Raw genomic sequence first — 121896 nt, 5'->3', positions numbered from 1 at the left:
GTTATAGGGGTTGATTCACTTAAAGAAATTTGCTTAACAACCATTGATCCTTCAGACATGTCGCTAGTTTCACATCGTTGGTTATCTCATGATTCAACGGTTGAGATTTGAAGTTGTGTCGATTGAAATGACAATCATTCCAGAATAAAATTAACGGTCAACCACCGATGGATCCACTCATAAGGTTCCAATTGTATCATATTATTTGTGTGTCAACATCAATCCATCCACTAGCCTTTAAAGTTGAGTATGGAAATATAAAGATTTATGTGTCAACATTGAAGGTTCTGTCCGTTTTTAAAGTTGTGATTCTATAAATATGAAGATTTATGTGTCAACAACGTCATCCTAATGGACTACTCAAGAAGATGCTTGACATTGAGCGCCGAGCGATGACAATAGTAATTATTCATATTGTTAAAGAAACTAGTAATCAAGGTTAAAAAACAAAAACAATTGAACCTCAATTAGGCCAACCTTAATCAAAGGCCCATATAAAAAACTATAAATAAGACCCAAAGTAAATTAGTAACAATTTTTACCTCGCATTTATTATAATATTAATTATTTACACCGAATAAAAATTATCCTAGCCTATTTAACCTTAAAATTATAATTTTCTAATTTGGAAGAAAAAAAAATTCTTAAGACACTATTATAAACAACAAATGAATTATTTTCTAAAACAATAATTAGCACATGGGTTACAGGCAGCAGCATAACCCAGACATGCACTCATTGAAATTTGTTAGCACTCCCATTCATTCATTAAACTCTGCAACCCAATTTGTGTACAACAACTTTTAATTTTCTTAAACAAGACACCAAAAACCAATGTCCTATTCCTTCTCCAAACGCAATAAATAAAGTTAGTAAATATTTATTAATAAAGATTATGAATTACGGATTAATGGATCTTGCCTTAGGAGTTACGAAACATCCAAGTAAATACCCGTGAATTTAGGGCACACACATCACTTACGTACAATACTGTACAATAATACGGACACTGTGTACGTATACACACATCTACGATACGACTACAAAAACGGCTTCGTTTGTGTAGGTGTAAGTCTGTTTGGGATTTGACTTATGAGAATCAGAATGAGAAGAAGATCTCACTCTTTTCTTCTTGTCTGAGACCAAAAGTCCAAACACTGTGTTACAGTTCCAAACAATTCTCCACTCACTCAATTTTACTTCTCTTTTTATTACCCTAAGTCTTTGCACTCCACAGCATAAGATAATCTTTTTCTTTTTTTTTTTCTTTTTTAATTTCCCCCCAAACTCAGAGGCCATTCATAGATTTTCATTTCGCTGTCCTTTTTCGGCCAGATCACTGAATCTTGGTGGAACTGAGTGACGTTTGCGGTTTCTCTCAGTTGTTGAAGATTGTGAAAATCAGGTTTGCTTTTGAATTTTATTTCAATTTTGATTTCTGATTAAAATCGTGCTCTCTCGTGGTGCATTTGTCTTTTTTTCGTGTTTTTTTGTTTGTTTGTTTGTTTGTTTAGATTGGATTAATTGGTGTGTTAATGATTGATTGTTTAGGTAATTAGGAATGCCGATGGATGGAGCTTAGATTTGAGGAATGGGGTGTGTGATTAGCAGGGATGTGTCGAAGGGGATAATCTCTGAGGTGAAGGAGGAGAAGGGTTTGAGTGGTCAGAGTAAGAGGAAGGTTGATGGAGTGTCAGGGAGCAAGAGTGAGATTGTGGTAGAGATTCAGAATGGTGAGGAGAAAGAGAAGGGTGGTGGTGAAGAGGTGCAGCGGCCTCGGGGCGAAAGGAGGAGATCGAAGGCGAATCCGAGGCTGAGCAATCTGCCCAAACATTTGCGGGGGGAGCAGGTTGCTGCTGGATGGCCGCCGTGGCTCACCGCAGTGTGTGGGGAAGCACTCAGTGGCTGGATTCCAAGAAAGGCAGACACCTTTGAGAAAATTGATAAGGTTTGTCTGTGTGTGTGTGTGTTTGTGTATAATTTGGGTGTATGTATGCATTGCATTGTGATTAAGAAACGGAAAAACATTTTGTGTGGTAATGTGGTTTGTTTGAAACTCGTTGCTACAGATTATCCAATATCCCCGGTGTTGTCAAAAGTAAAACTCATGATTTATTGTTAATCTGTTTGTAATTTTCTGGTGGTAGAATTAACTGGAATTGAATTTGTGCATTGTTTGAGTGGATGAGATGAACTTGTGTGGTGTGGGATCTTATATTTGCTTCTGACTATGATTATTTTCCTCTCTTTGTTTCCTCTTTTTTCTTTCGCTTTAGATTGGGCAAGGGACTTATAGTAATGTGTACAAAGCTAAAGACACAATGACGGGTAAAATTGTTGCCCTAAAGAAGGTTCGTTTTGACAATTTAGAACCTGAGAGTGTAAAATTCATGGCGAGAGAGATTCTTATTTTGCGAAGGTTGGACCATCCCAATGTTGTAAAGTTGCAAGGTTTAGTTACGTCAAGGATGTCCTGTAGTTTGTATTTGGTGTTCGATTATATGGATCATGATTTGGCTGGACTTGCTGCAAGCCCAGGAATCAGGTTCACAGAGCCTCAGGTTAGACCAGGTTTGCCTTATTTAAGAATTGCTTATCTCATTTGGTAATTGGTACATTTTCTTTTCAAGGGCTAGGATGTAATGTCTCCAAATACTGTACCCTCCTCGCAGGTAAAATGTTACATGCATCAGCTGCTATCAGGACTTGAGCACTGTCATAGCCGTCATGTACTTCACCGTGATATTAAAGGTTCAAATCTTCTTATTGACAATGAAGGAACACTTAAGATTGCCGACTTTGGACTGGCTTCTATATTTGATCCAAACCATAAACATCCTATGACTAGTCGTGTAGTAACCCTTTGGTATCGACCTCCTGAGTTGCTCCTTGGTGCCACAGATTATAGTGTGGGTGTAGATCTCTGGAGTGCTGGATGTATATTAGGAGAGTTATTGGCTGGGAAACCAATCATGCCTGGTCGTACAGAGGTAACAACACACCTACATGCTATATCATCTTGTTTGCTTTTCATCATTTCCCTCTTAGTAGGTAATTCTATGAATCTGTCGTATAGTATGTATACATTTGTGAGGACAGAGACTAGAGAGATGCTGGGAAGATTATAAGGATATTAACAGTAATTTAGCTTCCTTCAGTCATGCAACGTAGATCACTACCTACCAAATTGCGTTTTGTACAATATGTAAATAATTCTCATATCTTGTTTATAGAATGATGCTTTCTTTTAATTGGCATAATACTAGTAGATCTTATGTTTAGTTTTAATTTCTCTTGCATAGTTTGGGAGCGTTTCAAATTTGCATAGTTTGATAAGAAGATATAGCAAGTGCATTTAGTTGATGGTTATAAAAAAACCGTAATTGGATTTTTTCTAACACTTTTCTTGTATAGGTGGAACAACTGCACAAGATATACAAACTATGTGGTTCACCTTCCGATGAGTACTGGAAGAAGTCAAAGTTGCCTAATGCTACCTTGTTTAAACCACGAGAGCCATACAAGAGGCGCATAAGAGAGACTTTTAAAGATTTTCCATCTTCTGCTCTACCCCTCATTGATACACTTCTCGCAATTGATCCTGTAGAACGGGAAACTGCCTCAGATGCTTTGAGAAGTGAGGTGAGGTTTCTCAAAATTCCAGATCTTTTTGTTAAAATGCTGGTTTGTTTCTTTCAAATTTTGCACTGCCGTGTTTTTTATTTATCATTTCTTAAATTTTCACAATAAAGTGTGTGCTGATCTTAAATTAATGTAATATACTCGTATCTGTGTAAAAGTTGATAGAATGACCTTCATTCTAATTTATGTGTTTTTCCTGGTGTGTTTTTATTATCTTTTTATATCAAACCCATGTACATTTACCTTGCCTGTCTGCTCCTGCATTCTCCAGTTCTTTACGACACAACCTTATGCTTGCGATCCTTCTAGTCTTCCAAAATATCCCCCAAGCAAGGAAATGGATGCTAAACGAAGGGATGACGAAATGAGGAGGTATCTCTGCTCTTAAGTTTCCTTTCTGCAAACCAAAGTATATGTACACACGCATAGATATATGATGAGAGAAATTGGAAGGAAAATAAGGCATGTGATAAGTAAATGCAATGTGTTGTTGGCCCTGATGTCACTTAACAATTAGATTTTGTATTCTTTAGATTATTCATTGGCATTTGTAACCTTATACTATCTAACAAACACATACACAAATCTATAGAGGTTATCATCAGAGCGAAAATTTTCTTATCTTTTTAGTTAATGTTTTGCTAGTTATCATATAGCCATCCTACTGTATTTAATTATCTCTAAGATACTTCATCTATATGAATGTACAGACTAAGAGCTGCTGGCAAAGCTCAGGTTGATGGCCCCAAGAAGCATCGTACTCGTGATCGTGGTACAAAAGCTTTTCCTGCTCCTGAAGCCAATGCTGAGCTTCAATCGAATATTGATGTAAGTTTAATAATCACGAGTATACTAGAGATGCTTTGGTTCAGTTTATAAAACCACTGAATATTATATGCTGAGATTATTATCTCTTTCAAGAACGCTTAGCACAATGAAATGATTGAGAGAGTAAGTAGTAAGGACAATTAGGATTTGTCAACAGAACTTTTGTGTCTCAGACTGACACAAATATCTGCAAGTTCCAACAGTACCATTTTCAACTATCCTTCTAATATCTGTCTTACTTTACAGTAGACAAAAAAAAAGTATGAATGATTATGCATCCTGAGTTAAAAATGTAGTTGATTAAACGTGTTGTGTAACAGAGAAGAAGGCTAATCACTCATGCAAATGCCAAGAGCAAGAGTGAAAAGTTCCCTCCACCACATCAAGATGGACAACTTGGTTTTCCTTTGGGTTCTTCCCATCATATTGATCCTGATACTGTTCCAACTGATGTCTCTTTCACATCAACCTCTTATACCTATTCAAAGGAACCATTCCAAGCTTGGTCTGGTCCCATTGGTAATGCTGCTGACATTGGAGTGCCAAAGCGGAAGAAACACACTGCAGGTGATGCATTGGATTTATCAAAACCACAGAAAGATTCTCTCAAGGACAAGATTAAAGGAAAGAAAATCATAGCTTAGATATTATTAATACATTCTTATAGAGTCAATTAAGAATCCGCCTCTGCTACCTCATTTTTGGATGCATACTACCAATTGCTGCGCAATGCGTTTTAAAAATGTCGTGCTGCTTCCTCATTCCTCGTAAAAGTATAATAGCTTCTCAGTTCTCAGCAACGGGTACAAATTACTTTCCCCCATCTTTACACCTTCATTTTCCCCATTTTTTATTTCTTGGTTTTTAATTTCATTGAAATGAAAATTTTCTTTTCTGTTCAATCTGTTAGTATGATGAGAGAATTACTACTTTGTACATCGTGATTTATTTTTTTAAAGGAGTCCCGTGTTAATATCTGAATTGTGTTTAATGTTTTAGAATTATAATGCTGTTGAGTTATTTTGGTATTCTCATTTATAGATATAGTGAGGAAACAAATAAAGGGAGTAGAAAAGAAGAGAAATAGGTGAGAAATTAGTTGAAAATAAGATTCTTTGGTTGGAAACAAATAGGTGAAAAAGATAATAGAGATGAAAGGAAAAATATGTATTATATTTGAATTTGAAATTGCCATGCCTCCCTGATTGCTGATTACTATTTCTTGCAAGAGTCCATTACTCCGTGTAAATTATATTAAACCAAATAATTATTATTACACTTTCTGGCGTAATAATTAAATTTGACTTAGGTTTTTCAATGTCATAAGATGTCAATCTTTAACAATTATAATCCGTTAACTAAAAATTATTTAATTATAATAAAATAAATTTGATTGCTTCCAAAACGTTATGTCCCATGTTAAAAATTTGTTTTTTTTTTTGTATCTAAGACTAATCAAAAGACTATCTTAAAAACAAATATGTTTTTTAAGATAATACATGAAGAAATACCTGTCTCCTATTTCACCCTCACCAACAATATATACAATTAAAAAGATTTTGTTATAGATATCTCATACTATAACGATAACAAAATTCGGAAAATCAAAAAAAATTATTAGATTAGATCAAATTTTGCATTTACTTGTAAAAGTTGATCCAGTGCAAACCAAACTTATCATACTGTATGTTCTATATTTATAAATTTATAACACTACTGGTTTGACTTTTTATTATCTGAAGTAACCTTTATGATGCTTGGATACACATTGTTTCTCAACAACTTATAATTTTTTTAAATATCTTTCAAAATTGCATTTTAAAATATATACGATTATTGATTACTGGTGTCCATATATATATATATTTGTGTTGGGTATGTATGTGCTGGTCCCTGCTTATACAGTCTGCCTCCACCACTGGGTCTTATTTCCTCTGGTTATTATCATATTGGGAATATTTCATTACGTGTAATTAAGTCTCTCTAGTCAATATTAAACTATGTTTCTGATATGCTGAATTATCAATATTAAACTATGTTTTGAAATACAGTGGAGGTTGTAACCCGTTTTATCTTAATACTTTTTTTTTTCAATTGAAATTTTATTGATCTTTTAAAAGTAGTAATAAGCGTAATAGTGGTTTTTAACAGTCAACTATTTAGAAATAAACTTAGGACATGTTTAACTTAACAATTTTAGCCTATATTGAACGGAAATGGATAATTGAAGCATGTGAAAACAATTAATGAAATTTAACATTTTTGGGCGTAATAAAAAGTTTAAAAGTTTAGATTCTATTTCTTTTTGGGCAGAATGTGTTCTACATGAGTCACAGAATGACAAAATTTAACACATAATGAATTGGAGATACAACCTATGTAAATCAAAGATATACAACAATTATGTTAGAGATCTTCCTTTCATTAAAACTTAAGCACAACAAATATAAAAATCATTAAAAAAAATTTAATCTGTTAATCTTTCTCATGCACAAAAGACTTTAATGAAAAGTTTAATTTCACTTTAATGTATTCTCTAACAATTTCACACCTCTCAAAAATAAAAACAAACATAAATTTGTGATTGATTTAAGAGCCCTACTGACCCGTGTCTTTTACGAGTAATTAATAATGTATTTTTACTTTTACAAAAATTCATACTTAACTGTAACATTAAATGAACTATTTTCTCAATAATCATTAATACAATTTTACAAAAATTATTAATACAGTTTTAATTTATTTAAAAGATAAAAATATTCATAAATTATACAAGTGTAATTGGTAATTTATTTGATGAAAATCAAAATTTATCATCTATTTATCATTCACGTGTCTCGTTCTGTAAAGAAGTACAATTTTTTCGTCACATAAGAATTTGGAAAAGATTAAAAATTTAATTTTTTTTTGAAAAAAATAGAAATCGTTTCTTTAAACGTTTCAAAGTCTTCATATTTTAAATTCTCACGAAAAAACTTTAAAATGTCGAAAAATATTTTTACTTGTCTCATGATAAAGACATTGGAAAAATTTAAAGCTTTTTATTTTACATGTAAAGAATAATTATAGGAATAAAAAACAAAAAAAAATCTTTTATCTTTAGGAAAAATATTATATATATTTATATGATTTTAATCAGTGAAATTAATTATTACATATTTCAACATAAATGTATTAAAATCAAAATTCATTAATTATATATTAAATAATGACCTATTTTAATGAATTAAATTAATTCTTTTAAATTTCAAAATAAATATAATAAAATAAAAAATTATTAATCATAACGGTATCCTTAGCTATCTCTATTATTTAAATCAATTTAAGTATTAATATAATTAAGTTATCATCACTTTCTTTTCCAAATTACTATTAAGTTTCATTCCTATCAATGTTTATCATGATTTTTGTTTTAGGAACTATAAGTAAATAGATCTAACCAATTTGTACTTGCCTCTACGTATATTAGATTCCATTGTTTAAACAATTGTTTTATCTCGTACTTTTTGAAATTCTATTTTTAAAGAATCATTTATGAAAAAACTTTTCAACCATTGATTTGATTTAGATTCCGTTAAATTACGTTTAGTCATTTCAAGAATAATAAATTTTATTGCATTATTTGCTTAACTAGTTTTAAAGGAACACGTACACGTGAAGTAAGTGACACAATAGTTTTTATTTATTTTTCATTTAAACTAACAGTAACAGAATCCAATTATGTTTTTCTGGTACAATAAAAACTTCACCCACAATAACTCATGTAACTTCTCAAACATATCTTGCGTTGAAAACTTCATAACATACAAAATATTACATTTGACATTACAGTTAAGTAAAATTATCTAAAACATTGATCACAAAATCTGAGTTAAATGATATATCATCGAATTTGAATTTTCTGCTGTTGTTTTTGTGTGGTGTTCTTCAATTGTGTTTTCATAATACAATATTATTTTTTATTATATTTTCATAATATATCGATTATCACTAATTTTGATATTTTAAAATATATTAAAAAATATTTAAAATATTAATATAATATATTTTTAATGTTCAGTAAATAATAATACCCAAAATATCAATAGAGAACCTGAACTCAATATCATTTTATGAAAGTCAATTTTTTTCATTACTCGACTTATGACTTTTGATAATCCATTTAAGAAATAATCGATAATAAACTGTTTCCAAATTATAATCACTAATCATAGAAATGAAAACATTTTTTCATTATAATATTTATTATTATATAAAATAAAAAATTAAAAAAGGAAAGATAATATCATAACAAATTATATACAATATATAGTTTATAATCGATTTATGTTGTATCGTTAAAAAGACACTCTTTAGTTTTTTTCCTCATAAGATCGCAGAAAGGTTTCTCTATTATTACTTTTTCTGATTTTTTGTGTGTGTTCCAAGTGGCCCTTCCCTCCTTCTTTCGTCGTCCCTTTTATCAAAAACTCACCCCTTCCATAAAAATTATATATTCAAAACTCACATAAAATAATTTAAAGTTTAATAAACTTAGCGAGTTTACATTGTCAATTAATTCAAAATTAATTTTACAGAATTTTTAAACATAACTATTATAAACATTAATTTATTATAATACGTTTAGACTTTACACTCACGTTATACACACGTTATACACTACATAAAACGTGTCTTTTTTTTTTTTTTTACTCCTACACAAGATGAAGAAAATATTTACCCGAAGATAAAATCAGAAAACTTGGCGAAAAAGAAAAAAAGAACAAGTCGAGGAGAGTCACGCTCACGCACCGCCATAAACCACCAGCACATAAATACCGAAGAGGCTGCGTGTGAGTGTGCGTCGAAGTGAACCCAAAAACCCAACCGAGACTTTGGGTTGAAAGAAAGAGCGAATCTCTTTCTCTCTTTTTCTTTCTCTGAAGTCTGAAGAATAGAACAAAAGGAGTGAAAGAAAAGAAAAGAAGAGTAGCAGTTGAAGTTAAGAATGGAGGACAGTGTTGGCAATAACGGCGTGAGTGCCAACAATGTCGCCCAAGCTATACACACCGCGCTTGATTGGGCTTCTACTCCCGATGCTCGCCTAAACGCCGTCGCTTTTCTCGATTCCGTAACTCTTTCTTTCCCTTCCTCTTTCCGTTTTATTCGTTCCGTGGCGCGATAACGCGTTTTACTTTTATGCATCTCATCGCTTATTGTTTTGTGATTTTTCATGTTCTCTGTTTGCATTTTTACTTGTTTTTAGAAATGACTGCGATGTTTTTTGCGGAAGCCCTAACGAACATGTAGAACACAACTCTTCCATGTATTAGTGAATTTATGTATGTTTCTTTGCACTCTTTAGATATTTTTGTGTTAGTAATTGTTGTTGATTGATAGTGTAGTGTTAATTTGAAGGAACTAGTCGGCTTTGATCATAGGTTTCTTTCGTGCTGTCCACAATCGTGCTGTGAAAGTTGCTGTTTCATTTGTAATTTTGAATAAAATAATTAAATATAGTTTTTGCATTTCAAAATATAATGAAGGATTGACCATGGAGTTTCTGGATAGATATAAAGGTTGCGGTTATTTGTTTCTGGATGCTGCTTGTGTTGTTGCTGTTACGAGGATTAATTTTGTTGCCTCTTTATGGTGATTAACTATCCTTGCTTTTATATTTGACGAGCGTCGAGAACTAATTAATTTATGTATATTTTCTTCAGATCAAGAGAGGTGATGTACGGGCATTAGCAAACACATCATTCCTTTTGGTGAAAAAAAACTGGTCGTCTGAAATTCGGTTACATGCCTATAAAATGCTGCAGGTTTAAGTTCACGTGCTTTTGTTTTGTTTTTCAATGATAAGTCTGCTTTGGTGTTTATTCTTGCCCCTTATGCGAAAATGTATTTATATACAGCATTTAGTGCGCTTACGTTGGGAGGAATTGAGCCCTGCAGAACACAAGAACTTTGCAAATCTTTCCCTTGAGTTGATGTCAGAGATTGCTGATCCTTGTGAAAATTGGTCTCTCAAAAGTCAGACAGCTGCCCTTGTTGCTGAGGTTTTCATCGCAAGGCACTTCCTTTTCATTATTTTTGCTTCTTACTCTGTCACAATTGCAGATTTGCTTTACATAGACCATATTCTTTGGTGGTTCTTTCACAGGTTGTTAGAAGAGAGGACATTGGTTTGTGGCAAGAAATGCTTCCATCTTTGATCTCTCTATCCAACAAGGGTCCAATAGAAGTAAATTTCAAGTTTCCCTACTTACATCATTTTGGCTCGATTTTATTCAATATGAGTTCACTTCCTGGATATTATTTTTATGATTCGCAATTATGTGTTAGGCTGAGTTGGTTGCAATGATGCTGCGGTGGCTTCCTGAAGACATTACTGTTCACAACGAAGATTTGGAAGGTTTGTAATAACTTATGTTTTCTCATGTGGATGTGTGAGTGACTCATGTACGCAAACTGTGTAAAAGAATTGAATTTCTCCAACTTGAGCAAATTTGTCTGACTTGATCAATGAGTTACTGTTGGAAAATTTTAGACACAACAATAAGTTTTTCTGTTAATAAACAAATGGAAGGGACATTTTTGGATGACTTGTTTATTACACTTTCCTTAAAAATGCTTTTCATCTTGGTAAATATGACGTCACTGTCCGTGTGAAGCATGATGGGAAGGAAATATGAAGGGTCTCAGTGTGGGTGGATAGAGAAAAAGGGAGTGTATAAAAAGAGAAAAATTGATTGTTGCATGTAATTGGCGGGATGCATGTTGTGATTCTTAAGATTCATGTGTGCATGTTAGACTAGTAAATATTGCTATCAATTGCAGGTCGAGGGAAATGGCTGAAAACCAATAATCTGCAATACCATATAAGAATAGCATTATGGACAAATAGCAGAAATGCAATAGTGCTTGGAATGTATGATATATATAAATTATACATGTATAAAAAACAGTTCTATGCAATTAAAATAAAAGTTCATAAAAATTGGCTTAATATTTACTCATTTAATCAGTGAACACCCACCAATGATGACAAAGGATGCAGGAGGCATGCTGTAACCACAACATCTATAGCAGCTATTATAGCACAAATGAAGTTGCAGTTCTGGATTCTTGGAATTCACCAACACAATAGTGCCATACCAGCTATTTGACAACATTGCAAATAAACTAAGTGTCCTACGAATAAAATACAAGACATAAACCCAACACTCCTAACATGCTGGCTTTTTGACACATAAATGTTGTGTCTATTTGATATTGAGTGATTTCTCCGTATGTCGTATGTTGCATATTTATTTTTACTCGTCATGATGTGTTCAGGTGATCGGCGAAGGCTACTTTTGCGGGGGCTAACTCAATCGTTGTCTGAAATTTTTCCACTATTATACAATGTACATCTCATCTCTAAACAACTTTTTTATATCTTAATGTTTTGTCATTGTTAATGATGTTGTTACTTGTAATATTTGATGCAGTTACTAGAAAGACACTTTACAGCAGCAATGAATGAAGCTGGTAGAAATCAGATGGATATTGCCAAACAGCATGCTGCCACTGTAACAGCTGCTCTAAATGCAGTGAATGCGTATGCTGAATGGGCTCCACTGTCAGATTTAGCTGAGCACGGCATCATTCATGGGTATATTTATTTTCTCTATTATCTTGCACCATCCAATATTCTGGGTACACAATTTCTATATCGTCTGGTCATGCTTTTCTGTTAACTCCCTGCAGTTGTGGTGTACTACTATCTGCTCCAGATTTTCGTCTTCATGCTTCGGAGTTTTTCAAACTTGTCTCTCCAAGGTATGTTCTTTAATGATTTTATGCATATTTTATGGATCAACGATACCACTGGTCACTCTGAATTGTGTATGTAGGAGGAGGCCCATTGAAACATCTGTCCCTAAATTTGACCAAGCCATGAGTAACATCTTTCAAACGTTGATGAATGTATCTAGAGAATTTTTGTATAGATCCGGTTCAAGTCCTGGGTCTATAGATGAGGGTGAATACGAATTTGCTGAATATATATGTGAAAGTATGGTGTCCCTGGGTTCTTTTAACTTGCAAAGCATTGCTGGTGATAGCAGCTTACTTCCACTTTACCTAGAACAGGTATGAGTTATATAGCTCGGGGAAGGGAAGACTTTGCTTAAAATGACATATTAGTTATGATTTTGGCTTCTCTTTTGAAAAATTGTCATATATTATTTTGAATTCAACATAATAATTACAGATGACAGAATATCTTGTCTTGGTGCTCTGTCTTACAAATTTTTCCACACAACTTGTTTGCCAAATATCTAGTTATTGTTGATATTTTGTTGTTCACACTTGTGCTGACGAGTTAATAGGTTTTATTCACTCCCTTTATTGATGCATCCCCTTCTTCCTCCATCCTAATATTTGTTTCTCTTGCCAATATCACTTTTTTTTTTCTGGTTTTTCTTCACTATAGAGGGTGTGATTCTTCATTGCTGAATCTTTTCCCACATCTCGAGCAATTTCCATAGCTCTAATCCTTTGGATGCTGTGGTGGAATCTGATTTTAAATGTCAGATTGCTGCCCTGCAAAGAAATATCCTTGCAATTGATCTTTTGATGTTTGATTTGCTTGTCACACCAACCTTGAGGAGTCATTCCCTTCGAACATGGGCAACTCCACCCTTTTAATCCAAGGCTTCCGCCTCGTCATCTGATGTACTACTATGCAGATATATTTCATCCTTCTTCTCTTCATCATCAACAAAGTACTCTCCTCCTTCAGATGATTTCTTGCTTTTCTTGATCTCTAGTAACATTGTTTTTATTTCTTTCATGTCTGGCAAACTTTCTTTAATAATTTCCATATCAGCTTTCAACTCTACAACCACCTTCCCTTGTTCACTGACCCATCTTTCCAATGCACTCAAACGACTTTCCATAATGACCCTTGGAAGTAGAAGATTTGGCAGGTCGGACCACTTTGTCAGAAACCAAGAATTGAAAAGAGCAAGAAAAGAAAGGTTTTTATTGAATAGAATGAAATGAACAAAAAATAGGAGAACACTCTCTCCTTCAAGGGCTTCCCCTTCGTAAAAAGCTAAAGCTCAATCTACAAAAACTCACCCCATTTTTCCTCTCCTCTCCTCTTTATATCTTACTAACACCACAAGTAACCGACTCATGAATATTCTATCTATCTTAACTAATTTCTCTTCTTTGTGTATTCTAACACAGACCTATTTGTCGTAATCATTCATTCCTGTGTCTCCTTTGTGCTTAAGTCATAGCCTTGCTACTGCCAAATTCTGCAGACCTCTACATTTTTTCACGCCGTGTGCCTCTATATTTTGTTCACATGCTTTGGGGTCGTTCCTAGGATGTCTACACCGTTCACCTCTGGCTTTTCTGCTCTGCCTGTTTCGTTCTTGATTTTTTTTATCATTTTTTTTTACTTTTAGGTATGCTGTATTTTCTTTCTTTATTTTTGTACAACTGTTACTCATTCTTGTATTTTTTTAGTTCTACTAATATTTTATGTTTTTATTTTTGAATAATTCTGTTATATTTTAAAAAATATTGTGTAGTTCTGATTTCGGTTGTTATTTTCTAATTATGTTTTAAATTCTGCCATATTTTAATTCTTTTTAAATCTTATTACATTTTTAACTGGTGTTTTCTGATTCTGTTTTTAACTTTTGCTAACTTTTAGTATTGTTTTCTCTTCTTTTTCTTTTAAACTTTTGTGTCCGTTCAAGTAACCTTATGTTTTCCTTTCTTGCTTTCTTGTTTTATTCTATATGTTGTTATGAAGTTCTGTGCTTAAAATTATGATAACACGTACATATCCAGGAAGTTCTGTCACTGTCCAGGATAACACGTATTTGCTATGCACGAAGACAAATTTTTGCCTTTTTATTTTACTACTATTTTACGGGAGCATGTATTTTTCTTGTATTTTATTTTATCCTTTCATTTTAATTTCTCTTGTTTCTCTCCAGATGCTGGGATTTTTCCAACATTTCAAGTTTGCTATTCATTTTCAATCCCTGCAATTTTGGCTGGTATGTTGGAATACTTCACCATAGTACTCTTTGATGGTGTTCCATGTTTCTTAGTGAATAGTCAATACTGTGTATCAAATGGCTATATCTCATTTCTTTCCTCAAATGTCTACCTGTAGGTACTAATGAGGGATTTGATGTCAAAGCCAAAAAATTCCACACATTCAGCTGCTGACAGTTCAGCTGTTAGTAGCACAGGTTCTGGAGAAGTTGAAAATGCAAAGAAGAAGACTCTAAGCTTTGTCAGTGATGATTTTTGTGGTGCAATTTTGGATACATCTTTCCCTCGCATGCTCAAGAGAGAAAAAATTCTGCATGAGACTGCCATTACTTTAGGGGCATTGGAGTTGTGGAGCGAAGATTTTGAGTGCAAGGGAACATTCAGCCTTTATCGATCTAGATTGGTATGTCTCATGCACATGTGAAGTCAAATAGATAATATTTTTCATCCAGGACATATGCAATTTCCTTCCCTTCTGTTTACAGGAAAAAAAATGTCATTGAATGTGTTGTACGGATGTTATTAACTTATATTACTGATTTTTTTTTTCCATCTTGAAGTTCTAAGATAGTAATTGGAGCTAATGGTTTAATTGCTTGCAATGTTTCAAATGATTTATGTAAATCTTAAGTGGACTTTTACAGCATGGCTTACTTCTGCATTAGTTATTATGGAACACTTATGGTTTTTCAATACTTTTATAACTTCACTTTTGGACATTTAAACCTATAAAAGAATTTTGTGCATTGTAACATTTTGACTTTTTAACCCCAGACCAATTTTGCATGGCTGAGAAAGTTGAAAAATACAGAGAGCAAGTATGTTATCTTGAATGTTTTACTTATGAGCAAGTCACATGCAGATCTTGTATCATTATACTCAACTATTCTGCATTGTTATTCTTAACTGTTTATCTCTCTCTTGTTCCAAATCTACATATATTCTTCTTTAAGCTTTATGTCAATTAACCCTTTCAAAGTGTATTTAACTGATGAGTGGTTTATTAAAACAGTTGGAGTTAATTAGGTTTGTTTCTTCTTACAAACCCCTGATAGCTGCTACTAAAATATCTGAAAAGATTGATACAGTCATTAAAGGTTTCTTGCTCTCTCCAGCACCGACTCAGGTATAAATAAATTCCATTCCAATTTTAAACATACTCTGAATATCGTGGATACTTTAAACTCTGTGTCAGGTGTGATCCCCCCACCTTTTCTACCTTATTATGTAATTATCTGTTATGTTATGGCTTCTGCTTTTCTTACTGTAGGACTTAGCTGTGATGGAAAGCATGCAGTTGGCTATAGAGGGTGTTGTAAATGCAGTTTTTGATGGATCCAGTGACTTCACCAAGACAAATGCTGAAGTCCAGTTTGCATTATGTAGAACGTTTGAAGGTTACTTTGGTTAATCTTCCAAATTAAACTTTTAGAATTTCTTGCTTAGACATCTGTTATAGTTATGGTTACTGTGTCTTTTAGGTATACTTCAACGATTAATTTCCTTAAATTGGACGGAGCCAGCACTTGTTGAAGTACTTGTTCACTATTTGGATGCTATGGGCCCCTTTCTGAAATATTTCCCTGATGCAGTTGGCAGTGTTATTAGTAAATTATTTGAACTTCTAACATCTCTGCCGACTATAATCAAGGTTCCTGCAACAATCCTTTTTTCATTGTTAATTTCGACCATTGAGAAATTGTGTGCAAGTTTAACTTTTATTGCTATGTCTCTTGATAGGATACATCAGTGCATAGTGCACGGCATGCAAGGCTTCAGATCTGTACATCATTTATTCGGATAGCAAAAGCTGCTGACAAAAGCATCTTACCTCATATGAAGGTGAATTCTTTAAACACCAATTGATGGAAAACTATAATTAGCTGGTTCTGTCAAATAAATGAGAAGTGTTTCGTGAATACATGAATGAGAGAAACACATTTAGGACTGCACTTACATATGAAATTTACAGAGGAGGGGCCATGAAGGAGAAATCATTCAATGAGTAACCTTAATCTATTTGTAAATTAATCTTATGTAAGTTAAGTTGCAGCATAATAAGAATCGGCTACTTTTGGGTTCATACTGAACTAGCTACAGTATCTTTTGATATCCTCCAATACTATTATTGTTCAAAGCAACCTGTGCAGTAACATGAATTCTAAAATTTTGTCTTTTTAGTCTTTACTATTTTTATATAAATGTCTTGAATATTGAATTTCTAGTTTGACTTGACAGCTATTATCATATATTGAAATCAGTTTTCGTGCTTTGTGATCTGATATTTGTCTTCTTTTCATTACCTTCTTGTTTCATACTTAGGTCCTCCTTCCTCACACGTGAATATACTGGTGTATAATGCCATTTCAAAACTTGAAGTTGACCTTCAAACTTAATAATGGGAGTTTAATTGGATGTGGCTAAGTGAATTTAACTCTGGCAGAAGCAGTGTAGTTATTTTTATTACAATAAGATGCTAAACATGATCAAAATTTCTGATGATACGTTGGATTCACAAACCTTTATACTTTTCAAACTATAGGGACCCAAATGTTTGTAATGGATCTCTGTAGTTTTACATATTTTTAGTTGGGTCCTTAAATCCAGCCTGCGATAGCCTATTTAGAGCACCATTATGAATTTTGTTCCTATGGTATGTCATAATTATAACTATAATTTTATAAATCAGTGAGACCTATTTCCACACTTTTAAAAATAAAGATCTAGCTAAAAGCCAAGAGTCCATTAATATCATAATTTACATTGGCATTGCATAATTGTGCACATGTTAAAAATCCGCCTAAATTGGGGTTATCCTGACTTTCCCTGGTTGGGGCTTCTTTGGGCTGCATTAATTGCATCATTGAAGGGGGTGTATGTGATCTGATATCAACTACACGAATTGAAGTGGGTGTTAAATTATTTGCTTAAACTTGTTTCATATGCCGAGAGACATGAGTGCAGTTAAGGTTTGTACATTATTTCTATAAAATACAAATAATGTTCAAATTCTTTCCAAGTTTTGGCTTATGGCACTATTCAGCTACTAAAATTTAGATATTAGTATAAGCCCACCCTGTTGCTATGTCAGGAATAGTGCATTAATATCTTCTTTCCCAATCGTTTAGTCAATATAATTTAGACACTTCATATATGCTCTACAGAAATTTTTTCTCAACTTCATAAATGTGGTTTGGTACGAGACAGCTTTTATTTAATTTATGAATTTTATATGTAGGGCATTGCTGATACAATGGCATGTTTGCAAAGGGACGGTTGTTTGCTACAGGGTGAGCATAATCTTTTAGGCGAGGCTTTTCTTGTTATGGCTTCTTCTTCTGGGTAAGGATCAAACAGGAGACGTAATTCTGTTAATTCTTGTTTGATAGTCTTTTGATGTTTGCAATTAACCACTTCTTGTTTTTGCTCTAAACTTGGCTCAGAATTGAACAGCAACAAGAGGTTTTAAAATGGCTTCTAGAACCTTTGAGCCATCAGTGGACACAATCTGAGTGGCAGGAAAAATATCTGTCAGGTCCACAAGGTTTGGTTCAGTTGTGCTCTGAAGCACCTGTTATGTGGTCAATTTTTCATACCTTGACATTCTTTGAAAGGGCACTTAAGAGGAGTGGATTTAAGAAAGCCAACTGGAATTCAGAAAACAGCTCAACACCAAATTCAACTCCAATAAATCCAATGGCCTCTCACATATCATGGATGGTGACTCCTCTCTTGAAAGTATGTATACCTGCCATTAAGAGGCTGGTCCATGTTATGTTTCCTGTATTACAAGCATCGGTATGCTTTATAATCTTTTTCTGTAACTACTTCGTATTTATAAGTAAAGCACATTCTTGTTTTCCAGCTACTTCGTTGTATACATTCCCTTTGGTCTCCATCCATAAGTCAAGCTTTACCTGGAGAGGTAAGAGCTGCTATGGTCATGATTGATTCTGAGAAGTCAAGTCTTCTTGGAGAAGGGAACTCCAAATTGCCAAAGGGTTCATTGACTGTCACAGATGGATCTAAGGTCGACATTAATAAAGAAGGATATGCTGAACCAAATGGATCAGATATACGGAACTGGTTTAAAGGCATTAGAGACAGTGGGTATGTGTGCAAATCTTAATCTATTTTTCCATTTATAATTCATTATCTGTTGTCCCAAATGTAATTGGTCTTCCCCTTTGATATTGGTTTTGCACCAAATCTCTAGAAAAGAGAAAATAAAATTCCTTGTGAACAGAAAATTATGTATCTATGATGAGACTGGGATTTTTATTTCCACTTTTTACTGAATCGTTTCTTTATATGAAGATATAACGTATTGGGCTTGTCAACAACCATTGGCGATTCATTTTTCAAATATTTGGATGTGCACTCTGTTTCTGTTGCGCTGATGGAGAATATACCGTCAATGGAGTTCAGGCATATTCGACAGCTTGTTCATTCCACTTTGATTCCTTTGGTTAAAAACTGTCCTTTGGATATGTGGGAGATTTGGCTGGAAAAGATTCTACACCCATTGTTTATTCATGCTCAGCAAGCCCTTAGCTGTTCATGGTCTAGTCTTCTACAAGATGGTAGAGCAAAGGTTCCAGATATTCTTAGCATTCTTAGTGGATCAGACTTGAAAGTGGAAGTGATGGAGGAAACAATTTTGAGGGATCTCACGCGTGAGATTTGTTCACTCCTGTCTGTCATTGCTTCTCCTCCCCTTAATAATGGAATTCCTTCTTTGGAACAGTCTGGGCATGTTAGTCGATTAGACACTCTGAAAAGCTTGGACACGGTTGCATCATGCTCTATGGTTGGGTATGCTTTCTACCTGTTTGTAACTTTAGTTCTTCCATATTTTGTAACTTTAGTTTGTGAGCTTTATTTGTCACAATTCTTTTGTGACAGTTTCCTTCTAAAGCATGAAGGTCTGGCCATTCCAACACTACGGCTCTGTTTAGAAGCTTTTACATGGACGGATGGTGAATCTGTGACTAAAATTTCTTCGTATTGCTCTGTGTTGGTAGTTCTTGCGATAGTAACAAATCATGCAGAACTCGTAGAATATGTATCTAGAGATCTTTTTACATCCGTTATTCAAGGTTTAACCCTTGAATCAAATGCAATAACCAGTGCTGATCTAGTTGCCATTTGTCGTGAAATATTTGTATATCTTTGTGATCGACACCCAGCTCCCAGACAGGTTAGTATTTTTCTTGTTTTTCATCACTTAGCTATTTTTTTCTCCTTTTGACCACATTTGGCATTTGGAGTTCATCTGCAAAGAATGGGTTGCTAAAACTTTTGTTATTGAGTAATGTATTTTGCTACTCCTTTTAGGTTTTGATGTCACTCCCCAATATTACCCCTCACGATTTAGTTGCCTTTGAGGAATCTTTAAAGAAAACATCCAGTCCAAAGGAACAAAAGCAGCATATGAGAAGTTTACTTCAATTAGCAACCGGTAACAAATTGAAAGCACTTGCTGCACAGAAAAGTGTAAATATCATTACAAACGTTTCAAGTAAGCAATGACTTCTAATTTTTTTTCGCATTTTACTTCTCCAACTTCTCAACGTTTGGTGGTAATTGTAATTGTGATAACTGGAGACTTTAGTGGGGTAGTTTTTCCTATATTGCTATGCTTGTCAATATTATTATATGTTTTTTTGTATATTATAATGTTGCTTGTAATATTATAAACATTTTAACCTCGTAGTTATGGTTTTCAGTGAGACAACGCAGCTCAGCCAATGCTCCCGAGTCCAAAGTTGATGATGGTGATGTTGTGGGGTTGGCAGCCATCATGTGATATTGTTTTGAGCTCATGGAAGGTTTTGTGTACAGGAATGAGCTCATTCAGAAGATTTTGATTTCATTATTTACTAACAAAGGGTGCGAAAGCATTTCCTCCCACCTGCCTAATTATCAAGGAAATCGGGTGAGTACAGAGAATTTATGCCCTTCATCTTTACTCGTAGCAACTTATGAATCAGTTTACTGTATGCACGCTGTCCTTCATTTGTAGTATATAGCTCTCAGCATCGCAGAACCACACCTGCCAGTTCAGACTTGTGTATTTAATTGTTCCCATAATTCAAAGCTGCCATTAATTATGTTATTATTTTCCTCACTTTGTAGCATAAATTTGAAGAATTAGAAATACACTTCTACTCTTTACATGTAAATGTGTTCTATTGTGGACATGGAGCAACCTTGAGTTTGCTGCCTAGGAGAGTCTAGTTTGGTTTGTAAGTTGCCTTGCTCTTTCTATATAGCTTCGAACAATTACCATGTGTTTGATTTGAAAAATTTAACTTAAATTGTTTAAAATTTTAGGCTGAAACATTAGGTTGATACGTAATGATACAGTTTCCATATCTCAATTGAAGGAATTATTGTGTAAACATTTTCAAACTAAAGATCTTGCGAGTCTTTAGACTCCTTATACTTCATTGGTATTAAAGTAGAAATGTGTTGTTAGAATATGTATTAAATTTGAATAGAAAGTAGTTGTATTGGAAACACTAATTGTATCTAGTTATGTGCTTAGTTTCTAGTTCAGTTTTTTTATCTTTCATTTTTTTATTGTATTATATTTCTATCATTATAAATGAGATCATAAGAGAGGTATTTTAAGCTCTTTAAGATATATTTTCTCTTATTTAAGTATAGTCAAATAGAGCAACTAATAGAGAGCGTATTTGTTACTAGCGGTGTGTCTGATTGTGTCTATGGGTGTGCATTATCTACAAAATGTGAAATTTATGATTGAATAACTATTATTTATGATTTACTAATATGAAAAAAAAAGGTGTGAATGGTTGGAGTTTATGGTTGCATTATATTGAAATATCTATTAAGATTTTTAAGTAAATGTTCATATATTTAGTATCATATATGAATTGAGTTAATTAATTTTAGTTTTCTGTTAGATGAAATTATTATATTAAATATACTCGTAGTTTTTAGAATAAAAACGTGTGAAACTACATCACTTCAAATATTTTAAGCAAAACTATTTCGCATTCAACGTGTTAGCAAGTCTTTTATATTATATTAATTTATTTGTAATATTTTATTTAATATAAAAATGTTAATGTTTTATAAATGTATATTAGTTTTAAAATTTTATGCTTTTGAAATATACAAAAATATAATTGTTTATTTTTATTAGACTTACATTGTGAACGAATTTTTCTCATCATAATTAAATGCGATATTCAAAATGAGGTTGCTTACTTTTTCTAAACTGAAAAATTAACAATCAGTTTTTGAAACCTTTTTCCCTCTTTTTGAAGACAAATTTGTTTTGTTTTTACCACAGTTTTTTTAAGGCCACGTTGCTGGATTAAATCAATAAGTTCTAATCCTAATTTGTGTCTAATATCGTGACATTCAAGTTTGACCCATTTTTGCGATTTAGGTCTCGTATATGGCGCAGCCGAAAAATTCTTGGATAAAAGCAGGTTTGAGAATCCCTTTCTGACATTTTAAAAACATACAAATATAGTTTTATGTGTCTTTTGGCCTAACAAATTCTTAAAATGAAAGTTTTGTTTTTTAAAGAAAAAATTAGAAATAGAGATGGGAATGTATACACAAATTTTAAATGCTTTTCAATAAAAGCTTTTACTTTGATTTCTTAGTCATTTCCCTTTAGACTCAAATTTTAAACAAGTATAGTTTATAGGTTCAAAAGAATATTTAAACTACAGGCCTCTTTTTCTTTAACTAAATCTTAAAAAAAGTGTTACCTATTTTGTAAATAAATGTGATGTAAGTTAACTCATACTCTCATAACATCCTAAATTACTACTATACTAAAAGTACATATTACGAGGGTTATTTAGTTAAATTATACGTATTATTTAAAAAAAAAAAAAAACCTTTTGTGTGTCAGATTGGATTTTGAGTTGTGCAAATTTATGAAGAATTGGGTAACCTATATTTTCTTATGAGTCGTTCAGTATTTGCGTAAATATGTGAGTTAAGCAATATAAAATTCCATTAAATAATTAATTGAACTTGTTAAAATTAAGATGAACTGATTATGTGAAGAACATACGGAAGATGAATCATTCACCAATCAGATTCTGAAATTCAAAGTTGTAGTTATTGAGTAACAACCTTTCACTACAAGTATTTTCAACGATAATGCGATGTAGAAGATGGTTTGAAAGTTAGGTTAAAATTAATTGGAAGATTAGTTGGAAGAAAGTGAACAAATATATAAACATATACCCACACAGATGCTTCCAGGTTAAGTTAATTTCATGCTCTGTCCTATAAATTTCCAAGGAACTCAAACTTCACATATATCTTTTTCCTTGTTTTTTTCAGGAACTCATCACACATTCTCAAAGAAAAAAATCATTGCTTATAATGGGACCAGGAGGCCCAGGCCCAGGGCCACCTCCCGGTTGGGGTCCACCCGGCCCACCAGGCCCAGGTTTTTTCTGTGGGTTTTGCGATCTTATTAACTCTTGGTAAGTAAATATTGTGATCCAGTATTTAAGCTATTACAGAGGATTAACTGAATACAATTGCTTAATTCCTATTAACCGATAATATGAATGCATGAAATTGAAATATAAAAGTGGGAAAATGTCAAAGATAAAGCATATAAAGAAATTTTATGTTCTATCATTTATAAGTTAGTTTAGAAGAATTAATAATTTTTCTTTTTCAATTGTAAATTTAATTACAGATATCAGTATGAAACAGAAAGGGTCATTTTAAACTGGTTTTTAGTGAAATTATTGTGGGTCTTAAAATGTGTGTGTATTTTTCCCATTTAATCAGAACCAGTTGTAAAGCTAATTTTTTTATTTTTGTTTTGTTTTCATACCCGTTCATCTTGGGACAGCTTGAGCTTTTTGTGCTGCTGCTGGTTACTACAGGATTGCTTTGGGGGTCGACATGGCCCACGTGGAGGCCCATTCAGCCCACCTGGGCCTCCATGAGTTCCCAATGTTTATCTTTTATGTTCACCAGCTTTGAGTTCTAAAAGAATATATATATATATATATATATATATATATATATATATATATATATATATATATATTATATATATATATATATATATATATATGATGTTATATGTGTTATGTAATTAATTATCAATAAAAACTCTGCTAAATCTCTGTTTGATGTAATAATACATGGCAAGGTAGAAGGTTGAAGAATGATCTATTATATATTTTTTATTTTTGCATACATTTATATATTATTATATTCTTATATAATTGAAAATATATATATTAAATTAAAATTTTAAAAATGATAAATGACAACAACTTTTTATTGAAAAATGGATATTTAAGAAGAATGGAGACTAATTAATCACATGCCAATCAGATGTGCAAATGGACTAATTAATCACATATCAATGATTCTAAAATTGAACCATAATAGTAAATAAATATAATAATATTTTAATATAATATAAGAGTTAAAAATATAAAGCATAACTTCATAATATACATTCTGAATCTCAAAGCTTCACGCTGATTTTTTATAATATTTAATAATACATATTGCAAGAGTCTTAAATTTCACATCAAATATTATCCTTCTCAAAGTAGGAATACGTTATGCAAATATTAAGTTTCAAAAGCTTATATTATTCGTTATTTCCCTCAAAACAAGAATATGTTATACAAGTCTCAAATCGATTTTTATTTTTCTCATTATAATTATCCACTAAAAGTTTTTTAACTAAGTTAAATTATATGTTTATGCATTACGACTAATTTTTGACAAATTTTATTAGCTCATTGATTATTTTAACAATTTCACCAATTTTCAAACCACTAGTTTATTGATATTCTAATTAAACTGCAAATAATACAAATTTATTTTGAATTTATCAATGTAGTACCTAAAAAAAACTTTGGGAATGAATTTACTATGAAAAATTGTGATCCAAATGACAACTTTATCTATTTTTTTGTTTATCTTAGTGTGAGAAGTTATTATAAGGGTGAAGAATTTAGTTAGACTAAAAAGAAAGTTATGACATCATGAAAGTTGTAATTATTATAATCTTGTTTTTTTTATACTTTTTAAAAATAATATTTAGGTATTTATATTTTTAAGATGTAATTACATTTTTAAGATACATTTTTAATATTTTTTTATTAATTTAGGTCATATTAAGTTTTGTTTCTGAAATTAAAATTGGAATTAATTATTGTAAATATATACTTCTTTGTAAAAAATATTATTTAATATGGATTTTTTAATATATATATATATATATATTAACGGATTAATTCAAGGAAATAAATTTTATGAAAATTGTCATTAGAATATATTAAATGTTTCAGCATGCTACACGATACATATTACAAATATCCGTTAGGGTTAGTGATAGTGATGTAGTTTAATAAATTATACTTTATTTGAATATTTTTACGATGTAATGATTTAACATATATGTTTTGTTCTTCACCATAGACCACACAACAATATCTGCAACCACCAACATTAACAGTAATACATTAATTATTATGACTTCTCATTTATTTTATTTTATAAATCATTCTCACAACCTATTTCAGGATTTCACATCTCAACAAATCCCTTACATATATCGTTTTTGTGTCCAAGACATCATTTTCCGTTCTCTTCTGTCACTGCCATGCACAATCATTCCTACATTCATATCAATCATCAAGACAAAAATAATAACAACAATAAATATGATAACAACATAAAAAAATGTTCAATCATTTATCACAACAAATCAGATATTTGCCAAAGGTTAAACACTAATAAGGGAATCAATTTGCGAGAAAAACTCTCGTGAATGATTTCATTGAACCATTTCATTTAAAATATTAATTTTGTTATTAAATAAACGTTGTCTACTTCAATTTAAATATTTATCATAATTAATTTTCATTGAACAAAACTCATTTTAACTTAACTTAAAAAAAAAACCTATGATCTAAAATAACCTAAATTCCAAGTACTATTTTTAAAATATAAAAAAGAAACTCTATAATTATAAATTAAAAAGTAAATTTTAAATTTAATTTAATTTCACAAAATCTAACTTGTAATATAATATAATGTGAATTGTGAATTGATGTAAAATTTTAAATGTTATAAAATTTTAAACCTATTTTAGTTACAATTCAGGTTGGAGTTAGGAAAGAAGGACAGTTGAAGTTGAGATGAGAAACGTGTCTCCCAACAAATATTTGACTTGCCAGTCTCACTCATGCTGTGACCAAAATTCTTATATACATATAAATATTGAAAGTGAAGTGAAGAAAGAAAAGAAGAAGAGACATGCCTCCACCTTCCGCTGGTATCTGCGGTTGTATATCTAATATTCTATCTTCTTGGTCAGTTTTACTTCCTTTATTCTTTCATTCTCTCATTCTTTTCTTCCTCACTATTCTCATCGAAACTTCTTTTCATCGCAGTTTCTATTGTCTCTGTTGCTGCTGTCTCTTGGAGACTTGTTGTGGCCCAATCTTTGGTAGACCACCTCCTCCTCCTCCTGGGCCTTGGGGCTCGGGCCCGGGCCCAGGCCCTGGTTTCTGATGGAGACTCTGTGTGATGGTTGTTCTCTGGGATTGAATTATGAAGGCACTACTTGAGTGAATTTTAATCATAATAAGCTCCGTGAGATGATATGTGAAATAAAATCAGAAAAATAATGATATTCTTATACTGTTTCTCATCTTCTTTGTTTCACTTCACATATACTTCACATATACACTTAACTCAAAAGTAAAGTGTATATAGTTTGCACCCTTTCAATTCCACACGAATAGCATTTTTACACCCACTCAAAATATGGAGAAGAAACTAATTTAGTTCCTTTGTGTATTTTCTTAATTTACTGAAATATAATTTAGTGCATGGGATTTTGATAAAGACTTACGGACTACACTTCATTTTAAGAATTAAAAAAAAACATTTCATTTTTTTAAAAAAGCTTGGTCACCAAACTTTAATTTTTAAACTAGTATAAATTTGATCAATTTGATTAATTGACGCAAAAAATATAAATTTAAGGAATAATATTGATGCTAATTTAATTAATTTCAGCTTTTAATAGTATACCAAATCAGATAAAGTATAAAAGTATGGTCACTAAAAAAGGAATTTAGATGTTCTCTTGAAACATGTTTCTTCCTTATTTTTATTGTTTACAAGACTTAAAAAACAACATAATGAGCACCAGTATTACTTTTCAATCCTTATATACTATTCGGGTACAATAATTAGAACCTTAATTGAAGTAAAATTTGAAGATGACATAAAACTCACTTTTTCAAAGCAACAAATCATAAAAATGGTTAGGTGCGTATTTAATATTCCTAGCAATAAAAATATACAACTAACCTGGAGATTCATTTACACCCGCAAAATATTATTTTCATCACATAAGGTAATGCAAATATTTTAATAAAGATTTAATTATGTCATTTATGAAGTATTTGTTCCACGTATTTGTGTAATTTGTTCAATTTAACCCTGTATTTATATATAGTACCCAATTGACGCTAATTTGAAAATCGAAAGGATTGGTTTTGTAAAAATATAAAGATAAAATTGGTGAAATATATACCTAGAGGAACCAAATAAATAATTTAACCAAAAAATAATTGTAAGCAAAACTATTATAGAAATTTCCAAAATTATCGTGTATAATTTGCATAATATACAAAGAAGATACAAATTTTCTTTACTGTTTTTGAGAAGCCTTTTTTGATGTATATAATAAAATCATATTTGGGTATATAACTATAATAGTTGGCTCTAACAGAAGTCTTTATTATGAAAAAAAAAAAAACAACTACAGAGAATAATTTCCACCGAGTTCTTTATCAAAGATTGTTCTCACTTTTCTGCTTGAATTTTTGTAACAATTCAAGCCATTAATTTGATAAATAGTCCATAACTATTTCATTGAACGTGTGTATATATATAGATATATGTATAAATGAATTTAAGTTATACATTTTTTCATGAAAAGTGTCTGGTCGACTGTTATTTTTATTTTGATGTCTATAAAAAGTGTAGGACTATGTCCTCTACTAGTAGTTCATAATGTTATCAAAGAATTATAATTTGAAACCGAAAATTACTCGATTAACGCGAAATAACGAATAGGTGTAGATATTCGTGATGAAGTAAATAATGATACCTAATTCTTATGCAGGGAAGCCAGATATAATTATTAAATTCATACATGACCCAAAATTGGAGGAGTTTTTTTACATTTGTCCTAATAATTACTACAGTTCACCTAAGTATTTCTCAACCGCATGAGTACAGCAATGATGAAGGAATCAAAATATCAATTTCGAAAGTTTCATCACTTTACCTGTTGAGTGAGTAAAAATTAACAGGTAAGTGAGTACAAGGTATAGATAGCTAGCTCTTGAAACTCGAGGGATACGATCTTCTAAGGCTTTCATATTTCTTAAAATTAATTCCTCCACATAATATGCACAGAAACTCGTCAATAATTACCCATTTGAAAGCGTATATGAATGCACTGAAGTTCCTTTTAAGCTGCTGAGATGACAGTGCCCTCAAAAATCCTATCTCATTCCTCGTCATCATCGTCTTCTTCGGGTGCCTCTTTTAGCCACTACAACACGAAACGTTAAATGGCTTACCCCAAAAAGTAATGCATCTTATAGATTGTGAAAACGCAGGTAGCATAAAACCTAGCTCTGTAAGTGAGAAAAAACAAACAATGGGTGCTTACTTGGATGAGCTTTTGGGCTTGCTTAACAAAAACTTTATCTGCCTCATCAGCATCTTTCTTCTCATCTTCCCAACTCAAAATAGCATTTTCTTCTACAAAATCGTCATTATACAAGTGGTGCAAAATCTGAAAGCAGAAATTAAGTCACAACATCAAAAAGAAAAGGTTACACAGTTAAAATGACAAAAACTCAATGTCACATAACTTTGAAGCTTCAAACAGATACACAAGAATGAGAGTATGACAACTTTCTTAAACCTTTCTTCTGCGTATAAATTCATTTCCTAACATTGTTAATTGATTTACCTTTTAGACAGAACAACAATGCAAAAGTTATTATGACTGATATTAAACAAATTTCTATTTGATCAAAAGAATATCACATTATTTGAAATTGAGTTCACTGATTTAGTTTTCCTAACAGATGTTAAATGAAAACATCGCATATTAACAAGCCTAATTTGTGAAAGATATAAGGCCACATTTATACTTCTATGCATGATGTTCCCACAAACAGAATAAGACGTCAATAAACCTAACTAAAAGAAAATAAGCATACCGTTGTGAACAATGGAGCAAACTCCTTAGCCGACTCCAAACACATTTCTTCAAATTTAAGTATTACTTCAATCTGGTGTAAAATTTCAAAACAGATTAGCAGAGGGCTAGTTAGCCAGTAAGGCACCACATGGTGTACAAATTCAGTAAAATTCTATTATTCACAAAAACATTAGACAACTCACAAAAGTAATTCATAATGATAAAGATCCTCTACAACAACTCAAAGTTGATTAAACTAATTAAGTGATATACTAGTTTCACACAATCAAAGATCTTTTTGCCTTCTCTACTTCTTTACCCAACGAGTAATAGTTTTAAAGACCATCGAAATGCAAGTATAAGATGAAATAAACAAGCTCAAAGATCGCTCAGCAGCAAATCCATAAGAGATTTTATTTGATACCGCCACATAAATCCTAACTTTAGCAGCAGACAAGAACTAACAGTTTGTATAGTTCAAAACAAGTTAAAAATCACGTGAAGAACATAAAGTGCCATGCATGCCAGTGTAGATATTTAATTGGTAAGAGAATGTGACAGCAACGCTAGAGTACTCCAGCCTACATACAGAAATCAAAAGCAGAGAATTGCATGTTTAATTTTACAATTTTTAAAACGAAATTCATATCCTGAAGCCTTATAAATGGCAATTGAACGATGAAATCATGAGAATAAAAATATAAATTCTACAGAATGGTGCAGTGAAAAATAAAGAAAAAATATTGACCAGATTAACGGTAAGTGTTCTAGTATAATTGCTACACAAGTGAACATGAATCTCGTAAACAAAAGAGAGAGAATTGACAGATGAACCTGCTCATCGTTGCCATTCAGATAGGATGTAAGAGCCTTTTTCCACTTTGTAAATACAGCCTGAACATTTTGAAGCAAACCATCTGAAAAATATTCATCCCAAGCAATAATAAAATCAGTAAACAACCATTAAAAAATAATAAACAAAAATATAGAATTATAAATGAGTAACACTTTAGATGTCAATCAATTCCTTCACAACTTGACAAAAAGGCAAAATCAGATGTGCAACAAAGTCCAGTAGGAGAAGTCAGCTCTATGGATCACATCACACCAATGGACTCTATGAAAACAGTCTAGTGTAAATTGATTTTTCCTCTAACCCTTTTAAATACAATTTGACTCAATTTTTAACAAAGCCTCCAGTTGATTAATTTATCCAAACCATTCTGTATATTTTGTTAATAGCATTCTCTGACAAGGCTAAGATGCTCAATGTTTTCCAAGAATGTTCAAATTCTAAAATAAATTCCACAAGATATTATAATTTAATTTGATAAGAAAGGAATCCTATATAAAGAAACAGGTGGGAAAGATTAAAAAGATTATGTAACAATAGAAAAAAGGAAAAGCTCACCAGATGAACTATGGGGGGTGTCTAAAGCATACTTCATCATGGCATAAAATAATGCTCCAGCACAATCAGAAGTGTCTTTATTGTATGACAACCTACCACATAAATAAAGCCAGTGTTACTACAACTTAAGAACCAGAGAATGCATGTTTAAAGTGTAACCATATTATAAAATATCAAACTTGCACAATAAAAATAGTTCGATACACGATTGCTGAAGATATTATGCCTTCTAGAGAAAACAAGAGACAATTCTCACATCTGAACAAGAGCAGTTGGAAGTCGGATGGTCTAGAGAAGACATTCTAATATTTCCATGGAAAACATATAACAATTAATGGTGTCATTTTATTCCTCCCCCCAGCTTTTTACCCACAATTCAAGAAATTATACCCTCAATCACTGTCTGCCTTTTCCATTTCCAAATTCCCACTCAAGTATAGCACAAAAACAACTTATTAACCTTTTATGGCTAGGTTATTGCTATTCATGGTTAGACTACATATATATTTCAGTAATTTTATGTGATATAAGCTCCCATGTCATGAAATTATTGAATAAGAGATTAAGTTGTTTGCCTAAACACAAACTCAATGTCATCCATGAAGAAAGAGAAATAAATACAAATTTTTCACATGACAAAGACTTATGAAATTTTGTTGGTATCCTGGTGATGTCACTGTGGATATGGAATAGACCATGTTGGAAAGAGGTATCCATCGGTATTAGTCATTGATCCCAACAATGAATAATCCGTACCAATACCATGATTACAAAAAATATATAGAAAAAAGGACTTCAAAATTTGATAATAGAACCCATTCCTTTATATGTTTTTGTGAGAATCAGATGAAACAGTATGAGTCTAGATTCAACTTTTACTAATACATTTAAATGTATTACTTACTTCAAAGAATTGATTTCTAAGATCAAATGGCTTTCTTGTATGTTTTCATGCACAGCTCTAAGAAAGGTTGCTTCAACCTGCAAATGATGGAGTGTTTTAAAATCTGATATCCACACAATGCATCTAACAAGGGTTTTAAAGGCGAAAATTGGAACCTCTTTCTCAAAGTAATAAGAGTCATCTCTAGAATCTTCATGATCATCATCATCTGAATCATTAGAATTAGGTTTCAGCTCTCCAGAAGGTGGAAGAAGAATGTCATCTTGAGCAAACTCTATATCATCTTCCATAGTTTTGATTGCCTCCAGAATTTTATCTTTAGGAATAGGTGCCACTGAGTGCCTCCACTCTTCTTCGAGGCCACCTTCACATGTTGACCAAACATGACCTGCCCCACCCACACCTAGCTGATCAATAAAAAAGGGTGTAATGAGAAACAATAAATTCCCTAACCAAATCTGGGGGTTCATTTCGGTACTCCCTCTTAAAAAGTAGTATCATGATATTGCATTTTTTTATTATCAATATTAGTATGCAACTAACTAGTGTAAAAGGCTATATTAAAGGTGGTAAGCAAGAGATAGAACAAGAGAAAATCAAATAATTTTACTTTTTATTTGAAATCTAAGACTATTGGCGGAGACAAAAAGGTCACCAGCCCAAATTACTAGCTTGTGTTGACCCTATGCATAAAGAATATACATTTCTAGTCCCTAGACAAGCAAATTAGTGAATTTAGTCCCCATGGTTAGTTGTCTTCAAGGACAAGGTGCATTAAATTAGCTCAACTAAGCACCAAAATGCATTAAATTTGCTCATTCACCTTCAGGGAGAGAAACTTACAATTTTTATTTATAGGGTCAAAACAATAACGTGGGGATAAGTACTCGGAACATTAATGTAGAGCATGTATCTTTGTAGTCCTGATTATCCCCTTGTAATCAAAACATCCGAAATGGATCTACACATATAGTCCTAATTATACGAAATATGGACCTATTTCAGATGTATAAATTGTTAAATCTCTTTTAAACCTTTACTGTATTGTAAATTCTTTGTTAATGAGACAGTTACTCATTTCCCGTGTAAGTAGATGTATTTTGCCTTGAATGTCTAATTAATTGAAGTAGTTTTTTGCTTAAGGGATAGTGGTTGATGGGAAATATTCATGACTTGGTATTATTGGTGATTAAACCGGTGTTATTAAATATTTAAGTTCTATTAATTTCTATTTCAACATAACTCAATTCTATAAAACTAGTTTGTGAGGTCTTAGTTGAGGTTAAATAATAGTAATTTGTTTTTTTAATTTTTTAAAAAATTATAGAATATGCATACCAAGAAGTTGTTAATGCATACTGAGATAATGGTGAAAAATTCATATCCAAAAGCCATATAGAGACTAACCTGCGAAGCAGCACTAAAATTTGTCTCCAATACTTTGGAAGCAATCTCTACATCTGATTTATCAACCTGGCTGCCTATGACTGCATACATGAAAAAAAGTAATGAAAGATTTAGTTTATGCTTTTATTCTATCAATCAATACACAGCACTGAAGAAAAGTATAAATGCATATAACTTAACATAATATAGAAGCTACAATCAATACACAGCACTGAGTGCAGTATTCTCTCAGGACCAAAACGTTTTATGACAAATAAATTATGAGTCAAACTAACACAAAGTGTGTCATTGTTTGTAAACAGGTACAAATAAATTGCATTCTTCTTACCAACTCAGGTCCTCAACTTTATTAAAATGTATTTTTATTAATAAACTGACGAGAAGACAGAATCATATTATTGAACAGATGAAAATAATATGAACAAAATGCATATAGCATGTATCTCCTGATTATTTTTCAATTAAGGATGAGATCCTTAATTATCATAATAAAATTTTGGTCTTTCCATAATATTCTTCTCCCTAATAATTATTGGTTACCAATAAAAACTGAAACAATTAAAAAAGATATATAATTAGATCTAAATGGGATCATTATTCGGTTTTCAACAAAGCATAATAGTGTCACTTATCCATGTGACCAACAGAGCCTAGTGTACTACTTCAACATATTGACTCATCAAACCAAAAAAAACAACAAAGATTTCACTCACAGTCAACCCCAGTTCAATCCAAACACACTTACAAAGCCCCCCTTCAAGAAATAAATTTATAGGTAGACAGACATAAAAGAAGCACATTCCAATCAAACTAGTTATTTATATTAAATTTCCACCACAAGAATTTTCTTTTATAGACTAACAGAATCAACAAATCAACTCGTACTTAAAGTATAGCAGCTAAACAGGCTCAAAATACCTGTTTGGAACATTAAATGGAACAAATTTGAATTAAGGCATGCGAAGTTACCAGTGCTAGTAATTTTAGTTTTAGAACCTAAGAATTGTCACTTTGGATTTGTTAACTCCAGGCAATATTTAATATGCTATCAATATCAAATTTTGCAATGCTAATTATTTAATTTAATACAAGGAGAATAAAGAATCAGCATATATCACCACGGCATAGTTGAAAATTTCACAAAAATTCAGCAATACCACTAGTACTATCAGCATATTCAAGCTCCTCGTCGCTGTCCTCCTCAATTGGCTGCTGAAAAAGAGATACTTTCGAATATGTAGGAACAACAAACTCTGGCCCAACTACAACCTGGAAGCATAAAATTGGTTGATACATCAAAAGGTGTATGCATCGTGGATTATTGACGACAAAATCAACATATTTCAATCTCAGAGTAACTAATTGAAATAAATAAACAAGAAGCCAAGTGAACTTTTATTAGACCATAATCTCGATCAAGAAAATGAAAGTAAATTGTTAGATTCACATCTATAGAGCACAAGAAAAAAATAATAGAAATTCCACTCCTATAGCAAATTAACTCTACTTTACCTCTTCAATTTCAACTGCCATTTTAAAAAGAAATCATAAATAGTTTAAAAAATCTTATATCTTTAAACTGTCGATTGTAAATCCAAAATATAATGTCATATAGATAAAGATATTTATTCATTCGAATCTGAATTATATAACTAAACACTTGTCTGTGCACTACACCGGCTAAGAAAAAAATTTAAAGACTACACTTCAATTGTTCTCAAGCCTTTCTTTCGGTTTGAAACCCTCTTATTCTGGAAGCCACTTCGGGCTCAAGTAATCTGAGTCTGGTGGGCCCACTTAAGGGAGATAAATTCCATGTGCAAATTAGCCTATTTTCTTCATGAAAAAAAAAATGAATCCAAGACCTTACATAACATAAAAAAAACGATGCTCCTTGATAAACGAAGTTTTGGTACATGATGCTCAGATTTAATGACAACATAACTATTGTGGTAAAATATAAAAACCGTTTTGAAAGTAAGAAATGATGGCTACAAGCATGGTATAGAGATAGTAGAAGGATACAAACCTTAAAAGACAAAATAACACCAGGTTCCAGAACAGCCCCTGACTTTATAATCACCCCATCACATACAATTGCATGCTGGAGTTTACAGCCATCTTCTATGATGATGTTATCCCATATATAGCATCCCTCTATGGTAACATTTGACCCAATTTTACATCCTTCACCAATAACGGAACTTGAAATTTTAGTGTTATTCCCAATTTTGGTGCCAGATCCAATGACAGTGAAAGGGCCAATAACAGCAGATTGTGATTGTGATATTTCTGAAAGGAGAGAAAATTGTCAAAACAGAACAATGTATTAAAATAGATAAAATTTGTAAAAAGTAGTTTTGACACAACAAAACTTGTTTGTAGAGCAAATGAATGAGCAATATCAAGCAAACAGTCAAACATAATCATTGATTGAAAGTTGAAACTGGACTCAATGTACATCATATCATGTAATATTATGCACAGCTAACCAAGAAAACCTAACCTAAAAGATTCCAGCCATACCTAAAGCACGGTACATTCCTTGTCGTTCAAGTTTAGTCGCAGTATGGCCAAAATTCATCACATCTGGAACCAGTGGATATGTCCATCTATGAATTATATCCTTGCTGACGGTATCATAACTTCGGAAATTGTCAATCCTTGCAGCATAGTCTGAGTGGATTTCATGAACAAAAATTTTGTACCCCATTATCTGAAAGAAACATAAGGTCAATTTTTACATGGAGTACAGAGAATAATAAAGAATATTTATTTTATAGATGAACATAATGATGAGCTATACAGAAAGATTCAAAGACAAGAAATGCATATGTTTATCAGACTAATTAGCTGTTCATGCGTCCAAGGCATGTCAAAAAAAAATTTGTTGGAAAAGTGAGTATGGAAGTAGGATATTATTCAAGATCCTACACATGCAAACACATGATCAATACAAAAAAGGACTGAGTTTAATATGTACTCATCAACATGACACCTCTGAAGGAATATCAAAGGTCATAGGAGATAAAGTTTGAATGTGTTCTGCCAGTTAAGTGAATAACAAAAATATTGAAAGGATAAGTTTTTCCTTCCAAGAAGGACTTAAGAAAGAACTTCAGAAAGTTATTACAGGATCCATAGTCCCAAAACAAAAGGTATCTAAATTTAGCACATGGAAGAGAAATTACATCATCAAGAAGCAATCCCTTGACAAAATGACGCCGTAGATGTTGGTAGTCAAAATTGTCTGTAAATAGGCTTAGTACTTCTGGCGAGCAGATGTCAATGTAACAATCCTGCAGATAAGATATTGCTAACTTAATGAGCTCAAAAAAATTAAAAAGGTAATCACAGGCCAGAGATATGACACACAATATACTAGCAAAGATATAATAACAACAGTAAATAGTTTATTAACCAACTGAAAAACAACTTAGATAGGTAACATGTTCAATTGAGAATCAATAGATTATTCCAGGGCACCCAGTCATGTGATAAACATCAGTGGAACCAATTCGTTGTTGCTAAACAGTAAATTTTTCATGAAATGAATTTAAAATAACAATTTGGACGAGGAATTAGTGATGTTCTCTTTTTACGAATAAGTGCCAGCAATGGAATTCCTTTTTTCAGAAGAAGTAAAATTGAATACTAAAAGAAATATCTGAAGAGTTCAACCTGCTTATCATGATGCAGAGAGAGCGAAGGATTATCAACAAGCAATGACTTGTCAAGCTGTAGTGTCCCTCTTGATTGGTCTGCCCTATCCTCATAATACACAAGCTGCTTGGTATTAGGATCAATAGCCATAAAAAGTTCATCAGTACCAAGTCGAGATTGATGGATAGCTGGATTAGGTTTTGACCGTTTAATGACCATAGTCATTACTGCATTATTATCTTTCTTCCTCCTTTCTTTATGTTCTAGAAGTGCCTGAGTAAGCGACATGTTGCTCACAGTATCTCCACTGATAAGGACAAAGTCTCCTTGTATCTTCAACATAACAAATAACTCAAAAGTGTTACTATACAATACTCAAAAGTCACAACTCAGACTGCAAGCATTGGCATGATGTGGAAAGAGTAGTAAATATTTTTTTTAAATGCAGTAAATCATTAATTTTACTATAGACTGGCAGAGGCTCACATGTAAGGCTTTAAGTTTTCCTTTTAAAAACCCTATAAAAAGAGCATGAATAAAGTTTCATAGTAAAGCTATATTTCTTTAAATAAATTTAAACTAAAAAATAAGAGGATAATCATGGATAGTTATTATGCTTTAAAACTCCAATATCTTGTTTGTGGTAAAAAGGAACAAAATTGTAAAATTACAATAACCGTGTCTACTGTAGACTACGAGTAGTTAAGGGTATTTACAAAAAACAAGATGCAAATTCTGAAAGAGTTTAACATTTATGCACTATCGGAACATATCGTTACATTGTCAATAAATAAAAATCATGGAAAATATGATTTCCAAGGTAACAATTCTAAACTTTAACGAACTCATCCTACATGTCAATTTATGATTAAATCACAACCTAAAAGCAGCAAGTGCAGGTACTATTTACTCCGGCCGAAAACCAATCCTAATTAACAACAACCATTGCTTAACAACAATTCTAATATCAATTTTTTTAAACCTTGCAACACACTTTTTCTATTGTATCCATGCAGGAGCCTGCAAAAATTAAAACCAGAGTCGAAAAGAAGCCATACCACATTGCGCTCGTAGATTACGCGGAGAGCATCTCCGGCGCTGACAGAGTTCTGCGACTCTATAGTTGTCACCGTGAAATTCGGTTGAGATAGCCACTCGGATTTCTCGAGGTAGTTAATAACCTGCTTCGAGTGAGAACAGCAGAATACGAAAACCTCTTCGACGCCGGCGGATTCGAGCCAAGTCAGCGTGTAATTTATCATCGGAACATTCACGAGCGGAAGCAGCACCTTCAAAACCACGAAAACCGAAAGCTAGTCAATAAGAAACGGAAAATGCAGGTTTCGGTGGAAGATTAAAGAGCGTTGGGAGATTACTTTGGGGCGTTCGAGCGTTATAGGTCTGAACTTGGTGGTGAAACTATCAGCCAATAGAACGGCCTGCAACGGAACCCGCACCAGTTCGTCGGGGTCCTCGGAAACCCTAGCGCCGCTTTTCTTCTGTGCGCCCATTTTACTTCGATTTCGAATTCGACTTTGCTTTGCCTAATATTGGCACTGGCAATTCAGAAAAAGTGATATCACGAATTGTAGGAATGAAGAGGAGAAAACCTGAAGACTTAACAGAACTTTGCAGTGGCAACAATGGAGTATGGCTTATTATTGTTCCATTTCGTCCTCTTCGATTCTCTTCCTCTCTTCTGCACACTACAATTCTCAGTCAATAATGTTTTGTCACGCCATGAATTTGATCGGGCCGGAACTAGATTCCTTTTTCTGAGAAGGGGGCTTCTCCCTGCACCTCCAAACAAATCTCCTGTACCCCCAAAACATACTTTATTTCCAACGTTGCCCCTGGTTAAAAAAAACTTTACTGTGCTTTTCTCAATTTTACCGCACTGCACCCCCAAACCTGCACCCCTCACAACCAGTTAATGCACTGCACCCCCAAACGTGCACCCCTCACAACCAGTTAATGCACTGCACCCCATAAAAGGCATATGGAATGATACGAAAATCAGAATTTATACGAAACGGAATACAGAAGCCGTTTCTGTATTTATGAAACGGATTCTGCATTCTGTTTCATAAAAAAAATTGCAATTTTTTTATGAAACGGAATACAGAATCCGTTTCATAAATACAGAAACGGATTCTGTATTCCGTTTCATAAAAAAATTTGCAATTTTTTTTATGAAACGAAATACAGAATCCGTTTCATAAATACAAAAACGGATTCTGTATTCCGTTTCATAAAAAAATTTAATGAACAAACAGCAGAGAGATTGAACGAAGGAAACAGCAGAGATTATGAAACGGATTACAGAATCCGTTTCACACACTGTCAAACGGATTCTCTAATCCGTTTCATTCACCTCGTTACCTATTTAATGTCTTTAAATTAATCAATCATATTGTAGAATTCATCAATTTTGATACTAATTAGTTTGATTGGCAAATTTTAATTTTCAACGAACAACTTGGGAATGTAAGGCAAATCCCTGAATTTTCTCGTTGTAGCAATGTGATTTGAACCCTTTCCTGTATAAACTACTATATAACCTCTACATTACTTAAACATGATGAAAAGTTGACCAAAGAGAGAGCCAAACGGATTTCACAATCCGTTTTTTTTAAAAAAAAAAAAAAAGGAAACGGATTACACAATCCGTTTCCAAAAAAAAAAAAATAGCCAAACGGATTTCATAATCCGTTTTTGAAAAATGACCTTCACTTCACCCAATAATGCATGTTTGGAATTGGATCTAGTTAGCTACGAACTTGGTCGATTTTTATTATCATAACTTCATCCTTAAGTTTGTAATTTTTCTTTCTTTATATGAATGACATCATGAGGAATTGAAAATTGATATTTAACTAAACCTTACTCTTTCGTCTATGCACTGCTAATATATTTATATGGTTATACATGCACGAACAGGTTGCATGTGTAGACACGGTTGCATTGCATGCATGCATCATCATGCATATCTCATTTATATATCAACATATATTTTATGTATGCATGAGTATGAATCGATCCCCAGCAAAGTCATGCCATAAATAATGGTTACCACTTAGAAGGCACACACGGCACACACGTGAAAAGAAGATAGAAAACCACTTTGCAGGTGTGTGTGATAGTGGAAGAAAGAGGGTCTATAACCTAGCAACTGGTGACAAAATGTGATTGAAAGATACCTTTGAATTCAACATTCATGCAACAGTTGTAAGTCACTGTTAGGTTGCCAAAAGACAAAGCAGCGTTTTACCGATACTTGTGAAATGATGGATGAACTTACATCTTTCTTTCTATGCTTCTGAGAGGCACATCTTTTTGGCTCAAACACCCTTTGGATTCAGCTACGTACCACTTTCTTGTTACAAATTACCACGTATTACACAACCACCCCACCACCACCACACGCATCAACACCAGTTCCTACACCCACCACACCAGCAACTCCACCACCATCTGCTGCAACACCTACACCCGCACCATCAACTCTACCAGAAAGGGAGAGAATTATTAGACAAGAAGATACGCAAACGCGTTTCGCTTATTGGAAGGATCCTGTTTGGAGGAGAGGAGAGTGTCGACGATCTCCGGTGCATTGTCGAGCAGTTGCTCTCCCTGAGGAAGCTTGTAGACGGACATGACAGCGAGAACGGCGTTGCAGCGGACGAAGGGGTGGTGATGCTCGAGGTTGGAGAGGATGGACGGGATGAGAAGCTCGATGATCTTAGACTCATTGAGGCGACAGAGGAAACGGAGGGTGACGCCGCGAATGTACTCGTTGGGGTGCTAGAGGTTGTTGCGGAGGTTCTGGCATATCAGAGAGAACTTTGTTTGAAGAGAGTGAATGAAGAAAACGGAATGTGGGAGCAAAATGTTGGGGGTGCAGCGTGAAGCACAGATAAAAAGAAGGTTACTGGTAGCGCAGTAAATTTTGATAAAACTACCAACAGCAGGTAAATTTATGAAGGAGAAAAAAGTAATTATTGGGGGTACAGGAGAAAGGTTGGGGGTGCAGGGAGAAGGCCCCTTCTGAGAAAGAGTCGAAAAAGGACTTTGTAACTTTGGGCTCTAGTTTTGCTCTTCACACCCCTCACCTAGTTTCTTAACTTGGATAAAATACTTACTTGCATTTTTCTTTTCTAAATATACAAATTAAGTGTACTTTCATATTTCTTTAATTTGTGATCCATTACTACAAATTTTCCAGTGCTTCTTCCTTACAAATTTGTTACAAATATTCTCCTTATTGGAATTTCTAATAAGAAATCATTTATGTCCCATACAATGGTCTGAATAAAAAAAATTAGAAAAATAATGGTTTGACAATATATCCCATAGATAACATTTTTACAATAATAATAATCAATAAATATTTTCTTGACGGATAATTGCCCACTGTGTAATTAATATTGATTTTCAACACTTCAAAAAATTAAGCTTTGACAAAGATACATGTGCTAAAATATTTTTCAAATTAATCTCTTAGCTTCAATATCGTAAAAGTCATCGATATATTTTTTTAATAAAATATTTTAGAAACGCAAAATTTGGAGTGAAACTTATAAATCTAACACTTATTTCCCACACCAAAGGAATTGAACAAGGCTTCTATTATGATTGGTGTTCTCTGTTTGTGTCTGTGATCCCCGCAATGCACGCTTCTTTGTCTCTTCTTTTCTCAACGATTCTCACCATTCTCCGACTTTTTCTCTTCTGCTTCAATCAAACAAATATCCGCAACATTTTCTCCATCATTATTCATCACTCTCTTTGTTTCCCTTCCTCGTTTCGTTCGCATCTTTGCATGCATATAGCTTCAGACTAAAAACTTCACATTCGCATTTGCTGGGAACATGAACACCAGTTTGTTTCCTTTGATCACGTTCTCTCTTAGTTTCCACGCTAATTGCTCTTAAATTCATCGGCATCTTGCAGCCAAGCGTTTTGGTGAGAGTTTTACGTACGTAATTTCATGTTCTTTCTATCACGTGAATTAATGCTGAACTTATGGTAAGAAAAATGTCTTTGTTACGTGCTTTCCAATTTTTATATGCTGTTAGATTCACGAGCACGGATCTTGATGTTTTGATTTAGTTGCAGAGACTTTAATTTGTTCTTGCAATACATTGGATCCAAAGACAATTGAGGAGGGTGTTAAAATGTGTACATCTCCAAGGCGTGTTATATATTCGAGTTTGGTTTGTATAGTGACGCTTCAAGTTGCTTAATCTCAATAAAGAAAATCTGAATTTGGAAGCAAAGGGATTTTGCAATTGAGGGTTCAAAGAATGGGTACTGAATTAAGTTACGCACTTTCAAAAATGCAAATGCTATCCACTTCAGATTATGCCTCCGTTGTGTCCATGAACATTTTTGTGGCTCTGCTGTGTGCTTGCATTGTCATTGGCCATCTTCTTGAGGAGAATCGGTGGGTGAATGAATCTATCACTGCCCTGTTTATAGTAAGTGATCATCACACTTCATAAATTAATTAATAAAAATTACACAAATTGCTATACATGTAAATTTTGGTAGTATAAATAACTCTGTCAATTAATTGCTATTTGCAGGGTGTTTGTACTGGTGTAGTTATTTTGTTGCAAAGTCGCGGCAAAAGCTCGCATCTTCTAGTTTTTAGTGAAGATCTTTTCTTTATATACCTTCTGCCTCCTATCATATTTAATGCAGGGTAAAGCTTTTAGCACCAACTTCTTGCTCTCTAATGATAATGAGGATAATAAAGTGTTTGACTCTGTATTTATCATCGTCTAATTAATTGGAACTAGAATGAAAATTGACCACCATATATCCAATGAGATAATCTGAATGCAGTAGAAAGGCCTGAATTTTTGCAATTCTTGCGGAAAATGCCATAACTTACTCTTAATATTCTACTATATTACTGGTCAATTTTCTTACAGATACTAGTTAAAAGTTAATAAAAATCATTCAATAACGTGTATCCAATTCCATTTTCAATGTCACGATTTGGTGAAATCTAGTAAAAAGTACCAGCTAATAACTGATGGTGTGCTCATGACACTGCTCTTTTAGTCCAAGGTCCAAGGTACTAATGGATAATGCCTTTCTGCTTAACTCTTCCGAGATTCCTTGTGGGGTGTTTTTTTGCGTTTTCCTGATTTTGTTGTTGTTCTTTTACTTAGACCAATGTATACATAAGTGATGTTATTACATATTTCTTCCAGGTTTCAAGTGAAAAAGAAACAGTTCTTTGTTAACTTCATGACCATCATGCTTTTTGGAGCTGTTGGTACATTAATAAATTGTAGCATCATAACTTTTGGTATGCCTTTTCCCTTTAAATTGTTCTCTTTACGTCGTTCTCTCCAAAATTTAACATAACGACAAAAAAATTGGCACCTCAGATTACATTTGTAACTGAGTGCAACCTAAATTTGCTAAGTAACTTATTTTCATTGGAAGTATTTAAATTCTTACCTGACTTAAACTTTGAAGCATTGTTTCAGGTGTCATACAAATATTTAAGAGAATGGGTGTTGGAAAATCACTGGAGATAGGAGATTATCTCGGTATAATAATATTATTGAATCTCTTTTATTTGGCAACTTTGACAATCTATTTGTGACTGACTCCATATTTAAAAATAATTCAGCAATTGGGGCAATATTTGCTGCAACAGATTCAGTGTGCACATTGCAGGTTTGGAACTACTAAATGTGTCTTTTTTTCACAATGTTATAGCAACAATCAAGGTGTGAATGCTGAGTACTGACCTTACAAATTATGTTGTTGCAGGTGCTAAGCCAGGATGAGACACCTTTACTATATAGCCTTGTATTTGGCGAGGGTGTTGTGAATGATGCTACATCTGTCGTGCTTTTCAATGCAATCAAAAGTTTTGATCTCAACATAATTGACCACAGAATTGGTTTGCATTTTTTCGGCAATTTCTTCTACCTGTTTATCGCAAGCACCATGCTTGGGGTCTTGGTAACTGTCTTTCTCCCTCTAACTCTCTCTAGTGTAACGTCACAAAGTGACAAGATTTAACTCATCAGTTAACACTCAGTATATATATATATTTTTGTATCATGTGTGCATCATAGGGTCTGATATGTTCATATCACCTTGCAGGCCGGTCTACTCAGCGCTTACATTATTAAAACGCTTTATATTGGCAGGTATCATGTTGAGAGAATTCTTTTTTTACCACCATTATTGTCGTTGAGCAGTTACTATGATAGCATTCCATTGTTTTATACTCTATATGCAGTTAATATGATGTTCTTTTTTTTCGGTAAGGAAAGTGCTTTCATTACCTTATTTGACTACAGGGGAATCTCTTATTTACCGGGGGTGTTTGTACGGTTTATCTTGATCGCCAGTTTTCTAAACCTACCATACCATAAAAAATTGTAACGATTGTTTAGGTGCTCAACAAATTGCTCACTCAATATTACAGGCACTCTACAGATCGCGAGGTTGCTCTTATGATGTTAATGGCATACCTTTCCTACATTCTGGCTGAAGTAAGTTTTGAAGAACAAAGAAACTTCATTGTGGAATGTTTGTCCTTTATGAGCTCTATATTTAACCATTCTTGTGGTTGACATTAATCTGTGGGGGGTTCTGATGTATTTAAATAAAATGCAGTTATGGTATCTGAGTGGCATTCTCACTGTATTCTTCTGTGGGATTGTTATGTCACATTATACTTGGCATAATGTGACTGAGAGCTCGAGAATCACTACCAAGTATATCTCCAATCAGATTCTTTAAACTATATATGGATCTATTGGGGGTTGTGACACTGTTTAACTTGTTTTACATTGCTGTTACAGACATGCTTTTGCAACTCTCTCTTTTGTTCTTGAAACCTTTATCTTCCTTTATGTTGGTATGGATGCGTTGGACATTGAAAAGTGGAGGTTTGTTAGCGATAGGTAAGTCCTGCATTCTGTGACAGACTAGACCGGTGAAAGTAATCATGAACACCTTGCCCCATTTTTACTTATGAAGATTGTTAAATCATGTATTTCTTAGTCAAAAATGGTTTACTCAAAAGTTCCTCTTAATTATTATAGAAAACAACTCGTTTACCACACTCGGTTTCTTCTGCAGGCCGAAAACATCTGTTGCTGTTAGTTCAGTATTATTGGGTCTCGTACTTGCCGGAAGAGCAGCATTTGTTTTTCCCTTATCCTTCTTATCAAACCTCACTAAAAAGAATCAAAGTGAAAAAATAAGTTTGAGGGAGCAGGTATGGCTAGATTTCTGTGAAAATATTATCTTTCAGGATTTCTTGGGATGTTGAAAAAGTTTCCATTATTCCTTGTATTAGGTGATCATTTGGTGGGCTGGTCTTATGAGAGGTGCTGTTTCAATGGCACTTGCCTATAATCAGGTCAGATCAATGTTTCTCATTTGAAGATTCTGTTTTTGATAAATTAGTGTTAATGGTCAGCTAACAAAGGCGAAGAAACAGATTAGCAGTTACTGTACATATGATCTAGTTTTAAATTGCTGTTGCATTTATCTTGGATATGATTTAAGTTCAAAGTTCTTGTAAAATGCAGTTCACCTTGTCAGGTCACACTGAACTGCGCACCAATGCCATCATGATCACCAGCACCATCACTGTTGTGCTTGTCAGCACAGTGGTAAGAAGCATGCTTTTTGTAAATTTTTTATATCATGTCAATGTTCACAAATAGATTTTGCATTTTGCTTTCTGCTTCGGTGATAATTACCAACCATTTGATGATTGAGATAGATAACATGATGGGAAATGAACAATCCACCTCAATAATATGCTTAAACCTAAACTATATCAAATATTGCTCAGTTGTGGGAGATTTGGGATCTGTAAAACACGATACCTCAGTTTCAAAAGAAAAATCTGGAGATGAGGCTGACACAATTTAGTTACAACTTGTCAGGTGTTTGGTTTGATGACCAAGCCACTCATAAGGTTTTTGCTGCCAGTTAGTCCACCTCCTAAACGCAAGAACAGCTTGGGAAATATGGAATCATCTAATCCTCCGAAATCAATCACTGTGCCCTTTCTTGGAGGCGCTCATGATTCTGAAAACGATCTTGATGGCAGTGAAGATCACCGTCCAAACACTATTCGTGCCTTATTCAGCAATTCAACACATAATGTACATCGCTTATGGCGTACGTTTGATAATTCAGTCATGCGTCCAGTTTTCGGCGGTAGGGGATTTGTTCCAGTGGCTACTACCTCACCAACTGGCAGAAGTAATAGTCAGTGGCACTAAGAAGATTGCCCAGAAATGTGTACTATAGTAGATCGAAAATTTTGTGCAGATGAAGTTCTTTTGGGTAGTGAGAAAACATTGTGCCATGGGTTCGATTTCATTTTGACTATACTACGGTTGATCCCTTCGTAGTGTGAAAATTGTGAATTCAGCTATGAACCCATTTTCTTTATTTTTTTTAAGCTAAGATTATTGAAAATTACAACCACTGTCTTTGTACGCAGCCAAGAAAGATTTATTCAAAGAAATGTTTAATTCGGTAGGAAAGAATGATGGAGGAATAGATCATAATGAAAAATGAATTATATTATCTATTTCATTTCATGACTTCTGCTTCCTGATTCCCTAATTAAATGTATTCCATTTAATCCCTTTTTTCAGACTTAATTTATTTATTTATATCCTACTACCAATCCAAACATTATCCGACTAAATTAATCGTGAAAACCTCTAATTACCCTAATATCATGCTGCAAAGGCAAACCGATCAAAGAAATATGGATAAACCACTAACAAGCACTTCAGGCAAAAACCATGAAATAAGCATCAAGTGTGTCTACAAATGACTCTCGTACGATACAATAAAACACAGAATTCAGCAGTACAGACCGAACCTAACCAAACGGGTTTAAAAGGGCGATTCTTTATTCCACAATTCTAAAGCTTCGTCATACGATCACGCCCGTTTTCATGCGACTAGTTTATCCTTGCAGACCAATGATACCTATACCAACAAACGGCAAAAGGAGGATATCAGTACAGTCACCATAAGAAAACGGAGAAACTGAAAGGAGTCATGAAACAGTGAAAAGAAATTGAGATAGCCGACATTTTAGCAAAGGCTGTCAAATTTTATATATTGATTGATACATGATAGTATCTATAAAGATGTATGTAAACCTTATCAGTGGCATCACAACAACATCGACCATTGATATTGCATAGGTAATAAAGAATATATCAGAAAATACAGTATTTTTAAAACCACAGTCTCTGCTTACCACAGGCTACTCTGCCACCAGCATTTCCAGTAGACTTGCTAAGCTCATGACCACCTACACAAAAGGAGAAGGAACTATAACAAGCAGTAAGCCGAAAAACAACGAACGCTTTTAACAACGAACGATTTGGTATGCAAGGAAGGAGAAATGACCAAGTTCATCATCACTGTTTGTTAGCAAAGAAAATGAACGAGAAGAAGACACAATTTAATTCGATGACCGATGCCTCAGATACCAAAGATGACAAGGTATAAAACAGATTAGTGAATACCTTTCCCAAGATCATCAGGATCAGCATGGACAACAACAGCTCTCCCAATGATGGAGTTTGGTCCAGTGAGAGGAATCTGTTCACATTCAATAACTCATTAAAAACTGAAGCTTCTCATGGTGTCAACTCTCAAAATAGAAAAAATAATCAGAGAATTTGATCAGGAGATGAATAACATACCTGACTGTCAGTAATACTGAAGCTGGCGGTACCTGAGTTACAAAACGAGAGGAATCCATTTTAAATAAGGACCAAACAAGCATGTGGTATGTGATACGAAAAAAATAAAGAAAAGCTCTTACAGAGATAGACTATCACAAAACAGAAAGCAAGTAATCTTGATTACTAGCCATTTGTTCAAAAAAAGGAAAAGTTTCTGATAAAACCGCCAGATTGCTTGTTAACTATTAATTATAAAAATATTAAACATTATTATCTACCATCGGTATTATAATAATCAGAACTTTAAGAATTGGAGTCAGAAAAGTAGCATTATTATCTATCTCGGAATGATAGGAATCAGCATAAATCAAATAAATGAGACAGGAAAATATCATATCGGTCATACCATCATCACCAACATTTACATTCCCTAGATCACCAGCATGGCGATTCTCATCCTCGGGAGCACCATGCTCCTTGTTATTAGGATTGAAATGTGGTCCTGTAAAAATGTGGGGAAAATAAAAATTAAGCCTTCTAATATGTTACTAAATGGCAGGATTTTCATCCAAATTCAGCTGCTTTATAACAGATTTTATTGCTTCAAACTTTTGAAGAATTCCCTATACAAATGTTCATTGCTTTCAATTCAAGTGAAGTGAATACAATTTGTTCCAGCTCATTAATGTCCAACTGAATCAAAAATTTATTCGGGTTATTGTCCAGAGACTATACCAGTTGACAGGCAACCATTGGTAGTGTCCCCCAAGGCATGGACATGGAAGCCATGGTGACCAGGCTTAAGACCAGTAAGAGTGCCAGTTACGGTGGTTGGACCTGCACAATTGACAATATATATTACTTGATTTGGCTCAGCGGTTAGTGCAAAAGAAGAAAAAAGGTTCACGTCATAATATATCATCAAAATATGCACTTACTTTTTGTAATGAAAGTCATAATTTAAATTTTCCTAGTAGAGAAGCTTGATTCATTTTAACTTATTATTTTTCTCCCTAATAAATGCTTATTGTGAAGTTTATTAACGATGAGGGTCATGCTCACTGTTGAGGCTCACCATTTCCGTCCTGACTGAAGTAGACAGTTCCAGTGACACCCTCACTGCTGCCAAGAACTGCCACAGCCTTCACCATTGCGTAATGTGATCTGAACAACAAAGCAGCTATTTCAGATAAAACAGACAAGACATGTACAAGCTCATTAGAATCAACATGCATGACGTGTATCTTGGTTATCATGGTGGTGAAATAAGAATGGTACTACGGTGAAACAAGTTGGCATCTCTCTCTCATCCAGAGTTACAACAAACAGTCGTTATGGTAAAATAAGAGAAGTAAAAATAGACCAGTAAATCATATTCAATCGATGACTGATGTGCCCGCACAACAATGTCAGCTGTGTAACACGACAAACTAGACACTAAAAGACATTTCAAACTCTTCAAAACTTCCGATCCAGGTACAAGTAAGTTCACTTGATGAAGTCTTTTATGTCAGTTGCAAACATGAAAAGAAAATATTGTGTTGACCACACGAAAATAGAGTATCACGACAAAAAGCATAATCTCGATTTCCAATCACAGAAACAAGCTATCTTTTCAGTAGATCTGTCTATCAACACTAAATAAAACGTACAGATCTTCAACGAACACAAATCCGTCCTTATCTCATAGTAATAGTACGAGTTGAAAGAAAAATCAAACAAAAAACATAGAAAATTACTAAAACTAATTTCATTTCTAAAACCGAATCCGAAGCCATGAATTTAACAGATACGCTATTCAACTCTCCTTTCGTCCAAATTAATCAAAGGAGATTAAAACATAAATGAAAAAAATGAGGTCACCACCGTTGAACATAGCGGAATCGATCTGTGGACGACTGAGAGTAGATACAATAAAGAGAGATAGAGATTTGAGAGGAAAAGTAATCAGAAACAAGAATCGAGTATCCTGGGAGAGGGAATTGAAGACATGTTGAAGAACAACAATCGGAAACAAAAATCAAGAATCAAGAATCGTGAGAGAGTACATCGAAGAAATGTTGAAGAACAATAATCGGAAACAAATTGATTGAGATGAACAAAAGAGAAAGAAAGAAACTAGCATGCATACCTCAGGGCACCCCAAGGAAGAAGTGTGAGAAGAGAAGAAGAGTCTAGAAGTAACAGAAGGAGAGTGATGTGAGAAACAGTGAGGTCTTTTTGTTTTATTTATAGCCATTGAGGCGTGTTGGGACTTAACACAGGTAACACGTTGCAGTATATCACACACCTAACCATCCACCTCTTGACCTTATCCCTCTAAAATTTAGAGGATTTTTGTTTTATTAAGATACGTATTTTTCTAATATTTTATTTATATTTTAAACTTTACAATTTTGTAAATTAATTTAATTATTGTAATTAAAAAAATTATTTTTATATAAATTTTAAAGAGCCTTAAAGACTTTGTAAAATCTTTCATCAGTTATTTTATGTTAAATGTGTCACGTGGTGTTATATTATTTTTTAAAAATTCTCGTGCAAATTTCCTTTGGTAATAATATTATTAAATTTATATTTTTTAGTTTTAAAAGACTCGCATAGTAAATTTAATATATTATTTATATTTATCAATGAATATCAATATAAATTTCTAATAATACCTAATTTTTAAGATTAAGATATAATTATTTTTACAACACTCGATAATCTTATATTTTTTAAAAGTCGAAGTCTAACACGATTTAAATATTTTTTTTTTTATTTATATAATATTTTTTAAAAACAAAATCGTAATTGAACATTTTTAAACATATAATTAAGGATGATAAGATGAAAAGTATCTAAAAATCTAAAAAATAATTTCTTTTAAATATAAGATGAATTTTTATATTATCTTCTAAATGAAGGATTTATGAGAATGAACATTTAAAAATGAAAGTCAAATATTTTTATATAAAAAAAATCAATAAATAAAAATATTAAAAAATAAATAAAATTATTTGAATATGAAACATAAAACTATTTGATTAATTATAATTATAATTAACAATATACTATTCGAATATAATAATACAAAAATAAAAAAGACGGATATATACGTATTTATCCTTATCTTTATACTTAATTAAAAAAATTATATGATCTCAATTTATTTCTCATCCCTATGTTCACTCTACACAATTGACCAACTAAACAATAAAGGACCATTTAAACTAATTTCTGCCGGTTATAACTTAGTGGAACATTTTCCAAATTCTTGACAAAGCAATAGTGATTTTACAGTAAAATATATCATTAATGTTAATAAAGAATTTCAACCTAGCACAATAAGTATAACATCGGGTTATGTACTTGTAATGAATGCTTATAAAGTTTACATCGTGACTGAAAAAAGTCAACAAAATAGATGAAAATGGGTAAGTATGGTGCCAACGAAGTATGATGGATGATGAGTAAGTAGCAACAATCTAACTTGTCGTATTGGCAGAAAGCTATGAATTTCTTGTGAGAACATTAATATCGAGACCAACTGCATTTAATTTTATTCACAACAAATTTGTGGCATCTATTGAAATTTTAAACATAATTGGAAGTAGAGATGTCACAAAAATTCCATATGATATTAGGAGAAAGACACATAATTAAGAAAAAAATTAAGATGGTTTGAGAAATAAATTAATTATAAAATATTTATTTCCACTCGTTTATGTAAATATTTAAAATACTTGAAAATATAAAAGTACATATAGATAAATATAAAATAAAAAACAATTTAAATATTTCTTCCTCTCTATTTTTCTTTCTATACTCGTTGTAACCCTCGAACTACACTAAATTATAATAAAAATCTTGGCACCTCTTATTTTTAATTTTTCCAAATTTAGTATTGTATAAGGCATTTTTGGATCAGGACATTTTTTTCTAGAACACTTAGTCCAAATTGTAAAAATAAAAAACATTCCGGATTGGATGTTTTGAAAAATATTTTCAGATTCAGAAATAACTTTTGGAATAATAGTACTGGATTTTTTTATATTCCATAATAATCATTTTGAAATGTATTTTTATATTTAGAGACGTTGAAATGAGTTTTAACCCGTGAGTCAACTCGGTTCATCATAGGTTCGAGTCGGATTGGGTTGAGAAAAAATCAATTTTTTTTAAAAGTGGGTTGAATTCAATCCAACTTACTTAACCTACGGGTTCGAGCCAGGTTAGGGGTGGGTTGACCTACTTAACTCACCAATATTTTTTTACAATTTTTTTAATAATTATTTACTATTACTAATTATATATGTTCACAATTTCATGTTTTTACATGCTAGAATGTTCCTCAATAATATTTGAACAGTTTAAATGTTTAATTAATTTGATTGTTAAGTTATATATGTTGATACTTTAATCTTTAATTATAATCTTTATAGTAAATTACTCAAGTAATCGTCTTATAAATATATTTTTTTAAATTAGCATGGACAAAAACGTGAATTTTTTTATTTATATTTTGTTGAATAGCATGACAAAAATGTGTAATATTGGTCATGTTTTCTTGGACTATATGGACACTTTCTTAGAAATAATTCATCATATATTGGTGGTGAGTATGATGAAAACATTGGTTATTGATTTTACTATGATTGTCATCGCATAGGTTGCTTAAAAAATTATTTAAATTTTTGAATACTTAAAAATAAATACATAAATAATTGGTTAAATTATACTTTTGGTCCTTATTTTCGTAGCAAAATTTCAATTTGGTCTCTCAATTCCTTTTTATCTCAATTTGGTCCCCATGTTGGGAAATTTGATGCAATCAAGTTCTTTCCGTTAGTAGTGTAGTAATGGCGTTAGATGGGGTGCCAAGTGTCAGTTCCTGGATTTTTTTATTTTTTTTGAATTTTTTTTTCATGTCACTATTATGCCATGTGTCATTTACCTATCCTCAATTTGGTCTCAGTATTTTAATTTTTATCTCAATTTATTCCCAATTGTTGTAAAAATTGTGCAATTTTATCCCTCTCCAAATTGAAACCAAATTTAATTTTTGTATAAATGTGCACAAATATTCATATAAAAATTGATATTTCAAGTAAATATTTTTAATAAGATTAAGTTTATTTTAATTTATATTTTACATTAAACTTTATTTAAAATTGTTTTAAAGTTGTTAATAGAAAATAATTCTAATAACAAAAAAAATCATAAATTATATTAATATTTTATTACATCATACTTTAATATCGTTTTTTATTTGAATTTATATTTTAAATAATTACATATTTTTAAAATGTGTAAAATTCAATAATTTCTATACAAATGTTTTAGTTGGTATAAAAATAACAATTATATAATTTAAAAAAAAATTAATTAGTTTATGTAACAATAAAAAACAAAAAAATTTAAAATTTGAAAACAATTTTAAGTAAAATTGAATGTGAAACAAATTTAAATAAACTTAGTTTTATTGAAAATATATAATAAAAATATCAATTTGAATAAGAAAATCAAATTTAATAAAAATATTTGTATAACATTTTATAATTTTTGTTTCAATTTGGAGGGGGACGAAATTGCATAATTTTTACAAAAATTGGAATTAAATTGAAACAAAAATTAAAATACAGGAACCAAATTGAGAATGAGAAAATGACACCTACCATATTAGTGACACATGGCACTGTCACTGTCATGTGGCACGATGTTAGCTTGACACGTGGTAAATTTTAATTTTTTTAAAATATTAAAAAAATAAAAAAAAAATTCAAAAAATCCAGAAGCTGACACATGACACCCAGTTAACACCGTTATTACACCACTAACGGAAAGGACTTGATTGCATCAAATTTCCCAAAATAGATACCAGATTGAAATAAAAAAGAATTGAGAGACCAAATTCAAATTTTGCTACGAGAATGGGGACCAAAAATATAGTTTAACCTAAATAATTTTTTTACGTGGGTTGGTGAGTCAACCCACTTAACCCACCAAACCGTGGTAGGTTGAGCCGGGTTGCAAAATTTTTGGTTTATCACAAAATGAGTCGGGTTAGGTTCACTCATTTTCAACCCGACTCGTCTGAACTAGGTTGGCTCACTTTGACATGTCTATCCATATCGAAAAATACCTTCGTAATAGTCATTTCAAAATATTTTTTTACAAAAAGACTGTTTGGATTTCATTTCCAATTTCAGAAATACCTTTTTAACATTCAATTTGGAATGTGTTTAAAATTGTGTTTTGGAATAGCCATTCTAAAATGTATATCATGATCTGGAATTATCTCTCGGAATGTTCATTCTGAATATATCTGAAAAAATCAATCTTAAAACAGTGAATCCAAAATTTTCATATGCAACCTTGGTTAAAGTTCTGAGTTCTTAGTTCAGAAGAGGAGATAATAGGAGATGGAGACTATTCCATATACTAATTGAGTAGAAAACACAATGTACAAAATGATGTGTTATAGACCAAATTTATCACGTTTTGTTAGTACGGTTAGCAAATTTATGGAAGATCTTGGGCATGGTAATTGAAACATTTTGAATAGAGATATTTGAATATAATAATATTGAAAATGGTGTAGGGATGATGCACCGAAAACATGAAAATTATTGAAGAAGTGTTTACACATCATCATTGGTTCTTCCATGATTTGGAATTAAGGTGGAGGAATGTAATGGTTAACTCTAAAATTATGATATTTTATGAAGGGCTAAGAAGATCTTTTATTTGAAGTAAATTAAACTCTTTTAAAGTACATTGTGAGAAGGCATATATAACCTTAAAAAATATCTACTTTTATTTATTTTTCATTCTTGCAATTTTTTTTTATATTGTTTGAACTTAACTATATAAATGTAAACAATTTGTTTAAGTTCTTTCTAAGATAACCGTGTCCATTTTAATTATGATATTTAACCTCAATTATTTATGATTATCATAAATGATTTTTTTTAAAATTAACTACAACATATTCTCTATGTTTTTAAAATATGAAATGTAAATTACAAATTATAAATTATAGGCATGGTTAAAATATTAGACAAATTAACAAAAGCATTGGCAATTTTTAAACATGTAAAATTCATAAACCACAATAAAAATATATATAAGTCCAATCTATTATAATTTTTTTAAGTTATCATAATAATCGATAACATTGTTTTGTAAAATATGATACACCGAAAATTATAGCCTATTTTACTCCAACTCTTGAGTAACTAAATTACAAAACCCATTAAAAAAAAGTAAAAAAAAAAAGAGTAAATGTTTTAATCTAATTTAAATATATTAAAAGTCTGTCCGACCGGGCACGTTGGAGTTGTCAGCATCTTGCTCCAATTCTCTGCGCGATTCATCCCATAGTTGCGTTTCAATATCCAACCTTTTGATTTCCGCAAGCCCACGTTCAACTGCGAAAAGGAACAAAGCAGTAAGAGAACTAAATCGGTATTTGGTTTTACGTTAAAATACGTAGAATGAGTTAGAATTAATTTTCTAATACATAATTGATATATGTTTGAATTTCATAAAATAAATTAAAGAGTAAAAGTTTGAGTAAAAGTTTCACATTGAATGAAAAAAAAACATTATTATTTCAGCGTTAAATCAAAAGGAAAATAATATATTAATATAGTTTTTTTAACAAAATTTGACAAACTAGGTAAAAAAAATACTATTTTTATTACATTTTTATTAAAAAATAAAAATTTAATTTAATCCTATTTATAAAAAGTTTGTTAAATTTGTAAAAAAAAAAAGTTTTTTGTGACAACCTCATTTTCCAAACAAAAAATACATTAGCGTTGACATGAGGAAAGGCGTGGACAATACCATCAACGGCATCTTGTGAATTAGGTACTATTGAGTTATGATTGATCCAAAACTGCAAACGCTCGTATGCTATGTCAGGCTCTATTTCATGCTTTTTTGCTCTCCTCCAAATGTAAGCAAGCCAAGCCTAAACAACAAATCATATACTCAAAATGAAAATCAACGGTTAGGAAAAGAAATGCTATAAAAGTATGATTGTAAAATGATTTCTTTTAAAAGGAAATTATATTAATTTATCGTTCTTCTATTAACTTACAACAATCTTAAAAAAATATGATGAAATCTCTATTTTTTTTTCTATTTAAAATGAAAAAGTTAAGGTTTTTCATCTCTACATGGTTATTAAATATTCCAAACACTATTAAAATACATTTTTTTTATTCTCATAAATAGAAATTGCTAAATACCTGTTTAAAAGTTACATCTTCAGCCTCCTCCCGACTCAATTCTGAAAATAAAAGGTTTATACGTAAATAACATTAATCCAATTAAACAAAATAAATAAATGTCAATTTATGTTATCGAGTGTCAATGTGAATAAATTTACAAAGGAGCAAGTTGTGAGGATGATAAGGTATCATTCTCACTTAACATACTCCATATCTCATATATTTAAAAAAAAAATACAGTAAACTAAATTAAAGTCCCAAAGTTATTCTAATTCAAAAGTTTTCAAAGCAGGGTTCAGTTACTACTACCATCTAACATCATAACTCCACTAGCATAAGCTTCAGCTTTTTAACACGAGATCAGGGAAAATGGCAACTGTAACCCAGAAAACTTACCAAATGCATCACACTGCCCTTCAATTGGTAGTTTTAGGTCATCTACACCAAAAAAATAAGGGAGAGTCAGAACTTACATATATATCAATCTTTGAGTAAATGAATATGTGGATTTAAGTAACTCTTAATAGTATGATTCTACTATTTAAATAACTCTTAACAATAAGATTATACAGATTCTCTTCCATCTTTTCCTATTTAGCAAACATAAAATTTCTATTTGACGAGTATTAAGGACAATGAACAAACAATGTTCTACACTATGAGAGGGTGTACGCCTGAGCTTAATATTCAGCGAGGCATTTCTTATATATATATATATATATATATATATATATATATATATATATATATATATTATTAGATATGTTTTAACTCTCTCTCTATATATATTTATGTTGTTATTAGCCTTGACACAACTGTAAATTTATGATATAAGGCCCTTGTATTAAAAGATGTTTATATTTATATTAAATAATTTTATTTAATATCAAACATGATTTTCAATGAATTGTCATTTCAACATTGAACAGAGATAGGAATTGTAAAATAAAATTAGAGTGAATACTATTGAAATCGGGCACCTGAAAAGCCAAATCTTAACATATTTGGTCGCCTGTGTTGAGCCAATACAACCGCCAATGCTTCCTCTACCTTCAAAACAGTCATGGAGAAGAAATCAAGTCATAGATAGAATAATATTTTTATCTATGATCCCATTAAAAGCCTAAAGGGCTCATATGTTTCTATTCGATAAAGACCCAAACTACATTTGAAGCAATAAGGATGTAATAGAAACCTTTAGTGAAGCCAATTGACGCAATCCTTGCTCGACAAAAAGCATGTTCTCAATGTTTCCCTCTCCAGAAAGTTCCTTTATATCACGTCGATTTTCTGTATCCTCTATTACATCGAGGTCTACCATGTAGAACAAAACTCACGGATCATTAATCAACGGTGGAAAAACTTGGACAAAGAAAACAAAAAGAAATTTGAAAGTAATTAACGTTATTACCGGCTTCCTCTTTAGCTTTCTCTCCTGCTGCTAATACAACTTCAACCGGATTCGGGGCGAACATAGACCAGTATTTGTATTTTGCTTCAGCGATATCAGCATGAATACCTGGCATGTATTTCAGTACCATCAATGTATTTTTATTTTTCCTATTTTTTCTTTGAATAAAAAAGCCTAATTCTTCCTAAGCAGAAAGTAAGTTCATTAAGATGAAATTGCATGTTATTTTGTATACAAAATCCATAAATTTAATTTCCCAATTTCGGTGGAATTAAAATAATTTTGTTTTATATTCTTTTTGTGCTGCATTTATTTTTGTTTTGTTAAAGCTAGCTTCAAAATGAAAGTGTATAATATTTAGATTTTAGAAAAGATAAATTTTTAATCTTGTTAATTAGTTATTTTTTTTCGTATTAAGAAGTTTTTGGAATAGTACTTCTTTCTCAACACCTATAATTTTTCAAAATAAATTTTAATTTATGTAATTTATTATTTTAATTAAAAAATACATACATATATATATATATATATATATATATATATATATATATATATTATCCTAAATAAGAGAGCTGAGGAGACAATCTATTCCTTAAAATTTTTCAAAAAAAAAAAACTCTTAATAAACTAATAAAAAATTATATACATATAAAAATTTCCAAATATTTACTAAATAATATTAAAAAATTAAATGGAATATAAATAAAACTCAAGTAATTAAATTTAATTATTAAAAATAGTTTAATTTATAGTTAATTGCAATATAATATTATGTACTAATAAATGAAAAATAGATGAAAAATAAAGATATTGATAGAAAAGAAATTGAAAATAAATAAAAAAGATAGAAAGATGAAAGTTAATTGATGAAAAATAGAATAAAAAATTCGTATATACTCTCTTCTTTTCTTAATTATTTTCTCTTTATCTCTTATATATACCAAACAAACCCAATGGAATTCGTTCTTTCTATTTTACATTTTTTTTTGGTAAAAAAACGTGGAACTATATATGTAGAATAAATTTGAGTCACCACACACACAAACCATCAATTTTGGAATGTTGATTCTGAATTTAAACAAAAGTAAATGATACAAAAGGTGATATGAGCATACCATGTTGAACGCATAAACCCCAATACCGAGATAGCCAACACCTCTTTAAAACAACCTCTTCCTGCGAAACAAAGTGGAAAGCCACTACATAACAACGCAGAAGGCTATTAAAATTAAAACGAAACACATTACGATTAACATTAAACCTACCATTTCTTCCGCGGTGAGTATCATTCGTTGAGTCATAAGCCGTAGCTTTTCCAAAGCAACCGTCGCCTCCTCCTTATGCCAAATATGAGAAGTTTAAATTGAATTCTATAAACAAAATGTTCCACGCATTCAAATAGCAGATTTGAAAGCAGTAATATGAAACGTACAAGGTAAATTGCTGGATACCTCAGCATCCGACGCTTGAAAACCTTCAAGATTCTTTGGTGCATTTCTAATAGCGGCCTGAAAATGGAAACATACACATCATTCGACTTCCTAATCTCATTTTAATGAGAATTTTGGGTGACAAATAAAAGCATTACTCCAATGAAAGAAAAAAGGTTCTTAAACTTACGAATCTGCTTTTATGCAATTTCGTTATTGGAATCACTTAACAATTTATTTCTATTAAAATGCTGTCTTTATATAAGAAACTTGCCCTTAACAAGTTCCAAGAAATGTGAGAATTATAAAAATAACTTAAGTTCTAAAGGTTCAAAGTAAAACTTTAGAAATGGAAGGAAAGTAGGATAAACCTCTCTTTGCTGCAGTGCTGCCTCTTTCCTGAAGAACAAAACGAACAATACACGTCAGAATACAAAAAGGTTTAGTGATGAACGAGAACTTACCCGATCACTTAAGGTATTGCACAACTTAACTAACAAAAGAAAATCTTGGTTTGACTATATCTTTTTGTTAATCTTGTCTATTTTTTCCGCTGTAGTAGGTAATTTTCTTAAGGAATTATTATCCTCAACCTTCGTATAAAACATATGCATAGACTAACAAAAGTTACATCATCATCCCAATTAATGTGTTTTTGTGCATGCATAAAGGATATCTCCTTCTTTAAACAAAGTTATGACTCATTTTTAATGGATTCTATCCACTTACACTGTTCGAGAAAAAGCCTCTATCCTTCAAAATGGGTTCAATAAACTGTGAATGTTAAGTTTATTATAGAAAAATAATCATAAATGAATAAATACTGATTAAGGGAAAAAAAACTTCGGAAAAATATAAGTAGAAATCAATGCTCTTATTTTAAATTATATCTAAATGGTAAGTGGAGTTAAATTTAAGGCAAACCACCGGTGTTGAAGTTATCAAAATACCCTCATGTTAGTTAGATTAGGAAAATAAGATCCGTTATTATTTGAGTAGGGTCCATAAGTTTTTCTCAATTCTCTTTTACTATATTAACTCATATTTTCATGGTACTTGCTTTCATGGGAAGATCTAAAATTGTATCGAAGTGTCTAATTTGTAAGGAGAGGGTTTATTAGGTACAGAAATCACTAAATATTTATAGTTATACAGCATACCACTTACCTGGCCAAAAGGCGAGCCTCCATGGTTACACCTTCGCCAAGATTAGCAACCTATACGAAAGGATGTGCAAGACTATTGATAATTAGTAGTCTTTGATGCTCTCTGACCAGTAGAACCATACAACGATACAGACATAGAAACATGAGATGATGCCAATGTAAGAGTCTTTCCTTACTAATAATGGTCATGTATCCCACCATGCAATTCAAAATTATGCTAAGCTCCAAAAAACTAGTGTATTAGATGTCAATAGAAAATTCACTGATAATGCAGTTAAATTAGAATAAAATAATATATTACCCATATATCTATCTAAAGATCATACAGCACTAAAGAAAACATATGCATAGACTAAATGATAGAATTACAATTCTACAATTATCCATAAAAACGGCCAACATGTTACAAATTGATTTTTCTTAGTTATTTATTATATTAGATGACTTTTTTTTACCATTTAGTCGTAATTCCTTAAAAGAATTACTATAACAGATGAATTTGAAAAAGATTAAGATGGTGGTTGTTTTATTTAAAACAATGATAATTTTCATCTTTTTATTTAAAACGCGAATGATTTCGGTTATTTTATTTTTAATTTGAAGTTGTATATACAAACACAACTTTAATGTATTTAAATAAAATAACTGAAATGATACTTATAGATTGCAGTTCAAAAATAAAACAACTAAATCATATTTATCATGCAGGACTTTCATTTAAACAAAAACAATTAAATATTGTCTTTACTACGTAAAACTTTAACATATTAATAAAAAATTAATCAAATTAATTTTTTTTTAACATGCATAACTTATGAGAAAAAAAAAAATTTGAAGTCATCTTTATCATTCACTGTAATTTCAAACTCAAAGTTAAAATCGTGAATGTCAAAGACCACTTATTGACCACTATAATTTTTTTCTAACCCAAGAGGACACACTTCTAAATCATATTTACTTGCACAAATAACCGTTATTGTAAAAAAGTTGTGCCGCGAACTATGATAACGTTTCCCTGGTTGCTATGAACATCACGCGTATGCTTCTGCATTAAAACTTTTTTTTTTTTCTTTTAGATAACAAGGGTACTAGACTTATAGTCACATCTAAATTATTTCACTAGCACAATCCTAATGGTTTGTTAGTTAATAAAGAGACAAACATTGCTGGAGAAAAGATGGACACTATAGATAGCCGGTTCCTCAAAAGTATCACCTGTTGTTCTAGTTGCCTGACTCTTGATTCAGCTTCCTCAAACTTCTCTTCTGCAAGTCGAACCTGCGGAGGATATATGCACATTTTTTCAATTAATGAATGTCTATAGTAAAACAAATTCAGCTTTTATAATGAAAAAGTCCATGTTATCTGCATTCAGTCAAATTAGAAAAATTCGCATGAGAATGTTAAGCTCTAGTTATGTCTAATCTAGCACAAATTATATCTGAATCTAAAAAGAAACTATTGTATATATCTAAATATAAACTTAACCGATGGAATGAAGAAAAAAGAGATACACACGATTCGTTCTTCTACAATGTTACAAACATCCCTTCAGAATCTCAAAACTTGAAGGTTTACAGAAAACAAGCTCAAACTATTGCATTTTATCACCTTTTCAACCAAATTGTCGTTTTCTTCTTGTAACATATCAAGCTGCATTAAAATTCACATCGCATTAGTAGATTCCTGAAAAGAGACAGAAGCCATGCATGGCCGAAGCCGTTGAAGATTATGAAATGCAAGGCCGTAAAGTTAAAAGGGGATGAGTAAAAATACAGAACGTGGAGCTTGATTAGTGCCACTGATATGAAAAAAAGGACTTCAAAAGCATGCATATGACCCTAATAATTAGATCGCGTTTCCATCATGGACCCATGTACTACCTCGTCTTCAAGCTCACCAGTAGGACGTTGCTGCTGATTGGCGCTTTCTCTTACCTTCATACTACCCAGATCAAGAGACAATCTACACGGACATAAAAAATATATAAATAGCATTATATAGATGATTAGCGTGGGAGATCAAATTTTGGATTTGAATGTCATTCCTAACTTTGTTTACGACGTGCATTTTAAAAACCAAGATTGTAAAACTGTGATTCATTATAAGATCTAATCTTTTGTTAGTGTGGGTGGGCCAATCATGAAATGACTTTTTACCCAAGTTCCAATTGGATCTCAAACCTCCCAAGTTAATGAATGAAATATTTTCGCTGATTAGAATTTCCAATCAGCGGTTAAAATTGTGAAAAAAAAGAACTATATATTTGAAATTAATTATAATTTCAATCATTTTTAATTAATGATTATTACTTTACTTTATCTTTCAAAATTAACTTCCTTCTTTTTTATTTTTGGAAAATGAAATCTGAGTTGTGAAAACAGAGTGCAAGAAATACTATCAGGAAGTATATCACTCCGAGCACAATTCTCTTTACTAATGGACAACTCCAGTTTGAAAAACCACACATTCCATTTGTCTTTCTCTCTTATGTGGGAGCTTCAGTAGTGGAAAGCAACAGTTTCTATGACTCCGCAGTGTCTGATATTTTCTTGTTAAGGAAAAGTAAAAGAAGGAGCAGGAGTAGCAGCATACCTTCTGTCTTTTCTAACATCAATAAGAGGCTCAGAGGGTGGAATACCAGCAGAAGAGGCTGGTCTGAGGGTGATAGGTACACTAGGAGGTACCATGGGAACCACCTTAGAAAGGCCACTGGGACGGCCCGCGGTTGAGCGAGCAGAGGGAGGTTGATCATTACTTGCGCTACTGGGTTGAGTTGACCGTGTCGATATCATTGTGCGAGAAGAGGGAGAAAAGTCCAAGGATCGGTTTCCCGACGCCGAACGAGCAGAAGGCGGTTGTTCTGCGTTATTCAGTACTGTGGGTGTCTGCTCAGCAGGAAGAGCATTTAAAGTGGAAGATGATCGAACAGAGCCTCTCAAAGATTGTGGCTGCTCTTGAACAGCGCGAACTGACTAAGACAAATTAACAAAATCAAAGTTTCATCAACTTTATCAAATTACTAATAATTCTAAACTAACAAATTAGTCCCTCCACTCAACTAATTCAAAAACATTTTAACTAATTCACGTTATATAGTAAAATTAATTTAAAACAGTAAATTACTAAAAAAAATATATTATTGCTTTAAATATAAGTAAGTCTTTGTATTATCAAATTAGATTAAAAAAAACTGTATATCTCATTCATTTTAAATTAATTTTTTATAAAACATTTTAATTAGTTGAGAATGTTTTAGAAAAAAAAAATCAATGCGTATTTTAATTACAAAGGAATGGTAGAAAAAGGATAACAAATATTTTAAAAATATATAAATATACAAATATGTGTCATCTGGTTCTTACATAAAAGCCTTTCTCTTCTTATTCAAACTCCATCAACTACGAATCAAACTTGGTAGATTTAAAAAACAACTGCCTAAACACCCTTTAAAACCTTACGTTTAGAAATAACTTTCACACTCTTGTGTCCAACTAAATTAATGAGTGATACTAATATAATCTACACTCTTCTAATGCACTTTTTTTGTTTTGTTAATCTTGAGATTTCTTAAAATATTGTAAAATCTAAAGTAAATTTCATCATATAGAGTAAAACTCAAATAATGTAATTTTAACAAGAATTAGTCAATTGTAGAGATTGTGTCCCAAGTATTTCCCACAAAAATGGTAGGCAGAGAAGCTAATTACCGCTGGGGATCGAGATCTAGCAGATTGCGTAGGATCTTGCGCGGGGCGAATTGACTGAGAGAAACAAAATCAAAAGTGTTCATCAACTTGTGTGATTCCAATTAAGCAAGCAGCCTTCAATATGAATATACACATCGTTGCAACGAAAAATCCAGTTACCGCAGGAGAACGTGATCTCGCAGATGGATTTTTATCTTGAACACCGCGAACTGACTAAAAGAAACAGAACAATTTTAACACGTAAACTAACAGCGGAGACAAACCTCAAATAAAGCACTACGATCAGATTATCAAGCGAAATTACCATCGGTGACCGGGACCTTGCAGACGAAGCTGGATCCTGAACGCTACGAACTGCCTAATGGAACAGTAGCAACAACGACATCAAATTCGAACCACGTTCAATTAGAAAAGGAGGAAATATATATGCAACCAAAGCGATGAAGGTGGTGGTTAGTTAAGTTACCATGGGAGAGCGACTTGGCATCGGTCTTCCACCGCCGAGGCCAATGCCTCCGGCGCCGGAGATTGAGGAGTAATCGAGAGGAACGTCGTCGTCGTCTTCACCATCGTCGTCTGCTTGCGACATGACCTGTGCGATTCTCTGTGCGGCGGCCTTGGTGGCAGTGTTCTGTGCTCTTCGGGCACCAATCATGGCGGAGCCAGTGGAACCTGCACGCGCGTGGCGGTTCACTGGCGTTACCGTGCTCCCCGGCGAGGAAGGCGTCGTCGGCGTCCCCGAAGAGCTGTTCTGCCTTTCGTACACTCTTCGCCTATCCATCTAGAATTCAAGCAAAGTAAACAGAAATAAATAAACACCATAAACAATGATCACATTCTCACACACATGGATTATAAACTTATGGTAAAACTTGCTTTGATTTGTGTCTGGAAACAGAAATTTATTTCAGATTAGGAAGAATCAGAAAAATTTGGTGTCCAAATTCATGGTTCTGTTTGGCTTAACCTAATATATTTTGCATTTTGTATTAGAGAGGCATTGGTGTAAGAAGAAAAGGGAGAAAGAGGAAAATGAGAAATGAGTAGTGGAAGGGTCTTGGAGTGGTATCCTGCTATTGTGGAGGGAGTTGAGGATCCGTTCCCAAAGGGAGACACGTTATAGGTTGGAAACTTTTGGAGGTGTATATGTGACCTAGTTGCAGCCATGAACGCATTCATCTTGTAACGGTTTTCCTTTGTGTAATTGTTTCCCTTTTTTTTTTCTATTTATTTATACAGAATTTCGACAGTACAGAAGTTATGTAAGGATAGAATGAAAGAAAAGGAAATCGAGGTGACCAAGACAAAAAAGAACTTCATATTTGTTACTGTATTTTGATTACACTCCGATTTAATACTCATGAATATTATTATTTTATTTCAAAATTTTGTTTTTATTTTATTTTTTTTATTAAATATAATATAGAAAATTTGGGTATCAAAATATAATTTCCGAAAGAGAATATTTATGGAGAGATGGCTTATGGTTAATTGACGTACCCAAAGGAATGTCAGCAAGTCGTGTTTTTGATCAATAATTAATTGTATCAAGGGAGAAAGGATGGAATTTTGAATAATATATTATTAAAATTTTATTAAAACAAAGATAACTAGAAGAAAAATAAACTTATTAAATTGGTAAATGTATGTTATTATTGCGTCTAACAATTTCATATTGTTTAAGAGTCAAAGTCAAAAAAGAGCTCAAATACTCATTTTTCATTCCATCGTCTATTCGAAATGTCTTTTAAACATAACATAATTTCACATTTCAAAAGAGACAATACTTAGGATATGTGGTGATATATGGTAATTGACAACGATTCTATCATCAGACTTGGAATCGATCAGAATATCGACACTCACTATGAAACTGATAACGAGGTTCTAAGATCTAAAATAAACCAATAATCTCAAAGTCTTCAATTAAGGATGATCCGTCATTTCCCTGATACCTCAACTAAGAAAACGATTTCATCTTCAGATTTATATATATATATATATATATATATATATATATATATATATATAAAGAAGTTGGTCAAGTTTGAAATTTAACTCTTACCCCATTTATTATTATCAAAATAAATAGTTATAAATTACAGATAATTATAAAGTAAACCAGTTTTACAATTATGAATAATTTTTTTATCAGAGATATTAATTAAATTGAAATAAAAGGTATTACAAAATATAAAAATATAATGAATAAAATAATTTATATTGATAAAAGTAAAATTGTTAACAAAGATATGTATATTAAAATAAAATTGTATAGTATGGATCAATCAGTCAAAATGGATCGATCAAGACATTCAAAGAGTAATGAATCAACTTAATATGAATTAGCACATTCGTTAGGATCGTTTAGGAACTAGAAACATGGGAAAAAACCCATAACATACCAACTAGACATAATCACCCTCCAACCTACCGATATTGCTCTCTAAACAATATAGGCTAACAAGGCAGATGACCAAGAGGTAGCAGACCAATTTATAGGCTGATCAGTCATGTCGATTGTCCATCTCAAACTCAAACATGATTGATCGGTTAGCATTCAACACAATTAGCAAGTCTAAAAGCAACTTCACTCAAATAAACTAAGTAATCATACCATAGTTAGGTTTTTGGTAAGTAAAATTCATTACAAATAGTACAGATAGGAGGTCAAAGTAAAGTATAATTTCACATCGATTATTATTACATTCAAAATTTACTAACTTAAGTCTTAAATTATCTTTTACAAATACCACCCGTGAGCAAAAGAAACACACGCAATAAGAGAAACAAATTGAATGAAGACAGGAACGATAAACAAAACCAATTATCAAGGAATTAAGAGTATCTGACCGATCTTATAGAAATAAAATACCAACAAACTATTTTACAAAGGTAATGATCTTTATTAATAGTGATAGATAATATAGGTTTATTATTTTTTGTTTATTTGAAAAAATTTAGTTAAATTTGTTTATACGATTTAACTTTTGAATTTCTTATTAAGATAAGTATAATAACATTTATTTACAATATATGTTTTATCAAATTAATTACGTGACACTACAGAATTATTTTACAATATAAAATTATTATTTGTATTTTTGTAGACTATAAATTCATTACTTAAATTATATTTAATAATGCACCATTTTAAAATAATAAAATTTGTTCCATAATAACTGGATGATAGATACATTTAATTTAGTTTTGGAAGATTTATGTAATAATAAATAAATTAAGGATACGGAAGTCAGATTCTGTGGTAAAAAAGTGTTAGAACCAGTCGGTCAGTCAACAAATTGAAGCCGAAGCTCCATATATGTCAAAATCAAGAAATTAGGGTTTTCTTCTCCCGTGCAATTCCCCTTTCAGAGACTATGGTTCCACAGACAGTGATATCGCAAGTCTCCGATTTACGTGGCTTGATATCAAACGGTTCCACCCACGGGTTCTTCGATTTGCTATTCGAATGTCACGGATTATGGCACAATGCCACTCTCATCATTCCCTCCTTCCTCTTCGTCCTGTACCTGATACTTCAAGCCAGACACAGCTTCCTCAAACTCTCTCTTTCTCGCTCATACATCATCCTTTCGTATAACGCCTTGCTCTGGCTCGTCACACTTCTCAATCTTGCTTGGTGCTTGCTCCAGGTTTGTTCTGATTCATGTATAATAATTGCTACGTTCAGACGTCAATTACGATAAAATCCTATTTACATAAAAGGATTTTATGGAAAGCGTTTTTTTCCTTCAGATTTTTGTGTGGCAGAGTCGGTGAATTAAGCTTTAAGATTAGTTCATAAATATAGAAAATGTTGTTGGCAGAAATGTTTCCTTATTTGAGTGTCGTACCTAAGGATTGGGATTTGACTGTACTGGAGTGTCTTGACTAGGGATAGAAGAAGCCATGATTTCTTGTTACAATAAATAAACAAATAAAAAGTTAATATAAATTAAAGTTCAACTTTTGGAGAAACTACTTGACTTTAATTTATAGTTATGCTGATTTTAATTTTATTTATTTATTTTTCTTTAGATTCACTTTAAAAAAATGATTTATTGTTTCTTTTCCCCTGACGTTTAAATTTCAAAAAGTAAAATTTTGCTGTATTTTTCGTTCCCAAATTCTAATTTTTAATAAAATCAGTTAGAAAGGAGTAGTGAGTATATTATTACGATCAACGCAAGTACACATATTCTATGATAAAGTCTGAAAAAGGTAAAAATTTTCTTTACAATCTTTATCAATCTTTTAGGTTCGTTGGTTCAATTTCGAGTTATATTAGTTTGAATCTTTTCATTATTTTGAGAAAACTATTAATTTTCCTTTTATTTCTCAAGGGGCTATGGTTACATTTTATGGAATTGGGTTAATACCGTATATATAGGCTTTTCCTGTTTTGGTTCTTATGCCTATAACATAATTTCTTTAGTTAAAATATGGAAATTGGTGGTTCGGAACTGTCAAAACTATTATAGCGGTTATTAATCCGTCACATGTTGTTCCTATAAAATTAAAAAAGAAGCATACAAAATTTGTGGTTATTTTATATTGTCTGAAAAATTATGAGATAACTTGTCAATCTCTATTTTGTAACGTGATGAAATTAGACGCTTGACATGGAGAACCAATATGATATCAAAAGTGCATGTGTTTAGAGTAAAAATGATGGTTTCTAGGTACAGAAACCAAAAATAGTGCAAATATAAGAAACGTATGAGAAATTAAACCTAAAAAGTTTATTCAGATAGGACAGAATTCATATATGCATTGGAATTTGCATGCTCATTTCTAGCTTACTAGGATTTTCTGTACCTTCACTTGAGACTAGAGTGGTGGGTTAATATATGTTTTATTTGATCTTTGGTGATTCCAGGCATGGGAGTGCACATCTAAGAGAGAGTTGTCATGGAACTTGCTATCCTTGTTTACTACTTCCGGAATGCTGTTTTTGGAAGTGAGTTTGGTGGCTTTTTTACTTCAAGGAAATAATGCAGGTGGCTTAGAAGCAATGAAACGGACTTTTGGTATCTCAACGCTCGTTGTTGGCTTGGATATACTGTTGAAGGTATTTCTCTGGTTTTTTCCAAAATGCAAAATCGTGACCTTGGTTAAATCATGTTATCATAATGGAGATAACAAAACACATCAGTGCTCTATCCCATGTCAAATCAACTTATTTTTTCATGCCAAATATACTGTTGAATGAAATATATATTTCTGCTGAGTCAATGAAAAAGCATGCAGTTTCAGTTTCTTATCGGAATCTGTGCGTTATTGTGGTACTGCATCGTATAATGGATGAATGATTGCACCTTTTTTTCTTGTTAGGCTTTTTATCTTTTTGTCTTTGGGATACCATTATTCGTCGACAGCAATGAAAATACGAATCATGTGAAATGGAACTTGTTGATTGTCCACAAGCTGCTGCTCACTGCTGTTTATGGCTTCCTAATGTTTATGTACCACTCCGGATGGAGAGAAACGTTGCCTGGTGAGTGTTCTTTCAACATGACTTTTTTAACTGTTTCTGACTGCCTAATTTCCTTCGTTTCGTGCAGCGAAAATTGCCTTTTACAAGTATGTTGCTGTCATGTTCATTTTTAATGCGACTGTGACACTTGCTTGTGGCCTCACTGGAAACGGTGTTGCATTTGGTTTATGGTCAGATCCTAATTTAACTGAGAAGACATCCATTTTGAGCTGTTCTTCTTTGGCAACTAAAGCCTTGTTCTTGTTGACCTTTTGTTCACAGGTTGTATCGTGTCGCTGTTGTCCTTTACCACGCATTTTACCTCCCTTTTTTGTATACAACATTCCAAACAGACTTTTTTCAGGTTAGTGCTGTTTATTTTCAAGCATTTTGCTATTGTATGAAGACAGCTTTCCCTGTAACAATCTTGATTTTTGTTTCGAATTTCAGGAAGAAAATTTTCATTTGGAAAACGTGTATTATTCCGAGATGAAAGATGCGGGTTTCTTCGACACAGATTGGGAATAATGTTATCAGCAGTAGCTAAATTAAGGCTGTATCAGTATCAGGACTATGTAAATGAAATAACTATTCTAGCAGATTGCAATATCATGTACAAAGATGTTTATCTGTTAGAACCTCAAAGTGTTCTGTTATTTAATGAACATGACTTTTAACGTATATATGGAGTTCTGATCCACCACTTGGGGTTGTTCAGGTTAAATTTCTTCCCCTAATTTTTGCATAAGCCAAATTATCTTTATTACCCAGCAAGAATTGCGAACTGAATAAAATTAACATAAAATGTCATTAACATAAATAATCTATCTCTGGTAAAACTAACATATCACTTACTTAAACCACTTAATGCAAAAAGACGACTTAATAAAACTAATTTCCAGAAGAAAAAGGTTGGACTAACTTATCAAGCAACAGAGTTCACAACTAAAACACTCGAGACTCAAAATTGCCCCACACCATAAATGTCGACCGGTATGGAGACTGAGTTCATGTTTACTCAAACCTCCTGATACATGTTTATTCTAAGAACTCTTCTTTCCAATGATATCTTCGATAAGATCTGCAGCTTCCTGAACTGTAGTGATGGTCTGTGCGCTCTCTTCCTCAATGGCGATACCGAATGCTTCCTCGAGTGCCATCACGATCTCAACCTACAAGGTATGATATTTAAACGAAATACGCAATTATTCATGGCATATGTAATATAGGATGGTAGATACAGGTGCCATCGGGTAATATATTGTACTATGCCGTGACGTTTTCTTCTTACCGTGTCAAGGGAATCAGCTCCAAGTTTTTGAAATGTTGATTCTGCGGTCACGGTTTGACCTTCAGACACGGCCAACTGCTTCTTTACTATATCGCAAACCTTTTCTACTGTCTCTGGTTTTGCCTGTTCAAAGGCATATTCATAAGCACGAAAAAGCATAAATACATCATATGGTTTTGGCTTGTTTTAGTTATATTCCAATCAAGTAAGACAAAATATGCCATCCAGCCCTTTTAATATAAGCCAAAGCTTGTTACATTCATCATACGAATTTTTTCACCAGTTGGTAAATCTCAAGCAAGCGAAGCATTAATGGATCGATTTACATTGGTGGAGACGGGATAGAAAAAATATTCTTTCATTAATAGCATCACATTTTTCAACTGATGATTTGTGAGGATCAAATGGTGTTAAATAGAGATTAATTAAAGGCCTGTGCATCATAACAAACAGGCATACAGTTCCTTGCATGTAAAACCCTTTACAAACTTAATGAAACACAAGATTCAAAGAAACAGATCAGTGTGTATAATATACGTTTATAATAACATGGTTAATGGCCTTTGCAGCAACATCCACATAAAAGCTCAAAATAGTAGTTTTTTAGTGCTTCTTCATTTAAAATCATCTCTTACAAACCATGAAATTTATGTATACCAGTTCCCTGCGTGTAAAACCCTTTAAAAACTTCATAAAACACAGGATTCAAAAGAAAAAGATCATTGTGTAATTTACGTTTATGTTAAATGGTTAATGGTCTTTGCAGCAACATTCACATAAAAACTCAAAATAGTAGTTATTATTGTTCCTTCATTTAAAACCATCTCTTGCAAAGCATGAAATATATGTATGCCACTACACTGTGCAGAACACAAAGGATTAATTGAGGCCAAGCGATAATTAACTAAAATAAGGATATCTGATCTCACGTTATAAACTACGCATACTACTTCACCTTTCACATAACATTTTTTCTCAATCATTTCTCACTCCAATGAAGAAATATACTACCGGCAATAGACTTGAGAAACTATACAGTGATTTGGTACCCACGAAAGCAATAGTCAATTACGAAAATATAATAAATCACACACTGCAGAAGCTACTTACAGCACAGGAAATTTGAAGGCGAATTTGACGAGGCTGCAAGTTAAAAGAAACATTCTTTCTCCCAAAGCTGGAAATCAGACCAGATCTCCGGCCAGAAAGTGAGGTGAAAGCCTGTTCAAAAAATTCACCAGTATAAAGCTCATTAAAGAATTATGAATAAAAATTAAAACAACAAAATCTAATTGCAATACATTAAAGTTTTTCTGGGTTCTTTTTCATGTGAAAAGCTTAATGACCACCATTGATGTGTGCAGCAAGCATGCCATGATATTGTCCAAAAAATTTCAACTTTAGTCCAACTCCTATCACTAATAAGCTTGCAGCGTTTGTCAACCAGAAAAAAAAAAACCCAAAATTATACATTTGTTTGGCATGAAACTTGACAAACCCCGAACACATTGTTTTAATCTAAAAGCCTTTCACAGTTGAAATAAACATAGATTAAATGAAAAAAGATTGAGTAGAAGTGGCGATTAGTGACAGTAAGTGAAAAAAAAAAAAACAGGAATAAACAAAAATTAAGATTCAGGAGTGTTGGTAGCAAATCGTGCCCTATAAGGAAAAAAGTAAGAATGTAAACGAACGCATCGAGGTGTTTCCCACGAGTAATGAACAGATCAAGAAGGGAACAAAGCGCGGAGCAGCAACTAAAATTGATAAGGAAGAGGAAACGGAAAACGATACCTGCGTTTGGGGAGTGAGAGATCGCATGGAGAGTGATGTCCCCGCGAGTGTATTGGTGGCCATTGTGGTGAGTTGCGAAGGTGCGAAGCCGCAGAAGAAAAAATGGAGAGAAAAGGTAGAAGGTGGCGGAGAACGCGAAGAGTGTGATGAGAGAATATATATAGCAGCACCCGTGATTGTTGGCTGTAGGAAAGAGTCCTGTCTTTGAATTCGGAACCCACACCACTTTTCTTGGGCTGGGGTTTTCTTCACTACGCTTTTTGCTTTTTCCACCCCCGTTGTTTTCTAGCTGCACCTCTTTAACTTTTAAATAGACATTTTATCCATCTTATTTTATTTGAATATTCCTTGTTCTTTCATTCAGTTGGCTCTTGTGATCATGTGATTCAAAGGTAAAATTGCAATTTCAAAATATATGAAATGCATTGCAGGATAGCCTCATTCTTGCACCTCCTTCGTCGTCTTCTCATTTTCTTCCATCCAAGACACACAATAAATTATTTTTCTGGTCCTTGTACATTCCTGTATTAGAATAAGAAATCCTGTTAATTTTATTAGGGATGTAGTTGTCAGATTTCAGAATAACTAAATCATGTATCGAATTTCCAAATCTGGTGAACACTCACAAAAATAGAATTTTAATTTTTTTTTACTCAACACATAAGTGGATTTCAAAATTTGGTGAAAAAAAATATTCATACCTAATCAGATTTTGATTCAATTTTCAAAAATTCAGAAGTAGATGTCGAAATTCACCAAAATCTAGAATCATATTTCAATATCCAAGAAATCAAGGACCAAATTTTAAAATTCAGAAAAATTCTTAATCGAAATTCAAAAAAATCAATACCGGATTCTAAAATTCGAGAAATCTAGAACCGGATTTTGAAATTGGATTTCTATAACTTTAAAACCGGTTTTGGAAATCCTAAAAAATCCAAGATCAGGTTTTGAAATTCATTTAGAAATCCATTTTCATAAAATTCATAATCTAATTTTCATAGATATATTAAAACAAAATTAATTCACCAACTTTATTTGTAATTTTTAATGGAGTCAAATTATCTTTAATATGAACTAGGAAAATATAGTCGATGTCACGCTTGTGTGTTTGTTTTTTTTTTATGTATTTATATGTATTATATTGAGAATCATCAATGACAATTTATGATGGGTAGACCTAAATTGGTTGAAAAAAAAAACAGTAACTTACTAATTCGTAAGATTGTGTATCAACTAATATTTAATACATTTGATCAAGATTTGGGTTAATGAGCTATATGTGATGGAGTCAATGGTACTTGTCTATAAATATACAAACTATTTTAGTAGGTGTCTTTAAATATACATTCGTTAAAAAACTGAAATATATATTTATTACATACATGATGTAGAAAAAAAAAATAGTCAATAAAAGTATCATAGATTTACATCCTTAAACATTTCTTTAATTGGGAGGCCAAATAAAAATTTATGTCTAGGATGTATTTCAGCTTCCCTGCATTTTAAAAAAAGTAAATATTATTGTTAATATATATATATATATATATATATATATATATACAAATAACAGAAATATTATGTAACAATTGAATCATGTATAAATAAAAAAAAATCTTTATTTACCTTTGAAGTCGTCTTCTTAATTCTTTGTAGAAGACATGGTCCATAAGTTGTTGAGTTTTAAAGAACTAAAGAATATCATTGAATATTATTATTTACTTATGAGACATTAAATGTATATGTAATAGTATACAAATATTGAAGAAATAGTAATAACCTTATTGATGCATATATTTTGATAAACACAAAGATTGTTGTTGTACCAAGTATGGATTGGTAATATTTTTGTTTTTTAGCAAAAACACAGGCGTTGTTGCACTTGTGTGTTCGTATTTTTTTAATATTTTATAGAAATTTGAGTTAAGTTTAACTCTCATGCTAAAAGCAAAAATATTAAAATATCTTTCATCGTTGAACCATGTCATTGCGGCTACCGAGCCTCCGCATTCGTCGCCATTGTCACTACACCTCCGTTCTCCATTGTTGTTGCAATCCTTTTGAGAGGAAGCAGTAAGAGAGAGTGTAAACCGATGATAATTTATGGGAAGCTTGTTCAATAAAACTCGTTCTGAATAATTTGTTTCAAAAATTTTGTTCTTGAAATCCTATTCCAGACTACATCTTATAAGTTTTGAAAAGTTTGTTTTGAAAAGTTCATCTAAAAAAGTATTTCATATGTTCTGAAAAGCTTATTTTGAAAATTCTGGTCTAGAAAGCTCTTTACAAAATGTATTTCATATGCTTTAGAAATTCTATTTCAAAAATTTTCTTCCAAAAACCCTATTTTGGAAATCATGTTCTTAGAATTTCATAAAGTTTGTTCCAAAAATCATGTTGAAAAGGTCATCTTGAAGTCCCTTTAGGATGGGTAGAAGGTTGTTTTGAAACATGTGACAGTTGTTAGAAATCATAGGAGCGCAAAAAAAAAGTATTTTTCATTTATCTATAACAATATATAAAGAATAAACACAATCAATCATCAGTTAACGTTATTTAAATATAGTAGAAAATGCATTTTTTATTTCTTCTTGTAAATATTTTATAATTACTTGTTGATTAACCTTTAAATGTAGTAGAAATTTCCCTCCTTCATACTTATTGCATTTACATTGTCACGTGTTTGCTGGAAAATAAATTGTCATGTGCTTCTTCATCTCTTTGATTTGATTATCTAATTGTTGTCTATTAAATGAAATTTTCAAAATGGTTTATAAATTTTAGATATTTACCCTTAATATTTGGCCACTGTAGAAGAGATTTGTAGTTATTTTAGACAAAATTTAACATCTACATTGGGATAGATGAATATCTCTCGTAGTAGTAGTAGACTAGATTACTTTTCTTACAGCATGAAATTATTTGTACGCTCAATCATATAAAAACGTATCTTTAAAAGGAATTATAAACATAAATCAAGATTATAAAAAGGTTCAATTTGGACCTTTTGAAATAAAACGAAAAGTAATGAAAGGCTAAAAAATAATCAAGAAATTAAAAAATAAATAAATAAAATATATTAAAAGAAATCATTAATTTTTCTATAAAAAATATTGATAAAATTGACTTGACCAATATAATAACGATAGGTCTCATGAATATCTTTGATATCTCCCTTTAGTTGTACGTTATTTTTGTTATGATTTTTTGTTTCTTTTATTTTCTCTTTATATTTAAGAATATATCATTCTTATAAAATTATTTTATCTTTTAGAGATGAACAAAATTAATCTAACTAAACTTAACTATAATTATCTGTATTATATTAAAGAAACTAAAAAAACTATTTTTAATAAAAATTAAATATTAAGATAAAAAAATTAATAAAAATTAAACAATATTGTTTTACCGTTTATTTTACAAAAAAATTGAATGTTTATCATTTAACTGCTCACTAATTGAATTATGTATTTTATTTTCTCATTTTTCTTCCATGACCTCTTAACCTAAACACCACACACACTCCTTTTTTAATTCAATCACCACTATTGAGATAATGATCATGAACTTCTCATTTCCGTTACTACTATATAAGGCCATGTCGCCTTGCTCTCATCATCTCACCTTACCACCTTCACTGCAATTCAAACATCTCACATCCCACTCAACTGGTATGTCTTTTTATGAGCCTTAACCCTAACTAACATTTTATCCTTCTTTTGTATGTCTTTTGCATTCTTCTCATTTTTATTTTTTTATACTCAATGTTACACTACTCCCATTTCACTTTTTTTTTTTCATCGTCTTATAATATTTAGGCTTTTACCAATTTCGAAACTTTATGCTCCCCACTTTAACAAAATAGTTATTTGTGTGAAAGGTGAATACAAACCAATTCGAGCTTATCCTTTGGATGTTTTTTTTATTGAAACCATACATTTTGTTTATGTTATTGTTTATACACTTGTTATATTTAATTTTGGGAAAATATTATGTTTCAATTGTTTAAGAGGGACCTTACGATTGTGGTGTTGGTGCTGAAAAAACATTTGGGTATGACATTTTTTGCGCACATTACAAAGTGACTCTCCTTTTACTCTATATTAATTAATTATGAAAGTGTAAAATTTTCTTTTAAATTTTATCCTTTTTTTAAGGTGTTTTAAAATTCAACACAACTAAAAAGTATTTCAAATCAATTTGGTTTATTTCGATTTAGTTTGGTTTGGTTTGGTTTGGTTCGGTCTGGCCAGTTTGGTTCGATTCGATTAAGTGCGGTTCGGTTCGGTTCGGCCTGGTTCAATTCAGTTCAGTTCGGTCTGGTTCGGTTCGTTTCAGTTTAGTTCAGTTTGGCCTGGTTTGTTTCAGTTCAATGGGGTTCAGTTTGGTTTATTTCGGTTCAGTTCGGTCTGGTCTGGTTTGGTTCATTTCGATTCGTTTCGGTTCAGTGCGGTTTGCTTCGGTTTAGTTCGATTCGGTTCGGTTCGGTCTGGTTCGGTTCGGTTCAGTTCGGTCTGGTCCGATTTGGTCCACTTCAATTAGATTCGGTTTGGTTCAGTTCAATAAAGAATATATAATGAATTTTTGAAATAGTTGTTAAACGTTAAATTAGAACAATAAAATATGTACATAAGAGATGTTTTTAAACAATTGTTGAAGACAAAAAGATGTTTTTAAATTAACGGTTAAAAATAAACTATTTATAAAATAATTACTTTTTAAAATAATAATGAAGGATAAATTTGAATGACGACATATGGAGACAAAAGAGAGTATCCTCTTTATATATTGTTATAGATGAACAAAATTAATCTAACTAAACTTAACTATAATTATATGTATTATATTAAAGTAAAAAAAAAACAACTATTTTTGATAAAAATTATATATTATATTAAAAAAATTAATAAAAAATAAACTGTATTGTTTTACCGTTTATTTTTAAAAAACTGAACTTTTATCGGTTAACTGCTCACTGATTGAATTATGTATTTTATTTTCCCCTTTCTCTTCAATGGCCTTTATCCTAAACCCTGTGCACACTCCATTATTTAATTCAATCACCACCACTGTTTGAGACAATGATCGTGAGCTTTTTATCCCTGTCACTACTATATAAGGCCATGTCGCCTTGCTCTCGTCATCCCACCTTACCACCTTCACTACAATTCTAACACCTCACACCCCCAACCCAACTGGTATGTCTTATTTTGAACCTTAACCCTAACTAACATTTTATCTTTCTCTTATATGTCTTTTGCATTCTTCTTATTTTTTTATACTTAATGCTTAAGTGCTCCTATTTCACTTTTTTTTTCATCATCTTATATTATTTTTCTTAAATACTTAAATATTTAGGCTTTTATCAATTTCGAAACTCTATGGTCTCCACTTTGACAAAATAGTTATTTGTGTAAAAGGTGAATACAAACCAATTCAAGCTTATTCTTTGGATGTTTTATTTATTGAAAGTATAGATTTTGTTTATGTTATTGTTTATACACTTGCTATATTTAATTTGGGGAAAAATATTATGTTTTTATTGTTTAAGAGGGACATTACAATTGTGGTGTTGGTGTTGAAAAAACTTTTGGGTATGACATTTTTTGTGCACATTACAAAGCGACTCTCCTTTTGCTTTATATTAATTAATTATGAAAGTGTGAATTTTTTCTTTAAATTTCCTCCTTTTATTTTGAAGGTGTTTTAAAATTCAGCACAACCAAAGAGTATTTCAATTCAATTTGGTTCGGTTCAATTCAATTTCGTTTGGCTTGGTTTGATTTGGTTCGGTTCAATGCGGTTCGATTCGGTTCAGTTCGGTTCGTTCTGGTCTGGTTCGGTTTGGTCTGGTCCGGTTCGGTCTGGTTCATTTTGTTTTGTTTCACTACGGTTCGATATAGTTCGGTTCGGTCTGGTTCGATTTGTTTTGATTCAGTGTGGTTCAGTTCGTTCCGATCCAGTTAATTCGGTTCAGTCTTGTTCGATTCAAGTTTAATTCAATTCGATTCGATTCAGTTCAAAAGAAAATATATAATGACCTTTTAAAATAGTTGTTAAAAGTAAATTTAGAAAAATAAAATATGTACATAAGAGATGTTTTTAAGACAACTGTCGAAGACAAAAGAGGTTTTTGGATTAACGTTAAAAGTAAACTATTTATAAAGTAATTAGTTTTTAAAATAATAATTAAGAATAAAATTTGAATAACAAAATATGAATACAAAAAATTATCTCTTTATTTATTGTTATAGATAATATGTACATTAAAAAAATTTAAATTTCAAAATATATATATATATATATATATATATATATATATATATATATATATATATATATATAATTGTAGTTCTGTGGATAAAACCAAAAAAAATATCATTTGTTATTTTTTATCAATATTATAAAAATTGAATAATAATAATAATAATTTTTTTTATTTTTAAGTTAAGATTAATAATAAATATATAATTAATTTTTAAAATAATTGTTAAAAAAAATTAAAAAATAAGATATATAAAAAAATTTAAAATAATAATTTAAGATAAAAGAAATTTTTAAAATAAAGATTAAAAATAAATTATTTATAAAATAATTAAAAATAAAACTGATATTATGAAATGCGAATATAAAATATCTTTATATATTATTATAGGTTAAAAAAATGAATGTTTGTTCTATTATTTTCGTATAAACGGTACATTTCGAGATTCGATTTCTTAACTCCAAAATTTTATGTCAAAAACTTAAAAATTCCAAAACTTAATTTCCAAATGCAAGAAAATCCAAAACAAAATTTTGAAATTTGGAAAAAATCCTGAATTGGATTTCAAAATCCAAAAAGTTCCAAAATTGAATTTCGAAACTCAAAAAATTCCGAAACCGTATATTAAAATCCGTGAAATATTTATAATTTGTAGGATTATAATGGGCATTATAGTCAACTTTGAGGGTGCAGAGAAAAACATGGGGTGCAGCCCTGGCAATTATCAAAAGAATGACCTTAATCATGGACCTCAGGCCCAAAGTATGTTACAGAGTTAAGCCCATGTTAAGTGCAGTAAGTTCAATTCAGATGTGTTGGTGTGAATCGGGGAGAGACAGGGGAAGCAACAACGAGGAGTGAGACTAATCAGATTCAGAGTGTATAGTGATTCTGATTCCTTCGTTTTTCTTTGTTAGCGAGTGCGTGTTAGAGAGAGAGAGAGAGAGAATGGTTCGTGAAGTATCAGAGAGTTGCGTTGATAGCTTATTGACGGAGATGGTGGCGTGTTACTGCAATCGATTCTACGCCAACAAGCCTGAACTCGCTGCACGCAGGATCGAGGCCATTGGATATCAGGTCGGTCACCAGCTTTCTGAAAGGTTGTTTCCAGTCCCTGATAAAATCATCAAATTACTGTTATATATGATCTTTGTACCTTCATTTGGATTTCAATTTCTTTATGGAGATCTGTGCTGAATAACACCATAGTGCTACTGATTTTAGATAGTTTACGCAATTATACGAATAATCCCTAGAATCAAATTAAACTGAATCTCTTAGATAATATCTAGGCTTATTGCATACCTTGTTGGTGAACCTTTGACATCAGTGGATGGTGGTGATAATTTAGGGTAGGTTAAGTTTGTATTGTTTTTGTATGTAATTTAATAATTCTCCGTTGTTGTTTTCTGGTGGAATTATTATGAATTTGGAGTGAATTTGTGAAAATGTGGTTTGTTGCTAGGTATACCATGGAGCGGCCTCGGTTCACGGATCATCTGGAAGCAATCAAGTTCATCTGCAAGGATTTTTGGTCTGAGCTATTTAAGAAGCAGATAGACAACTTGAAGACAAACCACAGGGTGAGTTCGGAATTGAATCCTGTGGCAGTGTTTATTTATTTATTATTATTATGATGTAGTTTTTGATTGGGATGGATGTATTTGGTTCTGTTGCAGGGTACATTTGTATTGCAAGATAATAAATTTCGCTGGCTTGCACGCATGTCAGTTGATCCATCCACTGATAATGTTGGTTCGGTTGAGGATAATAATTCACCTACAGCTGAAAACAAAGCGGCACATGCAATGAGCATGCATCTTTATTTCCCATGCGGGATCATTAGAGGAGCTCTTTCCAACTTGGGAATTCCTTGTGCAGTTTCTGCGGATATATCAAACCTTCCTGCATGTGTGTATTTCTTTTTCTCATTTTATTTTTATTTTTCTCTACCACATATTACAGAAGTACTTTTATGGATAGAGAAGAGTTCATTTTCATTATGAATGTTTATCCTTCTTAGTTTGGTAAAGGTTATCCATAGTTTTCAATAGTGTGTAATCACGATGCCATATTGATTCAGTGTTGTGTTCTGGTGTCTGATGTGTGCTTAGGGGGAAATCTCACAATTTTGATCCCTTTCATTCGGGCAAAGGATTTGAAAATTGAACCCTTGTTTCATGTTAAGAATATAGAAATATGATTCCCTGCCCACTGTTTGGATAAAATCAATTCTACTCACTGCTATTTGCATAGTTTCCAGCCAAGTCAGACTTTTTCCAACCATGTCTTTGTTTTCTGATCAGTTCCTACTCTGTTCTCTGTGTAGACTGTTCTTTGCTCGTTCTTGCTTGTTTTGTTGACTGGGTTTTTGGATGATTATGGATCTTCTTCTTCTTATTATTATTGAAGATGTTTTTCATGTTATGTAAGCTTTTATATCTAAACATTTGTATTTGTAGCATATTGATATAGATTATTTAACTTACAAATAAAAGTTTAATATAGTAGTCATTATTTTGCTATCCCATATAGTAATTTTGAGTTTGGAAATTCTACATGGCTAGTTGGGATTGGTAACTGTGATTATCTATCATTATTGCAAAATAAATGCGACAAGAATTTGATCAGTTTTGAAAGAAAAGCTTAAGTGGTTTCCAGTCTTGTTGATATTTAATGGCCTATAGTGAAGTTTAGGAGTGTGAGAGCATCCTTAATTTTTCAAGTATCTTGATCAAATCATGTTGGGTGAAGTTGTGCAAGTGTGTAGCTATATTTGTTTTTAATTATATTCTAATTTTGTATGCTTTTACAACAGTATATCATATACAAGCCCTTCATCATTGACTGATTAGCTGTACAAAAACTTGCATAATTATTACAAATTTTTAAACTCATATTTTAATTAAAGAATAACTTTTTCCTTTAAACCAGCTCAATCAAGGGGCCTATATTCACCTGGTCTTACCCTCGTAAGTGGGGACTTGAGAGGCTCATGAACTTGCTTCTTTGATTAGAAATTGCTATTGTCTTGATCAGAAGACTATAGCTTTGCTGTGTGTCAACCAAGTCTGAATTTTTGTTTAACGTTTTAGTTTAATAAGGGCCTGATTGATGATAATCTTGTTGTTTACTTTCAAATTATTATGATCCGTACTTTTCAGATCTTTATGTTACGGAATAAAATTATTATATGGTGCTGATGATAAAGTTGAAATACTGCTATTATTGCCTCAGTTTAAGAAGTTTAATTTATGCATTGTTTCTAGAAAAAATTATGTTAACCTCTATTTTTCTTAACCAGTGTTTGTTAATTTAGGACAATTCAAACAAGATTGTTTGTCCCCGTACATGTAAAATGTAAACATTATCACTGTTGCACCTGGGATAAATGATGCTTTCATTGTCTTATCTCTGCTTCTTTTGCCCCTTTAATTATGGCAAACTATCAACATTGCACTCGGCATAAAACTACCAGCATTGCAATGCGTAAATTCCTTTATTTTGAGTCAACAATGCAGTTCTAAAAATTTCAGTTTGTTTGAAATGTAAGTTGTGAACTGAATTTAGTCATGGGTAATAGTCGCTAGGAAGTTACACTTACCTATCAGCCTAGGAAATAATCTCCACCGAGTCTATTTAGAACATATATGTAACAATTATCTTGAATAAGGATAAGGATGCATTCCTCGTTCTTATTTCTCTCTAATTTTATCACCTATTAACCTCTGCACTCAAATACAAGTATGTCTGTATAAAATTCGTCTTCTCTGAATGAGTTGCTCTGATCAATCTTCTTTTCTAAATCACTGAGCAGGTTCGTTTGTGGTTCGTATAAAAGCTTGATGAGTTCATAGTTGTATTACTGGTGGGAGGGGAAGCATTAACACTGTTCAGACGTTGCTTTGATGTCTGCAAGCGCTACTATCGACTGGGGTAATGTTTCTTTACCGAATTGAACCATATTAAATGTTATCGACTTGGTTGTGTAGGAAGGGCTACTAAGTTAGATTTGGTTCTTTCAGATGCAAATTCTATAGAGTATGATAATATCGAATTATTGTGCTGTGTGGAAAGACATCGAGAATTTCACCGTTGTAACGTTGTTACTCTTGTATTGAATGGATGTTAACCTCATAATTTTAAAATTTGTATCACTTTTTTGTTGTTGCCAATTTGATTGGATATGACTTCTGTATGAGTCTATCTTAAATTGATTACGATAGAAATGTTCGATTACGACGAATTTAATGTAAATTTTTGCCATATTCTTTAGGATCCTATACCCATCTCCAAGAATTTGGATCTAACTGTTACTATGCTTAGATGATGAAGATGGGCGAATGGTAAACATTCTATTATCCATCCGATTTATCTACAGTCACGAGTAAATCTACCAATTATAAAAACATAAATTTATCCATTTAATTTGCTGGATAATTAATTTTCCATTATTTTCCGTCCTAATACTTAATGCATTAGAACTAATTCAATTAATTTTTCATAATTAAATATACATATTTCATAATTTTACCCTTTTGAAAAATTTTGTTTGAAAAATGCATTTTTATTTTGTTTTACAAAATGTTTCTTTGTTCTTTTTTATATACCATTTTATTGGATGGATTCAATCTTTATCCTTAAAATAGTTATTAGTAGTTGAATTAGATTGAATCTTTTTGAAATTGGTTGGAAATTTTAACAAATAAAAAGTTAATAATCTTTTTATTCAGTTCATTTTAATTTGAAATATTGTTATCGATGTGAATGGAGAGCATGGTAAAGTTTTATTCCCAACAACACTGAAGTAGACATAAAAATGATACACTGAAATACCGTATATGTTTATATATATAATTTAATTTTAGTACAAGTATTTATTTTCTTTATAGTTTTCATTTAATAATAGTCATTTGGGATGACAAAAATATCCGTGTCCGTGGATAAAATCTGTGATAGATAGTTGGTATTCGTGAGTATTTGTTATCTGTGGGTAACTGGTATTTTAATACATATTTATAAATGGATCGGGTATAAGTATCATACTATTCATATTCGTGGGTACATCTGGACAAAATTAAAATTAAAATTATGTTTTATTAAGTTAAATTTAATGAAAATTAAATTTTAATTTATATTTTATTAGATTAAATAAAATTTTAATTATTTTACATTTTTTTGTAATTTTATTTAAATTTAATTTTAAATATTAAAAAAAATAAATATTTGTGGGTATTCACGAGTATCCGTGGATTTTAAAATATCCACATATATTTTTTAGACGAACGGAAGCAGGTGAATTTTTTTGTTGCAAATTAATAAATTTGTTATAATGATAAGCATCTAAAAGGCGATTAAAAGAATTAAGTGTTTGCTCGTTTTATTTATTTATGCTCAAAACATATTAAAGATAAAAATTGAATATAGTTGAGTTACACTTCGTGTAACCATTCATCCGATCCTATTATTACCTGGTTGAATTAAAGTAATCTGAATTAGATTAGGTTGGATATCTGTCATTTTTTAATGAAATGCAATTGATTAGTAGTAAATTAGGTTTGATTTGGATAACATATACTAAGAAAATAAAAATGAATATAAAATTCAAAAAACATTATATTCCTTTTCTTTTTTATTTTGATATAGTTTTTAATATTTATATGTATTTGTATATTTGTTCAATAATTCATGTAAATAAATCAAATAAAAAAATTAAAAGATGAAGAAAGTGGAGATAAGAAGACGTAGATAACGTTTAAGCAAAGACATTAAAGCAAGAAAGAAAGAATAAACAACTTAATATGTGTTGTCTTTATCCATTGGTAGGTATCTTTTATAAGACACATATAATAAATAAAATATATTAATAGATGAGTTGGGTTGAATTTACACACCAAAGTACAATACCTTATTCAATGAATAATGAGTTTATCTGCCTAAAATATCTACAATTTTTTTTACAGGGACTTTGTGAAAAAAAAAAACTCCCATAATGTCTTATTATATTTTATACAAATCCTATTAATTACCCAACAGTCACCAAAGAAGACGTGATGCATTCAAAAACCTAATTCGAAGTGATTCAGTCGTTCTTTTATACGTGAAGTCCAATTCTTGTGTGATGATGGATATTAAAGCAAACAGTCAAGTGCATCAATTGTGCGCAGACATCATTGATTAATGGTTGTGCTCTCAAAATAGATTATCCGTCCCTCTCTACCACGGATTATTTAATAAATTAATTCAACCTAGCATATTTATTAATTAATGAGTCAAAAGAATTTAAATTTAGCTTAATTTAACTTAACTTATTTATTAATGAGTACAAAAATTTAAATTAAGCTTAATTTATTATAGATTGATGAATTAAATGAATTGACTTAATTAAAAAATATATATATTTTTTTATCTTTCAGTCTAACAAAATTAAATTATAATTATTAATTAAAATTCAAATAAACTTTAATAAAATTCAAAATAATTTTCAATTCCAAATATAATTCAAAATCATAAAAATATTAAATTTGTATTTGTCAATCAATATTTTAGGAAGAAAAAAAAATCATGATTTAAAACTTTTTCAAAAATACTATATCTTACTTTTTTTATATTATATCGGTTTACTCCGATAGATAACAGGTTAAATATGTTTTTGGTCCTTTAATTTCTAGTGAATTTTAAAATTAGTTTATTTCGAAACTTTGAACTAATTTAGTCCTTCACTTATTGAAATACATGAATTTAGTCTTTCTTAATTAAATTTTATTAGATTTATTTGATGTTTCATATGCATTTCAGGATTGTATTTGAGTTGTTTATATTGTTTCACACATTTTTTTAATGTTAAGTCAAATACTATTAAAAAACGTGCTTGAAATGTCAAATAAATTTAATAAAATTTGATTAAAAATGACTAAATTCACATATTTCAAATATAAAGGACTTCCAAAATTTTAAAATACACTAATTCAAACCGAAAGTTAAATTTATCCGAGATAATATAATACGATAGTACCCAAATCTGAATATCATGACAGACCCGAAAGATTTCTAAGAGAATATTCTACTTTTGCACGAGTAGTCGTAGTTAGTTAAAATTTTGCACGAGAATTGATAGTTAGTCAAACTTTTAATTCCGAGTGCCTAATTTCTTATCAAATTTGGATTTTCCTGTTTTCAAAATGCACAAATCACAAACGATTTTGAAGTTTTTTAAAATATATTAAAAAAAAATTAAAATACTAATGAATTTAGATTCTTGTTTGAATTTTCTACTGCACTTTCAAATATGCGGATGATCACAAGTTTTGAAATCTTAAAACATATTAAAAAAAATTAAAGTAACAACATAATTTATTTTTAATACTCAACCGAGTATAAAACAAACAAAAAAAACCCGATAAAAAATATGAACTCTTTCTCACGAGTGTAGCATTGTGTTTATTCTATTAGATTCAATCTGATAGAACCCACTCTTATTTGTCTGGGTTAAATAGTCATATTATTATTTAGTCATGTTCATGTGACTGGTTTTGAAGCCGAAAGGTCACAACGCTGTCCTGCAATGAGTTTTAAAATCATTACTTTTATCATATTGGTGGGAACCGTGTGAGTTAGGGATAGCTACTCACAACCACCAGAGACCTTGTTCTGTATTTTTGGTTCTCTTAACAACTAATCTCCTGTGTGGTTCTTGAATTGTTTCAGAAATCAAAACAAAATGGGTAGTGCTAACCAAGTGTTGAACATTTGTGCTCCAATCACAAATCAACAAGAATCTGTATCTGTTGAGCAGATTGTGAATAACATGAAACTTGCAAAGGAAGAAGGTGCTGATACAGTGGAGGTTAGGCTGGACTGCATCACCAACTTCTACCCTCTCCTTCACCTCAAAATCATCCTTCAAAATAAACCACTACCCGTGCTTATTGCTAACAGGTAATTTATCTCAAATCTCTTATTATCTTTGTTTTGCTGGGAATATTAGTAGGAGTCCAATTCACACATTTAGTAGAACTGAAGAAGAAAATCTATACATTATTAATTGAATTAAGATTTTGAGTTTGAGATGGTGAGTTTGGATCATGTTTTAGTGTCTGTATATTTCTTTCAATGCATTCAATGTGTTTGCTCTATTTACTTGTTTAAAGGAAAAAATGGGACGGTAGTTTATCCAAAGGCGATGAGAGCATGCGACTGGAAGCATTGCAGTTAGCTGTGGAATTGGGGGCTGATTTCATAGAGGTTGAGTTGAAGGTATAATTTTTTCTGCATTGGGAATTTTTTTTTCTTCGGGAAATTGAAGAAGTTATGTCAAATATATGATAGATGCACAAATTTTAATGATGAGAATGACTTATAAATTTTTCTTACATTTTCTCATTTAATGTCTCCTTCACTTACACTGTATGGTTGTTCAGGAAGCTTCTTGTATTCCTGCCTTGGTGGAACATAAGAGAAATCATAATAGTCATGGAAAAATAATTGTTTCTTGCTATGTGGATGGCATCACCCCTCCGCAAGAAGAACTCCTTCAACTTGTTGCACGCATGCAAGCAACTGGATCAGATATCATCAAACTTGTTACACATGCAGCTGATATAACAGAAGTTACAAGAATATTTAGCTTGTTTCCTCATTGTCAGGCATGAATTTTCCTCTTTTTTTGTTAAGCTTACATCTCTTCAATGGTAGTATTTCCAATATAAATTGTACTAAAGCAATTGTAAGAAAAGGGAAGATAAGAAAATTATTATTGTTAGAAGAAAAGAAGTGTTTGAGTTGGCAGAGTTATGATAGGTGAAGAAAACAGAAGTTACAAGAATATTTAGCTTGTTTCCTCATTGTTAGGCATGAAGCATGGGACTAGACATTAATAGGTAATCCAATAGTAACTTTATAACAGATGAAACAATAGACCAACAATCAACAAATTTCGTTAAAATAGGATTTAATCCATGACTATGATATTATATAAGAAAAGAAAGATAAGAAAATTAGTATTGATCAAGCGTTACCTATACAAGAGATATCAATACATATATGATCTGACAACCAATTCTCTCTTCTGTTCAGATCTTTTCAATATTTTTGTGTTATAGTAAAAGTAATTTTTCCATTCTCTGTTTCTACTTTATAATGTTTGCTTGCTCTGGTTAGAATTTGCAGGTACCATTGATTGCTTATTCTTATGGAGAAAGAGGACTTATAAGCCACCTTCTAAGTCCAAAATTTGGTGGGTTCTTTGTCTATGGATCATTGGCAGGAAATCCAATCCCAGGAATGCCTTCTCTTGACAGTCTCAAGGAAGCCTATAAATTGGAGGGTGTCAATGAAGATACTAAAGTTTTTGGGCTCATCTCAAAACCAGTTAGCCACAGCAAAGGCCCTATATTGCATAATCCTTCCTTCAGACATGTAAACTACAATGGAATCTATGTCCCAATGTTTGTTGACGATCTTAAGGAGTTCTTTAGCACCTATTCAAGCCCTGATTTTAGTGGTTTTAGGTATGTCACATGTTTCTATTAATCCACTTACAAGCTGGAATCACATATTTCACTTTCAGGTCCTCATCTTGACTTGATACTGTTTGAATTTGCAGTTAATGATTGTGTTTAATAGTTTTGTTATCACTTCAATCATTTAAAGGTTTGTATTTATTTCTTGTTTGGAAAATTCTCATCTGCTTTTGTATTGCAGTGTTGGGATTCCATACAAGGAAGAAGTTCTAAGGTTTTGCGATGAAGTCCATCCGCTTGCTCAGGTTGGCTTAGTCTTCCCTTTATCATATATAACTGTTCCATAGTAGAGGTCTTTTTCCAACATCATGGTTGAACATGTATTTCCATAGTAGCTCTTCCCTCTTTTAAGATATAAATGTTGGAGATCATCGATTAGAAATAAGACCAAATTACAGTATATATGTGGGTGTAAACCTCATCTTACAAGACAATTTTGTTTTGTAAGATTGAGTTGGACTTAAAGTCCACTTCTTAACATGGTATCAAAGTTATGCTTGTCTATCCTAGTTTGTTGTTTGTTGGGTCAGATATCTAGTCTCATATGAGATCTGACACCACTCTCGATACAAAACCTTAAAGTTCATTTATTTCTACTAAATATGGAACTTTTAGTCATTGCATTTTTAGAAGCCCATTAAACAATTTAAGCTAGTTTTATAATGTCAACAAAAAATCTGCTAGATGGAATCAATGTATTATTTCCAGTAACTTTATTCCATGACCATATGTTTTGGTGGTGCATATAAATATAATTGAAAACTGATATGTTATTCTGAAAGATTAGTCTGTCTAAATTAGTTCAATGAAAATTAATTTAGTAAGGTAAGCTATTAGTTGAAATTAATGGTGCTCTTTTAAACTGGACTTATGATGCGGCTATTCTTCCATAATGAATTTTTGTTAATGCATAATCAATTTGTTTCATTTCATGTTCAAGCAGTCTATAGGAGCTGTTAATACTATCATAAGGAGAGCAGGAGATGGGAAGCTTGTTGGTTATAATACAGATTGTGAGGCTGCAATTACTGCAATTGAGGATGCACTCGTTGGTAATTCTCCCCCACTGTTATGCTTAGTTCAATTCCCTTGACCTTGCCAAAAGGTATAATTTTAAGAAATTAACATCCTAAAAGCCAAGGGTACATGAATGCCTTAAAGGTGAGAAATAGATCCCTTTACATTTAACAAATGAGGTTGTGAAACAACATCAAGGGCCAATTTTCTTAAAAGCTTGAATTGTTAGGTGCCTACCACAAGAGCGGTTTCCATCTTTAACCAAACATGTTCACTCTTTTGTGTCATTGAAGGATTTCGTGTCATCTGTTGGAAAAAAATGCATCATCATTTGAGAATGTGAAAATTTCAAATACAGATAACAAACCAAATTTGTGTCCCCTCTAGTTGAGAATTAGGGCCTCTTTTATCTCATGTGGTGGTTAAACTCTATTGCGGTGACGATACCGTAGGGGAGGTCCTGCAGAAAAATAGCTTGGCGCCAAGATGATAAAAAGCTTAACACCTCTCGTTCTTATTACTTTTTCAATAAATTTGTATAACACACAAAACATTCTTGACACTTTGACCCAAGTACACCCACACTCTTCAAATCAAGTATAAGAAAAGTCAAATACTAGCTCAAAGTGTATTTGACTTGGGACAAGGAACATCATGGACTTAGCGTCCATTATATAGTTACTAACACCCACCCCTTAGGTTATCTTAGGCAATGTGGGACTTTTCAAGACGTGTTATTTTCATAAGTCCAACATCATCAAGTTCTTAAATCGAGCAATGACAAATGAATGATTTTTCAAAATTCTACTAGATGCAAACATTTATTGTTGCAGAAAATGTTGGAAGTCACACATCGATTAAGATCAATTTACAGTATATAAGTGGTTGCAAACCTTATTTTACAAGTTGTTATGTTTATTATTTCACTTGCTATTGGACCATCCATTAATATTTATTTTCATATCAATTAGAGATAATGCCACCTTCCAAGTTGGTTAAGTTAGATTTAAAATCCACATTTTAACAGAAATTTCCATATGCTATTATTTGATTAGAGAATTTTTTTTGACCAGGATATAAGTAGCTTGATCGAAGTTTCGTAAGTTTTTTTCAAATTTTTTATCTAATTCAACTCCTTCTTACCTTGGGCAATATCAAATTATAATTGGAGTAATTTTTACTAATACTATTTTTGCTGATTCCCCTGAATCAAAATTTTGTCAGAGCGTGGTTGCAATGATGGTGGAGCATCTTTAGGTTCACCCCTTGCTGGTCGATTGTTTGTGCTAGTTGGTGCAGGAGGTGCAGGGAAAGCACTTGCATTTGGTGCTAAAAGCAGAGGAGCTCGTCTAGTAATATTTGACATTGATTTTGGTACAAAATTAAGTGATATATTGTCTATTATAAATTTAATTTTCCTTTGATTCTTTCTCATGTTAGAGCTTAACTTCTACCAGCATCAACGTACTAGTCACCACAAGCACCCTTACCTTAATCTATATATATACCATTGATCAAATAATTGACCTACACTTATGAATACTAAAAAAGTATTATTACTCAACATGTAATAGTTTGCATGACAAAAATTGCAAAATTTTACTGTACAATTTCTTTGACAAGAATTGCAAACACTCTTATAACACACAATTTATCATTTGTACAATAGTTTCATATTTTTCTCTTCATATTATTTAACGTGAAACTTTGATGAATACTCACTCGAGAACCTAACATCTATCTTATACCAAATTTCAATACAGTGAATTGTTTCTTCTCTGCCCTTGGATTTTTGTTTCATTATTATTTCTGTATCTCTATAGCACATTATTACTATCAATTTTGCATTGACAAATGTTCTGTTATTCTCTAATTTTGTTTAAAAAGACAGAGCAAAATCTCTTGCCTGTGCTGTATCTGGTGAGGCTCAGCCTTACAAAGAGTTGGTCAACTTTCAGCCAGAGAAAGGGGCAATTCTTGCAAATGCAACACCCATAGGAATGCATCCAAACACTGACAGAATTCCAGTGGCAGAGGTTCTACACTCTATTCAAATAAATTGGGACAGAAACATAGATACAGATTTTAAGTTTTATTTTCTAGTCAGAATTGAAACCTCATTTCATTGATCTCCTTGACAAAAGTTTTCATTAAAAGTATCATAAGTTACAAAAGTGAAACTTCAAATTTAATTAAAGAAATGTACACATGCACTCTTAGTTTTGTCATTAAAAATTATTGTTGCTGCTCTCTTCTTCAAGGCAACTTTGGAACATTATTGGTTAGTCTTTGATGCTGTATATACTCCAAGAAGAACAAGATTATTGAAGGAAGCAGATGCTGCAGGAGCAACAACTGTGGGTGGAGTAGAAATGTTCCTAAGGCAGGCTATTGGTCAGTGTAATCTTTTCACCGGCTTAGAAGGTACAATATTCTTTTTAGTCATCGAACCTTTTTTTATTCGTCAATTATAAAATATAAAATTAAATATGTTTTTCATTTTCAAACTATTATAATTTTCATATTTGTTGAAAATAATATTTTTTACAATTATAAATATTAAATGTTTTATATAAGAATTTAGAGACAAAAAATATATTTAGCCCATAAAATAAAATAAGAGTATTGATTACCCTGCAGGGATTTAGTTAGGTGCATTAGTTCAGTTTAATATATGAATCTGGTGTAAAGTTCATAATATGATCTTATTTCTTTTGTGTGCAGCTCCTAAAGAATTGATGCGAGAAATTGTTTTATCCAAGTTTTGAAGATGTTGTTTCAATAAATTGCTCCTATGACTTGGTGGAGGCTTCTCATTTCCTTAAGAACCAGAATGTGTAATGTGCCCTGCTAGCGACGGATCATGACAAATAATTTTAGAAGTGAAAATAATTTATTCAAAATTTATAGTTTTGAAGTTGTATTTAATATAATTCCAATTTAAATAAACTATTTTAATTTCATCTCTTTCACTTATTCGATATTCCTATATTCGAGTATGTTTTCATGTATTACCTTCTAAATGATTAATATCATCCGTAATTCTTTGGATCTTGAAAAAAGATTCATCTAATTTAATAATTGGATAATTAGTATCATGGTTTGGAATATGTAAATTTGTCTTGTTTTCATTTTTATATGTGGCTTCCATTTGATTTTTAAAAAAATGAATTTATTTTTTTTATTCTTTATCAATATACTTTTTTTGTAGTTTAAAATTAAAAAATAATTTATCATAATCTAATCGAAAATTCATATACATAATTACTAAAGAAAACTCAATGATAATCAAGCCACAATTAAAAATGGGTTATGAGAAAAATATATTATATATTACTTTTTCTTCTACATTCACAAAAAAAATAGATATACAAAGGCTCATGAGATAACAAAATAATACAAACTATTATACTAATATTTTATTATCAAATGAAACGAGAGATAGTTACATTTTTTTTTCTTTAAGAATGAAATAGAACATATAAGAAATGAGAGCAAAACTAGTGAGTTTTTATCCAACTTCCTTTTTTTTTCTTCAAAAAAAAAAACAAAAAGAATATAAGTGAGAGTGAAAGATGAGTACAATTTGTAACTCAAAAGATAATGAAAAAGAAAATAAAAAAATATCTTAATAAATATTTTATTCTTTATTATATTTGATTTTATGTTTTATTATTTATTAACATCAAAATGTTGTGCTTTATACAATAATAAAAAGATACATAATTAATTTTTCATCATTATCCAATATATACTACCTAAATTTAAAAATTTCAAAAAAAAGGAGGTCCATGATGACACCCCTACCCCTTAAAAGGTCCACCAATGTTTAATGCATTCTTTTTTTGGTTTAATTATTCTTTTAATTCTTGTTTTTATTAAAAAGTGTCAAGTTCGTCATTTAGGTTTTTTTTTCGTCTCAATTTGGTCCTGACTTTTTTAATCTAATTCATTTTGATCCTGATCTTTTAAAAGTGATTCAATTTGGTCTTCGCCGTTAGGTTTTCACAAACAATGTTAAAGTGAGTGCCACATGTCAATTTATGTAGAATCTCACAGAGACTCACTGTTAAGGGAGTGCTTAGCGACACATACTGGCGCTCAACGCTGGCAACATCTGAAGCTCTTTGACTTGAGGGCACTCAGTAGAGAAAACCAACACCTCAGGGCGTTGGAGCTCTCTAACTTGAGCACACTCAACGACAAAAGTTGTTGCTCAGTGTCTTGTCACAAAAATGCCACTGACTTGAGATTTTAAAGCTAACGCTCAATGCCACTATGCTACGGCTCAATGCCATGACAACATAGTCGTGAATTGGCATAATTTAGCTTGCTTAATTGCTCAAATTGGCACTTATTACCCTTTCATAGTTTATAGCTATTGCAAAACACTTCTCAAATATCACCAATTTGAACAATTGCGCAACCTAGAATTCTTCCATTCACAAAATACCAAACCACCCAATAAATCAAACACCCAATTTAGCATAACTAAATTACATGTTATATGACAAATTCATCAAACAAAGTGCAGTACCATTCCAACCAAAACAAAATTCTCAATCCAAGTTCACAACATATAAAATCATAACCAACTATTTCAATAAAACACAATATATAAAATGTAATAATCAGCTTCCCTCACCTTTGAACTGTTGTAGACTACTCTAGACTCCAAAAAGCTTTCGAAATTGGGAATGTCTTAACTCAACCAAGAGACAATAGAAAAATGATCAAACCAAACCAAAAGAACCACTGATTAATTGAGAGTGACAATAAAGGCTATAGGAGCACATGCAACTCGAAAAAGATCACATGCAAGGAAAAAATAGATTGGACATCAAGGAGAAAGAGAATTTTAATTTACTCGAACAGAGGAATTGACAAGGTAGAATTGAAAAGCTATTCGCGATGATTGCAACCCCAGCCTTTGATCGAGAAAAAGATGAGATTAGGGTGAGTTCTTAAAGAAAGAAATTTGGGGGGGTTTGAAGAGAAATTGTTTTGAGAAAGTGAGTGCAACGTTTATGTTTTGTTAAAAAAAAATGACCATGAGTTTTTAAAAGAAGAAAAAAAGGGGATTTTACATTCTTCCCAACTACAAAAATTTTTGTCATCGAAAATTCACTCATTAAGTAGAATGAAAGGTTGTGTTCTCCTCATTTTCTCTTATAACAACTACTTAGACTTGTCTGACCTACCGTTCCCAACACCTTAACCAATTATTGAAGGAGGAAAAAAAGGGGAAAGTGAGACTAAAAATTATATATTGAGTGATTTTGAAGAAAATATAAATATAATGAGAAAATAACGAAGTGAATTCTAATGAAATTTATGAGGAAAAGGGAATTTGTGAAAAATCACATGACATCCAAGAGAGTGAAAGAATACACATAAAACTTGATCCACTATTTATGGATATTACTTGTACGAAATGAACTTTCAACATCAATATACTAAGTCGATTTAGATGAAACCGTTGTTATTGAAAATATGGTGTCATTTTTGTAATAAAAAAATGTGTATTACATAAGTTATATCCTAACTAATGTAATATATAGGTTATGACACAAGTTCTCTAGTCTAATCGATGTAGTAAACTCAACTTTGGTTGCTTACAAAATTGTTGCGAAAATTGTTCTTCATATGCAAACTTATGTGTGGTTCTCGAAAAGTCATGCCACTAACGCACAAGTGCCTGAAGGCTCTGATAATGTTAATTTTTACCATTATCCAAGCTATATTTCATTAGCAAAATCATCTCTTCCAAAGCTTTTAACCTACTTAATCCTCAATTTTACCTTACTTTTGTAAATAAATACATTGTGGGTTACATTGATCTAATTATACCACTAATCCCCATTTTTGTGTCTTTTTTTGTAGATTGGAAGCTTTGCTCCAAAAGTCCAGATAAATGAGTGACCCGGAATAGCAAGGAGAAGAGCAAAAATATCAACAGGAAGCGCCCGGCGACACAAAGACAGCGCCAGGCGCAACAGGCCGCCAGCGCCAGGCGCCAGACAAGCGCCAGACAAGCGCTACTGCTGGCCACCGCCTGGCGGCACCTGGACACCGCCGGGCGGTAGATGAGGAATTTGTCACTGTTTGATGGCTAGCGCCTGGCGGTGAGACCCTTCCGCCAGGCGCGCGTTTTCGCTGATGTGGCAAGTTGGCTCTTTTTCTTCTGTTTTCGCGAAGGGAAACCTATCTTGGACACTTTGGAGCTCGAACAACACGTCTTGGAGCACTTGGAGGTCTGCTAGGGCTTGTGGGAACAGCTCCATCTTCCTCTTTGTGTCTCCTCCCTCTTCCATTTCCATTTTGTAAGCTTGAGCTCTCCATGACAATGGAGAGCTAAACCCATTTTTGTTGGGGTTAGATGTAGCCACTGAACTTTCATGTATTTTCGAATGGTTTGAATATATATATGCTTCTTCCATTAATTTCTAGTATCTTTGTTTATGCATTTAAAGCTTGCTTTGTTTTACCCATTCATTGCATGATATTTGGGTCATTAGGTATTGGAAAATATCTCTTGAAACCTTGAATTGGAACAAGATACCTAATGGAACTTGTATCTAGGAATGGAACTTGACCCATTAGTTGTCTTAAACCCTAATTTGTAAAGCGGGTTTGTTTATTTAGGGATTCAAGGAATTGACTCTAAATAAGGAAACCTAGGCTCATTCAACTAAGGGATTAGAGTTTGAGTAAACTTGTGGGTTGACATTAGTAATTAATGGAGAAGAGTTTTATTGCTTAATATACATGAGAGTGAAGTAGGTGAAGTCTAACTCCAACAATATCAATCCATTGCATTTCTAGTCTTTACCATTTCCTAGAGCCTTCTAATATCCAAGTTCAATTTTAATTATTTAGGCAAAATTTAATTTCATACAAAAACCCCAAATTATGAATTTATTCATTAGCTTAAATTAGTCACTAATTACGCAAATATTTAGTATACACGAGTCTCTTGGGAAACGATATCCCGGTCTTACCGGTTACTACTTGCGCGACTTGGTACACTTGCCAAAGTCTTAACAGGCTCTCTCCCTTGATGTTCACTGACAGTCAATTCGCTAGTAGCATCAACGGTCATGACGCTTTGTGCATATTGACACAAATATTCCATTAGGTATTGGACATTGTTCTATGTAATGGTAGTTTTTGTTGTTGCTTGTGGTGGTGGTTTAAAATGTCACTTTGCAAATGGGTGTTCAACGATGAGCCTCGTCAACAATTTCATGTGGCTTATTCCTTTTAACCTTACATTTTTTATATGTAGCAATACATTTTTTTTTGTTTTTCATTTCTGAAAAATTGTAAAGCAAATTAGTGGAAACACCAAAATGGTACATATCACTTTGGTTTTTCAGTTTTTCAATTTTTCACATTTGATTTTATAGGTAAGGAGGAATGATCATTTTCTTACTTTTGTTGTTTTGAATTTGGGTTGGGTATTTTGTCATGTGTGGCACCTCCTTTTTCGAAATGTCAACGCTCATCATACACTTTTCCTCTCTTAGCAATTGCCTACTTTTTTATTGGTAATGAGAGGTTGTGAAAGAATTAAATATAGGCATATTTAAAAATGGTTTTTGGAGAGATATTACATTGGTTAATAAAAACAACCCATGTAATATATACTAAAATCATTTCTTTATGTTGCCCTTGTCACTCTATCTTTACATTAACTGAAATTTGAAATCTTTGCAATATTGATTGAAATTACAAAGACATAACAATCCATGTAAAATATGTCTGACTTTTTGCATTGTCTGCATTGACATCAGTTACATAACCAAAGTAACATATTGTAAATAACTAATGTAAAATGTTTTTTTTTTTTTGCAATAGTGTATCAATTATTGTAGTAAAGTGTTAAATGATTTCAACATTCAAGGGGGTATCTCAACTGGGATAATACTTGCATCAGGAGTATGAAGAAACGTGATGCTAAGTTTTTGTAGATTACTTTAAAACTTGAGATTGATGGTTGATCCTAATTTAGGACATTCATCAATGGAACAAATTTTACTTGAAAAGTACGTCTTTGTACCAATAAGTGAGATGACATTGCATTGTGTAAAGGCTAAACTAAACTACTTAAGTAAAGTAAATGGCTTTATGCAAAGTGGTGTAATGAATTACCTCATTAAATTGTAATAAAATACAAATGAATGGAACATGGTGAATTTGAATTTCAATCTCATATGTGATAATAATCCTCTATTTCAAAAGATATTTATTTGTCTTAATGCAAGAAGGAGTTTATGAGAGGAGGCAAATCATGGTTGAGTATTTATGACATATGAGTGACTAAGTATTATTTTGCTCATGAGAATAATGTATTAAAAGTAAAAAAAGAAGAGAGTTTAAAATGTAAGGACTTTTTTTAGTATTGTTTTAAATTATGTAATTAAGAAAAATTGTAAGAAGTGTCGATGTGGGATTTACACCACACTTTGTGTGAATTTAACTTAATACTACAAAATTAGCTTTTAATGTGAAACTTGAATTCATTTATATATTATAATTTGATCATATCTCTAGCTGATGTGGGATCTTCAACATACCTTTCCTTGTTATGGATCAGACATTTAGAGTGTGAAACTAACATGTGTGGATAGTATAAGTGTAGAATATGCCAAACACAAAGGACAAGTTCTAAACCAACTCAAAAGGTATATTTTGTTCTAACTCAACCTTATAAAATCAAATTACGATGTGAGGTTTAGGCTCACCTTATACTTTCTCTCCCTCCCCCCCCCCTCTCTCTCTCTCTCTCTCTCTATATATATATATATATATATATATATATATATATATATATATATATATATATGCATGTATGTATGTATAGTCTTACTTTATCATTAATCGATGTGGGACTTTGCAACATTTCTCTTGATGATGTTTATACCCTGCTTATATATGTACAATTTCACTAAATCATTATTCTATGTGGGGTGCGCAACACACCACTCACATTAAGGACATACATAGTGGGAATCTGTGATGCCCGGATACGGATACGGATACGGACACGACACGGACACGAATACGGAGATACGGCAAAATTGAAAAAGTATAAGACACGGACACGGCAATATACATATTAAAATCTAATAATTTTATTTCATAATAAAAAAAACATTTAAAATATCATAATGTTTGAGGCTTATATATGTTAATCTTCATCAAAAAATACAACTTCTAATTCTGGTTCATCGAGAGATAGGCTAGCAATATCAAGAATTTCATTATCATCCATTGAAAAATCATCTCCAGCAATATCCCACATGCTAGTTTCCTTTTCCTTGTATTTTGAAGAGTTTCTTGAAAGAAGACGAAGAATACCAATCAAATAAAATATTTGAGTAATAAAGAAAAAATCAAATAAAATATTTGAGTAACAAAGAAAAAATCAAATAAAATATTTGAGTAATAAAGAAAAAATCAAATAAAATATTTGAGTAACAAAAGAAAAAATCAAATAAAATATTTTAGTAATAAAGAACAATCAAATAAAATAATATAGTGCCATTAAAAAGAGAAGGGCGTGAAAAGGGTGAAAAGGGCGTGAACAGAGAGCGTGAACAGAGAACCATCTTCCTCGCGAGGTGTCCGCCGCGCATCCGAGCAGCTACAGGTGTCCGCCGACGCGTGTCTCCGACCTGGCCGTGTCTGATCCAGAGAGAAGCCTTCGACACCGTGTCGTGCAGGTGTCCGCCGCGCCTCCGCGTCCGTGTCCGCTTCGGGAGCGGGAAGCGGCGTCCAACCACCGTGTCGGAGCATCACAGGTGGGAATAGAAAGGGACTCGATGGTGTGTGACATAATAAGCCAAACAAACCTTGTGAGAACATACATTGATAATTTTTTATACTATAGTATGGAAATGAAACTTTTGTAGTCTAGCTCAACCTCACGCGTAAGGTTTTCACCCTACTTATATACTATGATTTGCTTATATATCTAACCAATGTTAAATTTAAGCATACTCCTTACACCAATGATTGAACATCTTGAGTGTGTAAACATAAGAGATTTAATAGCAGATGACACGATAAGTCTAACAAACCTCACTAAAGCTTGTACTTGATAAACTTTAGTATTGCCTTATAGATTAGACTATAAGTCTAACTTAATCTTGGAAAACTAATAAATCAACAAGATTTGGAACTCACCTATCTATCTATCTATCTATCTATCTATATATATATATATATATATATATATATATATATATATATTACAATTTGATCATACTTTCAAATAATAATAATCTCCAACATCTGTTAGAGAAATATAATGTAATATTAAGAATAAAATACATTAATACTTGCATTAGGACTATGAAGAAGTATGATGATAAGTTTGCATGAATTATTTTAAAACATGAGATTGATTATTGATCCTAATTTAAGACATTCGTTAACGGAACAAATATTACTTGAAAAGTATGGTTTTGTACCAATAAATAAGACGTTATTACATTGTGTATAGGCTAAACTAAACAACTTAAGTAAAGTAAAGGGCTTTATGCAAAGTCATGTAATGAATTAGTTCATTAAATTGCAATAAAAACAAATACAAATGAATGGAATATGGTGAGACGGACATTCAATCTCGTAAATGATAATAATCCTCTATTTTGAAAGATATTTATTTTTTTCTTAATGCAATAAGGAAGGAGTTTGTAAGAGGGGGCAAACTATGGTTGGGTATTAATGGAGGTTTGATATTTGTTATTACCCTAAATGACAACAAAGGAGCATTCCGTGTAGTTATTGTCTTAATTTGATACATGTTTTTGCATGTGGGATTTGAATCATGTTGTTTTTACAAATTTCCCTGTACGAAACATATCTAAGTTTATGCTTTGTGATTGTTTGCCAAATATACAAAAGTTTGCACGATGCTTATTGTAAGTTCATCTTACTAGTGTTTGTTACTTGGTTATAAGCTATCATGCACCAATACTTCCACTTGAGTTATGTATCTGTGTCCGACATGTATTCGTGTCCGATACTTTATGATACTTTATCGATACTTATTATTGAAGGATCTAATTTATAAAGTCGTAGTACATTACAAGAAATTTTTTGAATAATGACAAATTTTAGTGACAACAAATATTTAGTCACTATGCAGTGACCAATTTAGGTACCTATTTAAAATCTAAAAATTATTGACAACTAAAATAGTTCCAAACAATTATAATTGATCTGTACATTAATAATTAAAATATTTTTTATTATGAATTGGTTTCTAAATTAGTTACTAACATTATCTACCAATGTTTTGACTACCAAAATAATTCGTTTCTAAATTATCCGCTAACATTAGCTACTACCAATGATATATTTATTATGTTTTTAAGAATTATTATACATTTTTCAATATTTATATATCACGTATCGTATCCTATTATTTTCAAAATAAATGTATCGTCGTATCAGATATGTGTTGATCCAATACACATATCGTATTCGTGCATCATAGGTTATAAGTAAAATATTAAGGAGATAAGTTTTTTCAGTGGCATGTGGCTTATGAAGTGTACAACCATATACAATATTAATTTGTTTACAATACAATATTCAATACATGGTTCTTTCTTGTGATTTATGGTCTATGAAGACCTAGCATTTTTTTTCTTATGGGAAGAATGTATTTAAAATGAAAAGTATCATGTACATTGTGAATTGAATATTTGTTGATTAGCACCGATGGCGGAACTTGGATAAAACACTTATGGGTGCCAAATTACATTTTTTATATATAATTTTTTTTAGTTAAAAAAAAAAACTCTTTATTTTGTTTCATTTCCTATGCTTTAAACAAGCACACATAATAGTAGAATTCAAAAAATATGACTATCATTCGCTATTATATCATGATATCAAACCATGAATATAAACCCTTCGTACCTCATCAATTTGATTGGGTGAGTATTGTTAAATTTGAGGACGCTTTTCTCGGATCGCGTTCTAATGAAATTTTAAATTCATTACATGTAATTATAGGAATTTTAGAGATTTGTTTTTCATTGTCTTGAATTCTTGATTCTCCTGAAAATTTTCAAGTTTAGTTAAAATAGATGCATTTTTTTTTTCATTTTTATCACAAACCTTCCTCCTTCAGAAAAACAATCAATTATTTTACTCTTTATCATAATCTTTCTAATATAAATTTATCACTTCTCACCTATTTTTTAAAAAAGATAAAATTTATATTCACAAATCACAATTATCACATTACAAAACATAACAAAACACATACTTTAATTAAATAAGCAACCTGTATAAATTCAAAACTTTAAAAAATTTACCATAGGCAGAAAAGCACAAAATTCCTAAATTTCATAATTAAGGGTTGATAGATGATCCATATAAGTTATTAATTTTTTATAGTGCAATATTCAATATATCACTTGTTATTTATGACCTATGACGAACTGATCATTATTTTGCTTGTGAGAATAATGTATTAAAAGTAAAGATATTTCAGGAGATTTATAACATTGTTTTGAATGACTAATTGAGAAAATTTGTAAGAAGCACCCATGTGGGATATTCACCACACTTTGTCATGTCAAGAATTAGAAAGTGCAGGTTTAACTTAATACTACAAAATTAGCTTTTGATGTGAAACTTACATTCATTTATATACTATAATTTGACCACATCTCTACTCGATGTGAGATCTTCAACATATATTTTCTCGCTACTGGACATTTTGAGTGTGAAATTAAATGTGTGGATAGTATGACAACAAAATAATAGTAACGGATAGAACATGACCAACAAAAATCGTACAAGGATAAGCTCGTAACTATCTCAAAAGGTAAATTTAGTTCTAACTCAACCTTATAAAATCAAATTACAATGTGACGTTTACTCTCACTTTACGCTATAATTTAGTTATATCTTTAATCGATATGGGATCTTCAATAGTTAACGACTACCAGTGCACAATAAATAATTTAAACTCTATGTATCAATGTGATCGTTAAGACTCTACTATAAGTTCATCAATAGTATCTCAAGCATAAATTTATATCTCGATATTAAGACTAGTTATAAACAAATAATCACCTTTAAATTAAAAAAGTACTCATTGAGAAGTTATGAATTAACACATTCAAAACCTAATTGACCATTTATCCTTATATATTATTTCATGATTGTTTTTAGATCAAACATGAAACAAATATACTAATTATGTCCAATATTATATTTTTTTAACAAGACAAATAAATTATTAATATATATCAAATAAAATAAGTTGAAGATTAGTAAAACAAATTTAAGATTATTTATGAGTCTTAGAAAATGGATTTTGAAACCAATTAATAAGATGATGTTTGTACTCTGCTTATATACATGTATATATATAAGCATGATACAAATATTGTCAAAAAAGATATTGAAGAGTCTCACATCGACTAGGAATAAGATAAAATTATAATATATTATGATATAATATACAATTTTACTTTATTCCTAGTCGATATGGGACTCTGCAACATATTTCTTGACAATATTTATGCCATGCTTATATATTTCGGGGGTGTGTAACACACCACTCAGATTAAGGACATACATGTTAGAGATAGAAAAGGACTCGACAATGTCAAACATAATAAACTAAACAAACCTTATGAGTACAAATATTTATAAGTTTTTATACTATATTATGAAATTGAAATTTTTTAGTCTAGCTAAACCTCACAAGTAAAGTTTGCACTGTACTTATGTTTTGTAATTTGACCATATATCTAAGCAATATTAAATTTCAACACACCCCTTGTACTAAAGATTGAAGATTTTGTTTGTGAAAACAAAGGAGACTCAATTCCAAGTGATTTGACGAGTCAAACAAATCTCGTTAAAGCATGCACTAGATAAAATTTAGTATTGTCTATAGTTCAGACTTTAAGTCTACCATAATCTCGAAAAACTAACATATCACACAAAAATTACATTTCATTTATATATTATAATATAACCATACATTCAAATAATAAAATCTCTGTCTGTTAGAAAAATATAATGTAATATTAAGAATAAAATATAAGTACATTTTTTAGAGACTTTAAAATTTTAATAATTTATTAAGAAAATAATTTAAAAAAAAACAATTTATCGAGGACTCAATAAAATGACTACATAAAACTTGTTTAAGCCTTATGCACATTTCATGCTTTGCTTCTTGGAAGGTGTAAAATAGTGGAGATTTACAATATTGATGCTAAGAATACATTTTTGCATAGTAGACTATATTTATAAAGGTTCTAGTTTTGAAAATACAACTTTACGAGTTTACATTGAAGAATGAATTGTACGACTTCACGTAGTAATGTATCCGAATGGAAAATTATGCTTATATAATATCAGGATGTGGTTTGAATATCTTAAGTTCCACATTGAGTAAATCAGTTTCCAAAATTTCTTTTTCTTTATATAAAACTTTGTTGTAAACAAAAATATATTTATTTAAGTGAATCTAACTGCAAGCGAAGACTGGCATGTCAAATTCAAGGTACGTTTTTTCAACTTCTTCTTTTTTAATCATTTTAGTTTTATTTTTACTTGTAAGCTATTTGTTTTTTATTTTATTTTATATGGCGTTTAAATTTAGATGACTTATCAATTATTATGCATTTGAAACTGCTTCATTGAGAGAACTTGATTGATGGATTGACAACAATTTCATAGGTTACTAACAACAAATTTTATAGCATAATTCAATTAGGAAAGATAAAGAAAATTTGTATTTATAGATATATAGGGATAAAATTCATGACGTATAGTAAATGAGTATTTTTAATGATATTTATCAATAATAAATATGAGCATTTTTAAGTATGGGTTTTGGTGATGGAATAAGTACATGTATTATGGTATTTGACTGCAGATATTTGTTACTTACTCGTAAAATCCGTTATGGATATTAATCGAATATCTTTAATGATAGTTAATATGAATATTTAAATTACCGTTCATTAATGGGATATATACATGTATTATGATATTTAACATGCGGATACTTAATATCTATTCATGATTTGTTTTATATATTTTTTGGATAATAATTATTTTGAGTTTTATTTTATTATTATTATTTTTTTAAAAAAATTTATGTTTTCATGCAACTCATTCAAATTAATATGTTGTCGTTCCTACATAAAACATCACTTGTTTCCTTCTATATACTATCATGCATCTTTTAAACATACATTATATAAATAAACTATCTTACATTGAAATTATTTATGAAACTTATATTATGTCTAATTTTAATATCAGCACAAATCCTCATTTAAATAATAGTAATTAATAACTAAAATATTGCTATTTATGTTAATATATTTTTTCTTATCTATAATCTATAACAATATATAAAGATGATTCCGTCTTTTGTGTCCAAATTTTATAATACCAATTCTACCCTTTCCAATATAATTATTTATTAATTTTTTAAAAATTAATGATTATTTTTACCTATTTTCTATAAAATGGTTTATCTTTTTTTATTTATATATTCATCAATAATTAATTTTTCTATTCATTTCACTTTATTTTTAACATTTCACTTCATTTTTAATAAATATAAATTTATTTTATACATTAACTTAATAACATTACACTATTATCGCGCCTGTGTATTACAGTAGTAATATATAAAGAAGATTTCCTCTTTTGTGTTCACATTTCAAAATTCCAATTTTATCCTTTAAAATATAATTATTTATTAAATTTTTTAAAATTGTTCGTTACTTTTAAAGTTTTTTATAAAATCGTCTATTTCTGTTTCTTTTTTCTTTTTCTATTTATCAACCGTTATTGTCTCATCTTTTCTGTTATATTTCACTTTATTTTTAATTTTTAACAAATATAATTTTGTTTTTATATTAACTTAATAACACATATCTAAAAAATGCTTACACACAGACATGTGATAGCACCTGTGTTTATACTTTTTATTTCTAAAAATAAATAAATAATTATATTTATAATTATTTACTTTATCTTGGATTTAATAGATAGTGTGTACACTAAGATTAAGTAGTATCAATTAAATTAGATGCTAGAATGTAAACATAGATGTATAGACATTTTAATGGGTATTCAGAGATGATGAATAATTTAATATTCACTTACATATGGATTAGATATGAGTTTCATATTATCTATATTTGTATATTTTCTAAAAAAAGTAAATTAAAATTTAATTTATATTTTATTAGATAAAATTAAAATATAATTTATGTTTTATTAAATTAAATTTAATTAACTTAATATTATTTTAATTTATATTATATTATATTTTATATATTTGTGTAATTTTATTTTAAAAATTTAAAAATTATTGTTTCTTTAGATAGCTGTGGGTATCATGAATATCTATCCACATGTTTCAAACAATTTGCATACATTTTTAAATTACCATCCCATACAAATTAGATTTTTTTGTATTGCAGATCAAGTATTTGATATTGCTATCCATATTTGACTCGTTACAATTCTTATCTCTAACCATACTTATACATTTTATTTTTTATAAATTATTATTATTTTTTAAATATTTGTGAGCATTATAAATATTTACAAATTTAAAAAATCTTTTTAAATGACCATTTCATAAGAGTTAGATTTTTTATTACGAATCATTCTCACACATTTTATTTTTTATACACTTTGTATGAAATCCTATTATTCTAGTGTCAAAATAAATTCATATATATATATATATATATATATATATATAATTTCTTAGATTCTGAGTATACTTAATTTTAATATTTAACTAGTGGTATTTTTCGATCTTTATATTTTAAAAGAATAATGCCAATTTAGAAAAGAATAGACCAAGTTACATGTATTTAAAAGATATAAAAGAATAAAAAAGAATTATACAATTAAATATAAAAATCGAATTAATTAAATTATTAATTAATCAAATTTTTAACTATACATTTTTTTATTTTACTGTCCTTTTCTACACTTAATAAAATGTTAATATTTATAACTTAGGTATTTATTTATCATCACTTGTGCAAATTGACCCTACCCCATAATTCTCTGGAAGTTTCCGAGAGAAGTAGGAGAAGAAATAATTAGAGAAGATTAGAAGTGCTCTTTCTTCTTCTGATAATAAAAAGCGGTCCGAATTTTTTCCTCTGCCCTATGCTCACTTTTTCACTTCCCGGTTTTCTCTCTATGGCTGGGAGTGAGTGAGTGATGGTTACTGTACTATGCAGTCTTCAACTGTGTATCTCTCTCCCACTCCTTTCAATGGCGTAGTGGTTGCTGTGCAAGTGAGTTTCCTCACCGATCTGGCTGTTCCTTAGTGTTTTAGGTCAAACAAAACGATTTGCTATTCTCCGTTATTTACTCTTTATTTTGATCACTCATTTCCTCTGTTAGGGTTTAGGTTATGTTTTTTTTGTCAGTTGCAGATTTCATTGTTGTCTAAAAATTTACATTATTAGTGTGTTGTTATCGTGTCTTTGTATAACTTTTTTTTTTCTTCCATATTTTGTGCTATTTTATGTTGTTCTGTATAGCTTAGGGAAACACTTTTGTCCGTTTCTTGTTTATTTATTTTTTCTTAGGTTTTATTTATATAGCCCTCTGAACAGCAGCCAAGAAGAAAATAAGGAGGAAAAAATGAAATAAGTTTATCTAAGGTAACTCAAATTAGTTCAAGTATAAGGTGATGTTGGAATATCTGTCATTTAGGTTCTTCAAAAGCTAATTGTGGGTACTTTATAAGGGTTATGTAGGAAGAAGAATAAGTAAACTGATTTTGGATAAAATCACTGATTTCTGAGCTAGTTTGTGGAATTTCTCATACAAAAGAGTTGATTTTAAGTTAGTTATGCGTTGGGATAGGAGATAGTTGTCTACAAATTTGAATCAATTATAATATGCTTGGTCTCATTTTTATTGTTTTTGATATTTGATATAAAAACTAATTTTAGATTACAAAGTAACTTATTTATTGTTTTTCATTTTCTTCTCTTATAAATACTTTTAGAGAAGTTTGTATAAACAAGTTTCATATGTTCAAAAGACTACATTGCTTAGGAGTTGATGTCAAAAATATGTCCTAAGGTATCATTACTAAATGAAACCAATAATTAAGATTTGCTTAACTTAATTATTTGAACTATCACGTAAGCAACCAATCCTTTAATAAGAAACCATGATGCTAGGTAAAGCTATCTCCATGAGAAGTTTTTTCTAGCCATTTTTAAACTAAAGATTTTGGTTTTCTAAATCTCAAAGAGGAAGGTTCGAGCCTAATTTCCCTAACCTAAAGCTTGGTACTCCTAGAAAACTTAATGTAAGTTGTATAATACTATAGTCGTCATAATTTTAAAACTCCTCAAGTTGAAATATATAAATTGTATGCACCAAGCGTTGATCATGTAAACCGAATTTGAGATCTTCTCATAGACTTGGTGAGAGAATGTTGGCAAGTTGGTCATAAAGCTATTAAATCCAATACATATTTCCCAGGTGAACAACTTCGTCCTGGTAAAATGGCAATCAATCACTGTTTTTAGTACTTTTATGAAACAAAGGGTTGGAAGCAATATGAAAGGCTGCCTGATTATCACAACAGAACATCATTTGCTCAACTTTACAAAATTTCAACACTTGAAGGAGTTGTTTGATCTGCACAAGTTCATAAGTAGTTAGGACCATATATCTATATTTAGCTTTTTTTTTGGATCAAAGAACAACATTTTGTTTCTTGCTCTTCTAGGAGACAATATTTCGCCCATTGAATGCACAATATCTTGTAGATCTTCTATTAATAGGACAACTCAAACTACATCATAATGCCCTATAATTTGAGTATTTTGTTTGTCCTCATACAATAGTCCTTGTCCTAGAGCCTTTCTTATAAGTCTGAGAATGCAAATTACATTCTTCCAGTGATCAATGAGGATTTTGCATGAACTAACCTACAACTACTACTATATAAGAAATGTCAGGTCTTATAATAATGAGATAAAAGAGTTTTTCAACCAAACTTATATATCTTTTTGGATATGAATAAAATTTCACCTTGGTCAACCATCAACTTTTGATGTGGATTCATGAGATTGATTCACTTTGATACCCAAAAAGCTTTTTAGAAAAACAAAATCTTTTAGTTTAAAAATGGCTAAATAAATACATTTAGCTAAGAGATCTTAGTGGAATCATTTCCCATAATAATTATATCATGAACATAGATCATTAGATACCCACATTTCCTACGAGAAGTAGACAATACCAAACTGAATGATCTACCTCAGTTTTGTTTCGATCCAAAATCCTGCATAATATGATTGAATTTACCAAACCAAGCTTGGGATGAATGCTTTTGACCATAGAGAGAGTGGTGTGATTTACACACTAGAGTAGACTCCCCATGATAAACCCATGAGGTTGCTCCATGAAAATTTCCTCCTCAAGATCAATATGAAGAAAAACATTTTTAATGTCAAGTCAGTGAAGTGGCCAATGTTGAGTAGCGAATTGCAAGAAAAAATCAAATGGTGTTAATTTTAGCAATGATAGAGAAAGTATTACAGGAATCAAGTCCATAAATTTTTATATATCCCTTGGCCACAATTGATATTTAAGATGATCAACTTCACCACTCGACTTGGTCCAACTTTGGCAACATAGACCCATCTACAATTGACAATTTTCTTTCCAAATGGAAGAAGAACAAGATTCCAAGATTCCATGTGCCACTGCTTGCAGAGCTTGCATTTCGTCAATCATAATTTGTTACTAGGGATGGCAACGAGTCGGGTCGGGCACGGATAGTGCCTACCCGCAACCCGACCCGCCAAAAAAAAATCCGCCCTCTATCCGTCCGTTTACCTGTCGGGTATCTGCTTAAAAAATATCCGCAGATATTTTTAAAACCTGCGGGTACCTGTGGTTCCCGATACCCACAAATATTTAAAAATATATATATTTTATAAGTTTTTTAATATAAAATTATAAAAATAAAATATAAATTAAATTGAATTTTAATTATAATTAAATTTGACATAATAAAATATATTGTTAATATTAATTTTAATTAAATTTAACTTAATAAAATATAAATTAAATTTTAATTTTAATTTTTTGTAGGTAACGGGTACTCACGAGTACGGATAGTATGATACCCGCACCCGACCCGTTTATAAGCGGGTATTAAAATACTTGCTACCCGCACTTGCGGGCAATAAATCTCGCATGTACTAACTATCCGCTGCGGATTTTATCCGCAAATATCTGCGGGCACGGGTATTTTTGCCATCCCTATTTGTTACCATCCAAAATGATCAAGTGTCTCAAATTATTTTGGGAACAATAGTGGCACACAAAGAAAATAAATAAAAGAATAGGTTGAAGACAAACAATCATAACTCGAAAAATTTTAAATAGGATATGAATTACGAAAATACTGAATGTCTTTCCTAAGAGCAATAGGCCAATTTGAAGAGGAGTTATGTGAAAGAGTTAATGAAAAAAGGTCCATGGTAGGGGAAGCTGAAGGAGGAGGATCTAAATCATGAGAGACTTCTCGAAGAGTGGGAGGAACACTTTCTGTTGTGTTAGTATGTAAGTAAAGGTGGCCAATTGACGTATATTATCTTCTGTTAGTTTGAGAATGACATTTGTATCCTTTTGAAGATAAGAATATCCTACAAAAACACATTTAATAGCATTTGCGGAGAGTTTGTCTAACATGGAGATACATTCTGAACAAAACAAGTACAACCAAATACCTTAGGTGAAACATGAATAAGGGATCATTTGGAAAAATGGTGGACTAGGGAATTCGATTTAAAAGAGAGGAAGAAGACATTCTATTTATTAAAAATCATGTAGTTCTCATTACCCAAATGATGTACACGAACGTATTTATTCAACATTAGAGAGTGTGTAGTTTTAATGAGATGTTTATTCTTCCTCTCAACAATGCCATTTTGTAGCTGTGTGTGAGGACAAGTAGACTCATGTCAAATACCTTGTGCGGATAAGAAGGAAGTAAATTTAATAGAAGAATATTCTTTAGCATTATCACTGCAGGAGACTTCAATTACTTTTCCAAATTGGTTCTTAATTTCATTTAAGGACATAAATATGGACAAAAGTTTAAATGTCTTACATTAAATAAACCCTAGTACAATGAGACAATTCATCAATTAAGGTTACAAAATATCTAAAGTCAAAAGATGTGATAAGCCTTGGTCCCCAAATATTTGAATGAATGGTAGAGAAAGCTGAGTTACATTTGTTTTCACTTTGTTTTGAAAATGGTGACCTAACATATTTTCTCAGGCGACATGATTCATATTCTAATGCTTGAAGTTTTCTAAGACTAGGAACTATTATCTTCAACATGGCTAGAGTTGAGTAACCCAAACTATGCAAAAGCTTTGGGGTTGAGGTAGCAAAACAGGGTGTAATTTTAGTATTGTAAGCTGTGCCATACTATAACTGTCATAATTTCAACAGTCTATTAAGATAACCCAACAGGGCGTTAATGGTGTGGAACTTTGCCTAATTGGTAGTATTAGAGGTGAAATGGAAATTTATGCTTCCTAGATTTACTGTTTTAGACATCATATTTTTTTTCCTGTTCCTGAGATAGATAGTTAGTTAAACATATTATATTAAGCGTGTCTTTATTTACTTATGCAAGTTATGTATGAAGTTCTTATTAAATGGTTCATATGCAGTTTGGCTTGTGCTGGTCAGGTGAAAATGTTGCACACTGACTGGGTGGTGAATTTCTGAATCGGCCGGAGTTGTTTCCCTCTGTGTTGTCACAAGATTCAGAGATCTGCGGTGAATTGGGTTTTGATATCAACTAACCGATGGAGTGCAACAAGGATGAAGCTGTGAGGGCTAAGCAGATTGCTGAAAATAAGATGCAAGCTGGTGACTATGAGGGGGGGCTGAAATTTGCTACGAAAGCCCAAAGGCTGTTTCCTGATATTCAAAACATCGTTCAGATCCTTGCAGTTTGTGAGGTCCACTGTGCTGCTCACAAGAAACACTCTGGGTCTGACATGGACTGGTATGGAATTCTCCAGACTCAACAATCTGCCGATGAAGCAACCATTAAGAAACAGTATAGAAAGCTTGCACTGCTACTTCACCCTGATAAAAATAAATCTGCTGGTGCAGAGGCTGCTTTCAAGTTGGTTGGTGAAGCTAACAGAGTGTTAAGCGATCCATCGAAGCGTACTCTGTATGACTCAAAATTTGGAGTTTCAGTGGGAAATACAGCAGCTAAGGTCGCCCCTTGTCACCCAAATGGAAATGCAAGGAATTATCAGAACATTTTTAATTCACAGCCCCATGCTTGGAATTCAAATCAGTATGAAAGTCAGACATTCTGGACATGTTGTTCTCATTGTAATACTAGATATCAATACTACAAAACTATTTTAAATCAGACCATACGCTGTCAACAATGTTCTAAATCCTTTAAAGCTCTTGATATTGGGAACCCCTATGTGCCACCAACATATTGGTCACCTTTCAATAATAATCAAGGGTCTGCAAAACATGCAAATGGCAAAAATGGCCATGTGGCTGCAGGAGCGACAAAGGCTGATGTTAAAGTGTCCAAAGCTAAGGAATCACAAGCGTCAACAAAGGTTGGTTGTAAAAGAGGAAGGCAGTCAGCATCAGATGATAATAACAAAGCTGGAGATGGTAAACGCATGAAAGACACCAAGGATCAAGAAAATACGGTTGATCCTCCTAGGAGAACTTCAAGGAAAAAGCAGCATGTTCTGTACCCAGAAACTGATAAAGCTGGTGATTTTGGAATTTCATCCAAAACTGATAAAGTGTTAGCAACTGGTGATGGTGATCAGAATGGGGAGACAAGAAATAAAGCAGATGCACTACGTGAAGAAACAATTTTAAGGAATAAAGTCAAAGTTGAGCAGACTAATGTGCAAGGAGAGGAGGTATTGAACTCAGATCTCAATGATAGAAAGTCTAAAGCTGTCTATTGTTCTCCACCGAAGTCAAATTTACCTCCCAATTCAGAGATTTTCTGTCCTGATCCAGATTTCAGTGATTTTGAGAGAGATAAGGCAGAGGATTGTTTTGCTGTTAATCAATTATGGGCTGTTTTTGACAATAATGATGGTATGCCACGATTCTATGCTCTTGTGAAGAAAGTCCACTCCCCTTTCAAGTTGCGGATTACTTGGCTAGAAGCTAACTCAGATGACCAAGGTGAGATTGACTGGAATAAAGCCGGTTTGCCTATTGCTTGTGGTAAGTTCAGACTTGGTCAATCTCAGAGAACTTCAGATCGTTTTATGTTCTCTCATCAGATGCATTGCATAAAAGGAAGTAATACTACATATCTGATATACCCAAAGAAGGGAGAAACTTGGGCAATTTTCAGACATTGGGATCTTGGGTGGAGTTCAAATCCAGAAAAGCATATTGAGTATGAATTTCAATATGTGGAAGTTCTATCAGATTTTGATGAAAATGTTGGCATTGAAGTTGCTTATCTTGGCAAACTGACAGGGTTTGTTAGTCTCTTTCAACATACTGCATTCGGTGGTATTAGCTTATTTTGTATATCACCTAGTGAGATGTACAGGTTCTCTCATCGGATTCCTTCAAACAAGATGACAGGTGCTGAAAGGAAAGGTGTTCCAAGTGGATCTTTTGAACTTGATCCTGCTGGTCTTCCTACTTGTCTTTTTGAAGTTGGTGATACCGGGGTTCCGAAAATGGATGGAGTCAATTGTTCCCACCAGGAATACTCTAAAGTTGAACAGGCAACTTCTAGTGATTGTATTGACAAATCAAAGTTGCAAGAGAGTAATGATAGTATTCAGAAATCAAAGTTGCAAGAGAGTATTGATGCCGAAAGAACAGCACAAATTCTCAGAAGGTCTCCAAGGTCGAGCCAAAAAAATATGGACAATGGCCAACCAAGCACTAGTCAATTCACGGTCAGAAAGGATGACATAAACATTGACCACAGGGGCTACAGTCCACCAGAGGGAAACGCTGCTTCATCCCACACTAATGAGAGGAAGGTCAAGAAACCTCAGAAACATGAGAAAAATAGTTATGATGGAGAGATATTGAAAGTTGGAAAGTTGCATAAAGATCTAAGCAAGAAAAATGCTCTAGGAGATGCATCTGAAAGGACATGTAAATTGACTGTTAATCATTCAAAAAACAGCAAAAATGTAAAGAGTAGCAACATTCCTCAGTTTGGAGAATCATGTTACGACTTTAAGATGGAAAAATCTGAAAAAACGTTTCAGTGTGGTCAGATATGGGCAATATATGGTGATAGGGATCATATGCCCAATACTTACACTCAAATTAAGAAGATTGAATTCACACCTAGTTTTAGATTGCAGGTTTCCATGCTTGAACCGTGCTCACCGCCAGGTGACCTTAGAAGAACAATATCTTGTGGCAACTTCGAAGTTAAAAAGGGCAAATTACAGATTCTCTCTCTCTCTGCATTCTCTCACCAGTTAAAAGTTGAACCTTTGGTAAATAATAGATATGAAATTTACCCTAGAAAAGGTGAGGTTTGGGCTCTGTACGAGGACCAGAACTATGAACTGACTTCTTCAAAGCAGGGCAGAGGTAAATGTGATATAGTAGAAGTATTAGCAGATAGTGACAAGAGTATACAGGTTGTTGTTCTGACGCCACATAGCAACTCCAAGACAATTTTCAAAGCTCCTAGAATTCAGAGATCTAAAACTGGTGTAATTGAAATATTAAGAGAAGAGGTTGGTAGATTTTCACATCAGATTCCTGCTTTTCAGCACAGGGACAATGTGCATCTCAGAGGGTGTTGGGAGCTTGATCCTTCTTCAGTTCCTGGTTCTTTCGTACCAATAAACTGAAGTATTTCTATACCTCTTGTCCACTTTATTCGTGGTAGTGAATCCATGTTTTGTTATATATTATTTAACCAGCTATTCTGTGAAGCAGCCATGTACTGAATTGTGTTGAAGGGATCCTCGTTTCATGTTTTTGATGAGTTACATTAGTTAAAGCAGCTGTTAACGCATTCTGGCTATATTTTTGTTTTCATCTGTGTGCGCAGGATGTGTTATCTTGGGTTGGAACCCGACATTCCTTAACTTTTTCTACTATCCTGTTTGTTATCATGTCTTGTGTTCACCTCATTTTAACATCATTACAGGATGAAACAGGATCGATGCTGGCAATACACTTTGATCCTGGTGGACTGTATCTGTATATAATTCTACCTTTCTCTATGTTGTTACCCGTGATGTTTGGCCATTGGGGTTCTGAGCAGCTATTTACCTGTATAAGCTACACATTCAACCTTCTTGGGTAATTCGGTCCAAGGTAATACATGTCAGGTTAGTTAGATCTGCAATTGTTGTGAAGTTTGGATTGCATCAACTTTGTTCACTGTGTTTCCCAGCCATTGACCACGGGGACTTTTGGCATCAGACAAAATTTTTCATATTCAAAAATCATAATCTATACTAAGGGCAACTTCTCATTGACACGCGATTGGTATTTTTTTACACTTACTGGGAGTCTGACATTAATTAATTGAACACTATCAGCTAGAGGAATATAAGTATTTTGGTAAATAGATTTTTCAAGAGGGAGAACTGATTCAGTTATGTTATCTTCGAGTTCTAAAACAAACAAAAGAAATGGGGAGTAATATTATGTTTCAGATCATGATTTAGGTAATTTGGATGAACTAGAATCGAAAGTGAAGAGATTCTATAACCATTTGTAGTTTGTGTGTTGTGCCTTTTTTTTTTTCATTTTATACATGATATGGAGCGTATAACATGCAAAAGATTCATTTTTGGAAATTGGGATTTTGGATGACGAATGGACAAAAATATTAATATACAAGTGACATTTATATATCTGATATCTTATTTTGATTGAATATAATTTATATTTCTAATTTCATGTTTTAATTTATTCGTGTATTCTGTTTATTGTCTATAATACTTATACTTATATATTACTAAAACTTTATTATGCAATTGAAATGATAAAATAAAATAAAAATGGCATTTGAACGACTCAGATTTGAGCTCGAAAACAGCATTTGTTTGATTAGTGTTAAATCTTTTAAAATGGTACAAATGTAGAAAGAGAAGTATTATATTTTAAAACGTCCTATGCAAACTAGATGACCGAAAGAAGAATCATATTGAATTAGAATATTGAAAATAAGATCCTCATTTATTTAAATGGAGATAATACAACAAATTAAGTTACTTTGAAACAAATATATTTATTCTTTAAAGAGGAAATATATTCTAATTTAACAAATAACCCTTCTATTCTATTTTAAAGTTATCTAAATTAGATAACTTAAATGACTGATCTGGTTTTGTTCTAACTGGTTAGCTAATATGTTTGTGTCGATTTAATTCATATTTAAATAGATTATTATTTTTACTCGATAATGAATTATTTTAACTTGCTTTAAAATAAATAAATAGAATAATTGGTTTAAATTTAAGTTATATTAACAAATTAATTATAATATTTTAATATATATTAATAAAATATTTTACTTTTTAATAATTATAACTTTATGAAACAGACTAATACATAAGTTTTAAAATTATTTGATTGGAGTTCATTTATGTAATAAATTCGACAGGTTCAAAAATTTAGATTACAATTTTTTTGTTTAATCTAACCTTTTCTTTTGTTTTAGGTTTTTCAAATTAGCTCATGGGAATGATTGAGATGGCAAACATTTTTAACAATCATGAACCATAGTGGAAATTCAAGCTCAATGCAAGGTCTAGAGGGTTCATTACAAGAAAAAGAGGTAAATTGGTTTACAAAACTTTGCCAAAAAGAGTGGATAATCTCTAATAAGGTGCAATTATACGATGCCCCTGTTTCTTTTTGCACCTCTCTTTTATCTTCTGCATCCCTATAAACTTCATGAAATTATACTCTTACCCTCTTCTTCTTCCATCATCCTCCATCTTCGTCTTACCACTCTACCTTCATCTTGATATATTTTTTCTTTCATTTCCATCTTCACCTTACAGTATCTTCATCTTCTTCCTTCTTCAACCTCTCCACCACCACCGTTGTTAAAACTCTTCACTACCAGTACCCACAAACACTATCATGTTTCTCATCATCTATTCTTCTTAATAGAGGACATCGGAGAAGAAGGTAGACATGAATCCTCCATTCCTCTATTCAATCGACGAAGAAGCTGTAGCAGGGCGTGCCAAAGCTTAAAACTCTTCATTGGTAAAGCAAGGGAGTGAACCAAGACTGAACAAAGATGAAAAAAGGTTTGTGTGCAGCTGCTGTGGAACGAAGTAGGTGAAAATGAAGATTAACCTTTCTTTTTTATTATAAATTTATAAGGGTAAAACGGACATTTCATAGTTTACGGGTGCATGTAAAAATATATGAGTGAAAAAAGTAGAATCTCATTTGTATTGCTTATTTTGCGAGAATAAAAGCCGCAAGCAATCAATAGACTCTGAATAAAAAATTCATTAAATTAGTTTTTTTTTTTTGAAAAGGCATAAATAATTTGATAGAACAAAAAAATGTTTTAGATAGGGCGACAAGATGGAAAAGTTGACTCAATTTGGTCTAGTCTATTAAAAATGATCAAATCAAGTTGGTCAATCAAATAGAAAGAGATTGATCATAATAATATGTCTTTGTACGTATAGAATGTGCTAACGGGTAAGGTTGTGTTGGTTTGTCACCCTTTTTCTAATTTATTATTATTATTTTTTTAAATTTGTTATATATATATATAAATGAATATTAAAAATATATTTAACCATATAAATTATTTTTAGAGTTTTAATTGATAACTTAATGTTTAATTAGATAATTAAAAGGATTAAATATATTTTTAGTTTCTTAACATGAATTTTGGAATTAGTCAATTTCAAAATTTTGAAACAATTTAGTTATTTACCTCTCGAAATACATGAATTTTGTCTTTTTAATCAAATTTTATTAGGTTAAAATACTTTTTTGGTCCCAAAAGTTTTTTCAAATAAATTTTAATTTTGGTTTTGTGTTTAAATAGGTCCTAATTTTCATTAATTTTGTTCAATTGGGTCCTTTTTTGCTAACACCGTTTAAATCATTAACGGCTATGAACAGTGATTGCCACGTGTCATTTCATGTTTTTTTTTTTTAATTTTTAAATTTTATTTTTAATTTTGTTTTTAATTTTTTTTAAATTTTTTAATTTTTTTTAAATGTACACGTGTCAACCCATGAGTGTGCCACATGTCAATTCGTGGCTTTTTTGAATTTTTTATTTTATTTTTTTTGAATTTTTTTAAATGTCCACGTGTCAACCCAGTAGTATGTCACGTGTCAAAGTCAAAATTTTATATTTAATTTGGTCCCTATATTTTTTATTTTTGTTCCATTAGGTCCCAATTTTTGTTAACATTAACCAATTTGGTCCCCATGGAAGATGTGACCAAATTTAATTTTTATATCAAAGTTATAATGATGTGAATTTTAATATATGATATAAAAATATTTAATAAAAAATGTGAATTTTAATATAAAAATTAAATTTGGTTTTAATTTGGAGAGGGACCAAATTGGTTAATGTTAACAAAAATTGGGACCTAATTGAACAAAAATAACAAATATAGGGACCAAATTGAATTTAGAACATTGACTTTGATATGTGGCATAGTTGACACGTGGACATTTAAAAAAAATTTAAAAAATTTTAATTTTTTAAAGAAAAATAAAATAAAAAATTCAAAAAAACCAGGAAGTGACATGTGGCATGTTCCTAGGTTGACACGTGTACATTTAAAAAAAATTTAAAAATTTAAAAAAATTCAAAAAATTCAAAATAAAAATAAAAAAAATTTAAAAAAACCACGAAGTGACGCATGGCAGTCACTGTTCATGGCCGTTAATGATTTAAACGATGTTAGTAAAAAAGGACCCAATTGAACAAAATTGACGAAAATTGGGACCTATTTGAACACAAAACCAAAATTTGAACTTATTTGAAAAAACTTGACGAAAATTGGGATCAAAAAGGTATTTTAACCTAAAACTTTTAACTTAATTTTTTGGATAATCCTCATTTTAACAGTAACGTGTCAATTTGGTTCTCGCTTTGAAAAATATAAATCAAATTGACACGTTTTCATCAAAATGGTGACCATCCGAATAACTAAGCGGAGACTTTTCTAGTGGAGTTATTCTTTAAATCATTTGACCTTAAAAAAATTTCCAATTCTTATGACAATTGTTATGGTTTATCAACTATTATTGTTTATGACATTTATTTTATGTTTTTCTTCCGTTTAATTTTAATTTTACGTGTCAGGATTTATATTTTTCAATTTTATAAATTTTAAAGTTTATTACTGGTATCATCTTTGAAATTCATATTTATTCATATAATTTGATCGGTTAACATGGGTTATATCCAACCTTAATCAGGTTCAAAAATTTTTAAAATTAAGAATAATCCACATCAACAACTCTACTAATAATCTTGACTGGTAAAAGCTAGATAATGTGCTGATTAAAAGGAAAAAAAAAATCAGTAAACTAACAAATTAACAATGTGCTGAATGAGATACTTTTTATCAGACACGTTGTCATAACTATGACCCAGTAGAAATTAATAATCCTAATGTCTGCACCCTGTATCAGCAGAATGCAGTGATTGTGCTCTTAGTTTTGGGTGATATAACTAATGCTTTACAATATATTCTAAAATATAAAAAATTTAGTGTCCATGCATTCTTAAAATAGTGTAAAGAAATAATTCAAATGTTAGAAGTTACATGTCGACCAGAAATATTATGTAGATTAAAAATAAAAGTTAATTTATAATATACAAGTAAGTGCGATCCTTATTTTATAAGTCAATTTTATAAAATTGAATTAGACTTTAAACTCACTTCTAACATAGTATCATAATCACCTTAGAGTTTATCTTAAAATAATCTAATAAAAAATTCAAATTCTTTTTAAATCCTTGTATTTGAAATCTCCATTTCCTCACCCTTTCGACCCTCTTTCTGAGAGATAGTTCTCAGTAGGCTTTGTGCCTTTGTTTTTTCCACGGAGATTCAAAAAAATACAAGTTTGACTGATTTTGAATATTCGTTGAAGAAAATTAGAAAATCGTTCCTCACATTGCATAAGCTACACCCTCTCAGCATGATGAGTTCATTGTTCTGAGCTTTTTCTTCAAATTTCTATGGTGGAATATACTTCATTTTGCATTGTACTTATCTATGAGTATTACGTAGCATTTGTGTGGTCAATTTCAGACATCATTTATTCCAAACGTGTTGAATACCTACGTGTTCCCTAATCCATTAAGGTAGTTCGTGTTGAATATTACACTGCACGTGTTGCAAAATTGATTCTAAATCAATTTTGTTTTCATTCAATTTTTGTATAATTTTTTTTTTCATCTCATACAAAAAGTTGTCAAAAATTATTTCTAGTTCAAATTGTTTTTTTTAGTCAAAATCGACTTCTCAACCAGAAGTTACATACAAAAGTTCATCTAAAATTACTTTCAAATATTCATGTTATAAGTTAATTCAATCTTACATCAATTTAACTTTCAAATGTAAAAATCGCTACTAATTTGATTATATATATATATATATATCAATAACATTGATCAATTACATCAATTTTACCATAGATTTTTATTTTATTTTAAAGTTTAATAATCATACAATATATGAATTTTTTAATTATAAATTATAAATTGTTATAGACCTAATTAAGTTTCAAGTTTATTTTGGTGTTGAATATGTTTAATCGAGTGTTTTTTTTAACATTAAATACCTAAAATTTGTATGTTTTTATTTCAGATCATGACGGTTGATTATTTGTGTTAATTGAATATCATCAACATTATTTTATTTTGTTATCTTATTTCATTGTCTCAAGTATTAAGATTTTATGAATAATAAAATATTATTATAATTAATATAAAATGGTAAATAATTTTGTTCTTTAATATTATTTTTATTAATCTAAAAAATTTATATTTTTCTAACATGTGAATAAAAAAAATGTCAACCAAGTAATGAAAAAATTATATCATTATTATAAAATAAAACTAATAATAAAGGAGAGAATAAAAGATGATAGAAGGAAGAATAAATAATGAGAGAATATAGAGTAACTTTTCTGTGTTTCCTCTGTATTATTATTGATAAGAAGAGTCTTATTTATAGATACAACATGAAATTTATAAAGGAGACAAATCACAAATCTACTAGTTAATACAAATATTTACATAAAGAATAATGAATCATATGAGTAAATGTATCAAATCAGTGGACAATCATTAATTCACAACACTCTCCCTTGAGTGTCCATTGATAAGAGAATGTGTCTCGTTAAAACCTCACTAGAAAAAACCCATTGAGATAAAAAAATCTAGTGAAGGAAAAAGGGTACAACATTCTATATTCTTTATACTATATTGTTCATCACATATTATATTTCTCCCCTCATGTAAACTTACATCATTAAGGTGACAGAGTCCGAACTTGTGAATCATTTGCTCAAAAGTTCTTCTTGGCAAAAACTTTATAAATAGACCTGCTATATTTTCACATGAATGAATTTTTGGATATCTATATCATCCTTTCAATTTAACAATACATTGTTGTCTTCATATATGATTGTTGATTTCATCTTTGTCGAGGATAGTCACAAGTTTCTTGCACATGTTGAATTATAGACCTTAACCAAACATATTCACAATTTTCCTCGTAATTCTGTATGATTAGACGATGTTGCTACTATGGTTTGTTTCATATACCATCATGAAACCATTGTGCTACCATATGTGAACAAACATATGGTTTGTGATCAACCATTGTGACATTGTGAGAATATGTAAAATAATATGCACATACATAACCCATTGGTCTGAATCTGAATCATTTGGATGAAATAAGCTCATATTCATAGTACCCTTAAGGTAACAAAGTATATGTTTTACTCCAAACCATTTTCTTATTGTAGTTGAAGAACTATATCTTGCTTAACAAATTTATAATAAATGCAATATTAGATCGAGTATAATTAGCAAGATACATTAGTGTTTCTATGACACTAATTAAGATATGGTGCTTATGGACCAAGAAGATTTTCGTCATTTTCTTACGGTCTAAGAAGAGCATTTATCAACATCTAACGACCTCACAACTATTAGAGTGCATAATGGATGTGACTTGTCCATTTATAACATTTTACGCACCTTAATTATATAAGCTTCTTGATGTATAAAAAACATTTTTGTTTAAATACTCAATTTGTAATCTCAAACCAAAATTTTGCTTTCAAGATCCTTTATCTCAAATTTTTTCTTTAAGCAATCAATTGTCTTTGCGAGCTCAGTAGGAGTTCCAACGATGTTTATGTCATTTACATAAACAATAATTATGGCAAATTCATTTTGTGATCTTTTCATATAAATACAAGAACAAATAGGATCATTTCTATATCTTTCTTTAAATAAGTACTCAATAAGACGGTTATGCCACACACGTCCTGATTAATTTAATTAATAAAAGGGTTTGTTCAATTTTATTGAATAACCTTCTTTAGAATTTTCCTTGTTGGACAAATAAAATCCTTTAGGAATTTTCATATAAATATGGTTCTCAAGAGAACCGTACAAATAGGTTGTAACATCATCCATTAAATGTAAATGCAAATTTTGTTATGCAACTAAGATAATCAAATATTGCAATGTTGTTGCATCTAATACAAGAGAATATGTCTTTTCACAAATCAATATCAGGTTTTGTGAAAAACCTTGAGCAACCAATTGTGCTTTGTATATAACAATTTCATCATTCTTAATTTAATTTTTGCACAAAAATTCATATGTACCCAACGGGTTTCATACCTTCATGTGCGAGAACCTTAGGTCCAAAAACCTTTTGTTCAGCAAACAAATCTAATTATGCTTATTTGCATATTTTCATTTTGGTCAATCATTTATTTGTCGACAATCTCCAATGATTATTGATCATCATTGTCATTCATAACATTCATCGCTATATTATATGTAAAAACATTAATACCTTAAGGGAGTCAACTTGGGAGTTTCTTAGTAGAATATGACATATATATATATATGGGTTAAATATGTTTTTGGTCCTTCAGAAATTTGAATTAGTCCTTCTTGAAAACACATTCTATTATAATATTTTAATTTGTTTACATCGTTCGACACATTTTCGCTTCAATATTAGTTGAGAAACGCGTCTGAAACGTCAAATAAACTGAAAAAAATTTGGTTTAAATGACTAAATCCACATATCTCTAAAGATGAGAGACTAGATTGGTTCAATATTTTCAAGAGAGACTAATTTCAATTTGTACTAAAGGTTGAAAGATAAAAAACATATTTAATCATATATTTAATAATAAAAAAATACATTTTTTATTTTTGAAAATAATATGTAGTTCTATTAGCTTAATAAATACAAAGACAGTTAGTAAAACACTCTCAACTATATATGCTTTTTATCAATACATTCTTATTAAAAACTATAAATTTTATGAGTAAGGTTTACTAAATAAAAAATTACATTTACGGACAAAAACCATTT

General features: G+C 31.3%; 11 protein-coding genes and 1 long non-coding RNA gene across 22 annotated transcripts; 8 read left to right on the top strand and 4 right to left on the bottom strand.

Annotated features, from left to right (window-relative positions):
• The first annotated feature begins 1068 nt into the window (after positions 1 to 1068).
• On the top strand, positions 1069 to 5490 carry LOC114187990 (probable serine/threonine-protein kinase At1g54610). Its single transcript, XM_028076458.1, has 8 exons — positions 1069 to 1405; positions 1552 to 1948; positions 2277 to 2561; positions 2673 to 2990; positions 3415 to 3642; positions 3914 to 4014; positions 4353 to 4470; positions 4791 to 5490. Exons 2-8 carry the CDS (start codon positions 1592 to 1594, stop codon positions 5112 to 5114), a joined length of 1731 nt encoding a protein of 576 aa, XP_027932259.1. The 5' UTR covers positions 1069 to 1405; positions 1552 to 1591; the 3' UTR covers positions 5115 to 5490.
• Positions 5491 to 9244: 3754 nt separating this feature from the next.
• On the top strand, positions 9245 to 23549 carry LOC114187989 (protein HASTY 1). 2 transcript variants are annotated; one of them, XR_003605367.1, is made up of 24 exons: positions 9245 to 9580; positions 10173 to 10274; positions 10368 to 10511; positions 10616 to 10696; positions 10798 to 10867; positions 11791 to 11861; positions 11946 to 12109; positions 12205 to 12276; positions 12351 to 12588; positions 14457 to 14519; positions 14639 to 14923; positions 15533 to 15646; positions 15791 to 15917; positions 16002 to 16171; positions 16261 to 16362; positions 17759 to 17862; positions 17964 to 18258; positions 18386 to 18630; positions 18838 to 19335; positions 19426 to 19720; positions 19858 to 20041; positions 20250 to 20458; positions 22861 to 23006; positions 23387 to 23549. XR_003605367.1 is itself a non-coding variant. In XM_028076457.1 (22 exons), exons 1-22 carry the CDS (start codon positions 9458 to 9460, stop codon positions 20327 to 20329), a joined length of 3627 nt encoding a protein of 1208 aa, XP_027932258.1. In that variant the 5' UTR covers positions 9246 to 9457; the 3' UTR covers positions 20330 to 20829. The 2 variants fall into 2 exon arrangements, 1 of the variants encoding a protein (XP_027932258.1); XM_028076457.1 differs by lacking the exons at positions 22861 to 23006; positions 23387 to 23549 and having other exon boundaries at positions 9246 to 9580; positions 20250 to 20829.
• A 2255-nt stretch (positions 23550 to 25804) lies between these two features.
• LOC114189070 lies at positions 25805 to 26220 on the top strand. Its single transcript, XR_003605548.1, has 2 exons — positions 25805 to 25877; positions 25959 to 26220. It is a non-coding gene; the product is annotated as an uncharacterized LOC114189070 (long non-coding RNA).
• A 1475-nt stretch (positions 26221 to 27695) lies between these two features.
• LOC114188273 (translation initiation factor eIF-2B subunit epsilon) lies at positions 27696 to 37936 on the bottom strand. Its single transcript, XM_028076866.1, has 15 exons — positions 37563 to 37936; positions 37245 to 37475; positions 36205 to 36519; positions 35715 to 35822; positions 35050 to 35239; positions 34553 to 34815; positions 33681 to 33792; positions 32524 to 32603; positions 31272 to 31523; positions 31117 to 31193; positions 30213 to 30304; positions 29636 to 29718; positions 28821 to 28892; positions 28262 to 28387; positions 27696 to 28141 (listed from the first exon to the last, which is right to left on the bottom strand). The coding sequence occupies exons 1-15, from the start codon at positions 37695 to 37697 to the stop codon at positions 28097 to 28099; spliced, it is 2181 nt and encodes a 726-aa protein (XP_027932667.1). The 5' UTR covers positions 37698 to 37936; the 3' UTR covers positions 27696 to 28096.
• Positions 37937 to 40813: 2877 nt separating this feature from the next.
• LOC114187909 (sodium/hydrogen exchanger 2) lies at positions 40814 to 45796 on the top strand. 2 transcript variants are annotated; one of them, XM_028076315.1, is made up of 15 exons: positions 40814 to 41214; positions 41299 to 41666; positions 41775 to 41893; positions 42411 to 42508; positions 42693 to 42755; positions 42839 to 42885; positions 42982 to 43176; positions 43321 to 43367; positions 43649 to 43715; positions 43840 to 43940; positions 44028 to 44129; positions 44308 to 44446; positions 44528 to 44590; positions 44763 to 44846; positions 45126 to 45796. In XM_028076315.1, the coding sequence occupies exons 2-15, from the start codon at positions 41493 to 41495 to the stop codon at positions 45465 to 45467; spliced, it is 1641 nt and encodes a 546-aa protein (XP_027932116.1). In that variant the 5' UTR covers positions 40814 to 41214; positions 41299 to 41492; the 3' UTR covers positions 45468 to 45796. The 2 variants fall into 2 exon arrangements, with proteins under 2 accessions (XP_027932116.1, XP_027932117.1); XM_028076316.1 differs by having other exon boundaries at positions 41305 to 41666; positions 45126 to 45467.
• A 158-nt stretch (positions 45797 to 45954) lies between these two features.
• On the bottom strand, positions 45955 to 49133 carry LOC114187910 (superoxide dismutase [Cu-Zn]). Of its 2 annotated transcripts, none has more exons than XM_028076317.1 (8): positions 49033 to 49133; positions 47977 to 48065; positions 47637 to 47738; positions 47308 to 47403; positions 46920 to 46951; positions 46740 to 46815; positions 46469 to 46522; positions 45955 to 46191 (listed from the first exon to the last, which is right to left on the bottom strand). In XM_028076317.1, exons 2-8 carry the CDS (start codon positions 48050 to 48052, stop codon positions 46169 to 46171), a joined length of 459 nt encoding a protein of 152 aa, XP_027932118.1. In that variant the 5' UTR covers positions 48053 to 48065; positions 49033 to 49133; the 3' UTR covers positions 45955 to 46168. The 2 variants fall into 2 exon arrangements, with proteins under 2 accessions (XP_027932118.1, XP_027932119.1); XM_028076318.1 differs by lacking the exon at positions 49033 to 49133 and adding an exon at positions 48768 to 48990.
• Positions 49134 to 54024: 4891 nt separating this feature from the next.
• Positions 54025 to 64020, bottom strand: LOC114187582 (coiled-coil domain-containing protein SCD2-like). Of its 2 annotated transcripts, none has more exons than XM_028075860.1 (20): positions 63310 to 64020; positions 63148 to 63201; positions 63003 to 63056; positions 62844 to 62897; positions 61729 to 62108; positions 61017 to 61098; positions 60745 to 60786; positions 60349 to 60411; positions 59135 to 59184; positions 58339 to 58366; positions 57989 to 58045; positions 57803 to 57874; positions 57653 to 57713; positions 56538 to 56645; positions 56322 to 56440; positions 56107 to 56176; positions 55523 to 55564; positions 55145 to 55185; positions 54738 to 54864; positions 54025 to 54316 (listed from the first exon to the last, which is right to left on the bottom strand). In XM_028075860.1, exons 1-20 carry the CDS (start codon positions 63622 to 63624, stop codon positions 54195 to 54197), a joined length of 1941 nt encoding a protein of 646 aa, XP_027931661.1. In that variant the 5' UTR covers positions 63625 to 64020; the 3' UTR covers positions 54025 to 54194. The 2 variants fall into 2 exon arrangements, with proteins under 2 accessions (XP_027931661.1, XP_027931662.1); XM_028075861.1 differs by having other exon boundaries at positions 61729 to 62084.
• A 2076-nt stretch (positions 64021 to 66096) lies between these two features.
• On the top strand, positions 66097 to 69039 carry LOC114187897. Of its 2 annotated transcripts, none has more exons than XM_028076300.1 (6): positions 66097 to 66499; positions 67726 to 67917; positions 68181 to 68343; positions 68411 to 68513; positions 68605 to 68681; positions 68767 to 69039. In XM_028076300.1, exons 1-6 carry the CDS (start codon positions 66224 to 66226, stop codon positions 68997 to 68999), a joined length of 1044 nt encoding a protein of 347 aa, XP_027932101.1. In that variant the 5' UTR covers positions 66097 to 66223; the 3' UTR covers positions 69000 to 69039. The 2 variants fall into 2 exon arrangements, with proteins under 2 accessions (XP_027932101.1, XP_027932102.1); XM_028076301.1 differs by having other exon boundaries at positions 66099 to 66499; positions 68605 to 68686; positions 68773 to 69020.
• Positions 69040 to 69099: 60 nt separating this feature from the next.
• On the bottom strand, positions 69100 to 71590 carry LOC114187898 (acyl carrier protein 2, chloroplastic). Its single transcript, XM_028076303.1, has 4 exons — positions 71408 to 71590; positions 70724 to 70834; positions 69614 to 69736; positions 69100 to 69494 (listed from the first exon to the last, which is right to left on the bottom strand). The coding sequence occupies exons 1-4, from the start codon at positions 71468 to 71470 to the stop codon at positions 69366 to 69368; spliced, it is 426 nt and encodes a 141-aa protein (XP_027932104.1). The 5' UTR covers positions 71471 to 71590; the 3' UTR covers positions 69100 to 69365.
• Positions 71591 to 78472: 6882 nt separating this feature from the next.
• LOC114186657 (trafficking protein particle complex subunit 6B) lies at positions 78473 to 81847 on the top strand. 2 transcript variants are annotated; one of them, XR_003605124.1, is made up of 5 exons: positions 78473 to 78772; positions 79138 to 79255; positions 79352 to 79583; positions 81490 to 81608; positions 81698 to 81842. XR_003605124.1 is itself a non-coding variant. In XM_028074628.1 (4 exons), the coding sequence occupies exons 1-4, from the start codon at positions 78621 to 78623 to the stop codon at positions 81516 to 81518; spliced, it is 531 nt and encodes a 176-aa protein (XP_027930429.1). In that variant the 5' UTR covers positions 78474 to 78620; the 3' UTR covers positions 81519 to 81847. The 2 variants fall into 2 exon arrangements, 1 of the variants encoding a protein (XP_027930429.1); XM_028074628.1 differs by having other exon boundaries at positions 78474 to 78772; positions 81490 to 81847.
• Positions 81848 to 85103: 3256 nt separating this feature from the next.
• On the top strand, positions 85104 to 91172 carry LOC114186819 (bifunctional 3-dehydroquinate dehydratase/shikimate dehydrogenase, chloroplastic-like). Of its 4 annotated transcripts, XM_028074851.1 has the most exons (11): positions 85104 to 85217; positions 85380 to 85610; positions 85823 to 85928; positions 86093 to 86317; positions 86832 to 87181; positions 87375 to 87438; positions 88137 to 88245; positions 89435 to 89584; positions 90098 to 90246; positions 90472 to 90634; positions 90935 to 91172. In XM_028074851.1, exons 2-11 carry the CDS (start codon positions 85393 to 85395, stop codon positions 90976 to 90978), a joined length of 1578 nt encoding a protein of 525 aa, XP_027930652.1. In that variant the 5' UTR covers positions 85104 to 85217; positions 85380 to 85392; the 3' UTR covers positions 90979 to 91172. The 4 variants fall into 4 exon arrangements, 3 of the variants coding, with proteins under 3 accessions (XP_027930652.1, XP_027930653.1, XP_027930654.1); XR_003605158.1 differs by lacking the exon at positions 85104 to 85217 and having other exon boundaries at positions 85225 to 85610; positions 90102 to 90246; positions 90935 to 91163; XM_028074852.1 differs by lacking the exon at positions 85104 to 85217 and having other exon boundaries at positions 85231 to 85610; positions 86841 to 87181; positions 90935 to 91169.
• A 14129-nt stretch (positions 91173 to 105301) lies between these two features.
• Positions 105302 to 113335, top strand: LOC114186701. 2 transcript variants are annotated; one of them, XM_028074675.1, is made up of 2 exons: positions 105302 to 105540; positions 109988 to 113335. In XM_028074675.1, the coding sequence occupies exon 2, from the start codon at positions 110107 to 110109 to the stop codon at positions 113143 to 113145; it is 3039 nt and encodes a 1012-aa protein (XP_027930476.1). In that variant the 5' UTR covers positions 105302 to 105540; positions 109988 to 110106; the 3' UTR covers positions 113146 to 113335. The 2 variants fall into 2 exon arrangements, with proteins under 2 accessions (XP_027930476.1, XP_027930475.1); XM_028074674.1 differs by having other exon boundaries at positions 109969 to 113335.
• The last annotated feature ends 8561 nt before the right edge of the window (positions 113336 to 121896 follow it).

Source organism: Vigna unguiculata, chromosome 6 (assembly GCF_004118075.2).
Source record: "Vigna unguiculata cultivar IT97K-499-35 chromosome 6, ASM411807v1, whole genome shotgun sequence".
Taxonomy (NCBI): Eukaryota; Viridiplantae; Streptophyta; class Magnoliopsida; order Fabales; family Fabaceae; genus Vigna; species Vigna unguiculata.
The sequence above is the reverse complement of the archived record's forward strand: the minus strand, read 5'-3'. Positions and strand labels throughout refer to the sequence as shown.

Bases quoted from the DNA above. Each gene is read 5' to 3' on its own strand.
- LOC114187582 (XM_028075860.1), bottom strand. From the start codon at position 63,624: ATGGATAGGCGAAGAGTGTACGAAAGGCAGAACAGCTCTTCGGGGACG. The intron at 59,185-60,348 runs GTGATACTTTTG...CCTTTCGTATAG, and splicing joins TCAGGCAACTAGAACAACAG to GTTGCTAATCTTGGCGAAGG. The intron at 55,186-55,522 runs GTAAGTTTTCTG...TTTTATTTTCAG, and splicing joins AGGGCAGTGTGATGCATTTG to AATTGAGTCGGGAGGAGGCT.
- LOC114187909 (XM_028076315.1), top strand. From the start codon at position 41,493: ATGGGTACTGAATTAAGTTACGCACTTTCAAAAATGCAAATGCTATCC. The intron at 42,509-42,692 runs GTATGCCTTTTC...GCATTGTTTCAG, and splicing joins TTGTAGCATCATAACTTTTG to GTGTCATACAAATATTTAAG. The intron at 44,447-44,527 runs GTATGGCTAGAT...TCCTTGTATTAG, and splicing joins AAATAAGTTTGAGGGAGCAG to GTGATCATTTGGTGGGCTGG.
- LOC114186701 (XM_028074675.1), top strand. From the start codon at position 110,107: ATGGAGTGCAACAAGGATGAAGCTGTGAGGGCTAAGCAGATTGCTGAA.
- LOC114187898 (XM_028076303.1), bottom strand. From the start codon at position 71,470: ATGGCCACCAATACACTCGCGGGGACATCACTCTCCATGCGATCTCTC. The intron at 69,737-70,723 runs GTAAGTAGCTTC...GCCTTTGAACAG, and splicing joins GCCTTCAAATTTCCTGTGCT to GCAAAACCAGAGACAGTAGA. The intron at 69,495-69,613 runs GTAAGAAGAAAA...CATACCTTGTAG, and splicing joins GAGCTGATTCCCTTGACACG to GTTGAGATCGTGATGGCACT.
- LOC114188273 (XM_028076866.1), bottom strand. From the start codon at position 37,697: ATGGGCGCACAGAAGAAAAGCGGCGCTAGGGTTTCCGAGGACCCCGAC. The intron at 35,240-35,714 runs GTAATTTCTCTT...TGTTTCTTTCAG, and splicing joins AGGGATTGCTTCTTGATGAT to ATAATGGGGTACAAAATTTT. The intron at 29,719-30,212 runs GTGAGCTTTTCC...AATATTTTTCAG, and splicing joins CACCCCCCATAGTTCATCTG to ATGGTTTGCTTCAAAATGTT.
- LOC114186657 (XM_028074628.1), top strand. From the start codon at position 78,621: ATGGTTCGTGAAGTATCAGAGAGTTGCGTTGATAGCTTATTGACGGAG. The intron at 78,773-79,137 runs GTTGTTTCCAGT...GTTTGTTGCTAG, and splicing joins GGTCACCAGCTTTCTGAAAG to GTATACCATGGAGCGGCCTC. The intron at 79,584-81,489 runs GTGTGTATTTCT...ATCACTGAGCAG, and splicing joins TATATCAAACCTTCCTGCAT to GTTCGTTTGTGGTTCGTATA.
- LOC114187989 (XM_028076457.1), top strand. From the start codon at position 9,458: ATGGAGGACAGTGTTGGCAATAACGGCGTGAGTGCCAACAATGTCGCC. The intron at 10,275-10,367 runs GTTTAAGTTCAC...ATTTATATACAG, and splicing joins ATGCCTATAAAATGCTGCAG to CATTTAGTGCGCTTACGTTG. The intron at 16,172-16,260 runs GTTCCTGCAACA...GTCTCTTGATAG, and splicing joins CTCTGCCGACTATAATCAAG to GATACATCAGTGCATAGTGC.
- LOC114187990 (XM_028076458.1), top strand. From the start codon at position 1,592: ATGGGGTGTGTGATTAGCAGGGATGTGTCGAAGGGGATAATCTCTGAG. The intron at 1,949-2,276 runs GTTTGTCTGTGT...CTTTCGCTTTAG, and splicing joins CCTTTGAGAAAATTGATAAG to ATTGGGCAAGGGACTTATAG. The intron at 2,562-2,672 runs GTTAGACCAGGT...CCCTCCTCGCAG, and splicing joins TCAGGTTCACAGAGCCTCAG to GTAAAATGTTACATGCATCA.
- LOC114186819 (XM_028074851.1), top strand. From the start codon at position 85,393: ATGGGTAGTGCTAACCAAGTGTTGAACATTTGTGCTCCAATCACAAAT. The intron at 88,246-89,434 runs GTAATTCTCCCC...AAATTTTGTCAG, and splicing joins AATTGAGGATGCACTCGTTG to AGCGTGGTTGCAATGATGGT. The intron at 90,247-90,471 runs GTTCTACACTCT...CTCTTCTTCAAG, and splicing joins ACAGAATTCCAGTGGCAGAG to GCAACTTTGGAACATTATTG.
- LOC114187897 (XM_028076300.1), top strand. From the start codon at position 66,224: ATGGTTCCACAGACAGTGATATCGCAAGTCTCCGATTTACGTGGCTTG. The intron at 66,500-67,725 runs GTTTGTTCTGAT...TGGTGATTCCAG, and splicing joins TTGCTTGGTGCTTGCTCCAG to GCATGGGAGTGCACATCTAA. The intron at 68,514-68,604 runs GTCAGATCCTAA...TTTTGTTCACAG, and splicing joins GGTGTTGCATTTGGTTTATG to GTTGTATCGTGTCGCTGTTG.
- LOC114187910 (XM_028076317.1), bottom strand. From the start codon at position 48,052: ATGGTGAAGGCTGTGGCAGTTCTTGGCAGCAGTGAGGGTGTCACTGGA. The intron at 46,816-46,919 runs GTATGTTATTCA...GAATGTGAACAG, and splicing joins TCAGTATTACTGACAGTCAG to ATTCCTCTCACTGGACCAAA. The intron at 46,192-46,468 runs GTAAGCAGAGAC...TTGTTGGTATAG, and splicing joins TGGTGGCAGAGTAGCCTGTG to GTATCATTGGTCTGCAAGGA.